Below are 113,731 nucleotides of genomic sequence, written 5' to 3' on the forward strand. Positions count from 1 at the left end.
TGGGTTTCTTTGTGTTCGTGGTGTCTGTCGTGTCCAGGTCGCCACTTTTGGGTCAGTTGTAAATCCGCGAGGGGGACTGCGTTGCGTAAAGTGCGCTCCGCTCTGCTACCCAGCATGTTTTAAAGACCACGGTTACGTCACAATGCACTGGGATGGCAGGGGCTAGTAAGGGGGAGGTGTGTATATATCTCTTTATGTGTATGTGTGTGTATGTGTGTGTGTCTGTGTGAGTGTGTTTAGGTTAGGGTGAAGGGCTAGGGAATGTATTATGTAAATAAGGCTCGCTTTAAGCATTGAATGTAAATCAATGTATGGTGCTGGATAGTGCCAACCTATATGTATGTGTGTGTGTGTGTGGGGGGGGGTGTAATCTGATTACACAGTTACCAGTGTAATCAGTGACCTTGTCAAGACCAGATGACTTCATGGGGACCAAAATCTGGTCCTACTGAGGCAACATTTCTGAGGTAGTGGTAAAGGTATAAGGGAATGCGAATTGTAGTTGGTTTAGGGTTAAACATGAATTGGTCATGGTTTAGGTTAAGGCTTAATTTTTCGTTAAGCTGTCCACAATGAATGGAATTCTATTTAAATTCCTATCAAGGATAACTGAGCAACAGGTGTGTGTGTGGTATTACTCATGTTGTGAAGACCTAACATTTTCACACATTCACATTTTAGGGACGTGTCTTCCTTAAGGTTAGGGCTAGCTTTAAGTTTAGGGTTAGGTTAAAGTTTAGGTTTGGCTAAGGGGCCATGGAATACATTATGCCTATAAGTGTACTCACAACTATGAGGAGACGAGTATGGGGGTTATGTTATAATACCTTAATTGCCACCTAGACATTTAAATCCATTTACAGTAAATGCAACATTGGTCACAGAGGTTTAGGTACAGTGGCCCTGAGAGCTCAACGAACAGCAACTTAAGAAAACACATGCAAGTTAAGAAAACACATGCAAGTTGACAAAACACAAGCAAAGTAAGAAAACATCTTCATCACGTTCACAACACAACACAACACATTACAGAAACGCGCAGCAAATAGACAAACTCGCTGCAAATAGTGAAACGCGCTGCAAATAGAGAAACGCGCTGCAAATAGAGAAGAAACGACAACGGAAGTGGATCCAGAGGACAGCTAAAAGTGATGGACACTGCTGCCACAGCAGACACAAAAACGTCCAATACATCATACAAATTCAATTCTACACATGGTTCGGCCATCCGCGGCTCTGGAGCCGAATGCGGCTCTTCAGCCCCTCTGCAATGGCTGTACAGTACAGTGTTGTGCATATTTTTCCCGAACTTAACGAATCAGTTTTCATATTATGAACGTGAACGTTACGATGAACGTGAGTGAACGTCATGTTCATTTTTTAAATCATCATTGTATCATGCGTTTCTGTAATGTGTTGTGTTGTGTTGTGAACTTGATGAAGATGTTTTCTTACTTTGCTTGTGTTTTGTCAACTTGCATGTGTTTTCTTAACTTGCATGCGTTTTCTTAAGTTGCTGTTCGTTGAGCTCTCAGGGCCACCGTATTAAGGCCATGTTATAGCCACCTTATCATAAATAATGAGTCCACTTTAATCTATCAGTTTTGGAAACATGGCAAGAACAAATGAAAGTCAAGACAACTTTAGAAAGATTTGTTAGGGCGTTTAAATTTAAAAAGGCTTTTTTTCCCTCCTACTGCTATAGTTTTTAAACACAAAGGACGACATTCTCTCATCCCATGCTGACAGAGAGCACAGGCAACAACAGAAGAAAGCCCAGTTTGAGTCATACATTGACACAGCATTCAAAGTAATTGACCAGTGAGGTTATCTTGCTGGATAACATACTGTTCTGCTGCAGAAACAGGAACCACGTTCTGTTTTATTTACAATTAAACAGAAAATAGCGACAACAGTGTGTGACCTTCTGGGGCCAATTTGCCTAAAGCGGAAACATAGGACAAAATTAGATTAGCTCAATACGTGCCACCCCCCTGTCATGTATCGACTGCACAATAGATAAGCTCTTCAGCCCCTCTGCAGTGGGTGAATAAGTTTTCATATGATGAACGTTTAGGTTCATTTAAGTCATTATCGTATCAGGCCATCAAGTGAAATACCATTAGCGAGAGAGAATATGTGTGTGTGTGTGTGTGTGCTCCAAGACAGCAGACATTTTAACTGTTTAAATGAGCGGAGCGACAGGCAGACATGTTCCGACACAATCAATTAATAGCTTAACACATGATCGTAGGTTTGTCACATAAATCATTCCAATAAAAAAACAAATTTGTTCATTTTCATCTTCATGAACAAGGTGAGCTTTTTTCCCCAACAACCATAACAAAAGCTAATTGATGCTTGAAACAATTGTGTTGTTGTAGAACATTACACATTATCACAGTTTTTTCATAACCCATTGTTTTCTTCTTCTGACCTAATTTACTCCAAAGTAATTTTACTCTATTCTCACATCACATCACTATGGAAGCCCATTTCCGCCGCTGTGATGAAGAAAATAGAAATCCTGTATCTCATTATTATGAGGTAATATCTCTTAATTATAACTTAGTATCTCATAATTATAGTCTGTTTTGACTCCACCGACTTACGGTTTTATTAAGATAAACAATAAAGTTTTGTTTTAAATCGATGACGTGTGAGTGAGACCTGTGCGAAACAATGGCTGAGTTAGAGAAAAATAAACCACAAAAAATAGTTGTACTATAGTAATCCAGCATCATACACCTGCTGGGGTGCCGTCTCCATTCTGCAAATAAAATTTGATGACACATTCAATTTAAAAAAAGTCACAACACATGCAAATTCAAATGTTTATTCAGACGTTGATTATTCTCCCTATACATCGTCATCTGTGAGGATGTTTTTGTTTTTTAATCTTGTCTCTGTCATGTCTCTTCTCATTGTGTTTTTCTGCAGTCTAATCGGGTGTTTTTCTCAAATTTGAGACACTTTCTGTCTATTATGATAATGAGCTATACGTCAATTCCACATGTCTCTCAGGCTTAAAAATTTCTTAATTCATTCTATACTTATTTTTTCGCAGCAAAAGATATTTAGGTTGATTTTTACACATTTATCTAAACAGATATCTGTGCTTTTTTTGCCTTACTTCACTGTTTTCACGATCTTTTACAAAAGATTTTCAGAAATGAATCAGAATGAATCAACATATCCTGACTTAACTATTTATACATTATCTACCTGACCCTATTTTTCAATTTGTCCGAATCAATTTCATTCATTGATTCCACTACTATCATTAATCCTGTTTCATTACAATAAACATGGAGATCCCGTTGTTGATAATTGATTGATGTTCATTTATGCATTTTCACTCTGAGCAGTTGTCAGTTTGGTTCCCCAAAGAAGCTCTGTGTTGTCTGTTTTCATGTTGTTACCCACAATTTACATTCACACCTCTCCTGACAAAAGGGTTATTCTGGAAATCACCTATGATGAAAAAACAGAGACATTACAGACGAATGCCGTCTCATGAATGTATTTGTTATACAAAGATAAAATATAGTCAACTTGGAAACAACATGTTTCTTCACTGCGAAAATATTGTTCTTTCATGTCTTCTCAGGGAGTTAAAGTGAGCAGCTTGCAAACCAGATGAAATTGATCGATGAGCAATAGGACATTATGGATAATTCCCAGCTGATTGCTTTTGTACCTTCTCTTCAAGATTGAAGTACATAGAGAAAGCGGAAATTAACTTGAGTTCATTGCTTTGTGATTATCCTCAGGTCATATTTATATAGCTTCCCACCTATAATGCATCCACGTAAGGCTCGTGGAATTGTTTAATACTGACCTCATTCTACTGACCATTAAACTGTCTGTCTCTGCTCATTGGCTGTGAAGACAATAATGTGGTATTTTATTTTTGGTGATGCAATGAAGAAAGAAACCATTATGTTGAAATAAAATAAATACAATCCTAATAATGAACGATGCAGACGACCATGTGAAAAATAAATATGGCATGCTGAATAATATTATCCGGTTATATAATATGTAAGAAGAATAAGCTGATAATATAACAACACTTGAATATGGACTGGCTTTGTTTATTCCTCGGTTGTCTGCATTATTCAATATCCATAGAGTCTTGGGATGTTGTTTTGCTGTATTTCCAGCTGCTCACTGACGACCAACTGTTGGATAAGCCAGAGCTTCTGTCCTCCGTTGTAAAGCAGGAAAGACAAAGCTCATTTGGAACGAATCTTTCTATTGCTTCTTCTGGGTTGAGTGTTTTTTCCTTCAAGCTCTTTGTTATTTATAAATTACACTCACTCCTGACCACGTGCATTTAAATGTGTGATGCTCTAGTCTCTGTCTCCTTGTTTCAGAATGAGCTGTCACCCCATTATGAAGAAGGCGAAATGGAGTTTTTAATGTCGTTGTTGTATCATTGTTATTGGACTTGAATGAACAGCACTTTGTTGCAAAGAGGTACAGTTAATGCTAAGTCAAGGCATCAGATATTACAGTTTCTCCTACAGGGAACATTGATGTTTGTGACACAGCACTTGAAATAAATTATTATTATTTATGTTTTTATTGTAATGTTGATTGGATTGATTGGATTTAGTTGTTTTTGTTTTTGCCGTAACAGTGCAGTCGCCTCACAGCAAGAAGGTTCCCAGCTTGGTCGGGGTCTTTCTGTGTTGAGTTTGCGTCTATCTGTGTCTGCGTACATTTTCTACGGCTACTCCAGCTTCCTCTTACAGTCAAGAAACATGCCGATTGCTATTAGGTTAGTTGGAGTCTCTCAACTGTCCTGAATGTGAGTCTGAATAGTTGTTTGTCTCTATTTTCCAGCCCTGTGACACTCTGGCGACCTGTTGTGGGTGAATTCTGCCACTTGGCCAATGTCAGCTGAGGTAATTGGCTCCATGTTCCCCCTCCTATATCTTTTCGAAACAAGTTTTTATTTATTCTTTCATATCAAACTTTTATTGATATACATTCTGGAACTGGTACTTCCTTACTCCTCTCTACACTCAATATGTTAACACATCACTATTTTTTAGATTTATACTTTTAGAATTGTATCAGTCTTTGTGCCTGTAACTTTGAAGCCTGATCTGGCAGAATGATTTTCTTCAGGATTAATAAAGCTCTATCTTATTATATACTCATTGATTCGGAGTGTGATTAATCTGAGAAGAGGAAAGTGAGGAAATGGACTGTCTTACTATCATGGTCACCAGGTGTGCTTTGCTTTGCAATAATGTTTGAACGTCACATCTCACTTAATCTTAGGATTACACATTTATTTGCGTTAGTGACGTCGCCATCGGTTAAATTCACAGCCAGCTGGGAGTTAAGCCATAAGAATATTTACTAAGTGGGTTGATTGTCTTCATGTTTATTAGTTATTGTGTGAAGTTCGACATGTGGAGATTATACATTTACAAGAAAAACTTTTGTGTGGTGCCTGACTTCCCTCTTGCAAGCTTCCCTCAAACTTCAGATAATGAAGCATGAAAATCGGGAAAATGTTTAATTCAACGCTTGGATTTATCAGCGAAACCCACACGGTCCCTTTCAGCATATCTGTGCCTGTTTCTCTTTGGTCCTAAAGCTGATGATGAACTTGCCGTGCTGTTTAAAATGAGTCTAAGAAGCCTCCAGCTCTAAACAAACATTTAATATCGCCCTTTGGATCAAATTTAATTTAATCAACACCGTGAAAAAAAGGACACCGCAGCTTTAGAAGTAGATTTCAAGTCAAATCTAACCATTGCTCACTAGCAGGTTATTAATGGGGCTCAAGATATGATAAGTCATCACCGTAATAAACATCTGGGATATACCCTTTATAAGAAATTCAGATATCAGTTTGGACCATTTGAGCAGTTCGAAAAAAAATAATCTGGTAACCTTTCCATCCCTGTTTATCTTTCAGTCCGTGCGGTGTTTGTGATGATTGTCTGTTTGAATTTGTTCACACAGAACCTTCAGAGGGTATATATGAAGATATTAACAATCTGAAAGGTGAATTATAGACCTGAAGGCCACAGCTAGGCCAGAGTATTAGCCACACCGATTTAGAACCAACAGTTCCTACTCTTGTTTCATCCATCAATGCTTGGATTTATCTTATCTTATTATCTTATTTTTTGTAAAATGCTGGTTTAATCATCAAATCAGCTTTAAGTTTTTATATATATATAAAGTATTTCCAAATGAATGTTGAGCCGAAGTAGTATAGGCTATAAAGACACAGGCAAGTTGAGTATAATTAATTCAAAATTGTAGGGAAAGTATTGGATGATATTAGGGTTGCTAATATTTGGTAGTTGGGAAATTATGTAGTTATCCATCACCTTTTGTGTGAGTGTAAAGCATTTTGACGTTGTTTCAATATTTTGTGCATCTTTGACATTTTTGTGCTTCAATTAGTTTTACACATTTTTTCATGCTTGTACAAAATTTAACTGCTGCTAAAAAATATAACACATTTATTATGTAGTTCAGCTGCTAATTTTCCACATGTAAAAAAGCTGAACTTTTATTCATGTATGAAATATTTCTAAGCAGCAGTTTTTTACACATGTACAAAATATGTCTACAGCAACACTTTCTTTACACATGTACTAACTAGATCTGTGTGCGCATAATCTTCACACATGCTGAAATATGTCCACAACGTCAACTTTATTACATGCACAAAAAGGTTAATGTTCAAAAACAACATTATTTAACGGGCACAAAATACCTGTGACTATGATTTGGTCCCATATTATGGAGGACAAACATGTTTGCGCTGAGATTCATCAAGAGGATCTGATTACTTTATCCTAAACATGAAGCTCTGCAGTCCAGATTCCTCTGGTTATAAATAATCTCAGCAGGAATAGAACATGCTGTGCACATTTAGCAACACAAACACACTTAGAAGACAAAGCGTTTACAGTGTCAGGCTGAAGTGGGAAAACCAACAAGGTGCGTTCACTGCACCGTGGAAAGTTTCGCTGTGGAGGAATGAATGAACCATTGTGTCAGTGTCGAAAATCCTTCTGGAACTTGAAGAAAAAAGAATATAGACGAAACAGATTGAATACAACGCAACATCACATTATTAAACTACACGTGGCGATTAGGTCGATGGTGGCTGGAATATAACAGTTAATATTATTTTTATCAATATTTGTATTGTTGTTAGAGGTTCGCCAAGGCGTCACAACGGCGCTGCAGGAAAAGTCAGGCTGCTAAATCGAGCACTGACTCATCGCTCATGTGATGTTCCCCGGCCCGACACAGACTGGACCAAACCCCGACATGCGTGTTGCTGACAGGCGAGATGTTTCCGTGTTTCCCCCGAAGTTTCACTGGGTGTTTTTTTGCCTGACAGAATAAGCCTGTGTTCAGTTTCCAGCAGCCGCCATGAAGGGAAGAGGGACGCGGTTGTAGCCGCTCGCTAGCTGGCTGTAGCTACCTGCTAATGTGCTGCTAACGGCTTTGGATTCCGCAGCGTCAACACGGTTTCCTAATGTGCCTTTCACATATCAATAAGAAAGAAGTGGTATATATGCAAGCTGTCTTCTCAGTGGGAGGATGAGTGGCGCTGATAAGAAAGTTCAGGTGCGGTAGTGAGTGTTGACGGTGACAGTGCAGCTCGCCAGCTGATGGTGTTGTGCTACCTGTGTGCGCCGCTAGCCACGTAAACTGCTCCTGCCGGTGTTGACGTAGCAGCAACAGCAGCTAGCTTGTCAGTCCGGTGTACCAGGTGAGCTAGCCGGGTCGGGACTAAGCTAGAACAACGCCGAGCTCCACATAAGGGGGACATGAGCGGTGGCAGCTCAAAATGCGTTAGTTGGACCTGAACGTGTGGCTCGTTTGCTTTCCTGGATGATGAAGCGGGTCATCTGGCTCATATCAGGATTAAATCGAAGAATGATGAAGCTACTCTTTGCCCTCGCCTTGATCGCCTACATTGCCTGTAAGTACATAGGTTTGTCCATGTGAGTGTATTTTAATTAGTCAAAGTTGTCACGTTCCCTGTGCCATTATTATAAGTTCTAACACATCCAAACTGTGAACTATTGACAGGATTTGACTTTTGAAATCTTCATATGAATCACAATAAAACAGTTTATAAATCGGTAGATGCATTATGTGCTGTGCTTGCACAATGCACACGTTCAATATATTAGTCCTGTTACTATTGATGAAATTGTACTTGAACTATTTTACTAAATTATACTACTATTGATAGTTGTATGGACCACCAGTAATTCCTGAGTGAGTAGTTTAACGTGTTACTGGATGAAATATATGTTGTAGTTAAATCCTTGCAGAGTGCCCTGCCAAACTGGTTGGGCTTGAAATGATGGATGAGTCACTACTGAAGCGAGCAGGCTGATGGTTTGAACAAAAATGTAAAAGAAAAGGTATTCATGATGAACTATCAAATCATCAAGTGCAGGTAATTACATTAGGGAGAGAGGGACTTTAATCTAGGGACGTAATACAGATAGGGTTAGGGTAGATTATTTAATTGAGGTTTGCTGGTCTTTTATTTGAATGAAAACTGGAGAAAACTGTGAAATCTACAGATGAAGGTTTTCATTTTCCCAAATGAGAGGATTTGTTTATGTGAATTGAGTGCACTTACATTTAACCGGTGCTTCGGTTACTGTAACCTTTTATATGAAATAAGAACCTGACCAAAAGTGATGCTGAATTTATTGAGTACATTTTTTCCAATATGGCCACCATTCTTTTTTATTTTTGCATCTGTGTGTTCATTGGACTGCAGACAGTGGAGTTGGAGAAGGCCCGGGTGGACAAACTATGTGACCATCAACAGTTTAATCAACAGAGTTGTTTATTGCAGCTATGTTGTCAGTATACGTGAAATAAAAGGACATCGCTATGCACTGCAAAATTATCAAACTACACACTTTACATCAAAATGTTTTCCTTCGCTGCTTTGCCGAAGAGTGGTTGTATTGAGGACAATGCACAGTGAACATGTTGTCTGTTAAACCCATGTTGTCTTCAAAATGGCGCAGTTTAGGTTATTTTATCAAAATTAATCACATTTCTATTTTACAAGGAAATTATGTTGAATGGACTTTCTAACTGTGGAAAAGTGGTTAATTTGTAAGAATAATACATTTATTTCAACAGGGCTGTCATCATCAATATCTGTACCTGGTGGTAATCTTTTGCATCCTGTGCTGCAGTATTCTGACAGTGTCAGAAATTATGGATTTCGTTCTCAGTGACTGCTGCTGCGAAGACTCATATCTAAAAACCAAGGCAACAGAATAAATCATGAAATGACACGAGTAGAAGTTTATCAGACAGTCTGGTATCGTTGGATGTGACACTGCTCTATACTTTGTATTTACTTTGTATTCACGATCCTGCCATTTTCATCCCAAGATTTCTCTTTTTCTCTTCCAGCTGTCTGGGGAACATACACAAACATGAGGTACAGTAATTGATTTTTTAAATATATATAATTAACATTTTTAATTATGCCATTGTAGCTAAAGCTAATGCTAGATTCTCATGATTAACGCTCATGTCTCGCAAATGACTGGATGTAATTACACATCCCCCATCCATCCTTTATATATAATATAATAGTAGGGGTTAGGTTTATTGTTCATGTAGATACATGCAAATTAATATAATTATATTAAATAGGATTTTGCAATGCCTTTATGAATGAATTGTTGTCCCTTATATAGACCATTATTGAACGTTACAAATCCGTGAAAATGTAGATATTTTATATTTTCTAGCGTTACTGTTTTTCAGTAACTGAGTTAGCAAAAAGCAAACATTCCTCTCTGGTTATTTTATCCATTAACAGCAAACACTAAACTGTTGGGAGCCATAAGAAAATAGATATTGTGATGTAAAATTGTATCCATACATCCCTCTGGATTTCAGGTGGTGGGTCATTTGTTGTTACCTAATGATGTTCTTGATGTTAAGTGCTGGTTTTTTTCTGGCATTGTGACTATGCCTGCCAGGGCCAGCATGTTATCACCCTCTCCTTGTCTTTGCACTTCTCAGATCAATACAAGAACACGGAGAAATGAAGATTGAGCAGAGAATTGATGAGGTGAGTTGTTGTCACCCAGTTAAGCTTTCTGAAGAGCTCCTCTGTGTGTTATTAGCCGATATTGAAATATGATTAAGTGTTTACAAGATAACCCCTTGGTAAAGACATGAATGTTAGGTTATTCTTAAGCTGGCCAATGTGTACTGATGTGTTAACATTGCCATCAATAAACACTATAGGATCCATTTGATATTTTCTAAGCATAAACCTGTGTTCTTATCTTACATACAGTATCACAAACTTTGTATCTCCCTTTAGGCTGTGGCTCCTCTCAGAGAGAAGATTCGTGATCTTGAACAAAGGTGTGTACCTTTTGTTTTATTCTTAAATAGATGAACATGTACTCAAAATTTGTTGGATTGATTTGCATGTTGTTTTTCCTTCTTTGTTGTCAGATGATTGTAAAGCGATCCAATAAAACATATTATAGTGTTAAAAGTCACATGGTCCTTTCCATTTCAGCTCCTGCTGAAACCTTTTGCTTAAAATGTTAATTTTTTTAGCTCCCTCTATGCCCTGAATGCTAATGAGGGATCAGTAGTAGGCCAGATGATCTCATCCAAGTGAGCATAGGGATGGGAATCAAAAACCTCTTCAGAAGGAAAAGTGGTTTCAAAATTGTCAGAGCCTTCTGAATCATATACCTGGTACACACATCACTGACAGAATTGTTTTCTGACGTTTACATTTTACAAAACAGAGGTTCTGGAATCTAGAACTCGACTGAGTCATGGCAGAGAGGAAGACATGTGAGAAATGTATTTATTTCAAGAAGAAAGATGACAACAGTGCTAAATTTCACTTTCAGAGGTTGAGACATGTTTGTCCATTTGAATGCTGATGAGGCAGGAGTACAGCTATGATATTAGTGATTAAAAAAAACAAGACTGGTTAAATACAACTTTATTTTCATAAGCTTAGCCACGTTTAATAATATTTTACTCACAATTGTCCATTTCTGAAATGTATGTCTCTATATCATCCACAGTCTTAATCTGTAAGTAGATTTTCTGATTTTAGTCAAATAAAGGTAATTTCAATATATAGTTAGAAACACTTAATTTAGTAACTCCATCTCTTTTAAGTTAAACACAGATACAGTAAGATGCCATGTTTCCTCAGTGCATTTTAATCAGACTTAAGTTCTTTGAGACAAATCAGCTACGTCTTAGCCCTAGTTCTGTTCTGCTTTCATGTATTATTTCCTCCAGAGGCTCAATGCTAAAGGATTTGTCTTGTCTTTCACAGTTTTTCTCAGAAATACCCTCCTGTCAAATTCCTGTCAGAAAAGGATCGGAAGAGAATTCTGGTAAGAATCATCTTCAAGATAAGTGTGAAATCCTTGTGCCGAGGGCCTTTGGCCATACATAGGTGCAGTTCACTTACCATTTAGAATTTTTTTTGTGTAGCACATCAAGTAGTACACTCAAAGGTTAAGGTTGCTGAGAGGGTCAGTTCCGGACTAGAGAGACCTTCAGGTATCATTTAGACACTTTCCAATCATTCTAAATGGAAATCAGGTTTTCTGCAATCTTGATTTTATTTTACCAATCATGTGACTATAGATGCACGGAACACTGCTCTGTCTGTCTATCTGTCTACCAACCTTTTTTTACTTATTTTTTATTTATTTAACAATTTAACAACGGGCATTTTCAGACAGATAATTTCTTTGTCGTTTTACAACTGAATATAGTATTAGTATACATGCTATTAAGGTGCAGTCTGCAATACCAATCTACATTTTCACATTTTGCGAATCATCACATTAGCGACCAGTAAGTATTCATATCCTTTCATGGATCCTCCAAAGCTCTAAAGAGACTTTCAGTTGGGTTTAAGTTATTGCTCTAGCTCGACATTCACACAGTGTTCTCTCAGCCACTTTCATGCCTGTTTCCTGAACTCTCTTATATCGCTAAAATACATGTGATCTCCCTCCAGATTACTGGAGGAGCTGGTTTTGTTGGTTCCCACCTGACTGACAAACTGATGATGGACGGCCATGAAGTGACTGTGGTGGACAACTTCTTCACAGGGAGGAAAAGAAATGTAGAGCACTGGATTGGCCATGAGAACTTTGAACTCATCAATCATGATGTAGTGGAGCCTCTCTATATAGAAGGTGAGCAACAGAAAAAGAATTGGGGTTGATTTTTTTTTATTAGTGTAATATTTTTTGAACTGTCTTGAGAATTTATTTGGATTTCGGATGTCATATGTCATATGTCTCCCACCTCTGCCATAGTTTGTAAGAATTTTCTTTTTCAGCTCAGGAATAATCATCATTTACTCTGAATGGGTTACCACACCATTGTTAATCAAATTATGAGTGTGGAAAGTGTAGGACAAAGCAGTCATTGAACAAATTGTCATTCAATGGATATAATCTAATTCGGTTGGTCAGTAAATTATCAGTTTTTGCTCAAGGAAACATGAGGTCATGGGTTGTTTGGCCTTTTGAATAGATATTAAATACACTATATGGACAAAAGTATTGGGACAAACCTGTTATTCTTCAAATTCAGGTGTTAAAGGGATAGTTCGACCTATAATGCTCAGAATGTCATGAGCCAATTCCAGCATTTTAGTATTTTGCATTTTATAGCCTGATCCATTTCTGATCTATTGTATTTTCAAGTATTCAAGCTGTCAAAAACACCCTGTTGAGTATAGTAAGACTTTTACATTACATTCTTATGAGAGGGTGGATGTGGAGTTCTAAAACACTTATAAACAGCATTGGCAGAAATTAATTACTGTAGAGTTTTCAGATCAGAAGCAGCAGGCACTCCCACCCCCTCATCCACCTGCAATGTTCAAGTCTTAGAGAGCTCCACGGGGTGTCATGTCTTGGTTTGTTGACATAATCAGAGAACCGCTGTGTTGAACAAAGATTTTGTAGTAAGAACAAGACATTCACTTCACCCACCCACTAGTGATAAGATGAGAAAGATGGTGATTGTGGCTATTTTTAGATGATTATTTCACAACCACAGGTAAATTGACCTAGATAGATTTCTGTATTATGAGTAGGATGAAGTGCATGGACAATGCCAGAGATGCACTGATTTTATGTGATTGATTAGAGTCATTCACCCTTGTCCAGTTCACATTAAATATAGTAATAATAATAATGTAGTATAATACATGCCAGCTGCATATTGATTCGGACAGACGGCCACAAGCTGTGAAAACCCAAAACCCTAGTGAACATGTGGCTCATAAACATATGTGTTTGTCAATAATGAAGACTTTGTAGGGTTTGTAGTTTTGTGCATTGAAGAAGAATTCAGGTTAACGCAAACCCATTTTAACGCCGTCAATTTTTTTATCGCGAGATTAACGCAGAGCTGCCAACTCTCACGCTTTCGCAGTGTGACACACACTTTTGTTTTGTGACACACACTTTTGCATGTTGGTGGTTGACTAAGTCACAATCATTTTTTAAAACATCATCGTATCAGGCCGTCATGAAGAACAAGGACCGGGCGAGTGTGTGTGTGTGTGTGTGTCTGTGTGTGTGTGATTCCAGATAGCGCACTGTAGCCCCGCCCCCTGCCCTGCTCACTCGCTCAGGGAGACCGAGTGAGATCAGAGCTTGTTCACGTGAAGCAGCCTCTCAGCGACTCACTGCTTCTTAACTATGAAAACAGTGGAAACACAGAGTTTCTCTGGTCTCAGCTGATCAGAGATCGGCGCCTCAGCTTCTCGATCAGAGCAGAAGCTGCAGTTGGTTTCTATCGAGCTTCAGTATCTGTGTTCGCCTCCAGTCTGACCTGCTCTCGCTTTTTGTTTTAATATTTCGCCAACTAAAATATATGTTTTTAAGCTACTAGGCTGCAGCTATATGTTTTTATTTATTTCAAAATAGGGTACTTCTTATTTCATACATTTTCCACAAATATGGGGAGGACTCAAATAGCCCTACACAGTTCTGTGTTTAATTTGTTTCAAAGTAGGCCGTATTTTGTTTGTTTGTTATTTTGTTGCTTGTCTGTTTGAGAGGCCTGACTGCTATGTTCACAACAGACTTGAAAAAAAGAAAATATTAAGCCATGATTTAACTGCACTATAGGCTGAGTCCTTGTTTATTTGAAATGTGCACTTTATAATTTTATTTTGTACCGCCCTGTTTGGCAATGTTGTTTTTCAATAAAATAAAACATTTGCATAAAGCAAGCCAATCCACTTTCCATGTTGATAGAGCATTAAAACCCCGCACAAATTATGGAGAAACAATTTATGAAGGGACATTAAGAATAGATACAATTTTGCGAGTTAGCTATGAAATAAATGCGATTAATCGCGATAAAATATTTTAATCGTTTGACAGCACTAGTAAAAACAATAGGTTCTTTAATCTAATGATTAGTTTTATCTGTGCTATAAGTCACTCAATAACTATTAAGTTGTTTTCCTTGATGGTCAATAAGAGTAGAGATGTTGCTTTACCAATACCAGCATTGGAAATACCTCAGAAACTGTCGAAAAATACCAGGTTGGGAATGGACGTGAATCTGTGAAGGGATTCGATACCATTTCTAACGAGTATATTAGTTTCACTCAGATGATATTTATTTTTACCAAAAGTAAATTATTGGCAGCTAACCCTTACCCAGAAGCTTTGCTATACTGCTTCTGGCAAGAATTGTTTTTAAAATGACAAAAAAGACAGGATTTCTGGAGTAGCGGAAGCCAGAGCCAGATAAATTTCTGCAATTTGGCAATATTTAACTTTGAAAAGTCCAATAAGTAAAACAATGATATTTACCATATGCAGCACTTGTGATGTGTATTCCTAGATTTTATCATTGGTATTCTTTTTTACTTATGACTTTCAAACAAGATAATGAAAACAATTGTATGACATTAACTCTCTGTATATATTTGGTTGTCTATGGGTTTAGCCAGGCCATACAGCAATGATCCCAAGTCATCACTACTATACAGAGTGAGTAGCATACAGCTGTTGAATATATTAGATGAGTTATTTTTAAAAATACTAGTATCGGATCAGCACTTGCTATTAGCCAATGCTATTGGAATCAGCAGCGGGAAGGTATAAATGGTATTGGAACATCTCTTATTGAGTGTATAAGGAGAGAAGTTTCACATTTTGAGCTTCATTAAAGTGTAGATTAGTTGGCTCTTGCTTTTGAGTTGACATGGGTCACAGTAGACAGGCACATCCTTCAGCTTGAATTTGCTATTCAACATTTCTATTTTAAATTTAAAATGTCTGTTCTCATTATGCTGCACTTTGCATCTCCAAGGCTGTTTATGAGTGATACAAGGCCAAGTGTCCAAAAAGCAGCAACATTGAGGAAATAAAAACAATGGAAATCAGTTGGTTGACCTGTCATTACATTAAATTATATATATTTTTCAAGGTAAGATGACTGATGTTTCTTCTGGTTTTTACACAGTGGACCAGATCTATCACCTGGCATCTCCAGCCTCTCCCCCCAACTACATGTACAATCCCATCAAAACCCTCAAGACCAACACCATCGGCACTCTGAACATGCTTGGTAAGTATCATATTAATTGATTTTGCAGTTTCTTTCGAGGTTCTCGTGACCGACCAGTTTATCGCAGTTGACCTGTTGGTTACCTCTGAACTACAGGTTAAATAGATCTGTCGTGGTTTATCAGATTTATAAACCCCGACAAACTATGAATAAGCTGGTTTCAAGCACAGACTGTAAATAAAGTGAAGCCAATAATAATAATTTTTGCATAATAAGCTTTGCAAATTTATACAACAAGCACGGGTCATCAAAATGGAACTGGCCGCAAGTTCATAAAAGCCAGAACTTATACAAAGAGACGTTACATAAGACATCATATGAAAAAAAGAAGACATGAAAGACATGAGATCATCATCTGTGTCTTATCTGCTGTGTCCGTCCGTCCGCGGTACCAGTCAGAAGAAAAACATCACCAAATAAGGGTTCCATCCTGTCAGGTAGACTGTATCACAGCAGTGAGACACCTAGTCAGGGGATTACCACTGCTTTAGACACTGGACTGTGGAATTTTCCTCCACACAGACTAAACATTAACCCAAAGAATTCAAAGATGCTTTCTGTCATTTAAGTAGTTCTTATCATACTGATTTACTGCATTTCCAACTGTTCATGTGTCTGATACAATTTTTATTTGATACTTTAAAAATGGAGTGAGACATCACAATCGAGATATGCGACTGACTCATGATTGGTCAAGTGCTTGCATTAACAGGACGTCGCTATCCTGGATCGATCTACCGCAAATAATTTTGGCTGTAAGATAATGTAAGATAGTGCCACTCGTATGCAGGATATATTGACTTCATTTCTGGATACTTGGAGGAAAAGTGTCTTTTATATCATTCCAACTGCAAGGAGATTCTTTGGTTCTTTTAGATTTTGTCTGTAAAGATTTTTAATCATTAATTGTTTTTCTTCACCTTGTCGTGTGGGGCAAGAAGAGTAGTGAAAGTATTTTCTTCCCTTATCCTCTCACTTGTCACATGTTCAGCTTTTGCCCATGACAAAATCCAGCAAAATATCTTATATACAGCTGAAATTGATGTGAAGATTTTGTGAGATAAGCGAAAACATTCTTCCTTTATAATGGTCATTAAGCTTTCAACAGCAAAACAATGTTTAAAATCTATAATTTATACCATCTGAGAAAATGGAAAACTCTCTGCTTCCTTTGTGTTTTTATTTTACACCACCCCATTTTTCATCAGTGCTGTCAGTGCCAGATAGAGCTATTATCAAGAGATCTGTTTAAAACATTTAAAATAGTAATCCATACTACCAGATGGATGAAGCTAACAGCTTTAAAGATGCCATCTGTGAACTGCAGTGTTCATTCTTTTCTTCAGTCAGTAATAACCATTTTAAAGTATTTCCAAACCATGTGTATATTGACATAACTTAAAATTATATTCAGAGCATTGTGTGCTCGACAATACAATCAGGTGCACTGTTTGTATTTACAAAAGAGACACTTTTTGTGGATTGTGTGAGCTCAGCAGTGGTTCAGTCTATTCCCAGGCAAGGTAAGGGAACTTTGGGTAATTTATGTAACAATTGAATCTAAGTTAATTTGTGAACAAAAGCTATCTGATCATCTTACCAATTCAAAAAAACATCCCTCAAACATTCAGTGTCGGTTGGAAAAAGTATTTTAACTTTTCACGTTCCTTCCTAATTTCTTAACTGTATATTGTCAACAAGAAATATAATAATAATAATAATTATTAGATAGATAGATAGATAGATAGATAGATAGATTACTTTATTCATCCCCGAAGGTAAATTAAGTCGTCATAGCAGCCGGTACATTTGAATACAATAAAATACAATACAATAGAATAAAATATAAAATATTGAGGTAGAAAGAATAAAAACAGAAAGACAAGATAAATAGGTAGATAAGGTGCAGTGGCAGATGGTGGTAATAGTACTGATGATATGATGGTAATGTTATTGTTAGACAGTATATAAAAAATAGTACAGTATATATAGTATATCATATATATTTATATATGATAGTAATTATACCAATATAATAGCAGTATATAGTAATATTGGCAGCAACAGTATATATAATAATAATAATAATAGTAAAATATAATAATAATAATAATAATAGTAACATGTAAACATGTATAAATATGTGTATATAGACTTATATTTACAAAGAATATACCAAGAGTATGATATAATATATGATATATAGTACGGGTATAAATATAAGTATTTGACGATACAATAGATAATATAATATACTATGAGTGTAAGAATATGTAGACAGAGTGTGCAAAAGACAGTATTATTGTATAAAATTATATATAGTATCTATATGGTTTATATTAACGCATATTACATATGATGTGAAGTAAGTGTTCCAAATGGCTGAGCTTATTCTGCTATATTAGATTATGACTTAAAATCTCATTATTATGAGATACTGACTGTTACTACTGACTGATACTCTGACAGCAGCAGAGCAGGGAAGCCATGGCTGAGAGACGGCCGTCGCCTCTAGTGTTTGCATTTTTTCAGAAGAGCCGACTGTTGTTTCTCACGTATCCAATTGATTGCACATTTACGGTCATTGTTGTGAAGCGGTTCTGAGGTTTAGAGGAGCAGTTTTGAGTAATCCTGTGTCATAGCCCCTCCACAAAAAATGGCTGAGCTTATTCTGTTATATTAGATGAAGGATAAAAATCTTTTTTACCATAAGTTCTTCGTGAAACTGATATTGTTGGAGTACTAGTTAGAATACTGCCACAAATACTATGAGGTACTCAAAATGTGTCCTTTTTAAATAATCCTCTGTCAAAAGGACTGCGTGTGTGTGATACTATCTCATAATTATGAGATACATTATTTTTATTTTCTTCGTCACAGTGGCGGAAATGGGTTTCCATACTGCAGCACGTTGACTATTGTCTATCCTGAACATTTTACAGGTTGAGCTGCAGCTACAATTATTTGAGGTTATTGAGGTAATTGTTGCCAAAGGACCTTTTGACATGCTACTAAACCCAATGTTCATTTATGCACGAGCAATAACGAATCAATCTGAGCATTTAATCATGAAATTTCACTTCAAGGAAGTAATTGAAATCAAACCTTGCAGAAAATTAAGCTCTTGAATAAACATCAGTGTGAAAATAAGAAGCTAAAATGAAAGACTCCATCTTAGAGAATAGGTATTTGACGTGTGCATTGACTTTTTTTTTTGGTCCATGTCCCATCAAATAACACGGAGAAGGCTGTATTCATAACCTAGCCACCAGGTGGTGCTCGAGACACCTCGGCTCCACCTGAGGAGCTGTCATGTTGTCCATTTTAAAACACAGTCTATTGGATTTACTCAATAATGACACAGAAAATTACAATTGGTTGTGCGTAAATAGCTTTAGGACATCAGGATTATATTGTGATTGTCAGAAGGTGTGATTAAAGATGAAGTTCAAGTCACAGTTTATGACAAATAAAAGCAGTAAACCTGGTAATTTCATAGGGTTCACACTATGTGCTCTTTCGCCTTCGTATGTGTGTATTTTCTCAGGTCTAAGGCCGTGGTTTTTTTCTAGTAAAAGAAGACTGATCTGATTGTGTCGTTTGGCTTTTAGGTCTTGCCAAACGTGTGGGCGCCAGACTTCTCCTTGCTTCGACCTCTGAGGTTTATGGAGGTAAGAAAGATGCCTTGCACTCATATCGAAGTGTTCTTTAAGTTAACAGATGACTTTCTCTGTAAAAGGTCAACTTTAAGAACCTCTTTGCAAGTAGTACTCAATGGACATGTGTGGACAAATATATTTTTTATGATTTCTAGATCCTGCAGGAAAATACAGTTTTTTTTAACACTGAGTATATATCATGTGCCAAACCTTTCCCAAGCATGGCCTGCATTACATTTTTACACAATATGTCTTTTTAAACACGCTGTCTGCTCCATCAAGCCCTGTTGTTTATTTGTATATCAATGGATCCAGTCACAACTGCATCGTATTTTAGTAGAAATTCATTTACTATTCATTTTTTTTAAGATGCAGCATTTATGACACTCAGTCCCTCGGGAATAATCTGACAATGCAAATTTAACATTTGTGCCAAGCATTACACACACAGAGTATCAGAAATTACTAAAGAGAGCTGTTTCCTGAGAAACCAATCATGTACTTAGCCGTAACCAGCGGAGGAGTTGAAGTCACAGAAATCCAGTGAATGTGTTCAACTAAGCAAGATCTGAAGCATATTATGCCAAATTAACCCTGCCTTATTCTCTATACAGAGCGCTGAATCCATTCCTTTTAAAAATGTGTCTGAAAGGTTTCTGAAATCTTTGTGTTCTAGATCCAGAAGTGCATCCACAAAATGAGGAGTACTGGGGTCATGTCAACCCTATCGGTCCTCGAGCATGCTACGATGAGGGGAAACGAGTAGCAGAGACCATGTGTTATGCCTACATGAAGCAGGTATTATCACTGAAACTCTACAGCACACACACAAACTGTTAGGTGGTTAATAAATCTATTGATGTGCCTTATTTTAGATTTGTACAACATTAGCAGTAAGAAGATGTGTCTATTGGGTCTGAATAATGAAGTAGTCTCCAGCTTTTTTCATCAGGTCTCTAATGGTATTGGTTCAGATGCTGCTAAGTGACCTCCTTTGAGAGGATAATTTAATATAAGATATAAGTCATGTCGGTGAATTTTGTGTTGAGTCTGGGTTGAGTTTTGTGCTGGAATGTGAAGCCCTTGAAAATGTCACCCGTTTCCATTAATATCCAAATGATGTTTAGACTGTGATAATCCCCCCCCCCCCCCCCCCCCCTGTTACGCTTTGATTGACACCAGCCTTTGATGATCAGATATGATTGACTCCTCTTGCCTTTCCTTCAGGCAGGTGATATTTATTTATCTGCCTCGTCTCCACAGCTGCCCATTATTTTTTTCACACTTACATGGAGAATTCAGGGAAATGGCAGCCTTTCGATATCCAGCTGTCAGTTGTTTGTGCAGAGGAACAAAAATATCTTGTATTACATCTGTTGCCCAGTCATGTAATCAAATTTCATTAACCTTTAAAAAGTGATGAGTGGAGGTTATGCAGTGGATGAAAAAGCATTTCGTACCTACTATTCAGACAGAGGGCAAACATTATAAACTATGTATCAGTGGATTTCGGATGCATTGATTTACATGATGCTTTTAAGCAGAAATTGTATCTGATCATGCTCCCTTAAGATGTCATGTATGGGTTACATTACATTTTTCACATTACATTTTTTTCTAATATTCACACTTTACTTACTGATATCAATAAAGGGACTATTAATTATGTTATTTAGTGGTTTTGCTTTTGATATATTGCAACTAGATTAAATCAAAAATAAAACTATAGAGGAGCTGTAGCCAGTTCAAAGTGAAAGGCAGTAAATAACTGGATATGCCACATTTTCAGGGTCAATTTTAAATACAGCCAGACTTAAATGTAGATATAATAATCATCAAAATAACAAATGAGTATAACACATAAATAAATGTGTTATTTATTGTCCTATTATAAAGTTCATTCTTTCTTAAAAGAACATTAGTTTTTAAGTATTAAAACATACAATATCCCCATGATGCAAGACTGATAAGTAAGTGATTATTTAGTGGAATTATTTAGTAATCATGACTAAACAAAGAGATGCACCACTTTCACTAATGCAAATGTTCAAATGTGGATCTCCAACTATGGCAAGTGTTAACTGTTTCTAGGCTGTGCAGTTTATTCTATCAAATCCATCATTTACATCTACATATCGCATTTGTATCCATGTACAACAGCAGCCATGGCTTATTTACAATTTCACACTTCATCTTCAAGAAGTCCCATCGATCTTTTCTCAATTTTTTCACAGATTTGCAGGTTAATTTCCATATTTCATTGACCTCATAGCTATAAAATGTCCAGTTGTTTTGAAAGAACTCAAGTCTCACATGCTGGTGAGCCTTAATTACTTTTCAAATTTTCCACTTGCACATTAAAGCCCTGAAAGATTCATGGTTATATGATGACACTAATGCTGGTTTAATCTGAACCTCGGCATGAAGAGCAGTGATCACTTGTTGCAGCCTCACAGCAGGGAATGACTACAGGCACTGCACTTTGTTTCCCCTTATAAATGCTGCTATAGATGGAGATGTCAAGAAATGAGGGAGAAAGGCGACTTAGTTTCCTAGACAGATTCAAAGCGGGAACGCTGTGGCTCATGGTTGGAATCATAAACTCCAAACCACCGGATTACTCAACAAAGTGAAATTGGTCGATCATTCCAATGTCATTGTATAAATATCCTCACACAAATCGGTTTCAAGTGTCCGCCTCTCTGGGTGTAAATCTCTACTTCTCCCTCTGTACAGTAGATTTCCATTTTATTATTAAAATATCAGCACAACAAAAACACAGGTTGTTTTGTTGTCACATTTACACATGTATGGTTTAAAGTATTTTTACATCCATAATATTTTCCTTAATTGAGTCCCTAACACTTTTCCTATTTAGCGGTTATTAATCTAATTTATGATATTTGGATTAATAATTTATTCATGACACATTAATCAGGACTAAAGTGAGTGTCGAATGTGTATTAATTCACACTGTTTTCAACATGAATTAAGCTAATTCCTCTCAGCAGTAAAGAGTATCAGGTTCCAGCTCTGCATGACCAAATATTTCTTCCTCTTTTATCATTATGTCCTCATTGTGTCCTTGTGCCTCATTTTACTGAATATATTTGCAGGTAGTGTCAATTGAAATTCATGCTCCACATTTTCAGCTGGACAGTCGACATAATTTCCATGTTTTATGCATGTTTTCTGAGCTTAAATGTGTCCACATCCCATCCAAATAGTCTATACTGACGCCTGATAATGGTGTAAGAAGGCCATGGTTTTTCAAAAAGCAGGAGAGTTGTATTCCACTGTTGGATCAGGGTGTGATTCCATGATGTGGTTAGCCTCATTTATTCATTCTTTGTCAGAGTTTGTGTCTAAATGTGTGGAAAGGGAGCTTTGTGTCATACTTGCCTGAAGAGTAATTTGACAGGACGTTCATTTAATTTGATCCGACACATTCTCACATAATGCCGCTAATTATGCTTCACATGCAAACAGGACCAATTCATCAGCACTTGATGATCAACTCTGTGTAGGAAACATTTTTTAGGAAAGTGAACATGCATGATACCGCATGTATTAAATCCTAAACTTTACAGAAAAGTTCATACTGTTGAGAAATGCACATTGATCTAAAGGTGTGTGTGTGTGTGGGGGGGGGGGGGATCTTTCAGATATAGCCACTCTTTTAGCCAATGTCTAACAAAATTCCCCTGTTGTCTTATGCCACATATTAGAGAGCAATTTACAGATGAAATAAAAAAATTCACAGTATAGACTATAAACTGCATGGATTGTCAAAGTGGCAAATTGAAAATGTACTCTACTATTCCAGCTCAGAGAGATGCATTTTCTTTTTGAGTCTATTGGACAGATCAGGGAATGGATTTTAATTAAAGGGTAGGTTTTAGAGAACTGGTTGTTGGGTGCTAGAGGCTGAAGTCTATGATTTTACTGGAGTTATAATAAACAAATTTCAGGGAAGCAGTGACTTACACACCTTTTTAATTCCTTTAAAATGTTGCATGAGTTATACTACGGCAGGTACTGATTATGTTACACAGATCGTTGACCTAAAAGGTCGGACGGTGTCTGCAGGAACATTTAGATTAATGTTTTATGTTTTGGTTGATGGCACCCCGTCTCTGGGTTTGTGATTAGTTGGACCTTGAGAGTCTGTATCTCTTGAGGATTATGGGCATCTTGACATGACATATGGTGACCTTCACACTGCTCTCTGTTCCCTCCCATATCGTATAATACTGAAATGCTTCTATTGTACTTCAAGAGTTTTGTTTTGACTATCGGTAAGAATCCTCTCCATGTCGGCAGATCCATGTTGTAACAGCCGCATATTAAAGAAAGGGCAATTCATTATTTTATTCACCACTGTGAACACTGTTATTCAGCAATCTTTCATCAGACATTTTTGCAGAAGATTGTTCTTCATTAAACTTGAAAATGGAAATTCAGTAAAAAGGTAATTGAAACACAGGCTTCAGTCTCGCTTTAGCTTCCTCGGCAGCTGATGAATAAATCTTTTTGCAAGTGCAGTTTAGATATTAAAGCAAATGAATCTTGTGAGTGACACGCCGGAAGAATGTGTAGTTATGATATATTTCACTGCCAATCAGTAAGAACTTCATTCTGCTGATTTTCTAGAGAGTTGATGATTTTCATCTCCTTACTACACTTGCGTTGTTTGAGACATTGTGAGAATCTGCTGATTTATTGCTGCGGTCCATATTATCATATCTTAATGTTTCAATATGTGTGTGATGATTGAGCAGTCTATACTTTTAGGTAGGGAAACTTGGAAAATGTAATACCTGTCAGGCTCTGTATATTCCACAAAGATGAATTATTTAAGTACACCAGGTATTCAGTTTTTACCAAATCATCTAATACAAAGGCTCCGCACGCAGTTTGAAAATGAATGACTCACCTTTCCTCTTTGCTCACAGGAAGGAGTTGAGGTGCGAGTGGCGAGAATCTTCAACACGTTTGGGTCCCGGATGCACATGAATGACGGACGTGTTGTCAGCAACTTCATCCTGCAGGCTCTACAGGGAGAACCTCTCACTGTACGCATGTTAACATTACCACTGATCATGTGCTTTCACCTGCTTTATTAGACCGAAACCTCTGTACGCATCAGTCTTATTTGATTCTAGCATTTTCCGCATGTATGTTCCAGGTAAGCATCAGGGAGGTGATAGCTGATTATTGCTGAAGTGTGCATCTATAATTAATATATCAGATACATCTGTAGATTTTTAATCTGTATCCAGGAGTTTTTCATTCTAATCATAATTTATTTACAATTTGATTTAAAGCATTTGATTCTAAGACCCGACACTGAAAAGGGAAATAGGTAAAAGAAGAAGTGTGCATATCTTTTGATTGAGTTTAATATGAAAGCCACAAATTACAATGAACTTTAGAGCCCTAAAAATTTGAACATAATCGTAACAAAAATAATCAGCTCAAGTCTGTTGTTCCGGAGACAGAGAAACACACATTCACTTTTGTTTTGAGTTTTTTACACGAATAAAAATCCTTTTGTATTTGTCTTTGCTCTAGGTGTATGGTAGTGGTTCTCAGACACGGGCCTTTCAGTATGTAAGGTAAGACGATGAACTGTTGTTTAAACTTGTATTTTTATAGTTGTTTACATAGAATTGCTGTCTACCCCCCTATAAGGAAACTAAGACATAATTGATTACCTTCACATGCTCAGACATTGACAGGTTAAAAGAATATTTATTCGTTTGTGTGCATGTGATGAGATTAGTTTGATCAGTTTAGAGATGAGACATCAGAGACTTTGAGCATTTGATGCTCTCGTATCTCTATAAAGCACCTTCTACCCTGTGTGAGGTCAGCAGAGGTAAACAGGTAAATGTCAAGGTCTTTGAGAAACATCTCCATTATGTGAACCTCAACGATTACATTATTTTCAGTTGTAGTGCATAATCTACATAAATCCTGTACAGTCTAATACCAAGGGAAAACTGTAAAAATCTCAAAAATGTCCTCACAATGTCCAAGGAAGTTGAAAATAATTCCTGGATTGGTCCCCTGACATGGTTCTGCAGTAAAATGTAATTGGCTCTCCCTGACTCATCCCACGACCTTCCTCCCAAGTCTCCTGACATTCCGTCCAGTAATACTTTACGTAATCCTGCTAACTAACAAACTAACAAGTAGATGAGGAAAACACAACCCCCTAAGTGGCAGTGAAACGTATATGAGCTTTGATCTGCTTCTGGTTGCAATCCACTTTGTGTACCACCCAATCCATTAACAAAACAGAAAAGCTATATTGAAACAATTGCCTGCCCGCTGAGAAACTAATGTTGCACTTCACACAAACTAAACACAATGCTCTTCAGGAACAAGGCACATGGGGTTCAAGAGAGAATCCACTAGAAGAGAATCCACATTAAATCTCTGCCTCTGTTTTTCATTCGTTGCACAGCGACCTGGTGAACGGCCTGGTTCTGTTGATGAACAGCAACATCAGCAGTCCCGTCAATCTGGTGAGTTCTTCTTCCATGTCTGCGTTTCACAAATTAAAATAGAAAAATTAGGTAAACATAAGCAGACAATTTACCCACGAGTCTGTGTTTTCTGTCTTTTGCTGGTACTGATGTGTTGGACTTGTATGACATCTGTTTGTAGGGGAACCCGGAAGAACACACCATATTGGAGTTTGCTCGTCTCATTAAAAGTCTCGTCGGTAAGTAAGATCGATTGACAGTTATTATATAGTGTTGCGGGAAATTCTTGCCTACGCTAAATGATACATGTAGTTTACTCATTATTGTGGGTTCATGGACAAATTATAACCTGCCCATGTCCATGCCCTCATTATAACTGAACATTAACATACTCTCCCAGTGAGCCGGAGTCAGATCCAGTTCCTCCCTGAGGCCCAAGACGACCCACAGAGGCGAAGACCAGACATCCGAAAAGCCAAGATGATGCTGGGCTGGGAGCCGGTGGTACGTTCAACATAAGAAAGACTCAAACTCCCACATACTGTTCTCCCAGTATCTCAAATTGTTATTCCTTGGAGTTTTTGGGAAATACACTCTGAAACACAACATTTGCTTCACTGCTAATGATTGTTATCGCATTGTGAAACAAAAATACCTGTTCCAAAATACCAATGGAGTTCTTTGCTTCCGTGGCCAAAGTTTAGACAGTATTGTGTCTACTATGTGGCAGAAGAAACTAGATCATCAGTAGATGATAAATGGTAAACTAAGTGTGACCGTCTTATTTATAGCCAATAATTTGAGTTATATTGTCTACATCTCAGTTTGTATGGGTGTATATGTAATTGGTAGTGTATTTTTGAAGTGGTGCTGAGTTGTGTGTCTTTTGGACCAGGTGCCGCTGGAGGAGGGCTTGAACAAAACCATCCATTACTTCAGCAAAGAACTGGAGCATCAGGCCAACAACCAGTACATCCCCAAACCTAAAGCTGCACGCATGAAGAAAGGACGGCCCAGACACAACTGAGCTGGTGTTTCCCACCAAAGACTTTCCCAGAAGGATGTGATCACTCCTCAGAGGACAACTCTTTAAACTACACTGCTGGCCACAGCACTCTGGGATATGGATTCTTGTTTTTGAGAAGCAGAGACATGTTGTGAGTCTTTTGAAAACAATAGCGTTGCCTTGTGCTGGAGCTGCAGCTGCACTGTGTGTGTGGGTTTCCTCACCTCACGCGAGCCTGCGTGTTTGGATGGACAAGCCTGACTCAAAAACAGCTATTTCAGACAAACAAATCTGATACTCAGCCTATTTTTCTTTGTGAATTTGTGCTTTTGATATTTAAATTGCAGACATGAGAATCTCTCAGTGCTTTGTGTTAACCAGTTTCATGGCGTTTTGTCCTCAGAGCTTGGTTGCCTGACTTTTCTTTTTCTGTCCTGGATGTTTTGTCGTATCAGTGGCGTTCCGGCTGCCTGTTGGCTGCTCATGTGGCGCGCAGCAAGGACGGTTAAAATGTTCCAGAAAGAATGTTGCTGCAACTTTATTCATTGTGTTTATCAGGACTTCAGTGTGATCTACTTTGTGAAATCTCATTTCAGGATGTGCATTATCAATTTCAGGTGAAGATGCTATTTTAATAAAATATTTTCAATATTTTGCGTATGAGCTCTTAAGGGTAGAAGACATAGTGTGTCTGTCTGTCTGTCTCTCTCTCTCTCTCTCTCTCTCTCTGTGTGTGCATGTACTTGTGTGCATACTCGTTTTTTGTTAACTCTTTCAGACCTTTTCCCATTTATCGCCTATGTGGACTCATGGGGACCAAAGCTCATTTCTAAAGGGGAAAACATGTAGTTTCTGAGCTTGTGTGTGTGTGAGACGATACACGATTCTACAATCGTTTTTAGTGGAAGGAAAAAAAGCAGGAGATAATTTTGTGCGGAGCAACATATTTATTTAAAAAAAGCCGAGACTTTGTCCATCTTTATTTCTAATATGTGTTGATAGTACGAGAACAGGTTACACTGAACGATGCACTGAACGTCAGGATACTGAACAGACAAACTGTCACAGACAAGGCTGAGGACTAACTTGCATGAAGAAACAAACCCTTCACACAGACTGTGCCCTGTGTTGTGTGCGACTGGAGTTAATAGTATTCGTAGTTGACATTGGCTCCGTGTCTGTACGAGCTTTGGTCTCGGGGGCCAATGGGGGCGTTTTCGTCGTAGTGATGCTGACGCCCTTGATCAGTGGAGCGTGCCTGGTCCATCCAGTACGACAGGTCAGCCTCCAGCCTCTGGGGATGGAAAAACACCACAGACGTGACTCATTAGGAGAGTCGGCCTCAACAAATCTCAAGCTTATAGATTTAGAGCAGCTGATAAGGCTCCTACTGTGACTGTCAGCCGGCACAGCTGTGCCAAATAGACGTGCACGAAAGGCAAACATTGAAAAGGCCAATGCTATGACAGCTTTGGCCTTTTAAGGATGCAACAGCAAATGGTGTAAGCCTGAGGTGTGGTGCATGGGGCTGTTTGAGAAATACTGCCTTACTGACTGAAACGCATATACTGTCGACTGTCAGTTAAGGTGGGGACTGGGAGTTGTTTTGTGCACTCTGCTCCCTCTTGAAAAATTTAAAATGAAAATTGACACTGGCTATGTGGGTGGGTTTATATTTGTGCATGAGCGAGGGAGTTCATGAATTGTCATGTTCTTACTTCGCTGTATTTATTTATTCGGTCCGACAGCAACATTTTTGTGGATAATAGTGCCACTTATCTTGTCACTACACATATTTGTCCCCGCCGCACTAAAAGATCTACGCTACTCTACCATTTCAAGTTAAAAAGAGATATATTTTATTTTGACAATCCAAACCCCTGAAAGTGGATTATAAATCGATCAAATTATATATTGTTAGTTAAATACTGATAACACTTTAAAAAAACTCAGTTGATGTGTTTGGTCTGGACTGTGTGGGTGCGGTCTGATAAACGACCTGTCAGCTGGCATCAGCATGATGCAGATGTGTTCTTCAGGGTGTGCCTCTTCTCACCACATCTGTCACATCTGGGTTTCTGGGTGGAAATCTAACACTGCTCCTCAGCCGGCTGTGACGCTTCAGTCCTGATTGGTGCACAGACTTGAAGTGCATAACGTCCACTTTTGACAAGCTCACTTCAACCCAGAGAGAGCATCATGGACGGAAATATGGAGGATACAGAACCCATCCAGTGTTCTTGTTTCAAACATTCTGTGTTTGCATGACTTCACTGTTGTTCATATAAGAAGCTGTGAATAATATGCAGGAGTTTTGAAGCATTCAAATGTCTTATATATTGCAAAGGCGCCACCAGGTATCTGAAAACCACTGCTTTTCACCAGTTTTACATTTCACAGTTGTCGTAGACAGGTTATATATAAATCCTCCTGAAATTGGAGGAATTTCATTAATTAATACGTTATTTTTTTTTCGGTTTGACAAAGGGGGGCGTGTTTTTAAAGACACTTGCATTCACAAGGCAGCAGGGGAATATTATTCAACACAACTTGCAATGTGGGAGGTGAAGGATCAAGGGTCTTTGCAGTTTGACCCACATATGGGATATTTCAGCATTCAAAGTTTCTATTTTGACCATTTTCTTATATTCTGCTCTGTCCATTACAGAAGTGTAAGGCAAAACGTCTGTCTTTGTTCCCTGTGACAAAAACCAACTAAATGTTTTCCACATTTTCTCAACACACAATCTGAACATGTTCGTGGTTGTGGTTGAAAAGAGAGAAGCTAAACATATATTGGACTGGGTAGTTGAAATAGGTATTTCTAGGCTGTGTGTTGTTATGTCTCAACTCTTCGTCTTGCAGGAGACCTGTAATGTGGCTCCACTGTTTTTTTTCAATTCTGTTTAATTCTGATTCCTGGAACAGACTGGACTCACCTGCTCATCATAACCCATGTACATAAACTGCAGGATCCACTGCTGCACGTCGGGTCTGCTGCGATCCCAGATGTTCCTCTTGGTTCTGCTCAGCTTGGCCAGGAACTCCTGAGCCTTGGAGGGGGGGACGGCAACCGAGGCCTTTGACAGGGTAGTACCAGCTCCTACCACTGGTTGGAAGCGCAACAGGAGACAAATAATGAAAGAGTCACTTTAAAAACCCACTGCGGTGGAGTTCAATTATCTTCATATCTTACAACACTATTTGTTAAGGAGATTACCGTCTCTTTTCCTCAGGACCTTGTGCAAGCTGCTCTCACCGGTTACATCTGTAAATGTGAGACAACAGAGGACTGATGAGCTGCAGATTGTATTCATCACATTAGAGAAGAAAATCAGCTGTTACTCTTTTCTAAAACCCATTCAGTTGAATTGCAGATTTTTCTCAATCATGATCACATCCAATGTTGATATTAAATGATAGATCCTCTCAACTTGAAAATGATGTTTTGATTGCTTTTATTCGTCAGACAATTCCAGTGTCAAACTATAACTATAAAGATATCATTTTCTGATTACTTAAAATTATTTTTCAATCTAAATTCAATCCCCAATCTGGGTTTAACAAACCAGTTTCCTGGATGAGTTTGATGTCAAATTGCAAAGTGGAACCATGAGTGGAGTCAAAGGAGAAGTTGTCGACTTACATTCAGGGATTTTTATTTTAAATATATTTACTAGAACAGGCTCATACATATATTAAGTACGTTAATGAGATAACGGCTGGAGGCGGACGGATACAGTTTGAGAAAATTGCTTGCATGTGTTTTTTCTGCACGCTTGTTTTACAAATAAGCTCTGAACAGCAGATTCCTGCAGAAATTTACAGTCTGAGTTTAAAACATGTGCTCTATAAATCATTCTCAGCTTTTGCATGGTGTCCTTAACCATTGTTCGAAAGGAGTGAACTTCCTGACGTCTGTGTGAGCGCATTCATCATCTTGTCTATGCATTTTAATGGCGGAATAATAACTTATTCTGTGAACGAAAATTGCCCATGTTGGGATAAATAAAGTTTTCTAATCTAATCTAATCTAATCTTATTGCAACACCAACGACATCACAAATAACCTGGCTTGTACTGTATGTATGACATGTATGTGTTGAGCTAAAGTTTCCCTCTAAATTAGATTGAATGGTGTTTGATGACTGCATGTAATGTTGGTAAACACATTTCTGTATATCCTGGAGTGAAAAGCAGACACGGAAATTGCAATTCAGTTAAAGTCTATGGGGGATAAACAGGTATAACTGTAAATGGATCTTTTCAGAATCAGGTCTCTCGTCTAACGATGAGTCAACATTTACTCTGTGCTGTTTCCGTTAATCTCATCCTAGTTTCTGTGTATGTGTGTGTATGCAACAGTTAGAAAAGAAGGTTATGGCGACAAAGAAAATCAACAGTTTTCAAACATTCTTTTAGAAAAGCTCTCTCTCCCCCCCCCCCCCTCTCTCCCTCTCTCCCTCTCCCTCTCCCTTCCTTCATCACACTCTGAAATGCAGAAGTTCATCTTTTGTAACCGTGAATGTTCAAATCACAGCTTCCACAGAAGCTTATGTCTACACCCAAGGCCAGCAGGTGAAGGACAGACTGACGTGTGAACTAGAATTAAACTAGCATGATATTTAAAAGGCAAAGCAGAAGTGAAGCAGGAGACGAGTGAAAGAAATCCATTTGATTTAACTCACCTCTCAGGGCCAACAGAGTCACCACCAAGGCCAGCCCTGTTGACCTCAGATAGAGCTGCTGGGATGTCATCTTTGTCCCCGCTCTGAGTCTTTGTAAAGCAGGTAAATGGGAAGAACTGTGCAGAAACTCGGAGGAAAAGTGGGCGGCAACACACATTTTCCAAGTGGAAACTGGCCTGCGGAATTGGAATGTCTTTTTACCTCCCCGTCTGCAGAAACAAGACCTGCAACCTTGGACTTCTGTGCTCTCAAATGAATCTTCTCTGTACTTTTCATTCCTCATTTTAGAAGTAAAAGTTCAATTTTTACTTTTCAAAGAATCGCTGTCGTAGAAATGTGATTGAGGCGACTGGCTATTCTAAATAATATATACACTGGAAGGATTTTTATGCATGTTGAAGTTTCCTTGTAATATTTATGACAGGATCATGTGTCTCATGCGATTCTGAAATTCCTGAGGAGAAAAGTGAGCAGAGACGAGAGCCACTTGAAATAAATTGCAACAGTAAATCAGCGGCCAGCAGTGAAATACCTGAGGACCTCTCTGCTCTTTGTATAAGTCATCAATCACACTGAGTGTATGTGTGTCTCCTGAATGAGAACAAGTCCTGATTCATTTCAATGCTGAAGTGAGAAACGTGAGAAACGCAGATACAGTAAGAATCTGAATTTAAATCTTTCAACCAGTGAGATACAACCCACTTCCTCCAGTATTCCATTTGTTCCTATTGTTTATTCCCTCTCTATCATTAGATGGTCCTTGGAGCTGGGACGTGACAAAACCAACATCTCATGTTTACAACTTTGTTTCCCGGTAACGATAGTTCCATATCGCTTGAGTGAATATTGTTCAGTGAGCAGCAAATCCAAAAAGCCTTTCTAGCGTCCCAGGTTTGACTCCATGTTGTGTGGCTCATGGCTGCATGGGCTTTAGTGATTTTTCCGCAGGCTCCCCCCTCGGGTTTCTGCTTGGCACAAAATTTACGCTGGGATTCCGTCACGCAAGTCCTGATAAACCCAACTTTTCTAAGCTCTGGGAGTTTTATGAGTTGAACTTTACATGATTTGAAAATGTGTTATATATAGATAAATTATTTGCCATGACGGTATATATGGAAAATACTACAGTGGCTGAGAGAGCTCAATGCGCTGCAAATTAAGAAAACACGGGACATTGTTTGTAAGTGAGATTTAACAAAACAATGGACACTTGGTGGAAGGATGTGGTACGGGTCATGGACAAAGCCAGGGCCCCCCCCCCCCCCCCCCCTAAGATCTCTCCTCAACGTTACTCCCGACGAACACATCAACGTGCACTTCCTGACACCTGCTGGAAGCCGGCTTTTCCATGACTTGCTCGCTTCTGAGCTAATTTTTGACCATCTCCTTCACTTTGGTGGTGTCTGTCGGGTTTATTATAAGCCTGCAAGAATTTAAAGAGGCTGTTGGGCCTTCTTGGAGGTACCTGCTCTATTGTATCTATTCTTTACTCTATGTCCAATGTGCAATATTTGCCAACGGGATCATGCAAAAACTACCGATCCGATTTCCACCACACTTGGAGTAGCTAACAGTCGTGGGCCTGAAAATCCTGTATGATTTAAATGTGGATGTGAATTAACTGTGTCTTATGACAAATCATTCAGGTTATCAGACCACTTCATATTTTCATGTATTTAATATAAGAAATAGATGGCCTTGGCATATATGTGCGCTCTACTGAGTGCCACTCGAGTTTCTTATGAATTTGAGTTTTCATCTGTGAGTGGAATATTGCTTTGTAAAGCATATTTCCCAGTGAACTACAACTCTGTGAATCCCCAGTGAACTACAACTCAAGAATAAATTGCCAGTTTGTAGAGATTTAATACAGAAATTCTATTTAGCCTGGATGCCTGTCAGTGTGTGTGTGTGTCAGTGTGTGTCAGTGTGTGTGTCAGTGTGCCAGTGTGTGTCAGTGTTTGGTTTGGAACAAGGAACAGTCTCTCAGACTCTCACGAGCTGTGCTGGAATGCAGGAAACCAAAAGCTGGCTGACGACTGAACTGTTTTTCACGACAGGCTTTTAAAAAGCAGCGAGGCTGAGGAACAGAATCCAGAGAGAGGAGAGAGATGATCACAGCCGAGCATGTGTGAGGATGAGCATCTGCTCTGAACCTCTCTCTTTCCTCCTCGTTCGGGCTCTGACAAATGGCTCTGTGCGCTTTATGAAACATGCATTTCACCAGCTGTGCACCCCCTCACCGACAATTAGGATTCCAATACACGCACTCACTGCTGCGACTGGCACACAGCAGGCGTACCTACAGATACTGTAGATTTCCCAGAAGCAGGAGGGTGAATCCCTGAGGCCTCCTTACGCTGAGTTTTTCAAAGACCCACGGTCCTCAGGCACATATTTCCATTGCAGATGGAAAAGGAACGACTCTGAGGGAAACAGATGTGTGTGGATGTCTCAGATTCACACACATCAACGCCGCAGCTGAGGAGGTTGAGGAGGTTCAATCTACTCGTCAAAGCAAGATCCTGAGTCCCAAATTGCCCCCTGATGATACACAATTCCTATGTCAAGCACTCTTATAAATGTCACTGGGCAGATGATGTATAAATGAATGTGCCACTGTTTCCTGCAGAGAAAACCACTTCGAGCTGTCATACAGACTAAATATGCAGCATTTAAATGCAGACACCGATTTTCTCGAAAGTCTATGAACACATTGTGACTCGCACTCATCACTCACATCACCTGTTTCCCTCAGGAGCAATTTGTAATTTAGTTCTCAGCCATGGAGCAGGAGAGGGGGATGGGAACTAGGGATGAAAGACCCAAAAGAGCAAAGAGAATATGGCGTTTCGAACAGGATGAGGAGTTTCCGGTTTGATCTCACCCATCCAAACAGACCACACGCTGAGCACACTGAGCCGGAAGGAACTGAGAAGCGTTTGGGACATGTGAACCTTATGACTCAGTTTCCAGGTACAAAGCGCGCTCTTTTAATTTGCTCACAAATCTGTGAAATGAGCACAGCAGCATCAGAGCGCTGCTGGACAAAGTTGAAGCAGAATGAAATAATCCAATGTGTAAAGGGGATTTTTGAGGAGGAATGTTGGAAGATCAGAAAAATATGTTGAACTTTGCTCCAAAACACAATTTACTCTTTTACTTCATTCACTCCCGGATAACTCCAGAGGTATCTTTTCTTCACACTTGACTTGTCTGTTGTCCAGTAGTTGATCTAGGATTTTTTCCATGTATATTTCCTGATTCAGCAAGGTGCACATTTAAGTCATTCCTGAGGGTTTTTTAATAATTTACACAAGTTTCCCAGAACATTTTTCACAGCCTGAAATCGATGAGTGGGTTCTCCCCTAAAGAGGCATTGTGTTTCTTCTCCGCCTCCCTCCTGAGGTAGAAGGTCAGACCCAGCTAACTGCCGATACGGAAGCAGGCCCAGAAAGTACGAGCCTTGTCCTGATTCCTGTCCCGGGCTCCTCCAACCATTCGAAAAAGCCTGATCCTCTTCTCCCTGGTGATGATATTTTCCACATATTTCAACATTGCAACATCAAGCCCGTTATATCATTTACAAGGCTGCTGGTGAACCTATAGCATGCAGGAACCGAAGAGAGCAGACACATACCGAGCATGCTTGCTCTCAGGAACTGAATGACAGAACATAAAAAGGCTTGTCCCTGCCGCAGAAATATGTCTATCAGTGAATTCACACCTGCGTAGAACATCTTAGCAACACTTGCACCTGAAGATCCCAAAGCTGAGCTGAAATGTCAATAAGAAGAAAAAGCCTCCATGTGTTACAGTTTTTCTCCATTGCTTTGGCTCATTTCTCGAAACAGAAATGACATTCTCAGAGCTCTAAGTGCAATTGGCAAAATAGCCCTTATGGTTCAGCACAACTACATAGATCACCTTCAAAAGGTCATATCTCACCCAAAACAGTTAACTCAAGTTTCCAAACCAAAATCATTTCCTGATATAAATAGTCAGTGCCCCCAAAATGAAAATTTCCTTCTCGTTTGCTGTGGCTCATCTCTCAAAATAACATAGATGGTTCAGCAAATCTCCATAGCACACCTGCAAAAGGTCATATCTCTCCCAAAACAGCCAACTCATCAGTCAAAACTAAATCCTTTTCTCACACAAATAGTCAGTGCCCCCAAAATGAAAAGTCCCTTTGGCATTGTTTAAACACTACAGGTCAAAATGTTTAGATGTTTTGTCAGTATGGCAGTGGACCATAGAAATATCCCTCATGTGCACATTTCAATCTTGGCTCAGTCCTTGAATGGTCACTGAATGGTTACAGTAGATGTTTTCTTTCCAGAATATTATGTGTATCAAACAGAAAAAAGATTTATTTAAGGTTTCACATAAAATATGTTTATTGGACTCATACTGCCATGGAAATTGTTACAGTAATTGCCATACTGTACATGCTTACAGTAACAGAAAATGTGTACAGCACAATATACTGTCAAACAATAAGCACATCAAAACTAAAATTTGGTATAGTGAGATATGACCTTTTGAAGGTGATCATGTAGTTGTGCTGAACCATATGGGCTATTTTGCCAATTGCACTTAGAGCTCTGAGAATGTCATTTCTGTTTCGTGAAATGAGCCAAAGCAATTGAGAAAAATTGTAAACTTACTGTGTGATTGGTGATCAGATGTGTGAAACTCAACCTTGATTACTAAAGTTCTAGTTTCACCTGAAAATTAAGCCGATGATCAAAGATATCCTTATTACAGTATATACCATGATGTTTTTCATGGTATTATGTGCCTGTATGATTTTGACAGTGGAGTGAACTATTGTGCAGGTGATGATGTAAACAATGAAATTATGCCAACATGTTCTGCAGAGAACGACCACTTGACTGAGAAGCGACAGTCAGTTTTGACCAGCAATATATATTCAATTGGTAATTGGGCTAACTGAAGGCAATTGTACCTAACCGTTTGCAAAGGTTTGCTAAATCATTTGACATTTGTGCAAGCTGTTGGAAATTGTACTTGTCATTGCAAGGATGTGCTAATACAATTGCAATTTGATTAAAGGAATGAGATATTCCAATCTGTTGTGAACAAGTGCCCAGTGGTTTGGAGGTTTGCACGTGTTGTTCTGAGAATGTCATTTCTGTTTCGTGAAATGAGCCAAAGCAATGGAGAAAAACTGTAATATCAGCTCTGCTCCATGAAATTGATTGAGTTTCTCCTCGTCCTTCTTTATTTGGATGGAACAAACTCCTGGATATCAGTCACCTAAATATGCCTGATATTTTCCGTCCAGATCCATGAGTTGTTCTCTGAGAGATTCATGAAAATGTTAGATGTTTCCCAATGGTAAGGAAAGTAAAGAAAATCTTGGGTCCACCCATCTGGAGCCAGTTGCTCTCCTCTCGTTCGCCTCACAGATTGGGCCCTGAAGCTGTCTGTGCCTCCTTCACACGGATACAGCTGTCATCTTCCTATATGGCCCAAAGAATTCAATCAAGATAAGCATTTTCAAATCAGCCCATATTGAAAAGTATCACAACAAATGTCACAGACTTGTATAACTTGAGTTTAAAGAATGATTTTTGCTCCTAATTGAAGGCTTTACATTTTTATTTATAACAAATCTCAGGTGGATTCGTTATGTTGTACCTCGTCTGTCTGTTTATTATTTCGATATACATATTGGACTGATGTTCTTGTTATATTGCTACTGATGACATTTTACTGAGATAGTATTTTAATTGTTTCATTTTCCTGCCTAATCCAGTGCCCATATTGTTTAAATGAAAAATGCACTTGCACCCGTCCTCTACAGAGCATTGTTTTTTTTTCACTAAAGGGCAAATCCACCATTCCAAAAACATCTTTCATGGTACAAGCGTAATGGCTTTTAATGGCAAAGGGAGATGACACTCTGACTGGTTTATTTCATGTTATGTTCAATGTTCAACCATAATTGTTTAATAAAATAAAAGTCTGAACCTTTTTGAACCGCATGCCTCCATGTGCATTAGACCTATTTGCTTAGGTCGTTAAAACAGAGCTTTATTATTTCAACTCTACACCTTAGTGTGGATTTTCTTTTCATGCTGAACAGAGTGAGAAAAGCAAAGGGCGAAATGGAAGAAAAGAAAGACACCATGGGAGTTTCACACCTGGTATCCAGACAGACCGTAACAACATTCGAACATCCATTAGTTGTCGCTCTCTATGTTTGTTTTGGTCTGAAGACAGAGAGTAGGGCAATCATGACCACCGCTGTTCAGAGAAAGGTGCACCCATCTCATTTAGGCTTTCTGGTTTTCCTTATTGTCTGTGGGACCGAAAGCAGTAATGACACTAAAATTATCTTTCATGAAAATCTTGGTTGAAAGAAATGCAGCAAACAAACCATGAGATTGTTGAAATAAACCAAACAAACTTCATTTAGAAAGGATGGCTCATCCGGAGTCTTTTTTCTCTGTAATGCCCTTAACCCTGTTATGTATAGTGACACTCAGAGGCAAATTACATTACATTACATTACATTTCATTTAGCTGACGCTTTTATCCAAAGCGACTTACAATAAGTGCATTCAAACCCGAGGGTACATACCAAGGACGACAAGAATTAAGAAAGTACAATTTCTTCAAATAAAGCACTAAGAAACTAAGAAAGTACTAAGAAAGTACAAATTCTTCAATTCCTGGTCATCTCTATAAGATGACCAGGAATCGAACCTGGTCATCTTATAGAGGAGATAGTTAAACAGCAACTGAGCCATCCACTCACCAGCGCAGAACCCAACCCGAATCCCTTAACGCTAACCCCTAACCCTTAACCCTACTCCAAAAAACACAACGACCTGTAGAAACAGACAGAGGCGACCATATCGGCCTCTGATAGACATCCCAGATAATCTGTCGGGGCCCAAGCGCATGGCCCAGACAAAAAAATATATATATTTAATAATAAAACCAGCAGACAAAGGCTCCAAATCTGTCATCATGGACAGAAAGCAATATCTGGTAGAAGCACACAGACAGCTCTCAGACACCCACCACTTTAGACCAATCCCGGAGAGTATACAACCCAACACACAGATCCAAGTCAGGAACATCATTGAAAAACTCTACAATAAATTTTTATATTTTATTATAGATTTGTATCATTTTGTATAGCCTACATTTTTGTCTAGCTCTGTTTCCGTCTGTACACAATCCAAAAGGATGCAAGACAATTTGACAGGCTAATTGAAAGCACGTGAAATAAATAATGGGTAGCATTTGCTCACATTTTACATATCCAGATGTCAAACCTGGTTCATATTGCATTAAAATGCAGACACCAAGTGAATTCCATTGGGCATTTTACACACATCCAGTATTTCATTTTTTTTATAATTTGTAAAATTGCTTTATTCAATATGAATGTAACCCCCTGGAGTGAAGGAAGGAAATGCATTTGTGTGTGTTTGTGTGTGTGTGTGTGTGTGTGTATGTATGTGGGGGGGCACCAATCTGAAATCTCGCCTAGGGCTCCAACATTGCCAGGGCCGGCCCTGACTGCCACCACCTAGGGAGGGCAGAGATGGCTTTTTCCTCCGTAGGAACCCGAGCCTCCAGGATCAACTCATACATTCCAAATTCAGAGATCACAGACCCCCACCTCAGTTACAACACAACAAAGTTACAACACAACAACTACTACAGAAACAGAAAATTCATGCACAGCTCGCACAGCAGCACAGCCTGCCCCTCCCTAGGCTCACTGTCTCTCAACATTAAAAAACATCATCTACATTATAACATGCTGCCTCTGCAAGATTCATTATATAGGTGAACACACAATACTCACCAGATTAAAACAGCACTTGTACAACATAGGCAAAGGTCAATTACAAATCCCCTTAGTCAAGCATTTCAAATCACACTCATCCAGTCTAACCTTTTAATCTCTTTTAATTGTGGCCTGTTTTAATATATATTTCTAATATTAGATAGCGAGCACCTGAGTGATTGTACAATTTTGTTTTGTGGTACATATTTTTGCTGTTTGAGTTTACAAATATCAGTAATACTTACACTTAAATCTGAAAGAAACTTATTCAAAACCAAAAAGAAAAACCAAAAAGTTTCTTAAAAAAGTCGATCCAGCTAAGGGGATATGTGAGAATGGAGAGCTTTGATGCGTACATTGAACAGTGCATTGCCTTTGGCTCCCCACTTCAACTGCCCAGTCGCCAGATGAAGCAGGGGGGGCTATCATTGAGATAATTCAATAAATCCTACCCCCCATTGATTATGATCAGGATCAATACTGTTTATTAAATATCAAAAAACCTTATTTCTACATTGAGTTAGAAAACAACAGCAAGATTAGCTCTATCAAACACACTCATGTCAGTGTAATTATAAATTTCTGTCTTTACAAAGTTAGAATTAAATATCTTTAAAAAACGAAGGTCAGTATTTGATTGACAGCCAATCTCTGTGCGGACCAGAAACATCACAACGACGAACTTTGAGCAACAAACATGGAGACGAAAGAAGTTACAGATTTAAACACAGAATCTAAAACACTTCTTTTATTGGCTCAAGTCTGTTTGAGTTAAGAGAACTCAAAAATAACATATACTCCAGAATAGAGAGGCTGAGTGAATTGGGTCTGGACTCTGTGGAGGAGAGTCATGGTGTCAGAGACGCTGTAGAAGGACAGAACACCTGCACTGTGATCCAGGTACACTCCTATTCTGGAGCTATGACTGTTTCCATCACAATTTAACGACCAAGATTTATCATTGAATCCAAATCCACATTGATTTGACCACAATGCTCTGCTAATATCCTTGTATGCGACTGCTACATGAGATATTCCTCCTCTCCTCTCCTCTCCACCTCCACCTCCCAGTAACAACCCCCAATCAGACTCTCTCTGCTCAGGACCTGAGGCCAAACTATGAATCTGTCTGGGTGATTCGAATAAGACTGTTCTTCTCTCACGAATGTTACATTTCTGTTTCCCTCAGATAATAATAGACGTTTGTGTGTTTGGATCCAGTGTGATTTCCTGTGAATATTTTAAGATGTCAGCTCTGGTGTTGGGCTCTGGATGTGACAGTTAAACATCCACTTGAAACACAATCTGTAAAATCTCTGTCTCTGTCTCACCCAGAATGTCCTGTAGTCGACCTCTGACCTGTGACACAGATGCTGTCACATCCTCAGAGTGCCTCAGAGGACGGACACTGATGCTGAATGAGGCTGTTGTTTCACTGAGTGGTGACAGTGAGGGGTCGTTTGGTAGAAACTGGTTGGGATTCTCAGTTTGTGAGAGCTGCTTCAGTTCATCGACTTTCCTCTTCGGGTCTGGGATCTTCTCCTCCAGTCTCTCACGAAGCTCTTTGTCTCGACTCACTTCAGTTTCCTGCAGGGATCTGATCTGCTGCTTCACATCTGAGCTTCTTTTCTTCAGCAGACGAATCAGCTCAGTGAAGATCTTCTCACTGTCCTCCTCAGCTTCATCAGCAGAGCCATTGACGGCCTCCACCTCCTGTTGAAGCAGCTTCACATCTTTCTCTCCGTCCTGGAGTCTCTGCTGGATTGTTTGTCTCCTCAGCCCAAGCTCTCTCTGCCCCTCTCTTTCCGCTGCAGCTTTATGTTCATCCACAGGGCAGAGATAACAAATACACTGCTGATCCGTTCGGCAGTACATCTTCATCACCTCATTGTGACGAGAGAAGATGTTCTGAATTTTCTCTGCGGGCTCCACAAGCTTGTGCTTCTTAAATTGAGGCGATTGAAAATGAGGCTTGAGGTGTTTTTCACAATAAGTGGCCAAACAAACCAAACAGGACTTGAGAGCTTTCAGTTTTCTCCCACAACAGAAATCACAGGCCCCATCTTCAGGTCCAGCATAGCAATTATCAGCGGGAGCAGCTTGGAGTCCATTTTTATTAAATCAGCAATCCTGTAGCTTTTCACCAGGACAGGCCTCTGTGTTAAGCTCTGTCTACACTGGGGGCATCTGTAGATCCCTCTCTCATCCTCATTGTCCCAGTGTTTTTTTTTTAATACAGCCCATACAGTAGCTGTGTCCACAGAGAATAGTCACCGGATCCTTCAGTAGATCCAGACAGTTCCAACAGCAGAATCTTGCTCTGTCCAGTTGATTTTCTTGCTGCGCCATTTCACCTGGTGCCAGTGACTGTAAAAAAAGTTACACTCCCTCTGAACAGAAACTCTCTGCACGGTATGGTCTTACCTCACCTCAACAGTATTGCCACACTGTTTAGAGGCAGCTGCCTGTAATGCCACACTGTTGTTTTGATAACCCTAACCCTAATAATAAATAAAAAGCAGATTGATAACAATATTTAAACAGCTGATTAATAACAACTTATAACTTATAATAACAATTAATAAAAACTTGTGAAAACTCACAAGTCGGACAACCATCCATCTTCCCGCCACCACAGTCAGCGAGCAGGACACCACAAACTTAAATGACTGAAAAATAATCAGTGACGTATTTACCCAATACTGAACCGTGAATTGCCACTCATAGTAAAAAAAATGCTGCCTATAGATGCATCATCATAATATCAGACGAAACTGTTGCTTTTAAAAATCTGTTTATTATTTAATAAAGAAACATAAAACAAACTAACTCACTTAAAGGGTCCAGCTATTTCTATTTCTGCCGTTTCTCTCAAGTGTCCCTTGCGTGTCCCTGCGTGTCTCTCTCTTGTGGCTCCTTTTGAATCCAGAGACAGGATTGGCCAACAATAGGCCTGAGTCACCTGGAGCTGCTCCCTGAGCCTCCTCCACGAGCCTCCTCCACATCATGTATGAAACATGATAAATAAATAAAATGTATACAAATTATTTCCATCATTAACAGTACTATATTACGATTATTGTTATCATCATTAGGTTAAGTCAAATCTCTTGTCTTCATGCGTAAAGGAGTAATCTATGGAGGACACAAAATGGCTTAAGAATAAATAAATAAAAGAATAAATAAATATAAAAAGCTGAAGAAATAAGGAAATAAATAAATAAATGCATGACAAATAAACACATGCTTAAATAAATAAACAAATGTTGAGAAAATGCACAAAAGTAAATAGATGAATGTCTTACATTTATTTCCAGTCATTTATTTCTGTATTTCTGTGTCCATATGTAAATGAGGTAGGAGGTCCTAACTTCAGTCTCGAGCAGGATTTGTCAACTGAGTGATCCAGAGAGAAGCAAGCTATTCCTAGCTGTTGAAGAACAGTGGAAACAGTGAAAACACCGAGTTTCTCTGGTCCCAGCTGCTCAGAGATCAGGGCAGAGGCTGCAGGTGGTGGGGACCGAGCTGGAGTTTCTGTTTCCTCCTCCACTCTGACCTGCTCTCACTTGAACTAATAAAACTAATTCAGTTATCAGGTTTGATTCTCTCCAGAGTTTATGAGACTGCATTTGAACATGTTGCGCTCAGACCAACACTGACCTCTGCTGGACAGTAATCATAACGAATAAAATACATGAGAGAGACAGACTTCCTGATTGTCTTTATATAACACCCACTGATTATCTGAGTCCACAGTCACTGAGAAACCCTGCCTGAGCAGATCGTAACCTTGGATGGTATTAGTTTGGCCCCTAGCTACAGTTATGTTTGACCAGGACATTCCATTTGACCCACATATATATATGAAAGCTTTCTTCCACCTGCACAATATTCTGAACATAAGGAACATACTGTCTCAGAACGATGCTGAGAAACTCGTTCATGTGTTACCTCTAAACTGGATGACTGCAACTCTTTATTATCAGGATGTCACAGTCTGTAAGAAAGCCTCCTGGTACAAAGTGCTGCAGCGTGAGTGGTGACAGGAACTAGAAGGGGACATCATTTGACTCCTGTCTTGGCTTCTCTGCATTGGCTCCCTATAAAATCCAAAATAGATTCAAGATGCCGCATCACACACTTCACTATGCGTCCTTTTTAGTATTCTTCAAAAATTCTTTATTGAACAAAAGTATTTCAATTCTCATCATGTTGTCGGTGATACAGTACCATAGTTGGATCATAGTGATTCGTATATGCACCTCCTCTTAATTTGAATATATACATACAGTGGAGACAAGAATTAAATAACATTGCTCAATAACATTCAGATATATGGTATAAAATCAGAGTACTCATGATCAACACTTCCATCGGTAAACGAATGCATGTAGCAAAAATAAACAGGAGTTAATTCAATTATGACCCAGATGACAGTATATTTGGTTTGTCAACAGTGGAGCGATGGTCGTTATTTGAAAAGTCAGTTACTGTTTCTGCACCTGTCCCACGTTTCATTCTCTCAAAGCAAATGCAGTTGGAAATTGATCATAGTAGCAGTATGGGTCCTTGATTTCAGACTAAAAAGCAGGTTTTGTTGGTTTTGGAAAAGCATGTGAAAAGACCACAATCCCTCAAAAATCCTTTATCGTCAAACCCCCATGTACTGCTTGGCTCTTATTAGTGTAAAGATGGACAGATCTGCAGCGTCCACTCACCTGCGCAGCTACCAATGGATCGCTGTTCGGGAGAGGAGGGGTTTAGCAAACGCTCAAAAGCTGCTCTAGCACTGGCTTCATGTACGAATAACTCGTTTCCAAATAATCTATGAGAGAAAAAATAAAGAGCTTCAGAGCGCCCTTCACCTGTAACTGTGCCTTTATTGTCTTATTAATAAAAGTTTTTTGTAAATGACAGTTTCTTCCTCCTTCCTCCTTCTCTGTCGACACAAGATATTATTATCTTTATGTGGTGAGAAGTACTTTTACTCACTCCACTACAGACACAAACTGCAGAACAATGTGAAACGGTATAAAGCATGAGGGCGATGAATGAATGTATGGTGAGTGCAGTGCAGACCTGGAGCCAGTACGGGTACAGGGTGGCACATTCGGTTACATTGATAAACATTCAAACTCTACAGGAATTCAGAGTTCTCCCCTATTTCATTCTTTCCCCCGCTGCTGCCTCATAGAAGTATTACAGGAAGTTACTGTATTCAGATTTTTCTATAACATCGCTAATAATGAAAGTCACGGAAACAGGGAGGAAGTTGTCATAGTAATGTAAGACAAAAATTAAAATGGGGAGTCATGTAGAGGAATGGTTAAAATAAGGACAAAAAGGCAAAAGAGTGATTCTGGTCACTTTGTGAAGTCGCTGTACGAGATGACCGCCAGAGAGGAAATTAAATTAGCTTTGAAAAAATAAAAGACAAACATTTAAGAGACAAAATAAAACAATTGCCGGCGACGACAGAACGACACCTGAACAAGTCCCTCAGAGTCCTCTCTGAACTGATGACGTCCGTCTTCTGTGTGTGGATTAAGAGCAATAATAGTTTTAACCTACGATGTGTGTGGAAGTTAATGTATCATGTTTGACATCAGAAGGAGAGCTCCACCCCCAACCAAGGCCCTGGGCGCTCTGGTAGCAGCAGGTGTGTCACTGCATCTTCGCACGTCCAGACCGGAGAATTATTTATATTCCTACGCACTGAGATGCACGTGAAGGAAGCAGCTGGGGAAGTGCGGTCACAGACTCGGGCATTCAGATCTTCAGAAGGTGACAGTTAAACCTCACAGGAGAGACTGAGTGTCACACAGCGGGAGGGGTCAGAGCTAAGGCTTGAGTGGAGACAGTCAGGGAGAGGTGGTAGTATTACGCGCGTGTGTGTGTGAGATCCAGTGTAGATGTGAGGGTTAGGGAATCACAGCAGTGCTTTGACCAGGTAGAGCTTCTCCCCGTGTTCACTGGTAAAGATGGGGGCTTTCTTGTAGTGCTCCACCAGTTCATCGATGGAGCTGAACCTGCGCTGGCCGATACAGAACACTCCCTCTGCGAGCCGCACCTTGAAGTGCTTATTCTTACCCGCTGCTTTTAGAGACACCGAGAAATCGCTGGGCTGCAAAATAAAGAAAGAGCGAGGAGTCGATATGGTTCAATAAACGAGTGACACAAAAACACATGCAGCCAGCAGGTGGCAGTATATTCTCACATTTAAACATGTCGGCCCACATTTATCAAGCTACTGCATTTTCCTACAGTTATTTCCTTTGTGTTTCCATTACAGATAGTTTTGTAATATTTCATCATAATTCATGTGGTTTTGTGAATTGTGTTTTCCGTATGATTAAGATGTCACAGAGATTATAATCTGAGCTACATAAAAGGAATCAGCTGCTATTTGTGTCACTGAATTTCCCAGACCAGTTTAAGGTGCAATTTAAATGTACGTGTTGATTTTGTCTTTAGATGTTTTTGTTATGCTGGTCTGTGGAAACATCCTATGAGTATTGGGTTTATAATTGCTGCTTTCCTGTTTTCTATTATTGTAAAGTTAAGGGTTTGAGACAGTTGGTCTGATGTATCATTTAAATAGTAATTAAAATAATGAAATGAATATCTACTTAGGAATTTCTAAAGGAGCGATCTCTGGGTTAAATACTTGCGTCTGATTGGCTAATCTAACTCTGAGTATACATGTGAATAATCATGTGATCACTAATACATTGCCCTTAAAGGTCACACAGCAAAAATACGTTAATGCTTTTCAGATAAAAAATTGTTGATAATTCTTATTAAGTGAATAAAAAACTGTTCATAACACACATAAACCTAGTTTTCCCCTTAAATCATCTAGACTGTGGCAGTCTGCTAAATTCTAATCTCACCTTCCCATTTCATACTGAAACCACAATGACTTTACACCTCTCATAAAAACATCTCTAACTCAGTGTTTTGCACTGTACAGCTGTGGACATGAATGTACGATATCTTCATTTACATTTAACAATGCAGTCAGACCTCATAGTTTCAGCTGCAGTGGTGTTTATGCACATACACACACAAGTGGTATGCAATGCAGCTCTCTCTCATGCAAGAACTTTTCTTCACCCTTAAATCTACATTGGACTCTGAATCTGGATGCATATGCACCCCAGTACTGCTATAGATAGACTTAATCCTGTGGAAACATTGTAAACTAATTTCCAAACACCACTTCTCTTCCTCTGTCGTTTTGATATATCCTCTTTCTTTTTTTTCCTCAAACCTGAGATGACTTCACCCCACACACTCACGATGACTCGCTGTCTCGTATGAGGAAGTCCCCCTCCTCTCCTCTATCGTTGAGTATACTCTCGGCCTGGTGTCTGGAGATGCTGCCGTAGTACCAGTCCCTCCCGGCGAACTTCCCTGAGCGTGCCGGCCCCAGGACCCGGTTCTGCGGGGAGCTCGGCGTAGAGGAAGGCAGGCCGGGCTGCTCATCCATCACCATCACATAGTTTTTAGGCACCAGGCCGACAATGCCACGCGAGTTCTTACACTTCCACCACTCGGGGTCGTTCTCGGGCTTCTCCACCACCTCCATGACCTCTCCCTTCTCAAAGTTCAGCTCCTCCTCTGTCACCGAGTTGAAGGGGTAGAGCGTTTGAACAAGGTGGAGCACTTCCCTGTGACCACCAGCGTACCCGTTGGCCATCAAAGTCCCGTGAGACCCAGCATGGTAACCCTCGAGGAATCCCCCTCGCCTCCGTCTTCAGCACCTCCGAGCTCCTCCTGGACGTAGTTAGAAGGAAACCAGCCCACGTGGCCTCCCTGGCTTGCCCCGCCACCAGCCGTCACTGCACTTCTCCATTACAATGACCTGGATGCCTTGACCAGGGTCAGCTCGTCTTCCTCTCTGACATGTAGGCAAACTTGACGATGGCCGGGATGTTGAGGTCGTAGATTCTCTCAGCGGCTCCTCCTCCACCCCTGCTGCCATTGGAGGGGTACTCTGTATCTGAGCTTGGTGTTGGGGAAGCATCGCGGGCGCTCGTCTTCCTCTTAGTTTTTCCCAAACCTGCAGCAATAGAATCAGAAAAGATGGTGACGGCTGGAAACAGATCAGCTTAAACTGGTTTTAACTGTTGACTAACCTTTTTTCTGTCTTTGGTGCAAAAATGAACACAGATATTTTTCATGATTTCTTTGACATATTTCCACCTTATTGTTATAGGTGATAATGTCATGTTGTCTACAAACAAACAAACAAACAAAATGATGAAAACCTGACAAACAAATACTAAAATATTTAAATTACATTTGTTTTGATCCCTGAGAAACAGGGGGTTTGGGAAAGCAAACATTTGCCTTCACATTCAGCATAAAGTCGAACTAATTTGAAGCCATTTTGAAATATCTCTTTTTCCTAGCTGTTAAATGTTCTGTGTTCACCAGGTAACACAAACAAATGAGCCGAAAGATCGAACTGCAGAGAGAAAGGTAGATATTTGACTCAGTATTGAGAAAAAACTGAGATTATGGCAAATATAAGCATCAGATGGAATCCAAACACGTTTGAATGCTGCAGCAGCGAGAGGCTGTGATGAGAGAAAGCAGGTTTTAAGATGCAGGAAAGCCGGGGCTCCATAGGGAGAGGAGGCAGTTGAGGTCAGCAGGACGCTAATTGAGGCTGCAGATTACACTCCTGGAGCCAGAGAAGCAAAGAAAACGACTTTCGAAGTGAAGGATACATACTATATCTCAGGAGAAACCTCAGTGGCTGAAGACAGATCGATACTTCTGATAATAGAATTAACACCGGTGCAACCCCCCCCCCCCCCCCCCCCCCCCGAAGTCCCTTTATACACAAACCAGTGGAATCAAAGCTCGTTATCTACTTGGTATTCAGTCGGCACCATCTATACTGCATACACACACCATACTAATCAGAAAAGTGAAAATAGGTGGAGTAGGCAGGGAAATGAAAGTGGAGCAGCACCATGGGCTTGATGATGACAGGCACATCGTGGATCAAAGTCAGACGCTGTCTTACCTGTCTCTGACTTTTCCGTTCATGCACTTTCAAAGTACGAGTCTTTAAATAACAGTTGTTTGCCAGCTTCAATGAGATCCTAACTTCCCAAAGTATCTCAGCTGAACACAACCGAGGAGGTCTCACCTTCAAGTTCCTGTTAGAATAATAATGATACGCCGTGCGCTCGACAACGTTTATACCGTTGACTTGACAGTTGAGGCCGAGTCAGCATGTGTTCATGTGTGCTGCTAATGACTGAAGAGAGTTTCCTGACAGCTAATCAGCCGGTCTGTGCCAGAGAGCCCGCTGAAACGCCAGAGAAATGTCACCGCTCAACGGCACGTTCGCATTGTTTGGGAAAGATTGCTGGGTTCATCCCGAGTAGCATGAAACTTGTTGGCAGGAAGAAAAAGGAGAGCGGGGAAGAAAGACGAGGGGTCCCCTGGCAGCTGTTTCTCACACAAACAGCAGACCGAGCACATCAGAGGCCACGGCTGACAAAAGCGCGAAGACGAGGATGAGACGGGAATAACAAGCAGATCATGTTTATGGATAGCGCGTGTATCCCACATTTCTGATTGCTTGGCGCATGCGTGAGAGGATTCTGTATCTGTTGGCCGTGAGCCAGAGACAAAGGGTGACTCCTGGGGCCGACTTCAGGTGCTCCCTCAGAGGGAAAAACTCACTGTTGCTGCATGGGGTAGACAAGACAGAAACACACACTCATACTTCCTTGAGCAAAAACACTTCAACACACACGCACACAGATACACTTTTCTTCTTTACTCATTTCCACTTCAAGCACTGGCCTGCTGTTTATAGCAGCAGCAGGCTCTATTTTCTCCTCCCACACATTCACTCCCTAACTTCACCTGGCTCTTCATCTAGGAGAAGGAGAGTAGACTTTGGAAACAAAAGGACACGGACTCAGGGGGAAGTGATTTGATAAAAGATCGATGACTGCATGTGCAGCATATTGCTTCACTCTTGGATCACAGTGGAGAGTACTGTGGAAGTTGCTGTACTAAATGCACTCTGCACGATACCACACTGGCCATCAGACGATAAGATGTGAGCGAGTGCAGGGATGTTAAAAGTATAACATGACCCTTAAACGGAGCATTAGCACCACAGATCAGCAGGTAAATTACCTTTTAAATACCAGAGGTAGGGGTCTTAATGCAGCACTTTGTGTGTAAAATCAGTGAAAAGATATTTGTCAGCAAAACCAGAGCTTAAATTGAAAAAATAAGAAGTTGGCGCACAAGACCAGCAGCCTACATACATGGCCTGAAAATGTGAATGCAGCATTTGCAGAAAAGCCGTGCTGTGCCCGTTGTTTGGCCTGTGGTGATGCTGGTTGCAGCTTTCTCTCTGAAACTGTAAAGGTGACCTACAGTAATTGAGCTGCAGAGAGTAAAGACCGACTGCAGGACTCAGTCCACAGAACCCCGAAGCTGCACCACCGCTGCTGTCATGACCCGGCTGTTGTTGTGATTGATAACATCACTTACGGTCATGAGTCGTTCATGAGCTGCTGCTGCTACAGAGCACTTATCACCTCTTTAGTTGAAGCGTGTTAATACTGAAAACGTACCAAATTCGACACTGCACTCCTCGGGACCGGAACATAACACACCAAGTGTGAAGATAAGATGAAACAGCTCAGTTAAAAGCCGTTTACAGATATGATCTCCAGAAAATGTCCCGATAGTCGGGTTAGGGACATTGTCAGGGTCAGACGTGTTCACAACAACATGGGAAATCACCCGCAAACACTGAGGGGTAGTGCCTGGGTAGAGCATGCGGAGGAGGGGGGGGGGGGGGGGGGGGGGGGGGGTGGTATTTTGCTGAACTCTTGCATTCAAACTGTACCGGGGGACAAAAGGGACAAATTACGTTTTTTACACGAGGACCAGGACTTCACACAGCCTCCCATTCGCAGCCATGTGAAAACTACGCTGGACAGATATCTAGCTCTGCCAGTATGTTACAGCAGCGAGCTCTGCCCCAGTTTCAGCAACGAGTGGGACCCATCGCTGAATTATTTTTGCTCCATCATTGTTTGTATTTCCTGCGCGGGGGAAACTAGGACAGAAAGCAGCATGCAGCCATTTACAATTCAATTCTGCCAGCATGAATGTCGATGATACAACTGCATTTAAGCACGGTAAATGGGGATGAAAAGCCGGAGATAACCGAAGTCACACAGTATCTGCAAAGGTCCATAATCACAATGTTGACTCACTGAAGAGCTGGAAAAGAGAGAAAAAGAGCCAGGATGAAGTGATCACACTCTCAGCCAATCAGATCCTCTGTTGGAGTATGTGAGTTCCATTAGCCACTGACCTCACCTATTGCTCACCGCCTCATGAAAATGTTCTCGCCTATTGGATTTACTCAGGCTTTTAACACTGAAGAGCTACTCGCTGGTAGCAAACTACTCAGACTGAAATGGAAGTAGGCCATAATGCTGTAGTCAATATGTAACATAGTCAGGGACAGGAGGATAATCCATCACTGCAGCACACGCTGCTGATTCCTCCACTAATCAATCTACTGATCATAGAAAAGCATGTGGAGCTGCATTAGCTGTTTTTTCCCTCCTTTGTTGTAAATATTATCTTATCTCACTAATCTTATCTATCATTACTTTTAAAGAATGTATTATTTTATCAGCTTTCTGGGATTGTAGATTTTGCATCATATCACTGATTGGATTTGATTTCAATTGTTATTGCATGAATTTGATCGTTGTCTTTGAAGTTTTGTATTATCATTACTAGGAGACAGGTATAGATTTATAGAAACAGACAAAAATAAAACTCATATACACAACAAATATTTATTTGAGTTGGTTTTCAACTTTTTTTGAAACAGATGAAAAACATATATTCAAAATAGGTTTTGAGATCATTGAATACGGGACTGACCATTTTCTTCTACAGAAGAAGAAGAAGAAACAAAAGAATAATCACAGCTCGTCCACACTAATAAAAAAAGACAGAAAATCATCTCAGCAGTTCTGGATTTGGTTTGTTTCTAATTCTTCTTCTCTGAGGTTTTATGGCGGATGGCAAACAACTTGTTTTGTTTCCAGTTTTGTCTCCAGCCCTACGTCTCCTACTTTTTATCACAGTGCAGCTTATACAAGTGTTTCCCCGGAATAGTACAGAGAAACGGGAACAGACACCAGGCCAGGAAAAGTTTTGTTTAAAAGACTAAATGAAACGTGATGCCAGTTACAGAACAAGCAGTGAATTCTCTATATCACGATGCCATGGTGAACTTTTCTCCAAGCCAAGGAAGATAAACTGCAGCAATGAATCATGCTCACAGTTAATGATCTTCCATTTTTGCAAAGGTTAAGCCTCACTGAGCTTATTTTTATGCAAAATACAATATTTCTGAAGCAGTTTTCGATGACAGGTTGTTTTTTGCTTGATCTGAAAATAAAAAACATAGATATTGCTGTATTTTTCATACCAGTCAATGGAAACAGTCCTAATGTGCACTGCAATACTTTTTTCAACTTTTTTGCGACATTTAAAAGTTTGCTTTTTTTTAATTTAATTTTCTTGACGATTACATGGAAAAGCAGCTGGTGGAATCAAATGGTGTGATGGGAACTGGATTGGAAAAGGGGAGTGAAGTGCAGATACATGTTGTCTCTGCACACAATGAGCTCTGCTCAGGGTGACAGTGGCAGGCTGTGCCATGCTGGCCCATATAAAGCCACAGTTTCCCCCCGGGGTTGATTTTCCACAGAGCGGACAGGAATCCACATATCAGACCCGACTCCCTTCATCTCCTTCTATTTTCATCATTCTCAGATAAATTCCTACATTCTCGTCTTGAGCTGTTCACCAACAAACCCAAGTTAAGTCATTACTCTATAAAGGCGGCCTTCCGGCTGTCACATCTGGGCGCTTCAGAAAGCAACCAGATCTGTGAGCGTGATAAGGAAGCTTCAACAGCCCCAATAATGTTCTGCCCAGATTTCCACGTTAAAAAATTATATTAATGAATTGGCTCACATGCAGTTTGAAAGCCTGATTTCTGTTAGAAGATAATTTGTCTGACAATGATTAAAAAACATTAAACCAATTTCATGATGCCTGAAGTTAATAATTTAAACCAAATTGTTGAAACATTTTCCTTCTTGGCAAAATCATAAAATTAAATGTAAAAATGATTCTGCAAGGGACACGTGAGAGAGCTTGTGCATCACACACACACACACTCACATTTTGAGTCGTTGATTAAGTGAACATTTTGTGTACGATATGAGTCTTTCACATGCACATAAATATTTGTAGATATGAAAACTTTTATTTAACAGAGCAGTCCAAAGAACATGTTAGCTGCATTTATGTTTACACTAAAAATATACATGTAAATATTTGGTTTTAGGTGTGTTTTTATATTTAGTTATTTATGATTAATATGTACAATATCAAGCCTCAATTACTTTTCTTTGATGACAGGTTTGATAAGAACAACTTAGGAGTCATTGAAAAATCATTTTCTAATAAATGCATATGTCTATATGCACAGTGACAGCTCCTGGTGAGTACACAGCCACAGTGAAGGAATCACTTCTGAGAAGACTTCTCAGAAACTCTCGTTTCCAGACATGACCTGCCTGACAGCAGCAGATTCTCCGCATTATTTAGGGGAGAGGTGGAGCCGACGGGTGAAGCAGACAGAGGCAGGGAGTGTCAACAACCCCCCAGTCACTATCGGTGAATCAAGTGGGGATTCCCTGCTGTGTTCACACATCGGATTCTCTTTTCTACAGACTGTATACTACGTGGCCAGGTAGGGAAAGTCCCCAGAGACTCTCTTGGAAAATTGCATTCACACATGCAGCTCCTCCGGACAGAATACAGAGGAACTGAGGAGTTCAGTGCATGTCTGAAAGCACGGACACACGCTCACCACTATTTATGACCACATCTTAACACCTCCACCAGAAACTCAAACAACTGAAAAGAGAGGTGCAGCGATTATCCACTTTTACAGAAAAGAATCTACTGACAGTGTTGACAAACAGGCGACATTTCACCGGTACGCAGAGCGAGACACAATCCTCCTTACCCAGCGTATCTTTGATGTTCTTCACCAGCGAGCCTTTCTTCAGGCTGTTCTTGCGCTCTACGTAGTTGGATGGCACATAACCCGTTTGGTTGGTAGCGTTGCGAACGCGCCACCAGGTCTTTGAGTCGTCCAGGAGGAAGAGACGCTCATTTTTACGGATGTCAAGTTCCTGGTCCTGCTGGGCCGTGTAGTCCCACTTGGCTACAACAATCACCTCCTCTGTCATCTTTCATGGAGTCCCCCTGTGGAGAGGAAGGAGAGTGGGGTGAGCCGAGGAGTACGACGCCTCACAAACTGCCACACATACACACACACACACTCACACACACACCCACACACAAATGTCCAGACAATAGGGTCAGAAGTCTGGGGAGAGCGTGGCCTAGGGGATAGAGCGGGTGCTCTGCATCAAGAAGGTCGCCGGTTCGAATCCCACTCTATCCCATCTGCATGCCTAAGTGTCCTTGGCAAGATACTGAACCCCTAGATGGCCCCTCATAAAATGATGAGTGTTCTAAAAATGTAAGTCGCTTTGGACAAAAAGCGTCAGCTAAATGACATGTAATGTAATGTAACATGTAATGTAAAGTTTCACACTTGAACAAGAAACTCATTTAACACAACAGGGAAATCTTCTCAGTGTTTGGGTGAGGGGTGGTGTCTGGAGTAGAGCATGCCAGAGGCAGGACATAATGTAGGAATACTGCTGCTGAAATTATATTATGACTTACAGCACATTGCCATGACCGTTTGTTATTATCTCCAGACACTCTCTGACGTCAGTGTCTTTCCAATTTGTCATCTTTATCTGCGTCTTCTATGTGTTTCTCACCTCTTTTTAATTTTTTTCAGTTTTGCGTCCATCACGTTTCAGAAACGTCAGCAACATCAATTTTCAGTCTGAATTTCAAGGCATTTTCCTACTGTATTGTCAAATGGGCTGATTTAGACATTTTACTGACATTTCAACAGGGCGCTGGCAGGAAGGATTCTGGAGAATGTCCTGAGAAATTTCGCATTTTAAAATATTCTAGGTAAGAAGTCGTCCATTGGTTCCTTATTAATTGAGGAACACCCTACTACACCTAAATATGTATTATATCAATATTTTTCTGGCACAGGGCAATTTTTGTGTTTGTGTGTGTGCGTGAGGATCAGTATTACTGTGACAAATGACAAGTCATTACAAAATAATCCACATCTATCCAGGCACACAAATTTTAAACCGCTTATCCCGGCTCACATTGGGCATTAGACAGGATGCATCCTGGACAGGTTGCCAGTTCATCACAAGGCTAAATTACACAACCGAGCCAAATATGAGGTTAAGGTTAGTGATAATATCCAGTGTGCCTGGACTGGCACTGACGCTGATAATTCCTCAGATGAAGATTAGGGCAGAATCTCACATTGCTGACCACATGATCACCGTGGCTGAAAACAGCAGAAAATATGAGGAAGCAAACCGGGTTTACAGAAAGCAGCAAACGCAAGATTCAGCCCAAAATAGGCAATTCTGAGAGGGGTTCTTTGTTAGAGAGCAGCACAAACACACAAAATCAATTTACACACACACACACACAAAGCCTAGCCGTTTTTGGGAGAGGCAGAGAGCAATTGCATGCTCTATTTCACCCGGCCTTAGGTGAGGTGATTTGACGTGGGTCTGCTGGGGTCACCTCAACTTCTGAGAAATTACATGTATCTGTAAAAGAGGAAGCCAAATAGAAAACTTGACTTTTCTGCTTGAAGAGATTTGGGGGAAGTTGGATTTGGTTTATTCCTTTTCTGTGAAAAACCTCTTCTTTGATAAAAGCCATCTCAAGTAATGAGAACCATGCGAGCAATCCAGTTTAAATTTAGCCGACTTCCAAGTTCCAGTCTGCAGCTGTAAACCAGCTCAATGGAATAAGTGAAGGAAGAAAGGATACTGGTGCAGATAAACAAATACAGGCTTTCTCCATCTCTTCATTAAATCTCATGCACATCTATCAGTGGTTATGGTGGGACGGTGTTTTACAGCAGTGATGCCACTCAGGAGCAAAACCTGACATTTAAAAGATCCTCCACGTTACAGTTACACATAACACTTATTATAGAGCTGTTCAATAATGGTGACAGGTCATTACAAATAACATGTAATGTGTTTCCAAATAAAACCCCTGCTGAGTCAAGCTCAGTTAAATGGAAAAAACACACTTTTAACTGCATGTGGGTGAGTGTAGCCATAGTCAGAAATGTTTCCACAGAATAAACACAAGGGAAAAAACAGAAGTCTCTGACATTTGTCAGAGACTTCTGACGAATGTATAATTCCCCTACTCATATTGTGGTTTAGGTTATATTCTTTGAGAGGGAAAAGCACAGAAGAGATTTATGGCTGAATATAGGCTTCCCCTGTAGGTGGGATGTGTAATTCACTGATGTAAATTCGGAGAAAAGCCACAGAAACCTCGACGGCTGACAAGGTAGCCAATTTTCACAAATATGACTGGTTCCTTCCAACTGCTGTAACATTTGAGATGAAAACTAACAGGAATGAGAGAAGAATAACAGGAATGAGAGGTGAATGACAGCATTTTAGTCACGCTGAAGTACTGCTCATATTTAGTTATGAATTACTTGACTAATAACAACAACACCAGGGCATCTGTCCTGCATCCTTCGGCTTCCTTTAGCTCTCGCCAATGAGGGAAATATGCTCCGATATTTTTTTCTCCTGTTTCTTTGTTGGCTCTGCCATGATGTCCACACTGGGACACAGTACCGGTGTACTTCAAGAATCATTGGAAGTGCAGTTGCACGAATGAGAGAAAATAAGAAAAGCTTACGATTGATATCTTCAGTGTGTCGGCTTTATTTCATGACGTACAAATGGGAACCCTCTAAAGCGCCGGTTGTTTTTCAGCTGCAGACGTTTAATTCCACTTCATTAAGACCACAACAGCAGAGACAGACCAGACTTTACTGAGCACATTCTTATATTTACTGTCACAACCACAAGCAAGAACGTGGCAACTTCCTATCGTCACCATATGTAGAAAATTCATGCGCAAGAGTTTCTGCAAAAAAGTATTGCGGGTGTGAATGTGCCTCTGCTTGCCGTCACTGAAGTCGTCAAACTGGATTTCTACACAGGCCAGGACAGGGACAGTCGAGGAAGAGGAACAGGGGCTTGCGCAACCCTGGCAGAAATGATGTCAAGTCCACTGTTAGTGAAGCTCCGATTTCTGAGATGTGACAGAGGCGGCAGGAGGGAGAAGATGGAGGGGTCAGTCTGACATTCAGGGAGGGACAGAGCCGCAGCAGCTGTGACTCTCTGGGGAGTGCAGGCGATAGAAATGGAAGGGCAGATTTATGACAAGACGAGGGATGGTGACGTCAACGCTTCCTGGAGACAGGAGGTATGTGGTAGTCTCTCTCTGCCCCAGGCTACAGCTGCTGGATTACACCAGGCTACTTCTTCCCTTTTTATTTCATTACATTTAGTCCTCCTGGTGCAGATGAGTGGATGAGAAAATCTGGTGAAGACTGTTGGGAACATGCACCATGGCATTTGACATATTGTAATATAAAGCAGCTCAGAAGTGCTCAGTGGTATTAATCTGACCCTGTTTTGGGGATTCCTTCCCTTTTCATTCTCCTCCTCTGCACAGCGGTGATTCTTGCTGTCACACAGGCCTCCGAGCTCAGGGTCACTTTCACACCTGAAGTGCGATTCAGTTGGTCTGAACCAAATAAAAACAATCATGTTGGTACCTTGTAGTTCTGGTGTTTAAGTTCACACAGTTTTTTCAGCCACAAACAAAGACGTATTAACATGAGGTCATATGGACACACAGGGAACTCTTTGATTGGACAGAAGAAGAGACCTGACGGCAAATCTTGCTCTAATTAAATGAACCTAATGTGCTTTTGATCTCGCTTATAAAACTAAATATATTAAGGGGAGATTCTTATTGATGATGCACAGACATAACACGTAGATAAGCTGAAATCACATATCTAGCTGCAACTATTAGCTGATTAACAAACAATAGAGCAGCAATCATTTTGATAACTAATTCATCGTTTCAGTTAGTTTCTCAAATATGAGGGTTCTTTGTCATTTAAATCACATGAATATCTCTGAAACTGTTGGTAAAATAAAACAAAGAATGTAAATGCATCTTTTTATGTGGTGGGAAATTATGAGAGATATTTTTATTATTTTGTATATAGTTTATAGTTGTTTAATCAAGAAAATGCTGAGTTTAGAAACATCAGGGAATGTCAATCCTGATGTTTGGTTGGCCACAGAGTCTAAAGCTGCTTATTATTTTGTATATAGTTTATAGTTGTTTAATCAAGAAAATGCTGAGTTTAGAAACATCAGGGAATGTCAATCCTGATGTTTGGTTGGCCACAGAGTCTAAAGCTGCTTTAAGACACCCACTGATCATTTTCTTGAAGTTTCCCAGACAAGCTGGAAGTGAGAATACATTTTGATGAATTTTTCTGTGAGCCTGCAAAAATGTCTGAATGCCCCCATGTGACAAAACAGCAGGAAAATGTCGAATGTCGAAAATTTACAGCAAGCGAGCAGGTGTGCGCTGTTCTTTTTCCTGTTGTCATGAATGACTCTGACACGTCCGATCTCGCGTTGCGTTCTTCATATGTGAAACGCTTATTCCAGGAAATTTCAAATATTTCAAATTTAATGCTTAACTGAACCAAATGCACCAGACGCTATTAAAACCAATGAAAAACTCATCCACGGTATCAATTTGTCAGTCTCCTTGACGACCTTGCCCATTAGGCAGACTGATGGGATTGCCACTCCAAGTCAAGTTATATTTTCCATTGTGGGCAATCATGTGTGTCAACGTGGCAGCTATACCAATGCTCATTCAGACGCCTGCAAATGTGTGTTGACATTAAATCCATGAGACCAGCTTATAAAGAAATCAATCCAGCAGTCTTCTTTTAAACTATGCTTCAATCAGCTGAGTAAAAGTAAAAATAAATAAAATGTAATCATGTGCTTTACTCATATAACCAGAGCCATTGTCTCACCTTCCTTGAAATGTTTAAAAAAGAATCAGGTGGTTTAAGAAAAGCAGCTTTTCCCATGAAGCTGCACACAACACACAAGAGTTGAGTTTAAAAAGGGGAAGGCCTGAGAGCTCACGCTCCTCATGACCTCCCCATTCCTCTGCTGAGAGAGTTAAAAGAGGAAAGATGAGTGACAGACTGCTGAGCTGGGCTTCACCAGCACTTCACAACTCCCTTCAGTGAGGGGGGGGGGGGGGGGGCGGACGCTCAGAGGCTCTTTCAACACCACACAAAGAGAAAAGGAAAGTAAAAGAGGATTAAAAAAAAGAGGGGATGTTTAAAGAAAAAAGAAAACGTCTGGCAGAGCTTTCTGTGTTTGGCATTCAGGTCAAAGACATCCAGGATTTCAGCCAATAGGAAAACAATTCCACCTCCCCCCGCCACTTCACACTATTTGCAGTAGTCACTTCTCACAGGAAGGACGACTGCTTTACTCCCATCCGGCAGTCAGTGTCTGGTGCATTTGGAGTGAATGACAAAGAATGAAACAGGAGTAAGTCAGACTCAGTGTTACGGCCGCTGTGCACAAGCTTGAGTTTTAAGAGGCTCAATGTGCTCGAACAAAGAAAAACCCACCACAGCAGAATCAGGATGCTTTAAAAGTCAGTGCTAACAATGTTTCAGCCACATCTCCCACAATGTTACTAACAAAGAAAAGAGCAGCTATAGTGGGACAACTTCTTACAAAGAAGTTCACATACTTTTCTCAGACATTTCATTAAGTTTGTCTTTCACGTATGTAGATTGCAGCAAGAGATTGTCCAGGTCAGACACAAACCATTAACATTTCCAGAACAGTCAGGCGAGGGTTGGTGCCTGGGTAGAGCGTGCAGGGGCAGGAGGAGACTAAACACGGCAAGTTGACATCTTCTACTTGTGTGGCTCATATTTTTAATGATGAGATATTTGTATTCTTCCAGTTACACATTCCCCAAATGCAAGAATCGTCTATCAATACTTATCATAACATTTCCCGGTTGTACTCCCGTATTGGTTTACTGACATTTTCGGTACATTTAACTTGGGCACTGGCAGGAAAAGTTGTGGGAAATGTTCGCGCAAGGACTAAGAAAGCAGACTCAAATGAAGACAGAGGAGAATCAACACAAACCCTAAACCAGAGAGCAAACATGACCATGTACAGCAATAATATCCCTAAAAGAGACTCAGCTCTTTTACGATGATTACATTCAGTCTGACCAGCAGAATGACATAATAACATATAAACTTGATTGTCCAAATATAATGGCAAATAAATGATGGTCTGGGTCTGAGGTTTTAAAGAGGCACTCCAGCGAGTAATATTCCATCTCCACTAAGCTGGGAGACATATTAAAACTCAATCAGTCAGTACCCTGACTTCTACGACAAGAACTCTCATAAACACTGAACCCTGTAATTCCACATATCTGCAGACTCAAGTGAACCTCAAGATAACAAGGATGACATCATCAGGGTTATTTACCCAAACTTAAAGTTGATGCCTCCAGAGACACAGAGGACATTATCCATCTCGGTTCACAGGCTGAACGGTACCACTGCTGCATTCCATTAAACCTCGGAGAATTACCGACCCCAGTCAGAAGCTGCAACTGGAACGTCCCCTCAAGTCAGATTTTGACTGGGCCATCCTTACTACCGAAACCTCTCTTTATAAGCCATTTTTCACATCACCATCATTTTCTGTCATTACCTCTGCCTCCTCTCTGGAGAAGAGCCCACATTGGTGAATGAGTCTCCATGACAACAGTCGCTGGGTGGTCCCATTCACACTGACGGGGGCGTTGCCCAAAGAATCTGAATTTTATCCCCCCGCTCATCAATTTTCTGGATTTCTTTACAAAGGACCTTCACTCCAAACAAAGGTGGATGTAAACTCTGTACCTACACCCTTGTGATATAAACAAAGGTTTTATCCCCCCCCCCTCATTAATTCACAGAGAAAAGGAAAAGAAGACTAGAAAGAGAGAGATAAAGAGTATTATTCTCCTTGGTATGATATTATTATAATTTAAAAAAAAAAAGGTGTTAGATGTTATATTTTAGATATTGAATGTTAAAATTACATTTTATGTCTTTAAACTGTGTTTTGACTACAGAAGACGATGGCACTACTGTGGGGAATAATTGTGCAGCATCCTGGTTATTTAATCACTGCCTCAGACATTATCTTTGCAGACAGATGGTCTGTGTTGATGTTTTTTCAACCGAGGCATCATACTCCAGTCCCTTATTTGTAAGAGATCACATTATTTAGTTCTGTTTTAATTAGTATCTGCTTAATGAGGAAACAGAACAGTGCATGTGTGTTTATTTACCTCTTGCACTTCTTAAGGCTCATTTATGTTTTACGGACGTAAAGGCTTTTGTCTTTTTCAACAAAGTAAACGTCACTGCCCACCTCCATGTGTCCTTTACGTTGCCATCGTTGCTAATCAATAATTCCAGTAAAGCGCTTGACCCTGCAAAGAGTTTCTGACATCAACAATCATAGTGATGGTGGAGATGGTAATAATGTAGCTCTTACAAAAAGGCAGAAGCATTGTAAATGGTGTGGCTCCAATTTATCCAACTCAAAAGGCTCTCTTCAAAAATTGATGCCATTATTTTAATTTATTTCCTTGTGTTCTACAATTTCTCACTTGAACTATTTGCTACACTGCCCCCGCATGATTTCCAGTGGTGCTGCTTTGTTTTGTGTGTTTTTGTCCGTATTAATACATGTGAAAAAATACCGACAAAATAAATGCTGAGTCCTGACAGAAGGCTGTGGCCGTACTCCTCTCCAACTGTGAGAATATTACAACCATAACAATATTTTTCTCCTTCTCCTCAGCCGTAAATAGCTGAGTAGAAACTTGTGTTGGTTGTTTTCTCCCTCGTGTCCACTTTACCTCCTTCCAAGACTGTGCAATGTTTATTCACTTTGCACATCTTCCTGCACACCACGCACTCGATGAGAAGCCTCTTCTCTCCAAGTTCTCTCCAAGTTTCATAACTCAACCCCCTGTGCACAACCTCTCTCTGCAGCAAGCCTTCAACTATTAGCATCGTTTTCCTACCATCTTTTCTTAATCCCTTTGTCACAGCTCTTGTTCAAAAAGTAAGAAGGGAAACACTGCTTCTATTTTTAACTCTCTATGTGACAGTCTGCCATCCATGTCCCCTGGCAGAGCAACAAAAGGCAAGCACTGTAAAGCACAGAGGGGCAAATGTAGTGAACACAGCTTTGCTGTACAACGCTGCTCTTTTTCTTTCGACTGGAGGAGACAGAAAAACCTGAGGTGATGGTGTGTTTGTGTTTTCCATGCACAGAGAGGGAGGGGAGGGAGAGAGCCCTAGTGCGGATGAGTTGGATAATGAGTCACTCTCGGGTCAAACAACAAAGATGTAGCAGTGGCTAAAAGCTATAGTACTGTTTCTATTCTGATCTGTAAAGAAAAAAGCATTTTTCTAAATCCTCAAAATACAACGCGTCTCTGAGGGCATTTTCTTTGTTATCGTTTCCCTGAAAACTGAGATTTTTTAAGTCAGAAAAGCTAGGTTTGATCGCGTGGGTATTACGAGAGCCGAGCTTTAGAAAAAAGTGATAAGTTTAGTTTGCTTGGAGTCAGAATATTAGGGAGATAAATGCCTGTCCTTTCGAGGGACCAGACCTTTACCATGTAATCATTCTGTGTGCACGTTGACCTGGAGGGTTCATTCTTGACCTCTGTAAAGTCGTCAACATAAGGTCAATCTTGCGAGTTGTTTTTTTAAGCTCTCTTCCACATATGAAGCCGTTCTCATTAAGTGAAGCTGCTTTGTTTTAATTTGAAGACTTCATTAAAGGATTTGAATCACTGGAAAACAGCTGGTTGTATATGAAAAAGGCCCTGAGACCCTCAAAGCTAAAGAAACAAGCACATAGGACCAGGTGTGGTTCTTTTCCTGTTTGACTGCATCTCTGTTGATTTCGTCAGCTCAGTTCTCGGTCATCATAAAATAAGGATTTGATTGAGGCATCAAAACAGCAGTTCAGGAAATACTGTCTCTTTAGCAGGTAGTATTCACTCATTCAGTTGTCTGACAACAGAAATCCTGAGCCAAACAAGCTGGTTAGTTCAGCTTTTCTAACACTCCATGTAGTCAACACTTGATATAGTCAACCAGAAACACAATAAATGAAAGAAGAGAGCTCAGTAGTAGGGATGTAAGAAATATGAGTATTACTGTCATTTAACAAAATTAGGACTAATGATGCCCTAATATTCTCCTTCTGGGGATGTAACTGAATATATACCTATTGCTATTTTTGTTGTTAATTGGAGACCTTGTCAATATGTATACACATCCCTATAAAAATACATATCCTTTGATGTTAAATTATTACTAATACCCAATGACTGGTATCTGTATCAGTGCTGCAGAATGCATGTTGGGGTTAAAGTCTGGAGATGCAGGAGCTTGTCCATCTCTCTTGGTGATTGTAGAGAAATGTGTGTGGCATATGTACTGGCCTTGATCTGTTCTGCTCATTAAGTAAGACTTCCTGTTACAATGAAAAGTGCAACAACCTTTGCCAACTGACTGTTGAAAAAGCAAGGTAGTTTGCAATACATACGTAACCATTAGGCCAACACTAGCGTAACTCAAACTTAACATCCAAGCCAGTTTTCCTTTTAATAGCTCAAAGAAGAATATTCACATGAGAAGCCAAGAGGACAGAGATACAGAAAAGTTTTTGCGGGTCCTAGTCCCGTTCTCTTAAAATTATATTACACATTAATCAATCATCCCTGCTAGCAAATGTTTTATTATGTAAGTGGGTCAAGGCAAGGGGAATAATTCAAACAAAAGGTCCATTGACGAAGACTACTGCACAACTGGTCAAACTCAGATGGTGTCACCAGCTTTATGGGCGCTCAGATGGCCAAACTGCATTTGCTATTTAAAGAATGTGGGCACTGGGATGGGAAGATGACAACTGCGTAGGTCTGAAACTAGCAAAGAGCACTTGACACCTTTGTGTAGGCTGTAAGATAGAATTGGTAAGAAGCCTATAGCCCTAAGTATACATTTTTCATCTATAGAAGCAATTGAACAAAAGTATGCAGCATTCACACCCTATGGAACAGAGGAAGAGAAGTCAAATCAACTCACTTCAACTCATCAGGATGCCACCTCATTCATGATAATTAAGAAAAGGAATGGTGTCTTGTTTTATTAATCAGAACTGCTCGTCATTCAGCTTTCAACAACTGGTTGGCTGTTGTAAAATGAATAAATAGGTAGTTATTTTGCTGTAAGTTTGTTAAGAAGTTGGGGGTTATTTCATGTGGAAACACAGGAACAGTTCCCTGAAACACTCTTCTTCCCAGTATAACACAAACCACTGTTGACTCTACAGCGGCTTGAGCGTTACCTTCTCTTTTTGTACCTTCTGCTCCATCGTTCTTCTCTCTGCTCTTCTCTTGGCTATGGACCTGAATTATTCTCTTTGATCAGATGCTACCCTGAGGCTCCCACGAGAGGGCACATGCAGCCAGAGCAATGCAGAAAGACTGGTGCAACACAATGCAGACCTGTTGAAAGCCTGAAAAATGTCCCCTGTGCAAATGTGCAGAATTTTATTCTGGCCATTTACTTGACGTCAAGTAAGTTGAGTGGACAGTCACAGTAAATATATCAACAGTCTGTGCAGTTAAATAGGATTATACAAACCGAATCAGGTATATAATTTCCGAATAAAGGTGATAACAATGCAGATATAACAGTTACATATCCTTATCTGGACTCTAAATAAAAAACATTAATTACATTCATTATTTTTTCTGTTCAGCTTTTTCCTCACACCTCTGAGGAGCTTGATCAAAAGCTGTACGGGATACATGTGCACACTCACACCATGGTATCATCCCAAAAGACTGCAAGATAGTTAATGTAACTCAAGGAGAAATCAGTATCCCGAAGGGAGAAATTTACATGCACATCTTATAACTCCCAGTTGCAGAGATATATTTTTTAAGCAAACTGAGAAAGGTGGAAATTAATCAAATACTTCCGAGGAAGACCAAACATTTTCTGCAAAATTGGTCCCTATTATTTATATTTCCAGTAAAGAGAGTTATTTTCCATGAGTGACTGAAGAAACATTCTAAATTTATCCAGGTTTTCCAAGACACATGGGAACTCTCTCCAAGGAGCTCCAGCAGGGACTTCTTACTGGTGCGCTGCTTGTCTTTCTTGCACATGTTTGTTTGTCTATGTTATACAACCTCATGTTGATGTCAAATTCGTTGGGGGACCAGATCAGTATGTTGAAAATGGAAATCCTACATCTCTTTTTCTTAAATTCATGGATGAGAAACAGGTTAGCTGGGAGCCAAGTTTCAACCTAAGCTAACAAAGGCACTGCATTCAATCACGTTCTGTTTGCACTCACGCACAGTATCAGAATTGGCCTCGTCTCTGGAGAGTTTCTGGAGAAGACACTGACCTTGTAATGACATTTTCCCAGTAGAGAAAAGTTATGGGAATGAGAACAGGAAACAAGTACCAAAAGAGAGGAGCAGCAGATCCTTACGCTAATTAACTTTCTAACTTTCCACGCTCCTCTGTTCACCTTTTCTTGTGAGCATATTTTTTAAGGACAAGTTTGTTCACTTGATAATCTAAGAGACCGAAAATGTATCAAGGAACAAGACACAGATAACCTGGTTTTGTACAAAGTAAGACAAAAAAAAGGCCTACCAGCATCTCTCTAAGGATCTTTAATACCTTATCAACATGGCCCCCCAAATACCCATAGGTCAGGCTCTAGTTTAAGGTATAAGTTAGCCAATCCGTCCAGGCTCTTCCGCCTAGCCGAGATCAGGTCAGGCTGGCTGAAGGCTGAGCAGGATGTCCTTTCCCCAGCCTCTCTTTACAAGCTTCTCCAGGGGATTCCGAGGCGTTCCCAGGCCAGATGGGATATGTATGGGATGGGATATGTCCCTTCAGCGAGTTCATGCTCTACCCTTGGTCTCCTCCTATTCAGGCTTATCCAAAGGGCCTCTTCCAAGCTCCCTCCAGATGTCCGAACCCCATGTCCTATGTCTAAGGCAGAGCCATACAGGCACGCAATGGAGAAAGCTTCTTTCTGCTACTAATTCTTTTGGTTACTACCGAGAGACAAAAGATGAGTTTCGTGCCCAAGACCAAGAGTTAAATCAAAACCTTTGACTTTCAGCTCAGCTTCTTCTGCCCCACAATGGTCTGGTACCACATTGCTGCTGATGCCTCACGAAACTGCCTGTGTGTCTCCCACCCCCAATATTCTTTAAACCTTTTCTTTGGTGCGGATACTCATCCACCCCGGAGAGAGCAATCCACAATTTTCCGGCAGAGAACTGCTTCACATTTGGCCTAAAACCACCAAGCGTGTTTAACTTAAACATATTAATTTAGCCTCTGATGTTAACACAAGGCATGTAACATCTAAACTAAATGTCACCGATGGTGGACGGAATAAACCATTATCAAGACCTCTCTAAATCATATGAACAACTTTGGTTTGGGCCAAAAAAGGTTGTACTTGGACCGTTTAAATATAGAATTCCCTTCTACTTATTATCATTTCTGCATCATAGGATCACAGGTTGCCAGTTTAAGATACACCTGAATGCTGCTGGTGATTCGGTGTGACCTCGGCACAGCATTGCCTTTCTGCATCTTTGAGGTGCATGATGATATCACTCCTTCCACTGAACTGCTGCCACATGAAACAGTGAAGCACCACACTCAGCAAGCATTTGCCAGCGGGCCCCCACGCACTGCTGAGGGAGAAGGAGGCAAAATAAAACAACTGTGGCTCCGACGGGGCAAAATAGCAGAGAGCGTAAACAGATGTCTTGCAGCAAGTGTATATGACTGTGGGAGAGAGAGAGAGAGCAGGAAATAAAGACTCCACAGGCCAAATATTGTGTATGTGTGCAGTCTTGAATTCTCAGGAGGGTCCTGTGGCACTCTGAGCCATACATCTCATAAATAACGCAGGATTTCCTCTGGCTGCAGCCATGTGTGCATGTGTGTGTGTGTGTGTGAAAGAGAATGAGAGCGCGAGAGAGACAGGGTGCAAATGGATTAGAAGGGGGCCTATCAGGTTGCTCCATTCAGCAACTGACACAATTCCAATGCACGCAACACCAGCAGGTTTCAGGACAAATTAGCTTAAGAAATTATGTCCTTTCAGCCTATCTCATGAAAATTGCATTAGCTGCTTATTTCACTCAGAAAAATCCAACTTGAGCTGCTGTTTTCCAACCATTAATCTGTCCTCGTGCAAAATTCATGAGCTGTGAATTATCATCGATGATTAGCCACTCACTTGTCCAGATGGTTGGTGCGGCTGATTTTGACTGAACCTCACAGAGGCTTGTCACATGACTATATGAACTATATGAACAGTTAGAGTAGCTCTTTCATTTGATGAATGCTGCCAGATTAAGTTGTGATATGAGATGAGAGCTCAGGAAAAGACATTTAGGATTTAAAATAATACAAAGACTATTTACAGGGACTACAACAGATGTAACCAAATTATTTCACAGGTCAATGATATTTAGTAGCAGCAAAATCAGCCCAGTGTTAATTTCGTTGACGAAAACGATGACGAAATATATTCGTTAACGACCCTTTTTCCATGACGAAGACGAGACGAAGACGTAACGAAAACTATGACTAAATCTATTTTTAACTTTCGTTGACGAGACGAGACAAAAATGTTGATGGTTGACTAAGTCACAATAATTTTTTTAACATCATCGTATCAGGCCGTCATAAAGTATCAGGAGCGGGCGAGTGAGTCTGTGTGTCTGTGTGTGTGTGCCTGTGTGTTTGTGTCCTCCCAGATAGCGCACCGGTCCCGAGGCTCCGCCCCGCTCACTCGCTCAGAGACACAAGATCAGAGCTAGTACACGTGCAGAAGCCTCTCAGTGACTCACTGCTTCTTAACTATGGAAACAGTGAAAACACAGAGTTTCTCTGGTCTCAGCTGATCAGAGATCAGCGCTGCAGCTTCTTGATCAGAGCAGAAGCTGCAGTTGGTTTCTACCGAGCTGTAGTATCTGTGCTCGCCTCGAGTCTGACCTGCTCTCCCTTTTTGTTTTCACATTTAAAACTAAATATATATTTTTAAGCTATTAGGCTGCAGCTATGTTTTTATAGAAAAGGAGTTTAATGTGGCTATTAAATGTGACTAAAACTAGACTAAAATGGAATTTGTTTTCGTCGACTAAAACTAGACTAAAACTAAGAAGGATAAAAATGACTAAATGTGACTAAAACTAAAATGCATTTTCGTCAAAAGACTAAGACTAAGACTAAATCAAAAATAGCTGCCAAAATTAACACTGAATCAGCCCGGTGTTAAGACGTGTGAAAACCCAATTTGAGAATTAAAACTGAAAGATAATAGAAAAACAGAATCACAAAAGATACAATTCATGCAAATTGTAGAACGGCCCTTAATTTTCCGTGGATCATGTCACTTGACAGTCTCATCAATATTTTACAACAAGACAATCAGCTAAGGACTTTGTAAATGAATCACAGCTGCAGATTGAGGCCATTAAAATGCAGCGGAGTGTTCAGACAGAAAACAACCCTGAGTTAACGCAAATGTGAGCCTCCTCCTGCCTGTGCCATCATTTTGCTTGTTAACACTGACGCAAACAAGCCAACACAATGTTGCCCCGGTGTGTGATTTGAGATTAGCACGATGGAGTTCCACAATCAGAGACTTGGCAGGTAACACAACACTGTCGTGGTCTGTCCCTGGTGTACCAACGGTCCCTTTTACACAGATATTGCTCTGCCACTGTAACTACCTCCGCTGCCGGACTAACGCCGGTACAACAATGTCCCTCTTTCTGTGTTTGTAACTTATATACAGTGCAGCGAGGCAGAAGGAAGATACAACATTCTCAGTGTAAACAGGCTTTTAAAAGAGAGAGAGAGAGAGAGAGCTAAGAGAGCTAATGAAATATGATCAACAGGGTCAGTTTTTTGTGATTTTCTGTCATTTTCAAAGTGGTGAAAAATGCTGCACAAGTCCCTACTTTACTGTAATAAAAGATGATGTGGTAATGATTGTCACAAGGATCACAAGTTAAACAGTTGTGTTTTTCATTTGTCAGTCTGACAGCAGCCTTACACAGTTAGTCACGCTCCTGGAGCAGAATCACATCAGAGAAGCTGAGTTGTTGATAGATGTCAGGAAGCCTGGCTGTTCATATGTCATTTCTCTGATTCAGATATGTAGCCAGTAGCTGTTCTCTGTTGTGTCTTGTCTTGCTAGTTGTGTAATTTTGTCCACATTGTTCATCTGCTGCATCATGGAAGCAGCGGAGCTGGTGGCAGGTTTTCACTAGTTAAATTCCACGCGTACGATCCCTCCCATAATGCATGTCCTAGCAAAAAATCTATTAATAAGCCTTGCGAAGTTTTTACTTTAGGAGTCATGCAGCATTTTCCCTAAACCACATTCTCAAATGTTATTGTTAACATTTTTATTAGAAACATTTTCTGATTTCTTAATTTTCTATTCAAGGTTAAAGGGATTGTTCGACAAATGAATTCACGCATTATCTATACTCGCCACTATTCCGATGGAGGTGTGGGCGATTTGTTTGGGTCCACAGGAGTTTCAGGGGAAAACAGAGTTGCAGCCAAATCCAATCCAATTTAAGTAAATGGCAACCACGTAAAAAAACATAAAAATAAAATGTCTCTTTAATGCTCCTGTGGTGTAATCCACGTGTCTGTTAGCCCAGACATTCAAATTAAACTTGAAACGGTGTCATTTACACATTACACTAGCCAAGTGGCCACTGTGGAGGGGAAATAAGAAAATTTAAGAAATTAATTATTTTGCTGGGTTTTCTTAAGATCTAAGACAACAGTATATGTTTTATTATGCAGGGAACATGGATTGTGCCGGTTGAAGGTTATCAGAGGAATACAGTGAAAACAGTGTATGTGCTCATCACATAAAGTAAGCAGTTTGTTGAGAGATTAAGTCATTCGCTCAAGAGAAAACACTTAATGAATGCAAATCATGAAAGCTGTGATGGAGCGTCCAAAGGAATTGGTAGAGATTGTTCCGAGACTGGACCTCTGGGGTATTGATGTAACGTGGGCTGTGATGGTCTTAAGCCTCAGTTATACTGCATAGAGGCATTCACTGACAGCTGCAGACAGCAGGGACGTGTGGCTGGTTGTATTATACTTCACTTGGAGGACTGGTTCCTCACAGGTACAGTAGATTGCGGTCTATATATTGAGCATGTGCAAAACGCATTCAAAATCTTTGAATTGTCGAGATGAGGACTAAGTCGGACCTCCTCACACAACCGCTCTTCAAATTCAGCTTCCGTTTTTCAGCTCATGCATAGTTGGTGCCAGTGACACAACAAATTGGTAGTTTGGAAAAAAGCCTCTCACAGACAAACCCCGCGATGACACAATTTACACCACGCAGGCCTTCGTGGACCCTCGCGTCCTCGCTGGTGCGTAAAGCTTACAGGGAACTTGGAACGCGGATCATTCTGTGAAATACAGATAAGCACAGCTCTTGTGCTCCGGGCGAGATACTCAATGTTTGTGTACATACTGACATTTTGTGCATCAGTAAAGCCAAAGGGGAAAACGTCCACTTAATTAAATCAATTAGAGCATGAAGGGCCTGTCAAAGTCTCTGCAGAAATCACCATGATGGAACAAACTCACCCACAGCTCAACTCTCCTCATGAGTCAGAGCATCTGCTGATGTACGAGCTGCAGCCCTCTCTCCAATCCACAACCTTTACGATTCCACATTCAAAGACTGCATATCTTGTTATTAACGTATTCTCTTACTATAACTATTATTTTTGACAAACTAAAATAATGATTACTTTGTGAGGATTCATAAAATGCTAATGCAACACTGACCTTATCAAACAAAGTGGCCAAATCATCAGAACGTCGCCCATCCACAGTATCACTTACATTGCTGTGGTTACTAGTTAATTGCTGCATTTTAAAATCAGAATGTAATGGTTCTTTTGTTGTTAACCCAGAAACTCTTCCTGAAACAGATATTTACTCTCTAGTAGCAGCTCAGTGCTATTGGTCAGGTTTAAATCTGGTCACAATGCTGTACACCATATGTGAAAGTATGCATAACAAATTGATCTTTGTTTTATCAACATGTTAAATTGTATCAATAAGGTGAAAATACATCACAAATAACAGTAATCAGTATTCGCAGTTTCAGTATCAGAAAAGATGACAGGCGAGAAAAGGTCATTGTATTATTTGTCCTTGTCATACAAAGATGTATTGCCAATCGTCTTAATTGAAACGCTGAGGCAGGTGAATATATGAGTTTGGAATCTAGTTTCAGATTTTCTCTGTTTACGCAGCATCATTTCAGGTCTAATACTTTATTTCTGTGTGTGTGTGTGTGTGTGTGTGTGTGTGTGTGTGTGTGTGTGTGTGTCTGTCTGTAGGGAGAAACCAAAGAGCCTCAGATTATGTACTCCTTGTACACTCTGCTGAGAAGTGTTGGGTATCACCCCTCACTCTGTTTCTCTTAATGGTCCAAAGTAGCAACTTTCTGCTCCGCAACATGAACCCAATGCACACAAGAGGACAGTGTGGGGGAGCTGCACATCCTTGATTACAATTTAATGAGCAGTTTTCAGCCTATTTATACATTTATGGACCTGTTTGTCTGTGGAAGGAGGAATCAAATTTATAATCTCCACAGTGAAGTACCTGAAGACCTCAGGAACGCTGACTTGAATCTCATCTTTTGCATCGTCCCGGGAATTCGGAAAGGTCGACAGTCGTAGAGAAGGAAACTCACAGCTGACTGGCCCTCCTTCGGTTTTTAAATGAATATAGCTTTTACTACAACATTGTTGTTTCCTACACCATCATATTTCATACTCTGGACCTCTGCTCTGTCTGTAATATCCTCTTTTGCCATCTCAGACCTTTACAAAACCACGTACCATCCACAGACGAGTACTCAGCTGGGGTTTTAGGGCTGTGACGGCAGCCGCATTACCACAATACCACGGGGGGAGGTAGATTGTGTGTGTGTGTGTGTGTGTGTGTGTGTGTGTGTGTGTGTGTCTGTGTTGCCAGGGCTGGTTAGCTCTAGCCTAGGGACAATCCATGAAATGATCATTAGTGTTAATAATCAGAGTTGATGATCACAGCTATGGCCACTGCCAGCAGTGAAGCCCTGAGGAATAAGGCCAAGTACGTTGGCAGTCCTGCATAAAGTAAAAGCAGCAAGACTGTTTAATGTTACCACCAACAAGCCAAGGCTAAGCTAAGTAAGCTAGAGCGTAATACCAGCGGCATCCTTACTCAGTTCAAAGCCACGAGGTGGCTGGAGAGGAAACAAGGGTTTCCCCTGCGTGCATTTAGCAGCAGAGCTACTTGTTTCAATCTGGTCGTCGATCGCATCTCCGTTGTCAAACCAGCCGCTTCCCAACTTTGTGGTGTGGGTCAGTATACAGCATGAAACGGCCCAGAGCAGCTGAGGAGGGCAACTTTCATTTCTCCCACTCCCTAAAGACAAGTGCTACATTATCAGAGACCTTCGTGAAAGAGGATATGAAATCTTTACAATCTCCATACACAAACAATACAAATTTAATGAATTATGAGTCCGATTTTGCATGAGGGTAAGCAAGTGACTGCTTCCGGTTTTAAGAATAAAAGGTTTCGAGGGGGTTAATCATTTGCATTATTATCGCAGTGAGAAACAAATCCAAACCGTCACGGCTTTTGCTGTGGCTTTGTTGACAGAGTGACTCTAAAGCTGAGATACTGTAACACTGTGCTGTGGCCAGCTCTACTTGCTCCCAGTTCGCTCCCAGTTCCCTCCCTCAGTCTCTCCCCTTCCCTTCCCGGTCTTCCCCTCAGCGTCCCAGAGAGGGATTAGGCCTGGAGCCCAGTGGTGACACAGCGACACGGAGGGCAACAGACAGTTACTTCAGTTGTTGGCCATGACATGGGAACACTCAAGCTGGGTGGCAGAGAAGTGATATGACGATAGAGGTCAAAACAGAGAGGAGGCAAACTGAAGGAAGGAGATGCCCGTAACTGACAACTGATACCTGAACTATTGATAAGAGGAAAGAAAACAAAGTACTAAGGTGTACAATTACAGACAACGGAAAAATATGTTTTATAAATAGATTTTGGAAACTAAGAGTCTGCAGTCATTCAACAGGCTCTGTAAGGCTGTACTTACATAAGCCGACATCAGCAAGCAAAGATGCTCACGATAACAATGACGTTAAATACCATGTTTGCCAGAGCCACCATCTTACTTCAGGATGTTGACATGGTAACATATATGCAAAGTACAGCTGAGGTTGATGGGATTTGGAACACGGTTCATTAGCTTTTTACTGAATCTCAATCCTTATCCAAATTTTCAAGTTGGGACCAACCAATGTGCAGTTTTAGTGGCCGATGCTGAAGTTGATACTACGAGTACAAAAATTCAATACCGATATATTGTTTTTAATATTGCAATTAATTTCAAGGAAAAAGGGCTTGAGTCCTAATATTTTTAAGTTTAACCACAAATTTATCTAAATAAGTATAACTAAATAAAAAAAACTAAACAACCAGATATGTATTACTTGGATCAAGAAAATAATATTAATTAGATTTTATGTGGCTGTGGGGGTTTTGCATTCACAATCCAAACTTGTTGCATGACAGGTGACATAATCGGATAGCTCACAGAACAAAATGTAATAATCGGCTGAAGCTGAGAGTCCACAAGTTCTAAAAAAAATGCCTCAAGTCCTTACTTTAACGGCCTGCTTCAACGATAATAAATCCTCCCCTCTAGTCCTTGGGTTAGTTATTGCGTGTTCATAAAAGTCGTCATTCTTTCTATTGCACAATAGCGAGTACCTATCCCACACCACTGTTTAATCATTAAGCTGTGTCTCTCACTGTGTGAAAGAGACTTTTTTTTTTTGAATGGTGCTTGTATTTGGACTTCACCACCAATGAGATTCTATTCAGGACTCTTTCTCTTTTGCTGCTTTCAGACATCCACTGACCTCCAGGGATTCTCTTGATGCAAGATAAAAAAAAAGGTTTCTGAAATACAGGCCCGGCAGTCTCTTAGCGCACTTGCCTTCCACATACCTGTCATGCTGAGCGAACCTTGTCCCACACTCTGTTACCATGGCTCCCTTAACAGAGGGTGTGTCTGCAGCATAGGTGTGCCGTGGAAGTGTGTCTTCAAGTAACCTTGATCGCTGAGGGAGATCTGAGCAACACAATGCAAGTTTTTTCTACGATGCAACCTACCAACGTTGGATCTGTGTACGTTTGTTGAGTGGGTGCGACCTCATTTGAGAAAGTGTGTAACAATCAGGTCCAGCAAGTCCAAGCCCACACTTTGGCATCACTTCCTGGAGCAGTCATGTCTCCCATCTTTAAACACATGCCTTGGACACTTAACCCAAAAAGGATTTAATCCCAACGTGTGGCTGCAGAGGGGACTATACATGTTACATGGAGTTGCTTTAAAACCAGAAAAACACATGCATGGAACTCCCCTTATGTTCTCGGTAAATAAACATCCTTATTTTTAGAACAATTACAACATCTGACAAGCATGACAAACCAATGCCTAAGTGATGAGTGGTAAATACGGTGCAGTTACCATGAGCAGCCACTAGGAGCATTGACAACCTCTGCTGCATGTGGCACCAGTCGCCAATCTGTGGTGTTTCGGGGCAAATGTGGCTCATTGTGCGAGCCGCTGCGTTTAAAACAGAAGCGTTAACGTACGACATTCACTCTGTTACTGACAACGCGAGTGAATATGATTCATGAAACAAATGCGCGAAGACGAGAAACGTAGAAAAAACTCCAGAAAACAGAGGAGATGTGTTGGAAATCAGAGTCAGAGCTGAGCTCACGGGCCTTTCTGAAGAGCTGCTGGAGAAATGTTGTTAAAACAGATGAGTGGACACATTCGAACCAAGTGTTTTAGTTCGGAGAATAAGTAAATAAACCACGCAGATCTGGTATGTTATGCCCGCGGAGATCGAACTCAACGCAAACCGGGCGCAGTGTTTTTAGTTTTCAAACCGCATCTGAGCGGACAAAGAGGCAGCGTCACGTCCACAAAGTGACACGAGTGACACGCGATTCCTGTCGCAACTTTCCCCAATGCTAGCGGAGACATTGCGATGCGTAAATAACACTTTAAACTGAAAGGACGCCAAAACAAGCCAGCGCTCCAACTTAACCCAGTGGATGTTGCGGTCTTACCTTAGTGTTCACTCCGGAGAGAAAACCGCGACAACACGCAGAGAAAGGGAAAAGCGGCGTGCGAACTGCGCGCGAGTGGAGCCACGCAAATGACGTTTAAATCCACACGTGCTCTGGTTCGGTGCGTGTTTATGTTCTGTGGAATCGGGAGCCGGACGCGAGGTCGACCTGTGCTCGAATGTTTTTCTGTCGCAGCCTCACATCCTCCACCTCAATCACTGCTAACAAGGTGGACGTGAGGAGCACAGCACTTCCTGTCGTGGCTGTCAAAATAAAACATCACATTTCAGTTAGCGCAGGAGTTTATAACTCAGCCAAATGGCCAACAGACCCTTCATGAAACAACATTTAAATTCACTAGATACAGATGTTTTTTATTTGGATCAGCACCAAATTGCACACACTCAGTCCTCTAACCATGCCTGATTTAAAAACCATGAATTACTCTGAGAGAAATCAATGAAAATCCATGGATTCTCCTTGTGATCCTGATCCGTCCCAATAAGAGTTATTTGCTGACCCGTACCACATCCTTTCCATTTTGTGGAAATCCCTCCAATAGGTTTTTATGTATTCCTGCAAACAAACAAACAAATAAAAAACATGTGTAAACAAGTGTAGGTAATACAATTATACTGGCTTTCCAATATATATATATATATATATATTTGTTTTGGTTCAAAAATAAATTCATACATGCAGATTATCTGCTTCCAAAATTAGCATTCTAATTACAATTCATGACATCAAGTATTTATAATTGAGTAATAATTATAATAAGCAAAGAATTCCTAAAGTATTTTACTTTGATTATCTAATACAAGTATTTCTAATACACCGAATATATATACGATTTCCAATAGCTCAACAACCCAAAATAAAAATATGTTACTGGGCCTCTGTTGACCCTCCACTATACGTGGTGGTTTTCTGCCTTGGTATCCAGGAACCTTTGAGTCCTTAAGATCAGAATTTAAACAATAACTTCATTCATCAAATAACAGAACATTTATTAGAGGCAACTTTCGAGCTGACATTAGTAACATCATTTTTAGGAAGCAATTTTAAAAGAGGTTTTAAATTCTGCATGAATGATTCCTCCGGTTTTCATACACTATCAATATTTATTGTCTTATCGAATTCTTATTATAGAATTTATTTACAAACACATTTAACGCTTAATTCTTTCAGCTGTTTGAAGTTGAGCTGACTTGAATACATTTCTTACTAGTATTTGCAATACCAATATACTGGGTTTTATTGTGTCCAGCATAATTGGAAAGAGCTGAGGTGCACGTTCACACAACAAGACTAGCTAGCTGGTTTCACTAGATTTCATGGTCGGATTTGATTTGGTAAAGTATTTATGTTAGGAATATGAACACATGTGGCTCTTAAACTATAACAGATCAAATTCTAAACTATGTATCATCAATATTTAATTTACTATAACTACATCGTAAACGCAAACGCAAACTTGAAAATAATTAAATTTTAAACTAACAGGGAAGCTGTGAGGCCATATGTTAAAGCCTTGGTTATGAAATATTTACTTGCGGAAATGTTATTTATAATTAACTGTATTTCACTTTCCTATCCATCTCTTTCAGACCCCGCCCCCCCCCTCCCCCCCTATGATTAGTATTATGGTTATGCGGGGGCTATTTTTGTCATTACTCAGGATCAGGATCATGTGTCATTTCACTTAACAATGAGCCACTGAGAAGAAAATACTTTAAATTTGTAGGATCATATAATTTCCGGTTTGATCCTGCTCTCTTCATCCACCTTGATCGCCTGTCTGGTGTGTGACGTCACTAACGCCGGGACCAGGACAACGCCAGAGAAGACAGAAACATTCGGGGGAGTATAGTGCCTCTTGCTGACCATAATGGGAATTACACCCTAAATGATTTACTTTAACTTTGTTGTATCAAGGTGATAATTTGTTAAACCTGAGTCATTTAGTCCCATTCATGACTTCAATGTAAAGCAGACATGATTAATACAGTGATGCATAAACCTCATCTACAGACAGTTTACATTCTATTAATCATAGGGGGAAGACAAAAAACAAAAAGACAAATGCACAACTCAAAATGTTTATATGACATTATCAGAAATGAGATGATCTGTTTATGTTAGTTGTATATAAGTCTGTGGATTTCATAGATTTATGAGTATTCATGGCTTTGGCAGGATTCATTTTTAATTCATTTTGTCCATCAAAGCAAATAGATACAAGTTTAAAAAGTCATTTAAAAGGACGAACATTGAATCCTAAAATCAACAAAATCAGTAGAAGCTCCCTCTGTCATGGCAGAATCCTCACCTCCATAGTCCATCCATCTATTCATTCATCCATGCATTCGTCCATACATCCATCCATCATCCAACCATCATCCAGCCTTGTTGCCGTGGCGTCGTAGTCTCTTGTTTATAGACAATTGAAAAATGTAAGTGGATTCTTACAAAATGGTTGTTTAAACAGTTTTCCTAGAACAATTGCGTTTAACTCACTTGTTCCTTTATTCCACGTGTGTTTTTTTATTAATTGATCTATTGATTTTTTCTAAAACTGGAAAGGGAAGTAAAAGTATAAGTCTCTTCATACTAATCCTAGAGTCTTACTAAAGCAAATGAGAATGGTTTGTGGGTAAAACAATGCGTATCTGTCACAAGGGGGCAGAGCCTCCCTGACAGAAAAGCTAAACAAATGTGCACGTCACACATACCAACGTTTCCCAGCTCGTTACCACAAAGTAAGGATGTCCCAGTAACCAACCCACTGGTGCCTCTCATTCAGTGCACACAATGACATTCATACCCCAACAAAACAGTTTGATTAGAACGCAATTAGACGACTAAGTACAAGCACACGCTTATTTGTTTGAGATGCACTTTTGACAATAGGCCCTTTTGACACAGCCAGCTCCAGCATAATTGGAAAGAGCTGAGGTGCACGTTGACACAACAAGACATGTCGCTGGTTTTACTAGATTTCATGGTCGGATTTGATTTGACATGACAAAGTAGAATGCTGGTGGTCTGGGACTGAGATAATATTATAGGAGGAGATATTTCATCCGGGCAGGGAATTCAAAGCTCCTGTTAAAGTGCAGAATGACAGGAATTACACTCCATCTTGATTTTTTGAACACTTCTCAACACTTTACCTCCTGCTGTTGCAACTGGGATGTTTTCCATCTCAGATCCACGCGCCTTCATATTCTCACCAGCCGCTCCACATCATCTCGCTGAGTGACCACTGAGAGCCAAGCTACAGTTATAACCCTGATGAGACTTGGTGGTTATTTTGGCAGAAAGGCGCCCGTCTTTATGTCCCACGACTGGATGTGATGATGTACGCGATAAGGCAGCGGCTCCTTTGCTATGCCTGCCATTCTGCGGCCTGCAGGCTCAGGGAAACAGTGGTTTTGTTTGTTTCTGATGTGGCAGCAAGAGAAAGACTTTACTTTGTACATTAGTACAAATAATAGAACCATAACAACAAGTGATTCACATCATATTCATGCATTCAATACAAACATTTAAGATGCTATGATAAACAAATTCTTATTTGATTATTTAATTTCGAATGGAAAAGAAGAGTTAATCTAGTTAGGGGGTTTTTTCCCCGCTTTTCTGGTACAATCAGTCAAAACAATTTTTATTTCCAGTTAGCCACTGGGGGAGCTGTATGACACGGGGGACTTTATCAGATTAGAGAATCTTAAAAGATGTTTGTGTGATTTGTGTAGTTCACTCTGTGTGTACTTTGAAAGGCATTTACAGTAAATGCACTGTTCAGAGATATCCTTTCAGACTCTTAATGAAAATCACACAGAGCAGCCTCACATGACCACGAGCACAGTAAACTCCTTTTAAAGCATTCAAACATGCCCTGTGTGAAAACCTAGTGTTTACCTTGTATAACAAGTGGATCTAAGATGTAATTTCAAGGTTTCAGGGATGTCGATCGATTCATGTATTTGCACTTAAGCATATGAACCAAATCACAAACAAATCTGCAAACCAGTTAAATACAAAAACTGTTTGGTCCCACTGGCAAATACCAACGCAAATTATATCAGGGTTGTTCTTTAAGGAACTGCAGGGTTGCATCATATTATACCTAACCAGTAGAAAAAAGAGGAAGCAAATGAGTTAAGCAGATTGAAACACGAGTTGTGTATTGTAGCTCTAGTTTCAGATTCCGACTGTGTGTTAGACAAACAGACTATGAATTATAAGTGTTGACTATTGACTGTAGATAAAGATGAACGCCATGACTGCTACCCAAATGTGAATCCAGTGCATCTCGCTGCAGTAAAGGTCATGAACCCAGCCTCCTCAGTGTTGGTGAATGGGTCATGGATCCGAGCTAAAAAGTCAAAATACACATAAAAATACATTTCCTGAAAGATGATTTCTGCCATTTTCTGTGGTTCTCATAAAACTGGTGTTGATTCAAGTGCATGGGTTTAGCAAGTTTTGTCTTAACGACGCTTCAAAAATGGGGACAAACATCCTGATTGACAGCTGAGACGGACTCATGATTGATAGACTGGATGTATCTGCAGGACATCGCTACCACAGCGCTGTCCTTGACGTCATTGGTGCAATTATGGCAGACGTATGAATATTTCCTATGTGAACAATGCTAACTCGGATACATCCACTAAATGGAGGAGGATAAATAGCTGATTTGAAAGATCCATTGTGAAGGATTGAAGGATCTATTGACATAAATGTTACGTAATGCTCATAATTCAAATTTCCTGAAACTAAGAATTGTTGCAGTTTAAATATTTACATCAAGAGTAGACCCTCTTCCGTGGAGTCCACCACATTGGACCACCATGTTTCTACTGTAGCCCAGACCGGAAAAAGCAACGTTTAGAATCTAAAGAGGGCCTCTCTTTATAGGTGACCTGAAGGCGGATGCAAGATGCAACTTCACCACTAGGTGCCGCTAAATCCTACCCACTAAACCTTTAACCACTGGGTATGAACACCTACGCACTCGTCCTTTTCGTCTTTACAAATTGTCAACAGGCCTTTCAGTTTCAACTTTTCACCAAACCAGACAGTCAAACAACTGGACACCTAACAGCTTTACAAAGTGGGGATCGGTGTGCACAGCTGCCACCACACCTCCATGCAGCCTCGATCTTTCGTCTCGCCCCCCAAGATCTTTTGGGATCTGTATTCTGAGATGTGGGGTCCTCGCTGCCAGAGCGCCACCATGACAGCTGTCGTTACTTTGCAGCAGACAGAATTAGCAAGATAAACAGAGCCAGAGACAGAGGGGCCCAGTTGTTGTCCAGATAAGTGAGATCAGATAAGACTGCTGCTGTCTTTTACCCTCTAATGAATCAGAGCAAAAGAGGAATAACCAACTTATTAAGGTCAGGTTCAGTGAAAGGTATTTAGAAAAAAACTGATTTTATACTGAGGCAGCATCAGAAGGAAGGAGGAGGTGGGAGTTGACTATATGGAGGAAGCAAAACAAATCCATGCAGATCCAGTCCAGACATCAGACGGCAATGAAAAACACCTTAAATCACCTTATCTCCCTGATTTGTACAAAGGGTAACAAAAAAACGTCAGATCCTAGTCTAGGAAAAAATAATTCCACATAAATTATTAACACGAGGATCCCTTCCTTTCTACTTATTCACAGAATCTCTATAAATGGCTCCCTCGACCTGATGCATGTCAAACTAACATCAAGAGGATTCTGAAGGCAGGTGAGTCGTTGCAGTTATGCGTCAGTGTCAAGTTCACCGTGTCCGTCAATTCAGAAAGAACAAAGAGGAGAGAAAGAAACCCCAGCGTCTAAATAAAGTGCCCAGCGACTGCATTGGGGCGAAACATCCCACCAATCTCTGCAGGGATTTAGCAGCCTGGGAACACAACACCAGCCTAAATGGCCGAGGCTTTGCCGGGTCATATATAGACCCACATCAGTGCCACAGCACCAAGCGAAGAAAGAGCGAGAATGAGCACAGGAGACTTTTAATCATCATCAGAAATTCAATGTTAGGTGACGAAGGAACCGCATGAATACTTTTGGTTTCATTTTAAGAGGTTTGTTTCATCTTAACGGAAAATATTGTTGTTTTGATAATAATTACAATTCTTTTAAGCATATGTTAAAATTCAACACAGTTTTTTAGGCTTGTCACCCTTTTCCTCTCTCTCTATTAGCCGCACCAACAAGGACACACGTCTCCTCTGAGCTTGTCAGATAGATTCACAAAGATCTGAAGAGCCAACATCATGGACTGATTCATTTTTTCACAAAATATTCGACAAAAAGTCGTAAAAGGAATAAAAGATTTTTGCTGCACATCTATCTGGTGACCCTTCAGAGGGGCCTGACCCTGACTGCAGGACTCAGCTATGCTCACCATATACAGAGCAGTTAAAAGTAGCTCTAGCTCCAGTAGCTTTAATAGTAAAACCTTACTTATGAAGTGATGCATCGGTAACCGTCTAATAATACTTTATGTAGTAATACAGCAGACACTTTGCGAGTTTTATATCTAGAACAATTATATTTACTTTAGTACTCAAAGTGCATTTTATTGACAATGCTTACAGTGGGGTCCAAAGGTCTGACCCCTAGTGTAAAGTCCAGGTCCTACTCAGACATCCCTACATTGCTGTCAATTTGTACAAAATTCAACAAAACTAGGCCACACACCTGTTTGATCCCTGCTGTATTGGCTTCCTGTTTGTTTTTGCATTTATTTAAACAGTTGATTGATAACGGCACACCATCTTAGATCAGCCGATAGTCTCCTGGTAGTTCTCAGAGACTGATTGGTTACTGAAGACCATCTTCCTTTTGACGTTCTGGCCCCCAATCCCTGGAATGACTCAACCAGCTGAGATCAGAAATGCTACTGTTGCCTCATTTTATTTTGCTTTGAAATGTTTGTTAAAGCTTTAAAGGGAATTTTTGTTTATTTCATTTTTATGATTTCTATTTTCTTTTATTGTTGTTTTACCCTCTTGCTAAGCACGTTTCAACTCTTTTAAGAAAAAGTCTATATTTAAAGCTTTGTATAACATTCAACATTCAAGAATGTATTATTATTACAAAATTGCTATTGTTATTGTTATTATTATTATTATACGTAATATTTTAAGTACTTACAAATTTGTAAAGTACCAGTTTCAGACTCTGACATTAGTTATTTTACTAAAGTAAAATAAGTGAGTGCTTCTTCTACTTCTTGATTTGTTCACATGTATATATATATATATAGATAATTGGGTTTGGATTTAAAATCATCAGGTCACCGCACAGTGGTGAAATATCATGTGTGGTGACCACACTCATCTGTGTCTAGCTTCGATATGAATAGTTGGAACTTAAGTGCTCTCTTCTCCCAGCAATTGAGGTACTTTTGCAGCTCCTGCATTCCCCCGTGTCTCAGGACACTCACAAGGTACAAAATGAACCGTTAACCTGAATTAAATCCATATGACTAGTTGGTGTCAACAGTGTCCTGACACCAGAATTGGATTGCTCAAGACAAGTAATGCCATTATCACAGCTGTAAATTATGTCTGGTACTAATAATGCCAGAACATAGTGTTATTCAATTCATTCTGTTAATTAAATGTAAGGCTAGAGATAGCAGACAGTTAGTTTAGCAGAGATACTAGAGAAAACAAGTAAGCAAGCAAGGCTATACAGCAAATGTCATTCCAGGTGGAGCCACAGTATGCTGCTCAAAGAAGTTTTGACCACAAAACTTTGTCGAAACTTTGTTAAGAAAACCATTAGACACCGATGAATAACACACCAATTAAATTTTTAAAATCAAATATGATTAAATAAAATAATAATTACACTAATCAAATAATAAGGTACTTAAAACCAATAGAAGCAATTCACATACAGTGTTTAAAAAAAGCTGTGAACCAGACGATTGAAAGCTGCAGCGGAAAATTACAGATTTCAGATTGTTTGATGGTTGATAAGAGTTGTAGCATGTCTAATGTGATTATAACAGTGAGTCTGACTCTGTCCGGGAACACAAATCTGCCATTAAACATCAATAATTAATTATTGTAATGTAATGTGTTTTTATGAAAAACTGAAGGAAAAAAATTGAATTGGGATATATGGGGGACTTTCTCCTGGCTGGGAGCAGAAACCTCCTGAAAAGTCGTCTTTCTCCGTACAGTCTGGTTTAGGCATCCAGTGAGGAGTTTCATCTGTTCTGCAGTTCCAAAGCTAAACTTACTGGCTATATTGAACGTATGTGCGAAGGGATGTAATAATGATCCTCTCCTCTTTATCCCAGCAGGACAGCAGATATTCTCCACAAAATTCCCCTCCAGAAGGTAATCTAGTCAAGTGGGTATCAAACATCTGATGAAAGCTTGATGGAAGTCTCAAAGTCTCTCCGGTAGTCCACTTGTTAAGCTGCCGTTCATCCTATACCCGCTGTGGGAGTCCAAAACGATTCTGTCCCTCTTCATTGGTTAATTGCCAATTTGAAATCTTCATTGTGACACTGCACATTCCTTAAAATCAGCGGCTGGGATCCATTTCAATCTGTTTGACCGGCAGTGTAGTGAAGTTCTTCCAGAGGATCACATGGATCTTGGATGACTCAGAGAAATTCAAGTTCAAGTGGTTGCTGTGGTTCTAATGATTAACGGTTTACTGGTGATGATGGGGTCTGCCTGGCTTGACCTTTACACACGGCTGTATTTGCAACAGAAGTAAGCGCCAGGCTTTAGCATCACGATAGTCGTGCGGTGCCCAGACAGCTGCAGCTTTATCCGCTGGCTTTAGCAGCTGAGTCGGAGGCCTGGATCCAGAGGGTGGGGTGGGGGAGGGAGGACTGAGTGCCAGCTGAAGTCGGAAAGAAACCAGAGGCTGGGGGGGGGCTGAGACTGAGGGAATGTCTTGTGCAGTCTTTCAATTGGCAGTAAAACAGATTTGTCCCTTGAGGTATAAATTGAAGCAGTTGACTGAAATTAAGGGAACTGAGCTGAATAGTTCCTTTCCCAGACTCAGGACTGGGAAGTTATGGATTACGTGTTATTATGATTATAATCAGATTACAAAAATGAATTCAGAGTTTAATACATCTGAAAATAGTAATTAAGTCACATAAAAAAAAAAAAACCCCAATGTTCTTAACCAATGGCTGCATGCTTCTAACATAACAATATTAGGAATAATTACCTCTCTGAATGACGTCACATCCGAATAACCAGAGTTAATCTGCTTCATTAGTACAAGAACAATGTTTACAGTAGGCAGTTCGCCACTGTTTACAAAAAAACTGTTCATACGCTCTACGCTGCATCTCACTCACGCTAACACTGTAGAAATACGTCAGACGGTCATTTCACAGTACTATGTATATGACACATTTAATGTAAGATTAAACAGCAAAACAACAACTTTCACTACTGATGAAAAACGGAGGGGATATTTTGGATATTGAAGTCGGGGGTTGTGAAGTTCCTCCGACCTTCCGAGTCGAAATTCTGACTTGAGGGGGCGTTCCGGTTGCCACTTCCGACTCTGGGGGTCGGAAATTCCAAGATTTAATGGAACGTTGCATAAATGCTCCAGTTTGTTTGCGAGGTTACAACAGCAACAGTCAAAATAACTTTCTGTTCCAGGCATCATTTCCATCACTTCAACTTTAAAAATGTGTAACATATGGACGTCTAAGTGCAATTCTATTCGTGCGAGATGAAGATAAATTTGCTGTGAACACCTCTACTTCAGATTTAAAGAAAAATACTCGCAATACAATGCTGCAAACGTGTCTTGGGTTAAGCTTTTAGCTTGAATTTAGTTTAACCGTTATCACCACAGTCCTTATCAGCTCATTTGAGTCTGCCACAGCAGTATGGTTGATAGTTTAAACAATGGCTTAGCTGAATATACTAAATGAATTGTATCTGTGTTGAAAATATATTGAGACTTTGAAATAGAAATAAAAGAATAAATGGGGACTAGTTTTTTGACCCTCTTTTTGTGGCCTTGTCCATTTTTTATTAAGTGCAATATTTCCCAAAAGTGTTACATTCAATTTAATGCAATCAAATAAACTGCTTTACTAATTACACATTTTTCATGTAATTTATTTCAATAACTTACTAACTCAGTAATTGACTCATTTCATTGCATTTCACCCTACCCAAGCTTGTGTCAAATACTATCATATTAATGTAATTAATCGTAAAAAAAAAAAAAGACATGTAATGTAATGGTAATAAATGAGGAACGTGGTGAACGCATGTGATTTGTATGTGGGCTCCAGTTTCAGGTGGTAAAGGTCTTAAAGCAAAAGCACATTGGAAGCATTAAGGGGAAGATGCCACATGTTTGTTACAGGCAAACTAATCTAATCTATTTCCAGTCTCGTCCTCTGGAACGAGTACAACATCTTCTTCTGTCCTCTTGACATCAATTTGGCCCAAAACTTCCTGTTTGTCCCAGCTGACCATTTTAAATCTGTTTAGAGTGGTATTCATGAAAACATTGGTGAGCTATTCTCTCTACAGTTAAACAGAGTATTTCATGGCAATCAAGTATCTGCATTTTATATTATGCCAAACTAAAAAGACCAACTGATAGCCATGCCTCTATATAGTTCTTATATACATGTATACACATACAAGGCCAATAAAGAGCCATAGATACATAATGTATAGCTACTGTTTACACACACAGACTTACTAATTCAACACTTAACAAAGCACAAATGTCTTTATGGCCTGTTTCAAATAGCACACTTCAGCCTTAATGGAACACTGCTGACGCATTTTCTCTTTGGAGAGAGTCCAGGGACCACCGGGTCAGGAAAACCTGCCTCAGAGAGAGAGAGACAGAGAGAGTGTGGGATGAGTAGAGAGAGAGAAGTGGGAGGAGGAGAGAGAGAGATGAGAGGAGCAGTGGGGGTGATAGAGGGTGGTGTTCCAGCGTGAACAAGTGAGAGTGGGGTTGCAAAAAAGAATGCTTCAAATTTTCTTAGAAACCATGTGCGTACCTGTCTCTACTAGGCCCAGATACCATATCCAACACTTTGGACGTTTGGGAGTGAATCTGTTTTCCCCTGTGAAGGGGAATATAGGGAGGTAGAGACAGATGAGACACATGAGTAGGGGACCAACGTCACAGGGGGGCAGATCTTTGCCAATTGACCCTTGGCATCCTTTCCAGCTGTATCAAAGGCTATAGGAATACTGTGTATTATGTAACTAAGTGTGTGTGTGTGTGTGTGTGTGTTTGTGTGTGCATGCAGTATTTTGATGATGATCACAAATGATGAAAAGAAAGACACCAGATGAGAGGACTGGATGCTCACTTTCCAGGAGATATGGCAGTGAGGGGATAAAAAAAATAAATGGAAACAACAAGTACAATCTTAGAATGTAGGTGTAGAAAAGGAATCACGGAGGAAGTATGTGAGCAAATGAAATACAACTGAGTGACCTTAAAAGGCCACACGGTCAGACTGGTGACTGAATGAGTGGGTGAAAGCCATGGGGCCTTGGGGTTATCTCTGTGAGGCACGGCTGTATTTATAGATCAGCTGAAAAAAGATATCTTTGTACCACTCCCTCCATGGCGCCTCCCCCGTTTTCAATTAGCCCCCGATGGGTGGAGTAATGCAATCAGGAGTAACTACAGTGCCGACGGAGTGCCCTCCCTCAGTCTGCCACAGACTCCGCACAGGGCACACACTCCTCAGACAGGAAGGTAAGACCCAACCTCTGTTCAGCTGCTCGGCTCTCCATCCATTCACGCATCCATCTTCCTCCCCATCCATCCTTTCCACTGGTCTTCATCTCACCATGTCGTCCATTCCCTGCATGGGACACAGCTGCTCACTGTGTACCTGGCATCCTCCTGTTCCTTGCCTCCCCATCCACCTGTTCATGTTCTCCCTCCTTCCACCTGCACAGTCTCCTCACCATTTTACCACCTCCTCTCACTTTCTCTTCTCCCGTCTGTCTCGGAGACGGCCACCCTTTTCATTTGAATCTATTTCTGTCCAGAAAAAATGCACAGCCCCCCCTTGTCGACCCCCTGTTAGCAGAGCACATTCCAATCTCCTCTCATCTCTCTTCATCACCCTCACACTTCCCTTTAGCAAAACTGTGTTTATGAAGGTGTCAGCTCACTATTAAGTCATGTATTACATAGTGGTAAATTGTATTTTGGCAAACTGGTTTGTTCTTTTTCCAACTGCACAAAAAGGGGCATGTTAATCCAGCTGGCACAAAGGGAATGGATTTTGCATAGTTTAACTTTTTGGGATGAGGATTTCTTCAAGAATTGTTGCCATTGTGGAGTAAAATATTTCTTTTAAGTGGTGGATCTGTGTTAGAAAGTACTAACAATTTTAAGTTATCGATATAGATGGGTCACATTTTAAAGATAATGTTGTCTATTTTCAATATTTTATTGCTTAAGACACTAACATTTTTTAAATAGTAGAATTCCTTTCAAATTGTCACAAAAACTTTGCTAAAAACAATTAAAACTCAAAATCGAAAGTTATAAATGCACAAAGAGTTGGTTTTCCATGTGAGAACGGTATTTCTTTCTTGGGACAGGCTGCACAGGGTTCTACACATACCATGTTATTCACTTATGCTCTGTAATGAGAAACTCGAGGATGGAAAGCATCAAAGACCCCAGGAGCAGGGGAGACAGCTGCGTGACAAGAGGTTTTATTTGTGGCCATCCAGATTATCCTTTTTTATTTTTAGGAGTCAGATAAATCCTTATATAAGTGAGGTGAGTCATTGTGGGGGGCAACAGACAATGAGGGAATGTGGGAGGGGTTGACCACGCTCAGAGCAGAGAAGACATGCACAGATTCAAACTTTTTAACTACACTACCCTTTTGAATGCGAGCAACATCACAAATTACTCACAGATCTCATGCTGAAACAGTGAAAGGGGGCGACACAGAGATCCCACACAGGGGAAGAGCTTCTGACAGATTAAACACAATAAAACAACCAGAATTCAAACCAGAAATCATCGAAATAAAGAAAAGCTGTGATAAAAAAAGAAGAAGGCAGGAAGAAATTTACAAATGGGAATCATTCTCCTGGCCCCTTTGCTGAGGATTCAGTGGCCGTATCACATGAATAGTAGAGTAAGTGAGTTAGTGAGGAAGAAAAAAAGGCTTGGGTGCTATAAAAAGATTAGTGCATGGGAACAATTGACAACTGCAGCTTTTCCCCCTGTTTTTTTCCCTCATCTATATCACGACAAAGACGCACACAGGGAAACTGGTACCCGACACTATACTTGGTCAACGGAGAGTAAGAGTATAAAAACACAGGTGGGATAACCCAGGGGCTTAACAGCCAGACCACAGACAGCTGCAGATTGTGAGTGGTCATTATAACAAGTGCCATTCAAACCTATACTTATGCACAGATACACACACACACACTCGCTCTGCCTGCATGATGACAAGGGACACGATGATCTGGTGCTGACAACTGGAGGTGAGGTGACGGATGGGTCAGCGTACAGTGGCATGGTGGGTGTTGGAATGCGTCGGGTCAAAAGTTGATCGCCTCTAAGCAGGACTGATAGCGGTTATTTATATCCTCGTCATCTGTCACCTTGATGAAGGGGGCCGCTGAGAGATGGGACATGGAGATGAAAGGGGAAAATGCATCGTGGAAAGTGATCCGGTTTCCTGGAAAATAGTTATTGCAAGGAATTTAGAATCTCTATGAAAGTGTGTCAGTGACACTACAGAGTTTTCTTTTTTGCTCAGAGAGAAAAATGATTTAGGTAATAGGATGTGTACTCATCCATATGAAAATTTATATATATGTCTCTGTGTTCTTCCCTCGCTCTCTCTCAGGTTTTAGTGATCCTGCGTCAAGATGACTGAGCGCTACGACTGCCACTACTGCAAGGAGTCCCTGTTTGGGAAGAAGTATGTTCTGAGGGAGGAGAATCCCTACTGTGTGAAATGTTACGAGAGCCTGTACTCCAACACCTGTGAGGAGTGCAAGAAGCCCATCGGCTGCAACACCAGGGTGGGAGAACTCACCAGATATACTGTGACAATAACACACTCGCTCTCTCTCTCTCTCTCTCTCTCTGCGTGTTTCTGTTTTTAAATCTAATCAGTATCATTTTGCGTTCTTCTAGGATCTGTCCTACAAGGACCGCCACTGGCATGAGGACTGTTTTAAGTGCTTCCAGTGCAAACGCTCGCTGGTGGACAAACCCTTCTCCACCAAGGATGATCAGCTTCTCTGCACTGAGTGCTACTCCAATGAGTACTCCTCCAAGTGCCACGAGTGCAAGAAGACCATCATGCCAGGTGTGGAGGACACAAAGAGAGATACCAGCTCAAGATTGCCTAGAGTAACACAAAGTAATACAAATAATCACACATTGTGAAAAAAAGTGTCCGGGTAAACTGCAGTGGAAATACTGTTATATGGAATGTTTGAAGAGCTATAAAATATTTACATGTTACAAGAACATTAGATCTTATGATAAATAACAATAATATACCTATAATTTGTATACCCTTTTTTTTTAAAGACAAGTTTTTCAAAATGCTTGACAAACATAGAAACATAAAAATTACAAAGACATAAGAAATGAAGGTAAAAGCCATATTATAAAAATTAGTCTTTAAACGCAATGTCTTATTGTTCTGAAGGCTCCAGGAAAATGGAGCACAAGGGCAATAGCTGGCACGAGACCTGCTTCACCTGCCAGAGATGCCAGCAGCCCATCGGCACCAAGAGCTTCATCCCGAAGGACAGCAACAACTTCTGTGTGCCCTGCTACGAGAAGCAGTTTGCAATGCAGTGTGTGCACTGCAAGAAGGTAAAACGTCTAATCACACACATTGTAATGTTCAGTGTTAATGATTTTTACAAAGGTCCTAAGTCACTCGAAGAAATCATGCTTACTTCTGAATATCTTACCAGCCCATCACCACCGGCGGGGTGACCTACCATGACCAGCCCTGGCACAAGGACTGCTTCCTGTGCACCAGCTGCAAGCAGCAGCTGTCTGGCCAGAGGTTCACCTCCAGAGACGACTTCGCTTATTGTCTCAACTGCTTCTGCAACCTCTATGCCAAGAAGTGTGCCTCCTGCACCACACCCATCAGCGGTAATAACTGATCTCCTTGATTCTTAAAACCCCTTCTTGTGTTCCTCTGACATCTTGACTCAAACTTGATCCACTCTTTCAGGTCTTGGAGGCAGCAAGTACATTTCCTTTGAGGAGCGCCAGTGGCACAACGACTGCTTCAACTGCAAGAAGTGCTCTGTGTCCCTGGTGGGACGCGGCTTCCTCACCGAACGCGATGACATCCTATGCCCAGAGTGTGGCAAGGACATCTAACACAACCCGAGGGATGGCGGGAACTGGGGTCACCTGATTGGATGCGAATTTGATGCTGCAGGAATGAGAAACATGCAATAAATAGTATCTGAGCACAGAGCATAGCATCTTTTCCACTTAGCCTTACTGAATGTGCATTGTTCTATGACATGAGATAAAAACTACTAACTGTGGTATTTGGGGAGTTTAAGTAAAATGTTCCCTCTGCGTGAATAAGTCATTACTAACAAAGCAGCTGTTGGCACACACTGTTTGAAGCATTGTGAAATATATCTATAATATGAATGCAGACTTTGACTTTCTTTCATAATAAATGCTGCTTTGTGCATGGATTAGCTTGATGCTGTAATTAGTTTGAGGTTTTTTTGATGAGTTCTGCTATAACAAATAAAATATATTTCTTCGCTCTTATAAATGCTAACTGCTGCTGTGCATGAAATAATTTTTCATACAAAATTTGACATCCCGATCGGTCGAAATGTTTCTGTTCGTAAACTTTAAAACAGAACACATATTTAATATATACAATTTATGAATGAAAATATATATATACAGAATACTGTGTCTAAGTCACTTATTTAGATTTTATTAATTTATTAACCACAAGTCATTCAGTATTTGAATATATCAAATAATGCATGTTAAAATACCAGCTTATAAAACACAAGTCCTAAAACTGCTGACTTAGCTACTATAATTAAACCGACAGAATATATTCATTGTATTGGACAATTTATTTGAAAACATTGTTACAAACATGACACTAATCTTGTTACCAAGATCAACTCTGGCTACAATTATTATCCACAATATCAAATAAACCTGCTTTATTCTCTGTTTCGTCCATATTCCTTTTTCTCCCGAATCACTAAAAGCTGAAATTGACAAACCAAAGTTCGCTGCTTCGTTTGCGTCACAATGATAAGTTGTGGAGTATGTGTAAGCGTTCCAATACCAGCATGGACAAGGCTTGATACTGCCGGAAATCCTGAATTCTGCTTTACTGCCACTAGCAGGTGCTGTTTTTAAGAGCAGAGAAGAAGTGATTTCCAGCATTGTGGCATCAACCAGAGCCACATACATTGGCAGCAATATCATGCTGGAAGTATTTAAAGGAAGCGACTGCTGTGTAATCCTACATGTATTTATTTTTGTTCCTTTCCACTTGTGACTTTCAAAATGGATGATAAAATAAGTTTTATGGTATTTATTCTCTGTATATGTTTGTTTTTCAAAGAGTTCATCTTGAAACAGGCCATAAAACAATGGTAGAAACCATAACTTCCATACAAGGTTAGTAGCACCCAGCTGTAAAACTACATTATAAGTTCTATTTTAGTATTATTGCAGTGTTGTCGGATCAGTACTTGTTATCAGTCGAGGTATCGGAATCAGGAAGGGAAAAATGGTACTGGAACACCTTGAGGATTAGAATTCCAAATACAACTTGGAAAGCAATTTCTCTCTGTGACTACACTAATATAAAATAAAAGTAACTCAAAGCACACAAACACTTTCTAAAATGCCCTGCGTGTTCAATGTGAATGTAGTGTTTTATTTAATGTATTCACCAACCAAATAAAACACGACAGAAGTATTTTTTTTAAATACTTCAACAGAATATCTTCACAATGCCCCCGGCTATCGCACACTTTGCCGCTCTGTGTCTCAGACTGTGAGAAGAGTTTAGCCTCCGTTTGACTCTTTTCAAAAACACCAATCCAATAATCTCACCTTTACATCAGTACAAACCAATACTCATGGCCCTATAATCAAAACCGACTCATCCAGAGAAACATAATGTGAACATTTCATTTCCCCTGAAAGGCATCCTGGAGTCGCAGACCGTTGAGGGTAAGGGCACTTGAAGTTTAGGAAAGCTACACTGCTCCATTGCATCAGCTCTCAGACTGACCGAGAGCAGGGAGGAGACCTGGACACACAGGTAAAGGGTTTTCGCCTCCTTCCCTGATGCAATTTGTGAGAGGAATGTGATGGGGAGAACCAATAGGGAGTGAGCAACCTCAGCTGGGTGTTCAGTGATGGGAGGGCAGCAATTTTGTCCTCCAGAGCCCGAGCTCTCGTCAGGTCTGAGCGAAGAGGGGTCAGAGGTCAGGGCCACGTCACATGATGGATCTTTTTCTTCACCTCTGGAGACTCGAGTGGAACCTGAAGTGATGGAAGATGAAAGATCAACAGGTGTTAGAGATAGTGGTTAGACAAATAACTTAGACAGCAGATTATACAGTGTGTTCTTGATCCATTGAGGTTCTGATTTTAATGACTTAATGACAAAGTCACATTTTTTTTTCTTTCTGGCAGTTCAAGCTTCTTGTTTAGTTTCTGTTGTCCACAACTTATAAAACCAGTACATCATTACAGTGGGCCACCATTTTGTTATTGTTTGTTACTACATGTGTCTATATCATATGTCAGAGAATCCCCCGATATGGTCAAAATATGCTTTCATCATAAGCCTTATGTGATTTCCAACTCTAATATGAATATAATCAATATAAGCCACACAGAAGAATATAAACAAGTATTCAATAGAACAGCACATTTCCATGGGGTTTCTAACTGAGGTGTGAAACAAAAGTTCCTACCGAGCTGTTCGCTTCTCGTTTGAGGTTTGCTGTGTCAGTGCTGCAATGAATGGACGAGGAAGAGGTGTTGCCTGATAGGTTGCGGATGGGGTTGGATGGGTTTGCAGCTGGAGGAGGTTTTAACCTGTCAGTGATCCCCGTTGACGCGGTGGTTCCCTCTGGTTTCCCCACTTTCAGGGCGCCGGAATGAGAGGAGCGGCTGTCGAACACAATCAGAGGCCTTTTCCTCTTGTGGTCATTACTGGAGCTAGAAACCAGATAATAATGACAAGAATCAGATCCAATCCCGTCGAGCTATTTTCAGACCTGACCTGCAGAGGAACTACGGAGGATCTGGTCTGGACTTTCACCGCAGTTTGTCTTTCACAGATAGGATGGACACAGCAATATCAGCTGTAAGCTCCAACAAGGAGGTTCTGATTCATTGCCACTTGCTTGTTTGTGGCTTGTATGTCACCAGGAGTTCTAAAAAGCTACAGCACAGATTTCAATGAAATGCTGTGGTTGGTCATGACCCAATGAAGAACCTATTCAATTTGGGAGCAGATAGAAATAAACAGACATATCCAAGATTTCCACTTTTCTTTCTTTAATGTGCTTGTTTTAGCGGATGTATGTGTATCCATTTATCATCAAGTGTCAATTAGCATCTTTCTAAACCGTAAGTTGTATCACATGGAAACTACTAGACATTCCTACTCGGGGATAATAATCCTTGTCTGCGTGGTGGCTGTCACCGAACTGACCTGTTAGCCTCCGGTGGTCCACGGCTCCTCTGCACCCTCCTGCCCCAGCGGCTGTCGGGCAGAGTCCGCTGCGGCAGCGGGATGACATGCCGGAGGTAGAGCTCCATGAGCCGGTCCCGACTCTCACATTCTCTGGTGCTGACAAGTTTCTGATTCAGACATTGAAAAACACCGTCACCTTACTACTCACATTCACCGGTACCACAGACTCAACAGCCTGTTAGCCAGCATGCTAACGCGACATTATTTCTGATTTATATCCAAATGAAATTGCACTTTCCTAGATTCTCTGCTAATATTCATTCACCTCAGTTAAAATGAGCTGCATGAAGTCTTGAGACAGCAGCTCAGGGTGTAATAACAGGTCCACATCCGAGCTGCCAACAGCCTTTCTGCCGTGTTCTATGGAGGCCGCCATATTGGATGCTCATCTGTTCCCAGCATGCACCGCGTAAAGTAACAACAATACATCCAGAGAGAGACTCAAACTTCTACAACAAATCCTGTTAATAATATTATTATTTGTAATAATAATAATAATAACGGTTATAATGATAATAACATAATAAAATGGTTATGATCATAATAATAATTACACTTAAACAGAACAGTAGCACTGCTTGACCCCAGTAGTCACAAATACATTTTTTTCTTGATCGGCTTGATCAGCAGTCCATAAAACAATCTTCAGGAGTTAAAGCTGTGTGCCATCTCCTACCGTTTCTTAGAAAAGACTCAGAGACAAACATAAATATGAAAAATAAATACACATATACAAAAAGCTGTACTGCAGTATTGCACTTGAATATACTGATTCATGGAGTGTTAGTACTTTCACATTGCACAATCGGCTTTATTGCAGCTCATACAAATCTAGTGTCACAGGTGAAGAGAAAGTGAGTGACACCAAATAGGACGTTTGATAAGTAGAAAGTAGTACAAGTGATTTTCTATATTTGAGCTTTAGTTTTGCTTCAGGAGCTCAGCCCATCATCTGGCAAAGAATTCTTTCATGGATACTCCTGTTTGTCCGATTGTCGAATCGTCCTCATTGTATTTCTCAGAGTTGTCAAAAACCAGGTTGACGTCCATGACGAATGTCTTGAAATTTAGGTACCTGCAAAGATTGGAAATGGTTAATTTGAATTCAGAGGCAGCATTCAAATCAGAAAAGTAACTGCCATAAAGGATGTATGAATGTATGTATAACACAAACGTACTGGTTGTTGCTGAGTTTTTTTCGGATTGTTGAGAAGTCCATGGGCTTCTTAATGATCCTCTTGTACCAGGGTTTGGCTTTGAGGGTTGACTGGAGTGAGAAAGGGCCCCGCGTCCTGATGAGCCTCCAGCTCAGCCTGCAGAACTCTTGAGGGAAATGAGCAGTCGACAAAGCTGAGCTTTTAATATACTTTCAGATAATTGTGAAAAAGTTTGTAACAGATTTTTAAGTGAACAAGGATGATTGGACATGACCCCTGACAAAACCACAGTTAGATTCTTTACATCTGGATTTTTATTTGGATCTGCAAACGCTCATAAATACCAGTCCCGTTTTTTTCACGAAGATCCATAAATCCTTCTCTGAGAAGTTAGCAAACATGTTGCAAAACATACTCTCTTGCAATGTTACAGTAAAAAATCCACAACTAAATTTAATCTGATGGGTTCCTCCTTGGGTCACGTCCCACTCCCCCAATGTTTGCGCTTATAACAGTGAGATGAAAAAAAATGCGGTTTTCTATCCATGCAGTGAGAATGCGTTCATACCTACCTGCACATGTCCAGTCAATATCTATCGTCTTTGGCCAGTTTGGCTTTTTTGGCACAGGAGCCACCGCTGTCAAGCTTGTCCTTGCCTCGCTTCCCTCCCCCAATGCTCGGTTCTGAAGTTTCCTACTCCGGAGTAATTCAGCGTTCTCCTAAAAGACAGGGACATAAAAACGACGGGTGAGGAGCCACGTGCAACATATACCGTGCAGATTTATTAAATTGATGTGGACATGTGGAACAATGAAGATATCAATGGACAGTTGAATAGATTGAGGCTCGTTGATCTGCACTGCTTGTGGACTAGGAGATATTATTAAGTGAAAGACGTGCATTGATAAAGGAAGATGCAGATTGTGTTTTATTCTGATATTGTTGTTTCTTGGTGATGGTGCATTATAAATTGATGCTAGTGTATTTTTCCTCTAGCCTGTGTAATTGCTTGTCCCTTAATTGTCCCTGATGACCAGTTAATTTAACTGAAATAAGCTCACAGCTTCAGCTCTCTCGACTCTCCTCTCCAGAGCCTCCACCTGCTGCAATTGGTGGATGTCCACCTCCGTCGCCTGCTCCTCCACACACCAATTCGACACGGTTTTCTCCTTCACTTGGTGTTTCTCCAGCCTCGCCACATCAAACACTGCCCCATAGATACATACAAACAATACAGCAAATTACTGTCTATGAAAAGCAACATATTTATACGTATTAATTTGGGAGCAGGTGACATGAAAATATCTAATAACAGTATGTTTTGTATTAAAGAGAATTAAAGTGAGCAGAGGAGTTGTGGACACACCATCTTCGCTGTTGGCATAGAGATGTTCTTGGGACTGCTTCTTGAGGACCCTCTCTCTGATGCCTCGACTGTGGAGCGCCTCCACCAGACTGTGTAGCTCCTACACGTTGGACACTCGCCACCAACCGTGCAGCATCTCTGCCAACAAAAGAGAGAAGTATTGTCAATTGCTTAATTTTAGCAGCATAAGGCAGTTGTAAAGCTGAGTGACAGTCATCACAGCATGTATTCCATGACTGTCTGGGCAGTGATGATCTTTACTCCAGCATATTTCACTTGTGCTTACTGGCAGTGAGCCATTCTTACCCTTAGGGATTGGCTGAGGTCTGGGGTAGTCCCGGGTCTTGGTTGCCTCCACAGCAGGGAACAATGAACAAGGTAGCTTGTCACATAGGGCCACTGGGGTCTCAAGCCTGTTGACAGTGTTGTTAGTCTGTGTCGTATTGAGCAGACTAACAGCTGCCTTATCCAGGGGCTGCATTTGAGCTTGGGGGAACACAGCGGATATGGCCCTGAAGCATCTGTTTCATCTGCAGGTCCATGCAACGTGGTTGCAGGCGGGGGTCTGTATGGGCTGGACACCCACTCCATCTCACTCTCTTCCAGCTGCTCCTCCTTTATTCTGATCACCTGAGCCTTTTCCTGTATCTCCTTCATCTTTTCAATAGCTGAGTAGCATTAAAAAAAATCTGCTCAAACTGCATAACAAACATAACATTCAAATGTATATTTCAGTATGAGTTTTCATCTTCGCTGCCCTCCATGCCCTCAACGAAGATGCCGCCACACTCTTGGAGAAGCCAGTAACGCCTCTTGTATCGGTCCTGTCCAATCATCATGGAGCGCTGTGAGTGAGAGGAGTGAAGCAGCTTCTGTGTGATCTGACTCTGTTGCTAAAGAGACAGAAAACAGAGGTAGAATGGGATTTGTTTAATTCATCAACTAGCTCATCCTGAGAGAATAATTGTGGGTGAAATTTACCATGAATAATTTCTCGATCTGCTCCTCGAGCTCCTCCACACTGTCGTCCTAGATGAAAAGATTTCATTAGTGTGAGGCCAGAGGACTGACATTAACTATAACAACAATGATTGAGCTGCTGTTACTGACCTCCTCCTCACGGATCTCTGCTTTCGGCCCTTCAGAATCTTCCTCCTCCTTGTCATGCTCATCTGCTTGGACCTCGCTGTTGTCACCGAAGGTGAGGTTGTCATCTCCGCCCACACTGCTGTCTCCCTTCTCAGTCCTCTTGGTGTGGATGCTCCTCAGTCTTTTAACGCAGAAATGTACAAAGGAAAACGTAGTTTGTTCGTGCCACCCCCCCTCTCTTCATCCCATGGGCCCACCACCTGTGGGAAGACCCATTGGGGTCGGGTGCGCAGCCACATGGGTGGCAGCGAAGGTCAGGGGTCTCGACGGACCAGACCCGGGCGGCAGAAGCTGGCTCTGGGGACGTGGAACGTCACCTCGCTGTGGGGAAAGGAACCGGAGCTTGTGAGGGAGGTGGAGCGCTATCAGTTAGATCTGGTGGGGCTTACCTCCACGCACAGTCTCAGCTCTGGTACAGTACTCATAAATTGGTGTTGGAGTTTACCCCGGTAGACGAGAGGGTCGCCTCCCTTCGCCTAAGGGTTGTAGGGGGGAAAACTCTGACTGTTGTTTGTGCGTATGCACCAAACAGCAGCTCAGAGTACTCGGCCTTCAGGAGACCCTGAATGGAGTCCTGTATGGGGCTCCAATAGGGGACTCCGTAGTTCTGCTGGGTGACTTCAACGCCCACGTGGGCAACGATTGAGACACCTGGAGAGGCGTGGTGGGGAGGAACGGCCTCCCTGATCTAAACCCGAGCGGTCGTTTGTTATTGGACTTCTGTGCTAGTCATGGATTATCCATAACAAACATCATGTTCGAACATAAGGGTGCTCATAAGTGTACCTGGTACCAGAGTACCCTAGGCCGAAGATCAATGATCGATTTTGTGATTGTGTCATCTGATCTGAGGCCGCATGTTTTGGACACTCGGGTAAAGAGAGGGGCGGAACTGTCAACCGACCACCATCTGGTTGTGAGTTGGATCAGGGAATGGGGGAAATTTCCAGATAGACCTGGTAAGCCCAAACGAGTAGTGCGGGTGAACTGGGAACATCTGGCGGAGGCCCCCGTCCTAGGTATCTTCAACTCACACCTGGCGGAGTTTTTCTGGCATTCCTGTGGAGGTTGGGGGCATTGAGCCAGAGTGGGCGGTGTTCAAAGCCTCCATTGCTGAAGCTGCGGTGGCTAGCTGTGGCCTCAGGGTCTTAGGCTCCTCAAGGGGCGGTAACCCTCAGACACCGTGGTGGACACCGGTGGTCAGGGAAGCCGTCCGATTGAAGAAGGAGGCCGTCCGGGATATGATATCCTGGAGGACTCCGGACTCGGTTGCAGGGTACCGACAGGCCCGAAGGGCTGCAGCTGCTGCCGTGTCGGAGGCTAAGCAGCGGGTGTGGGAGAAGTTCGGAGAGGCCATGGAGAAGGACTTTCGGTCGGCACCAAAGTGTTTCTAGAAGACTATCCGGCACCTCAGGAGGAGGAAACGGGGAACCATCCAAGCTGTGTACAGTAAGGATGGGACTCTGTTGACCTCAACTGAGGAGGTCGTCGGACGTTGAAAGGAAGACTTTGAGGAACTCCTGAATCCGAATAACACGCCCTCTATGTTGGAGGCAGAGCTCGAGGTTGATGGTGTTTCGTCGTCAATTTCCCTGGTGGAGGTCACTGAGGTAGTCAAACATCTCCGCAGTGGCAAAGCCCCAGGGATTGATGAGATCCAGCCAGAAATGCTAAAGGCTCTGGGTGTTGAGGGGCTGTCATGGTTGACACGCCTATTCAACATCGCGTGGGAGTCGGGTACAGTGCCAAAGGGCAAACCGGGGTGGTGGTTCCCCTGTTCAAAAAGGGGGACCAGAGAGTGTGTACCAATTACCGGGGTATCACACTTCTCAGCCTTCCTGGTAAAGTCTACTCCAAGGTGCTGGAAAGGAGGGTTCGGCCGATCATCGAACCTCAGATTGAAGAGGAACAATGCGGTTTTCGCCCCGGACGTGGAACTACGAACCAGCTTTTCACTCTCGCAAGGATCCTGGAGGGGGCCTGGGAGTATGCCCATCCGGTCCACTTGTGTTTTGTGGATCTGGAGAAGGCGTATGACCGGGTCCCCCGGGAGAAACTGTGGGAGGTGCTGCGGGAGTATGGGGTAAGGGGGTCTCTCCTCAGGGCCATCCAATCTCTGTACTCCCAAAGCGAGAGCTGTGTTCGGGTCCTCGGCAGCCAGTCAGTTTCGTTTCAGTGGGTGCTGGTCTCCACCAGGGCTGCGCCTTGTCACCAATCCTATTTGTGATATACATGGACAGGATATCGAGGCGTAGTCGTGGTGGGGAGGGGTTGCAGTTCGGTGGTCTCAGGATCTCGTCACTGCTTTTTGCGGATGATGTGGTCCTCATTGGATCATCGGCTTGTGACCTTCAGCACTCACTGGATCGGCTGGCGGCCGAGTGTGAAGCGGCTGGGATGAGGATCAGCACCGCTAAATCTGAGGCCATGACTCTTAGCAGGAAACCGATGGATTGCTTACTCCGGGTAGGAAATGAGTCCTTAGCCCAAGTGAAGGAGTTTAAGTACCTCGGGGTCTTGTTCGCGAGTGAGGGTACTATGGAGCGTGAGATTGGCCGGAGAATCAGAGCAGCGGGGGCGGTTCGCTTTACCGCACCGTTGTAACGAAAAGAGAGCTGAGCCGCAAGGCAAAGCTCTCGATCTACCGGTCGATCTTCATTCCTATCCTCACCTATGGTCATGAGGGCTGGGTGATGACCGAAAGGACGAGATCGCGGGTACAAGCGGCCGAGATGAGTTTTCTCAGAAGGGTGGCTGGCGTCTCCCTTAGGGATAGGGTGAGAAGCTCAGTCATCCGTGAGGAACTCGGATTAGAGCCGCTGCTCCTTTACTTAGAAAGGAGTCAGCTGAGGTGGTTCGGGCATCTGGTAAGTATGCCCACTGGGCGCCTCCCTTGGGAGGTTTTTCAGGCACGTCCACTGGGGAGGAGACCTCGGGGAAGACCCAGGACTAGGTGGAGAGATTATATCTCAACACTGGCCTGGGAACGCCTCGGGATCCCCCCGTCAGAGCTGGTCAATGTGGCCCGGGAAAGGGAAGTCTGGGGCCCCCTGCTTGAGCTGCTCCCCCCGCGACCCGAGCCTGGCTAAGCGGATGACGATGAGTGATGATGATGATGATGATGATGATGATGATGATGATGATGAGTCATGTCACCGTCACAAAAAAGAGGTAGCTGATTATTATAAGCAGTAGGCCTATATAGACCAGTAAGATATACTATGGGCTGCATTTTGAGTGCCAGCAGGGAGCAGAAATCCTGTTTCATATACATTTCACATGCTTTAGCGCTCAGCGCGACACAAAGATGTTGCATACAATACAGCATTAAAGTAAAATGATTGCAACAAAGTAAAAAGATTAGACAGACACATAGCTTCACATCAACGTCAACATCAATACGCTGAATAAAGCACTTTAGGAGAAGTTATCCTAATTTAAACAGCTGCTCTTAAAATGCAGATGTGACTTTAAATACTCACGGTTCAGTTGCTCACAGTAAATCTGTTTCTGCAGAATTATGGTCTGTGTAACGCAGTCAAGTCAAAGGGGGTTGACGAGTGAAACAACTTTAATTACCATTAGATATCTTACGTGGTGGAGCTTATTCTCCGCTGGGTGGACCGGATCATGTCGGGTCATGTCGGTTCATGTGGGGTCAATAACTCTGTACGGTCCCGTTAGCCTGCAGGCTAGCGGAGCTAAACTAACAAGCCATGTACAGGTACCTGCTCATCACTGCTAACACAATGCTAAACTTGATTTACCACAGAAACGGGAGCGCAGACGCCTTTAGATTATCTGTCAGGAGAACAAACCGAAGCTCAAACCGTATTATTCATCCGATATGTGAGTAAAACCTCTTCCGACTCAGGTCGTGATAGCCTGTAAGCCTGTTAGCTCAGGTGGAGCCGAGCAGGCAACAGGCTCTGAGCTGGAGTCGCGTTTCGCATTATACAAGTCGAGTTGCTAGGCAGATTTCGTGGGGCACATCAGAAAGTGCCCCATCTCCCAATGTTAACTTCGGCCTGTGTGGTTCACGCTCATTGGTGGTTCCATGGCAACAGTCTTAAGCTTGGGCCGTTGCCCCCGGAGAGGAAAGACGGCAAGAGAGAAGCGTTTCACAGAGCAAGCACACAGACAGAAACACACACGAATCAAATGACTCCAAAACAAGACTACAATTCTTGTGAGTCAAGTTAATTCACACACACATTCACGCTACTTTGCCCCTTATGTAGAAACGCCACTGCCACAGCTATCAGTTTGCTATTCTGGCAAAATCACAAAACATAGCCTGCTCTGTGGAGCTACACTATTAACTGATGGTCATAAATTTTTAAAAGAGAAGGCAAAATTAAGTTATTTGCGCAGTTCAACCTCTCTCGTTTATACAAAGAAAATACAGGATAAAACTAGGGCTACGTTTTAGCACTGGCGGGCCCGAGCACCCGCACATTGAAGCCTGTTGCGGTCGGTTTGGCAGTGATAGGACAATGCACAGTGGAGTTATGACAACATCGTGTCCTTTTGCGAAGGATGATCCTTCGCCGCACCTCAATGTTCACATGGTTTGAGGAAATGTCACAATTCTGACGATGATCCAATGACTTGACTGAGCTCTTTTGAGCTGTATATTGTAAAGCAGCCAGGAGAAGTTCATCAAAGTATAAAACATGTGACTTCTTGTTGCCACCATGGGGCACTGTGATTTTAAGTCATGATTTCGGTGTAGACGTCATCAGGCCGGGACTCTCGTCCACATGTCTAGTTTGGACTCGATTGGACCAAAAATGTCCAAGATATAGAACCTTGTGTTTTTATGGCGTGTAATCAAATATTGATGCCACGCCACAGTCACACGGTGTGATGAAAAATCTTTGATGACACTCATCTCAAGTTGATCTGATGAAAGCTCTGGAACAAGTACTTCAAAGTAAAAATGTGGAATATGGCCAAAATGTCCACTAAATTCTAAATGGCGGGCTTCCTTACTTTTTCTTAACATGTTACACCTCTGTTTCAAATTCTCGTGAAGATTGGTCAAAGTGAACTCAGGGGCTGTGTATAGATGGCGCTGTCGAGATATTTTGTCACACCCATTTCAAATTACTCCAGAATACGTACATTTCTCAGACTTTTGAATTTCCTGCAAAGTTTAGTAAGAAGTTGAGCATGTAAAAGCCCTCAAAAAGCCAATTCATTTGGCAGAGAATAATAACAAGAAAAATAATCCTTACAATTTCAAAAGGGCCTCTCACCATTCGGTTCTCGGGCAGAGAATCAGTCTGACTGACATGAATGTAACTCCTAACAGTTCTCCTATGATCAAATAATACAACTTTACCTCAGTTTTTGTGAGTGTTGATAACCTGACACACAGAAACATTGCATTTTTATATTCGTATATGTCTCTACAGTCTCTAAATCCGGCTCATATTGAATAACATCAATGATACACAGAAAAAGAATATACATGCTTGAATGTATAATAGTGTACAACCTTATTTATTTAAACTGTTTACTCATTAAGACATGCTCAGTAGAAATGCACTCACAACAGAATGTACAACTGCAGGTTCAGCAGATTTAAATAAATTTATATGATTTGAGGGCATATTTACAAATTCTTGCTTGTTTGTGGCAGGTGGTGTGAAAAACAGATGTGTCCTGGTCTGGATGAATGATGGAGGTTGAATCAGGGCCGGGTCTAGGCAGGGGCAAGAGGGGGCCTGGCCCCCTCAAATAAATGTTGTGCCCCCTCAAACTAAATCCCCCAAAATATATTAAATTTCATATATTTTTTATTATCTCATGCTTCTCTCCTCCGCTCCACTTCTTAATGTCTTAATGTCTTGCTTGCCCCCTCAAATATAAAATATATCAAGTTGTTTCTCATGTCATGTTTCTCACCTCCGCTCCATCTCCCCTTTTCGCTCTGCTCAGTGTATCGGCCTGCTGCCGGTTCACTGTGAGGGATAGCTGTCTGCCCAACTTCCAATCCCCCTATAGTATGCAAATGAGCTAGTGTCAGGTTTCTAATAGCAGCTTGCAGCGATAAACTGCGAAGCAAAGGAGCTCTGTTAAATTCGGTTATAGTGTTTTGTGTAGTGACATACTTAATTGCTAATAACATAATAAAAACAAGAGTTTATATTTTTCTTGAAAATCTTTATTTGCTCAGTCAACAACAACAACCAAAACCACATAACCAAATTCTTGTAGTAGCTAAGCTGTAGCCTATTCTCCTAGATCAGGGTGTGTGGGCCCACAGTCCCTGTCATGTGTCACAGCACAGGGAGAGAGCACTGTCCGCTCCCTGCCACAGACTGAACACAAATGATCTGTGCTTGCAGACCCCTAAAGAAAGCCCCGCCCCCACCCAACTTCTGCAATCTGGCTGCTATTTTACAATCCCATCTTCACTTTTCCACTCCTGTAAAACTTTCAGCAGACTTGTCCCAACCTTGTGTATCTCATTCTCCTCAGGGACTCAGCCTTGTAAACAAGTGACATACAACACTAGTGTAGAGATTGCTTGCATTCCATTCTGCTGATCATTCTGAGGTTAAATATACAATGCATCAGTTTTTCAGAGCTTTTAAAAAACATACTCCTCCTGCCCAATGGAGATCATGGTGGCAATGCTCTAGCTAGCACCTCAGCAGCCAGCGCTGCACCTACCCCTACCAGTGTTGTTGCTAGCAGCGCATCAGCTAACGTTAGTAGTGGTTCTGCTGCCTGCATCACTCCAGCAGTAGCTAGCATAACACCAGCAAGCACTACTTCTACTCTACCTCCTCCTTTCCCAGTTCTTACAGTTAACCCCAAACTTCCCATTTTACCCAGTGACTTAACCACCATTGCACCATCTCAGCTATTATAAAGTAGCTACCCAAAACGTGCATTTTGCAAAAAACTGAGGTCGTTCAATCCTGCCTAGTACCGCACACGACCATGGCTTGAATACTGAACGGGATGCATGTTTCTGCTTTCCCTGTCGCAAATACAGTACTGTACTGCAAGTACTTTGTCACTGTCCAGTTGCACTGGACAGTGACAAAGGGCTGCAGAGGCATGTGTCCTCCCACAACCATGTACATGCTTCTACTCTCTGGGCTGAGCACCAGAAGAGAGAGGCTACTGGGGGAAATGTTGACACATTATTGGTTGGCAAGACACAGGTAGAGAAAAAACGGTACTATGTTAAGAGTGTGGGCAACGCTGTGAAGTTCCTCTGTGTCAATGAGTTGAGTCTACGTGGAACAACGGAACACAGGCGTGATGCTGCTGGTCATGATGATGATGATATTGCTTCTGGGCTTTTTCTTAAGTTAATGGAATATACCCTTGAGAAAGATGAAAAACTAGCCAGCATCGCCAAGGGTATCCCAAGGAATGCATCATATACATCAAATCACATACAAAATGAAATTATTGACACACTGGCAAACATGGTGCTCGGAGAGATAAAAAAAAAATATGAAAATGCTGATGCTGTGGGTTTTTGCCTCAAGAGTGATGGGAGCAGGGACAGGTGTAATGTCGAAAACCTGTCAGTTATGATTAGGTTTGTCAGTGCTTCCCTACCCGAGGAGCATCTCATTGGGTTGCTTGACCTCGACCAACTAGATGCACAGTACATAACCTCTGAGATCCTGAAGTGCCTCTCTGATGCTTGTTACAGTGCTGACAACATTCTGAGCCAGTGTTATGATGGAGCTTCAGTGATTAGTGGGGTGAGAGGAGGTGTTCAAGCTCTGCTCCAACAGAAGCTGGGAAAGCATATACCCTACATCCATTGCTACAACCACCAACTGCACCTGTTAGTTGTGCATGCCATGCAGAGCGAACAATGTACTAAAAGATTTTTTGATCTGTCTTCTTCCTTGTACAACTTTTTTCAGCACCACTACATCACTAGAAAATATGATGCTCCTAATCTTACGAGGCTAATTCAAATCCGATGGACTAGCCACTATGAGGTGACACGTTGCATTACTGAGAATGAAGATCAAATAATCACTGTTCTGTCTGAGGTGGCAACGGATGATGATGCTGCAATGGATCTGTGCACTGAAGCATCAGGCCTGCTCTGCCAGATTAAGAGGCAGCACTTCTTTAAAATTGGCAAGTTTCTGGTGCAAGTGCTTGGTCTACTGAAACCAGCAAATGCCATACTACAGTCTCAGTCTGTGGATATGTGCAGAGCCTCAAACGAGGTTGGTACAGCACTGGAGGGCCATGAGGGATCACAGCGATGAGTGGGGAGAGGGAGATCACACAGCAGCTGGGGATGACATTCCAGCAAAGAGAAGGAGAACAATGAATAGGCACCTCAGTGACAGTGTTGTAATTACAACAGTGGGCCACACAGACACAGATGACAGTGTTCCCCCCCATAAGACACTTAAAAGACCTCTACTAAACATTCTGGACCGGGCAATTACAGAGTTGGAGACAAGATTCTGCCAGAAGAATTTGGAGCTGATGAAGGCCACGTCCAGCCTTGTGCCTACATCTGGCACATTCCTCCATGGAGCTCTGTTGCATCCTTTGGTTGAGCTGGCTGGCACTGATGCAGGATGTCTGAATAATGAAATCCTGGTGGCAAAGCCCATGTTGCTTAAGGAATGCCCCAATGAACCAGATCTGTCTACAGTGTGCAAAACCCTACAGCACTACAAGGCAGCATTTCCCTTGTTGTACAAGTTATACATTACAGCACTGGTCATTGGGGTTTCTTCAGCTGCATGTGAGAGCTCTTTCTCCACACTGTCCCGTGTCTTAACCCCCTTTCGCAGAACTATGCTGCATCACAGAAAGAGGAACCTGGTTATCTTGGCCCATGAAAAGTCAATTACATACAAGCTGGACATGGACGAATTTGTGAGGGAGTTTGCCAAGGGAAACCGGAGGCTGCTGTTGACCTAAAGACCTAAAGACCTAGGAGAACTTAACTAAAATTAGTGGCCAGCAAAAATGCTGTAGTTAGCCAACATTGTTTGTTTTTTCTAGGCTAATAGCCTTTGTTTTATATTTAAAAAACTAAACAAAAACATCCTCCTAAGGGGGTTATAAAAATAAAAAAATACAAAAAATACAAAAACATCCTCCTGAGGGTATTATAAAAATAAAAAAATACAAAAACATCCTCCTGAGGGATTGCCACCTTATCGTGGTCAGGAGGTTTGAGTGCCTCAGTGACCCTAAGAGCTATACCAACAGAAGCTAGTCTTCATAGGGACACCCAAGTTGGGCAGGTCTTAGGGTAGAGGCCTGACAAAGTGCAGTCAGTTTAGGTTGAGGGTAGGACATACAACTAACAACCCAAGTTCATATATGGTTAGTCTAACAACAATAACTACAATGAAATAAGTGTGCCAAGCATTTGAGACCACAGTACTTTACAAGGCACTTGTTCAGTGTACCCGCATCCTAGTTAGTGAATTTTTCAATTAGACATGGTAAAAGGTGCTGGAGCACATTGCCCCCTCAAGATTTGTGGCTGCCCCCTCATACATGCCTGTCTAGACCCGGCCCTGGGTTGAATGGTTTATGGAGGAGGTGTGGACGGCTTTGTGTGAGTGTAGTTGTGTGTCTGCGTGTAGACATATGATAGATGGGAGGTGCTAGTTATTTTACTTACATCTCTTGCATTATCTGAAAAAGTGCTTGGTGCTCAGAAAAGCAAAGGGTTCAGTTTGTTAAGGCATCTGAAGACACCAACTTCTCGAAAACATCCATCACTACCACTTCTCCTCAAGGGTCACGGGAGGCCTGGACCCCAGCTGACATTGGGTGAGAGACGGGGAACACCCAGGTCGCCATCACAGAGCTATCACTGTGATGGCGGAAAAAACCTCCATTCCTGACGTATCTGCAATCAAGTGACTTGTTTGATCCAGTTCTAAGTAAAGGGATTGAGTTAGCATAGTAATGTGATAGAAGCAAACATGAGAATTAAATTAAGATAACACACCATGGGTTGCTTGTCATGCTGTTGATGCATGTAAAACAAGGCACAAATTCATTTAAATTCAAATCTTTGGCCTCTTTCATATTTTGGGGAAATAATTTTTTTGTCCAGATAACTTCTCTTATAGGCAAAAATCATGGTGTCTGCTGAATATTTCCCCGAGCAGGAAGAGTATCGACAGTTCAAACTGAAATACGTTAGTCTTCATAGAATATTTTATTAATACTATTGGTGTCCTCTCTGCGGTCCATAAATTAGAGAAATTACTGCACTGCCCTCTAATCTACTTAATCAAATGATTCATGTTCATTAAACCAGTAAATTTTGTGGAAACAAATGAAAATATGTTTTCTTTGGTGTTTAAAACAACATTATGACCTTCATATTAATAGCTTTCTTTAACCTAGTCTAATCTCTCATTTGTTAATCAATTCAAACAGAATGAATCCCTCCAGTGAAACAAATTGCAACCTGAAGTCAGTGACAATGGAGCTAACTTGATTTGCAACAGCGCCATCTTGCTGCTTTGTTCTGAACAACACCTCTGTTTACCTGGATGAGGCTACAGCTGTGGCTGCAGAGGTTGAATAGGTCACTTGCTAATCAATAGCCAACAGCTCCTGTCATTCCACCATCTTTCATTGTATGTGAGTGTGTGCATTATATATATGCAAATGTCATGCAGTGAATAGAGGTCTTTATTAACTCTGTATATGTCCTTTATGATCCTGTGTAAAGTGTGAAAGTGACAATCCATCTCCTGAGTCCATCAATTTGAAAACTACATTTATTGAGGTAATTCCATCAAGTAAACAATCTTAGCTCAGTCAATCATCCCAAATAAGTTCTCAAATTACAAAAGTTTATGTTTTTGCACAATTAAAAAAGCCTTCATACTTTTCTCTGAGAAATAAAACCATTCATGTTTTTATAACATAATCCAAAAACTGAAGCATTATCACCAATACTAGTCATACACTGAACACTGAGCTTAGTCTGAAGCAAGAGAAGAACAACAATGAAACACTTGAGGGAGAAAATATGAAACAGGGAAAGAGGAGGATTATTTTTAACAGCAGTAAGCTTCAGAAGAATAACCACCATGATTTAAAGCTAACCAGTATATTGTACTGAAATTTCAATATTTATATTTAACACAAATTAATCCAACCACATGGTCTTTTATATGCATTACCATTGAACATTGGAAGTTAATAATAATAAATGAATATCTTTTTGGCAGGAAGGTTTTGCAAAAAGTGCTTCAAGTAGATATTCACTTTAAATTGATGAACTTTTGCATGGGTGATCTGCCTTCGGGATATATTTCCTCTCATGTTGGACATTTGTTTTGGATTCTCCACGCAGCTGGCAGGACAGACATTAATATCAAGTGGTCAAAACCACATAAGCTGTCAACTGGATTGACATTATTTATGACCTATATATGATGGAATCACTGTTTGTATCAGACTGCAACAAAGCAAGGTTTTGAAAATACTGTAATTTTGGATTGGATACATAACAACTGTACCATCAATCATATAAAGCAATTTTCTTTCTTTTGTTTTACTTAATACATTTTTTTATCCATGTTCTCTTTGTAAAACAATTTGAGTATGAAGGCCCACTCTTATATATTTATAGTTACATTATATTATTAGATTTTTTGTGTATCTATTGTTTTATTTGTTTTTTTGCTACAAGTCTTACAGAAGGCTCAAGGAAATTTAACTTTCACTGTAAGTACTGTAGGATCCCTGTCATTGTTTATATGGACCACGAGAAACCCAATAAAATATAGAATTTATCAAAATGAAATTGAAATTTGCATTTTCTCACCACTCTGAGCATAAATTCAACAAAATAGGTGTACCATGTATTTTCCATAAAGTGCATTGAAGTTGAGACGATAAGTCCATTTTTGAGGTGAGAATATTTGGTGAACAGCCAGTAAATTCTCTTTAATGTACTTTGGCCTCTCATTGGTCAAAATGAGGAAACTTAGGAGTTAAAAACAGTTGATAGGAAAAGCTTCTGGTTTGAGCATCTATCAAACTGGTCCTCCTCGTCTCACACGGCGGACTGAGTCTCGCTGCACACATAAATGTTACTGGGCCTCACTCTCCTGCGGCTCCTGCCCGGCACTTTGGGACACAGTCTGCAGCTTTTTGGAATAAACTCCTGACAGGCCTCCCTGAACTTCCTGATCCTCCAGCAGTAGATGACGGGGTTAAAAACCGTCTTCAGGTAGCTGAGCCACAGAGCGCCGATGCTGATTGGGTAGAAGACCGGGCTGTAGTAAAACTGTCGGCTGAACACGGCCAGCAGGCTGACCACGGTGTGCGGCAACCAGCACACTGAGAAGCCCACAAAGAGGATGAGGATGGTGGTGAAGGCTCGGGTCTTGAAGCTCATGTCCACTTTGACCTGAGGGGGGCGCTGCAGCCCACTGAGTCTCATCTTGCTGACTTGGTTGAGGGCTGGCAGACAGGAGTGCTCACCAGTGTGGTTGTGGATGCGCAGGGTGTTGTGGCGTACCGTGTTGAGGATGCACATGTAAGAGTACAGCATGACGGTGAATGGCACAAAGAATACTGCGACTGCCAACAGCACCGTGTACCCACGGTCCGCCACAGACTCGCTGTATCCCAGAACACACTGTGGTGCCCAGGCACCCCCAATACCTGCTGCGCCTGTCCTCCACCCGACCACAGACGGCAGGGACACACACAGGCTTAACACCCATGAACCCGCGATCAGCAGTTTAGCTCTGTGTGGAGTCAGTTTGTCCTGCCGCTGTACAATGATGAGGAATCGGTCCACACTGATGATGAGGAGGATGGACACTCCCTCCAGGACAAACAGCCAGTACAGCATGATGGAGGCTCGGCAGAACCCGCTCCCAAAGCTCCAGTTGGCAGTGGCGACCGTCACTGCAGTGAAGGGCATGCAGAGCAGAGAGAGCATAATGTCGGAAAAGGCCAAAGTAGCGAGGAGGAGGTTGATAGCGGAGCGCATGGCAGGTTTCTGATAAACAATCAGACACACAATGGCATTGCCGAGGAAACCGATGGTAATCATGAAGATCATTATGGCCGCCAGAGTCACACGCAGAGTGACCGATATCAGTGGGGTCGCGGCTTCCACCGGCAAACCTTCCTCCGGCTCCATGAAGTCACAATTCTCCAGCAGGCTTTCGTTACAGAAAGCCATAGCAGCAATTATCAGTAGTTATCAACCCAGAGGAAGGTTTTCATGGTTGATCGTATGTCAAATAAACATTAAGTTGTTTCTGAGCCGCTGGTCTTCCATGGAGATACCTGTGAAAAAGAACAGGAGAATATTTAGTGAAACAGCCAAAACACCTTAACTGTGGGGAAGATAAGAGTCATTATTAGTGGCGGATCTAGGACTTTTCTACATCGAGGGCCATAAAGGGGCCACAAGCCAATTATATGTCCAATATTCATGCACACCATGGAATATTAGGGCTGTCCCTTTTGCCAACGTGTCAAGTTTGAACTAAGAGTGACGATGATGAACACTTCACGCTGCTCTGCTCGTCTGTAGTGCACCCTCACCTGTGATTTGTACTTTGCTACTAGGGTGTTACACTTCCAAGCGCTGCTCCTCACATACTCGATTTGGTTACTGTAGGTACGGCTTATCATAGCAAATCAACGCAGCATCACTGGCCTATTTTACTGATAGGTCAAGAGGGCAGTGATCGCCCTCTGCTGGATCAGGAGGAAAGGTGGAAGGAGGAAAACTAATAAAGCACTACTGCACTGTATATTTTGAACGTGAATATATTGAATATGTTATGAAAATGTTTCTTGTTCAAGAAATTACAAAAAAAGTAACACATCTTCATATTTATTATTAGTACTGAAAATACGTTTTTAGTGAGGATAGTTTTTTGTAAGGCTACTGACCGAAAAAGGGCACTACAGGGGCTGATCAGATTTCAACTATATGGCAAGTACACCCCTGGATCCCCTGGTCATTATGTAAAAACTCTATTTTACAATTAATGGATATCATCATGAACAATCATCGTCATTGATATACTGCGTGAATGTGTCTCATTAGATAATCAGTTCAGCTGCTCAGTGATCTATTTCTCAGTGACACTTATAAATATGAAACATTGAGAGGAGGAATGACATCCACATGATGCTGAGGGAGTTTTATAAGACATATTATATATATATAATCACAAAGGACAATGATGTGCTGCTCACCAACCAGCATGAGGTTAATAATTAACAGCCGAGCAGTGATGTTTCACACATGAACAAACACACACACATTTGCACAACACACGTACAGTGGAGTATGAGTACACACCCATGGTACAGCTGCCTGTCTTTTCTTGACTTCAGACTCTGATGCAACCTGGATTAAGCGGTGCGGCATCTTCAGGACACAAACACAGGACACGTCTGTTGCTATGGTTTCCACCTGCGGCTCCTACAATGCGGTGGGACAGTGCAAATGTTGACAATGTGTTGAGGTGGATGTGTTGTTGAGGTATCAGATCGTCGTGTCGCCAGCTGGGTGTAGCATGCAGACAATTTGACTTTTGGCAGAAAGAAGATAAACAGCCAAGGCAAAGACATCACAAATTGCTCAGTTCTTTTAAATGGACCATGACAGAGTGAGACTGAGCCGACATGAAGTTCACTGATGGTCCTCAGAATGTAACGGGAAAACTAAAATCCAGGCACCCAAGGTTTTCTTACTCTGAAGTCAAAATGTCTGCCATTAAATGCTTTTCTTTCCGGTGATCGTTGTTAAATGCTTGCACAAAATCCAGGCCACTGGATAGCATTGCTGGTTGTTGCCAAGGTAACAAGGTCACCAGCACCATGGTAACAAGCAGCATATGCTCTCATCCCCTGAAGAAGTGTCTATACCAACATATTTCCCATTTCATGTGATTTTAATACGTACGACTCGACAGAGGAATCAAAGTTATTCAGAACAGGACTTAAGAATATTTTTTATCAGATTAGAGCGAAGATGACTCGTCGGACATAAGGGGTTAAACATGGGGAAGTGCCTGTTTCTCCTTTCATGTCATTTGAATCTGGAATAAACAATAAAACTAAGAGTAAATGTCAGAATAAATCAACAAAAATTAAGACAAATAAATTTGATATAAATCTAAAATCAATGGGTTCATGTAGTCTAAGTGTTAATAAAAGAAGTAGATAATACAATGTTTGATTCTTAGATGATTATTGCAACAGAAACCAGTGGCTTCAGGCGGCTTAGCTGCAGCTCGGCTGGGGGACTGATCAGGTGATAAGAAACTGTGAAAATACAAAAATAGAAATACAATATCAAAATAGGATTAATTTAAACAGGCCTGTATCATTTTAGAGATTTCGAAATTTACAATTGTAGCCTCACAGCTCCTGGATGCAGGTCCCTACTTTTTCACTGTGATCCATATGTATTATGCCATAACCTGTTCTCATGTATGGATAATCGAGGGTTTAAATTCAGTGAGGAATTTGACACAGCCTCAGCACAAAGGATGAACACGGTCTGTTCTCACATCTGCATCACATGAGCCTGTTTCTCTCCCACAACTGTGTTTGCTCTGCGCTCTGCAGGAAAAACAGGAAACACAAAAAAACGCAAAAAGCCAGATTTCTCTGTAGGCACCGATGAGGGGATTAGAGGAATAAATCAATGCACATCTGAGAACATTCACCAGACACGAGGAGGCCTGCCTACCTGAACGGTTTCATCCGAGAGCGGGTTTTAGGTTCTGCGTCTTCCATCGAGACGGTCGGCGCGATTCTCCGAGCCGAGCTTTCCCCAAAATATCCCACTTTAAAGGTTTCACTGGCGGATCAATCGCTATCGTGCCGCCTGCGGAAGATGCTGACGCCACAGCAGCAGGTTGGTCACTGATTTAAAGGAGCAGTGTGACTCAGAAATAAAAAGTCATGAGATACTTAATGTGATGCAAAAAATATGCCAAAAATATCTTCTGCGCAAAAACCGGAAACTATATGACTCAATAATGACAACAAAACAAATATTAGCAATGATAACTTATGCAATATCTTATAGTGCAGATGCCCAACGTTCAATGTTGCCATATATCCAAGTGAAAAGGATCATTAATATACAAACTGCACTATAACTATTACTTTGATTTAAAATGCACATTTAGAAGAAACTTACTTGTCGTTAATCGTAGGTTTTGGATGCTGATATATTTCACCAGCAACAGCTCAATTTATTATATTAACTGCAAAACAAATAACAACCTCATCTCACAGGCCCATTTGTGTATTATATATATATATATATATTATTTAAAAACAATTACAACTTTTTTAATTGACATAGGGTTGGCAAATATGCATTCACTAT

At 41.0% G+C, this 113,731-nt stretch overlaps 6 protein-coding genes and 1 pseudogene across 6 annotated transcripts; 2 read left to right on the forward strand and 5 right to left on the reverse strand.

The window, feature by feature from the left end:
* Positions 1-7,247: 7,247 nt before the first annotated feature.
* On the forward strand, positions 7,248-27,464 carry uxs1 (UDP-glucuronate decarboxylase 1). Its single transcript, XM_062402853.1, has 15 exons — positions 7,248-7,978; positions 9,451-9,478; positions 10,072-10,120; positions 10,379-10,422; positions 11,369-11,429; positions 12,065-12,245; positions 15,550-15,654; positions 19,266-19,325; positions 19,990-20,111; positions 24,269-24,388; positions 24,888-24,931; positions 25,786-25,846; positions 25,989-26,046; positions 26,208-26,311; positions 26,703-27,464. Exons 1-15 carry the CDS (start codon positions 7,888-7,890, stop codon positions 26,832-26,834), a joined length of 1,260 nt encoding a protein of 419 aa, XP_062258837.1. The 5' UTR covers positions 7,248-7,887; the 3' UTR covers positions 26,835-27,464.
* A 313-nt stretch (positions 27,465-27,777) lies between these two features.
* ecrg4a (ECRG4 augurin precursor a) lies at positions 27,778-31,635 on the reverse strand. The gene is made up of 4 exons (XM_062402854.1): positions 31,502-31,635; positions 30,034-30,081; positions 29,753-29,922; positions 27,778-28,107 (listed from the first exon to the last, which is right to left on the reverse strand). Exons 1-4 carry the CDS (start codon positions 31,569-31,571, stop codon positions 27,958-27,960), a joined length of 438 nt encoding a protein of 145 aa, XP_062258838.1. The 5' UTR covers positions 31,572-31,635; the 3' UTR covers positions 27,778-27,957.
* A 5,295-nt stretch (positions 31,636-36,930) lies between these two features.
* On the reverse strand, positions 36,931-41,687 carry LOC133967103 (tripartite motif-containing protein 29-like; annotated as a pseudogene).
* A 1,789-nt stretch (positions 41,688-43,476) lies between these two features.
* On the reverse strand, positions 43,477-75,085 carry nck2a (NCK adaptor protein 2a). The gene is given in 8 exon segments (XM_062403184.1): positions 43,477-45,462; positions 46,636-47,075; positions 47,078-47,162; positions 47,164-47,204; positions 47,207-47,236; positions 47,239-47,403; positions 53,461-53,702; positions 74,884-75,085. Coding segments are annotated over 7 exon segments (1,182 nt in total). The 5' UTR covers positions 53,687-53,702; positions 74,884-75,085; the 3' UTR covers positions 43,477-45,267.
* An 11,455-nt stretch (positions 75,086-86,540) lies between these two features.
* Positions 86,541-91,121, forward strand: fhl2a (four and a half LIM domains 2a). Its single transcript, XM_062403134.1, has 6 exons — positions 86,541-86,638; positions 88,776-88,953; positions 89,069-89,243; positions 89,592-89,761; positions 89,866-90,052; positions 90,135-91,121. The coding sequence occupies exons 2-6, from the start codon at positions 88,798-88,800 to the stop codon at positions 90,284-90,286; spliced, it is 840 nt and encodes a 279-aa protein (XP_062259118.1). The 5' UTR covers positions 86,541-86,638; positions 88,776-88,797; the 3' UTR covers positions 90,287-91,121.
* A 153-nt stretch (positions 91,122-91,274) lies between these two features.
* Positions 91,275-94,076, reverse strand: c13h2orf49 (chromosome 13 C2orf49 homolog). Its single transcript, XM_062403135.1, has 4 exons — positions 93,946-94,076; positions 93,639-93,787; positions 92,893-93,139; positions 91,275-92,455 (listed from the first exon to the last, which is right to left on the reverse strand). The coding sequence occupies exons 1-4, from the start codon at positions 94,054-94,056 to the stop codon at positions 92,399-92,401; spliced, it is 564 nt and encodes a 187-aa protein (XP_062259119.1). The 5' UTR covers positions 94,057-94,076; the 3' UTR covers positions 91,275-92,398.
* Positions 94,077-108,140: 14,064 nt separating this feature from the next.
* Positions 108,141-113,217, reverse strand: gpr45 (G protein-coupled receptor 45). Its single transcript, XM_062401940.1, has 3 exons — positions 113,084-113,217; positions 111,686-111,808; positions 108,141-110,655 (listed from the first exon to the last, which is right to left on the reverse strand). Exon 3 carries the CDS (start codon positions 110,546-110,548, stop codon positions 109,406-109,408), a length of 1,143 nt encoding a protein of 380 aa, XP_062257924.1. The 5' UTR covers positions 110,549-110,655; positions 111,686-111,808; positions 113,084-113,217; the 3' UTR covers positions 108,141-109,405.
* Between the last annotated feature and the right edge of the window lie 514 nt (positions 113,218-113,731).

This window comes from Platichthys flesus, chromosome 13 (genome assembly GCF_949316205.1).
Source record: "Platichthys flesus chromosome 13, fPlaFle2.1, whole genome shotgun sequence".
Classification (NCBI taxonomy): Eukaryota; Metazoa; Chordata; class Actinopteri; order Pleuronectiformes; family Pleuronectidae; genus Platichthys; species Platichthys flesus.

Bases quoted from the DNA above. Each gene is read 5' to 3' on its own strand.
- uxs1 (XM_062402853.1), top strand. From the start codon at position 7,888: ATGATGAAGCGGGTCATCTGGCTCATATCAGGATTAAATCGAAGAATG. The intron at 7,979-9,450 runs GTAAGTACATAG...TTTCTCTTCCAG, and splicing joins CTTGATCGCCTACATTGCCT to CTGTCTGGGGAACATACACA. The intron at 19,326-19,989 runs GTAAGAAAGATG...TTTGTGTTCTAG, and splicing joins GACCTCTGAGGTTTATGGAG to ATCCAGAAGTGCATCCACAA.
- ecrg4a (XM_062402854.1), bottom strand. From the start codon at position 31,571: ATGACATCCCAGCAGCTCTATCTGAGGTCAACAGGGCTGGCCTTGGTG. The intron at 30,082-31,501 runs GTGAGTTAAATC...TCACATTTACAG, and splicing joins GACTCTGTTGGCCCTGAGAG to ATGTAACCGGTGAGAGCAGC. The intron at 28,108-29,752 runs GTGAGTCCAGTC...TTCCATCCCCAG, and splicing joins ACATGGGTTATGATGAGCAG to AGGCTGGAGGCTGACCTGTC.
- fhl2a (XM_062403134.1), top strand. From the start codon at position 88,798: ATGACTGAGCGCTACGACTGCCACTACTGCAAGGAGTCCCTGTTTGGG. The intron at 89,762-89,865 runs GTAAAACGTCTA...ATATCTTACCAG, and splicing joins AGTGTGTGCACTGCAAGAAG to CCCATCACCACCGGCGGGGT. The intron at 90,053-90,134 runs GTAATAACTGAT...CCACTCTTTCAG, and splicing joins CTGCACCACACCCATCAGCG to GTCTTGGAGGCAGCAAGTAC.
- c13h2orf49 (XM_062403135.1), bottom strand. From the start codon at position 94,056: ATGGCGGCCTCCATAGAACACGGCAGAAAGGCTGTTGGCAGCTCGGAT. The intron at 93,140-93,638 runs GTCAGTTCGGTG...TCTGGTTTCTAG, and splicing joins GGACCACCGGAGGCTAACAG to CTCCAGTAATGACCACAAGA. The intron at 92,456-92,892 runs GTAGGAACTTTT...CCATCACTTCAG, and splicing joins AACGAGAAGCGAACAGCTCG to GTTCCACTCGAGTCTCCAGA.
- gpr45 (XM_062401940.1), bottom strand. From the start codon at position 110,548: ATGGCTTTCTGTAACGAAAGCCTGCTGGAGAATTGTGACTTCATGGAG.